The sequence below is a fragment of the Lampetra planeri genome, chromosome 35 (genome assembly GCF_965212315.1).
Source record: "Lampetra planeri chromosome 35, kcLamPlan1.2.h2, whole genome shotgun sequence".
In the NCBI taxonomy this organism is placed as follows: Eukaryota; Metazoa; Chordata; class Hyperoartia; order Petromyzontiformes; family Petromyzontidae; genus Lampetra; species Lampetra planeri.
Genome location: NC_136141.1, coordinates 9,201,438 through 9,322,522, shown reverse-complemented (window position 1 = coordinate 9,322,522; position 121,085 = coordinate 9,201,438). Strand labels below are relative to the sequence as shown.

General features: G+C 46.7%; 2 protein-coding genes across 3 annotated transcripts; one reads left to right on the top strand and one right to left on the bottom strand.

Moving 5' to 3' along the window:
- Positions 1–9,731: 9,731 nt before the first annotated feature.
- Positions 9,732–15,907, bottom strand: LOC144730217 (protein SPO16 homolog). Its single transcript, XM_078610831.1, has 4 exons — positions 15,435–15,907; positions 13,931–14,099; positions 11,778–11,856; positions 9,732–10,490 (listed from the first exon to the last, which is right to left on the bottom strand). Exons 1-4 carry the CDS (start codon positions 15,562–15,564, stop codon positions 10,323–10,325), a joined length of 546 nt encoding a protein of 181 aa, XP_078466957.1. The 5' UTR covers positions 15,565–15,907; the 3' UTR covers positions 9,732–10,322.
- An 8,722-nt stretch (positions 15,908–24,629) lies between these two features.
- LOC144730369 (TOM1-like protein 2) lies at positions 24,630–87,315 on the top strand. 2 transcript variants are annotated; one of them, XM_078611141.1, is made up of 15 exons: positions 24,630–24,728; positions 41,896–41,980; positions 42,863–42,941; positions 43,433–43,582; positions 46,316–46,450; positions 51,071–51,235; positions 51,606–51,722; positions 52,484–52,617; positions 54,071–54,197; positions 61,010–61,124; positions 61,878–62,007; positions 67,307–67,382; positions 77,439–77,498; positions 83,380–83,428; positions 84,993–87,315. In XM_078611141.1, the coding sequence occupies exons 1-15, from the start codon at positions 24,677–24,679 to the stop codon at positions 85,139–85,141; spliced, it is 1,623 nt and encodes a 540-aa protein (XP_078467267.1). In that variant the 5' UTR covers positions 24,630–24,676; the 3' UTR covers positions 85,142–87,315. The 2 variants fall into 2 exon arrangements, with proteins under 2 accessions (XP_078467267.1, XP_078467268.1); XM_078611142.1 differs by lacking the exon at positions 77,439–77,498.
- Positions 87,316–121,085: the final 33,770 nt, after the last annotated feature.

The window sequence follows — 121,085 nt, the reverse complement described above, 5'->3', positions numbered from 1 at the left end:
GGCTGCTGCAACCTGGAATGTACAGGGTGCTTCAAAAAGATGTGAACACTTCCGGGAATTTGCAACAACGCCACAAGAAATGTGCTGCCTTCGGGCTCTGGAGACCACCTGGAGAAGATTCCAGGGAACCCGTTGGCAATGATGAGGAACAAGTGGAAACTCTTTGACTTTTTGAAGCTATAAACATACATTTGTTATCATGTTACAGTGTATAATGCGTTGGTTTTATATCCTTAAACTAAACCGAGTTGGAGTGGACCCATTGCGATCACACGTCGTGCGTGAAGGAAGTTCCTGAAAGAGATGAAATTGTGCTGTTGACTAAGCAAAGATGTGCAACATTTGACCACGTGTACAATACTGAACTTGAACTCATGGCAGCTCATAACGTGTACACTTTTCATACGAAGAAACATACCATCCACACTGCCCAAATAACCCCCCCCAAATTACGTCCAAAGGTTCTCAACATTTATTGTTCATTAAAAACTCCTAGATTATATGGAGGAGAAGTGACTAATTACGTATTGGCATAAATAATGCTAATAATTACGTGGAAAAAGAATACAATACCGGACCACAGCGAGCTCGTGAAATTCTTTGCGGCACATTTTTGTTTAGCCGATCAAAAAAAACCGTTGACAACAAACGCAACCAGCAAATCTGTGAGGGTAGCGCCCCCCAACATTGTTGGCACCAGGGACCGGTTTCGTGGAAGACATTTTTTTCACGGACCGGTGGGGGGGGTTCATCACTGGGTCTTTCCCCCCTTTTCAAAGAAGCTCTCAAGCGATGTTTGTTTTTTACTCATTTTGGCTACTAGGGGTTAGAGCTTGTGGCCTTACTAAAACTGTGACTGAGACAAGTGCGCGGTGCGGGAAAGAAGCGCCGACGGAAGTGGTCAATAAAACAATGGGGGCGGGGGGCCACGCGCGGGCTCACCGCTCTCACCTCCTGCTGCTGTGCGGCCCGGTTCCTCACAGGCCACGGACTGGTACCGGTCCGTGGCCTGGTGGTTGGGGAATCCTGGGTTAGAACATCAAACATTACATTTCAGTATCTGCCCCGTTCTCACAGCTCGCGGCTCTCGCGACGGCGCACGTTTCACACACTTTTAATCTGCAGCAGTCTCGCAGCAGTCTCTCGTTGCCACGTGTAACCCCAAGAGCCAGCAATTAGCAGGTAAATATTCACATTTGTTAAATTTGGACCATGATACTGCTCGGTACGCAACGGCCTACTAATTTCGAATCACGTCAGGGGACATTTTTCTAACGTCCATTGTCAGAAGCGGGCCGCGCGTGCGTGCGTACACTTCGTGCACTCGCGGTACTGACCGGGGCGGCTGCTGGGGCCGAACCGCGGACCCTGCGACGAGCGGCGAATGGCCGCTCCAGCTTGGGCCACGTCACCGCACGCCGCCCACACAAATACACGGCGCTCGTGCTGTCGTCCACCCGCCAGGGCCTCCAGACGTCGCACGAGTCAAATGCGTCGTTGTTGTTGTTGTTGTTGTTGTCGATCTTGAAGGTTTGCCACTTGCAGTTGTTTGACCTCTTGGTGCCATGCCAATGCTCCTCTCAAGAAGGTGCCCTTTGTCCACCATCTGAAAACACACCCCAGCTACCCACAACCCCCCCCGCCACCCTTCTAGATTCCGCCTACAATGCCTACATGCAAGTTGCTTGTCCTACTCTGCTAAGAAATTCCTAAAAAATCCTCTGCATGCACCCAGAATCAACAGCTGCACGATTCTGTTCTTGTTACTTTGTAAAAGTTCAGGATTCGAAGCAGTAGATTATTGTATTTGTATTTATATAACATCCAAATGCAACTTGCATTTCAAGACCCTGCTTCCTAAAACACCCATCTTTTTGCACGAACTTGTATATCTTTATTCCTCTGGCCAAGTGGTTTATGCAGTCCATCCAAAAAACTTCGCTTCTTGAGCAAGATATTAACAATAAATACAATTTATAACGCGCGCATATTTCACAAATCGGATGCATTGTCTGATCGAGAACTCGCAGGCGCGGAGCCAAAGTTCACAGTCCCTCATATGGCAGCACGAACAGGTGAGCACATGAACTGCTTACGCCTGGACAGGTAAAAACCTGAACCGGTGAGAGCCTGAACGAGTGAGAGGCTGAACAGGATACGCTGTACAGGTGAACGCCCGAACTCGTGAGAACATGAATAGGTGCCTGAACGGGTTATAGCCTGAACGGGTGAGAGTGTGACGAAGTGGGTGGTCATTGGATGCTGCGTGTGTGCGGATGATCGGCGCGGCCTCGGACAAACGCCGGTTCTGGGTACAACGAGCGATTGATACGACTTGCTCCGTAGCGTGCGACAGTTTTGCTGTGGTCAGTGGGAGTGAGAAGGGTGGGGGAGAGGTATGGAGAGAGAACGAGACATAGAGTATGGAGAGAGGGGGTCGAGAGAGGGGGGGGGTAGAGAGAGAGGGGGGGGGGGTAGAGAGAGAGGGAAGGGGTAAGAAGGAGGAGAGCAGAGCAAAGCATTGAAAAAAGAAAAAAAGAAAAAAACGAAGCAAAGTGCCGACTACACCGAGCATCTTCTTGTTTCCTCTGATCGTAAAAAAAAGAGAGAGAACTCGGTGGCACAGGACAGCGATCGTGTGCTGTGTTTGCGGAGGCAGTTCAACGTGTTTGGTGAAGCTGTGCATGCCATGTGGCTGGGCCTGATGCCACAAGACAAACATCGAGACAGGTCGCTGTGGAGCTGCTGTGAACTCGATTGTTGTGGTGGTTCTTTCTGATGTCCGATGAAGGATGGCATTGCAAATCATCAAGGCGAGTGCCAACAACACAGGTGAGAGCCTGAACGGGTGAGAGTGCCTGAACACGTGACAGAGCCTGGACACGTGACAGAGCCTGAACACGTGACAGAGCCTGAACAGCTGAGAGAACCTGAACAGGTGACAGAGCCTGAACAGGTGAGAGAGGCTGAACACGTGAGAGAGTCTGAACATCTGTCAGAGATGCGCAGGTCAAGGCGCTGGCCACGAGAGGTGGCTGAGGTCCCGGCAGGGCTGGGGACGTGTTCGCTGTGGCTGCATTAAAAACAAACTGTGGCCTCGTGTGTCACGAGGCGCTGGAGTTGGCGATCGCCATGGGGTTTCATTGTGCTGAGGACGAGCTTCGTCGAGTGAGAGTCCAAGGTGATGCCGAGGATTTTCTGATTATTTGAGAGGTTGATGGTGGCGCCAGCTATGAGTAGAAGTTTGAAGCAGCGACGCCGTGGGCCAGCCGCTGTCTTGTTCACGAGGAGGTGAATTGGCCAAAGCCAACGCTGCATGGTCGAGGTGCAGTTGATCAGGCGGAGTGGGCACTGAGTGGAGGTGATAATTGAGTGTCGATGGCGTCGGTGTGAAAGTTTGTGTGTCGTTACTGTCGATGAGGCGACCTATTGGGGTCAGCGCCAGGTTTCTTCATTAGAGGAGTTCCTTGACCCAAATTCAGTGATGGTGGGAAAATACAATAGTGAAAATGCGCAGGCAACGTGAGCAACTCGTATTGCCAAATTCAACGACACAATTCTTGAAGGCGGCAGGAAACACAGGGGAGAGGTTATTTTTAATTATGGAACTGAGGATGAGATTGGGGACCTCTTGGGCTCTAACAGGTGGGAGCGAGAGTGTAGAATGAGGAATGAATGAAGGAGTGGCGGGAGATTGAGCACCGCAGGCCACAATTTCACTTCCTCGTGGTGGAGGCAATGTTAGTGTAATAAAGGACTCTTCAGACGGTGTAGGTCTCCGTTGTCCTTTATTCGGGTTCTTGTCTCTCTCGCCCCTGCGGCGTCCTCGCTCAGACCCGCACCTCCTCCACCGTGCACTCTGCAGCCACACCGCTGCTCCGCTCTGCAGCCACACTGCTGCTCCGTGTGCCCCGCACACTCTGCTAGCTCTTCACACCCGGCTAGCTTCCCACATTCCGCTAGCTCTACTCCACTAACTCTAGCCCACTAGCTCTGCTGTGCCCCACGTACACCGCTGGCCAACAGTGCCGTGGCCTCCCACCACGTGGCAAATGACGCCACCCTCTCGCCACTGCCCAGCGTGGCCTCCCCCTGTTCCACTCCTTCCCAACTCCCAGATCGCTTCCGGTTCTCCCCCTAAATCCTCTCTCTCACGTGACCCTGACTCCTCCTTCTCCTCACGTGACCCAGACTCCGCCCCCTCTTTCCTTGCTCGCATTACATTAGTAAACGTATCGCATTTACTAACATTTGTCTGAGCTTCTTATCCTTCCTTGGCATGATGTCCGATGTTTCAGACATCATGCCTGGAGTAAAAAGATTGGCTTTGATAATGGGACCGTTTATAAAGTGCGGCTAGAACTTGTTTTATTAAGTGAAATTATATTTTTGGTTTTTTTTGTTAAAGTCACGGAGATAGAATAAAAATAAAAAAATAAAAATAAAGTGAATAAAAATAAAAAATAAAACTTTTAAAACTTAATAACCATTGCTACAGTCTACATTATAGACTGCCAGTACACTCACCAAACTTAATAACCAGGCTACAGTCTACATTATAGACTGTCAGTACACTCACCAAACTTAATAACCAGGCTACAGTCCACATTATAGATTGTCAGTACACTCACCCAGCTTAATAACCAGGCTACAGTCTACATTATAGACTGCCAGTACACTCACCCAGCTTAATAACCAGGCTACAGTCTATATTATGGACTGCCAGTACACCCACTCAGCTTAATAACCAGGTTACAGTCTACATTATAGACTGCCAGTACACTCACCAAACTTAATAACCAGGCTACAGTCTACATTATAGACTGCCAGTACACTCACCAAACTTAATAACCAGGCTACAGTCCACATTATAGATTGTCAGTACACTCACCAAACTTAATAACCAGGCTACAGTCCACATTATAGACTGCCAGTACACTCACTCCGATTAAGAACCAGGCTGCAGTCTACTTATTCTTATTTTTCTATCTACGTGACTTTACCGACAGAACCAAAGGATACGAATTCCTGCAGTCACGAAAGTTTTCAGTCAAAATATAAGTGAAATGTTTACGGTGTCCAGAAGCTGTTTGGAACATCGGGTAGTGTGGCATGACCTTGTGAGCCCATTGCTCTACGGCAGGGATGGGGAACGTCCGGCCCGCGGGCCATGTGAGGCCCGTGGAATCATTTGGTGTGGCTCTGCCAAGGCAACCGCAGGCGGGACTCGAAATTCAATAAATCTAGGAGCAAACCTGGAAAAGCAGTTGCGAGTAGCAACATCATCAATAACAGCTAACATCACACGCCTCGCCAAAGAGAAGCAGTTCCAGCCATCACATTAGGGGTGAGTTAAACACATTCCTGCGGAGGGAGCTGGTAGGAACGTTGGGTTGCTCGGTCAATGGCCAGGGTCAACGGCGGCGTGGTGTATTCCGCAAATATGCCCGACTGTGAGGGTGGGCACAAGCCGGCGTGAGTAGGTTAAACGTTGAGTTTTATAAAGGGCACCACGGGGTGACCAGCCCCTTCCCACCCAGCCCCACCCCTCCCACCCCCAACCCAGCCCCACCCTCCCCACCCAGCCCCTCCCACCCTCCCCTTCCCACCCAGCTCCACCCTCCCCTCCTCACCCAGCCCCTCCCTCCCCACCCAGCCCCTCCCTGCACGACGGACACAATAATCCCCTGTGGGCTGGTGTAACCAGGAGGTTCCTACCAGTATTAAATGTTTGACCAAATATAACAGGCTATTTTTTAAGTTGATAATTTTGTATGGCCCGCGAATCATGTTATAAAATATCCAAATGGCCCTTGGCAGCAAAAAGGTTCCCCACCCCTGCTCTACGCGGTGTGAACTTCCAGCCACAGACTTCACCGTCAGAACACGACCGAGTGTGTCGTCTCGGTTGTGCTGCACAGCTGTCTCCGACGTGTCTTGGGATTGCACCGTGGTTGTTCAGGCTGGTGTCCGACGTTTCGCCCCACGTGCTGGGACCTTTTTCAGAAACGAAACTCTTTTTTTTCCTAGAGGCGTGATGTCTGAAACATCGGACATCATCAGAATCCTGGTGGAATCCGATGAGAGCTATAACAAACACACACGGTAAAACCCCGAAAACACATTGGAGCGTCATCGTTAAATAATGAAATAACCGTAAACCATTTATTGTAATCGACGTCATATACAACATCTGACGTGGAATGCGATTTGAAATGGGAAATACTTATTATTGTTTTTTTATTGTTTGTGTTGCCATTTTTGGACTTTCCATAAAGAAACCAGAAAAGCCACAACATGAACCCGCTTGATGCCCACCACAGTGATTTTGCTCGTGTAACAGTTTGCAAGTATTTACTATTGAGGAACAAGCACGCCGAGCGAATCTTAATCTCACGCGCCACCAGAAGGGCAGCAAGAATGTTGAAACCATCTGATGATTCCATAAACCACGTGGCAGGCACGGACATGAAAAACGTGGACAATCTGCTAACTCCAACCTCCGCCTACATTGTTTCAGGGAATTACCCTTATTCTTGGTTCTTTCGGCAAAGTCACATTAGATAGAAAATAAAAATTAAATTTAATTAAAATAAATTAAAAACAAAAGCGACATTTTTAAATAAAAAACCACGATGTTTCGATCGAAACGTCGTGGTTTTTTGCTTTTATTTTTATTTTATTTTATTTTTTCCGAAAGAACCAAGAATATGAATTCCTGCAGTCACGAAAGTTTTAAGTCGGAATGACCCTTATTCACCGCAGAGATATAGTCTATTTTAGCGCAGTGTTAATAGCGGGTGTTGACTTATATATATATAATTAATATTCTTGTGCATCACCGCCAATGCAGTAGAAGCAATAGTTTTGTTTAAATCCTGCAAAGTGCTGCCAACTATGTTAATTGTGGCACACACGCACACACAAAGATCCCCCATGTAGCCTTAACAGACTCTTGGGGCAAGTGCTGTTAGCGAGCACCTATGAAGACCGGCACGGCACACGAGGGGTTGGGTGGCCAACACCACGCCTGGCCGCCTTAGTCTCTCCAATGGCGATGTTTTCATACCGCACCAGGTACTCATTTGAGGCTGAGTTGACCTAGAGGAGGCCCAGGACCGGTTCAGATAATCGTCGCTGGTGTTGACCGTGAGCAGGTTCGTAGCGGAGTGTGCTATGCTACCGCTCCACGCACACACACACACAGACACATGCGTGCACGCACGAGAACATCTTTTGCGTTTCATAATTTTTTCTGCACCCGACGAAAAATAAACGTTTGAAGTTGCAATAACAAAAAAACAAAACCACTTTTTGTCTTGAGTGATGACGATCGCATGTGTTGTGATCGAAACGTCCACTGTTTTCTGTTATTTTCTTTCAACCTATCTACGTGACTTTAACGAAAGACCCAAAGAACTTGGACAAATATGTTTTAGTTTGCTTTCTTTTCTCTTTTTTTTTCAAACTTGCAACGCAAACAATGCAAGAGAATCTGCCGGGCCGCGAGCAGATATCTCTGCCATCGCGAGAGAATCTCAGCTGCCTTGGGTTCCGCAATGTGCCAGTTTGGCCTGTCCCATTTCCCGGTAGCCTGAAAACGCACTTGTCACACATGAAAAACTGCCCCACTATAAATGCGCGTGGTGCGCATGTGGCCCGGTTGATATAACGGCAGGGCAGCGAAGTTCCTCCAAACCTAGTTTTTTTTTCTCTCCAGCTTCCTTAAAGTTGTTTGGTTTGCGCGCCATTCCCATCGCCACGTGCACCGGCAGGCGGTAAGAGTCTGCATATTCCCGTAAGCAGGACTGTATATAAATACACAACACACTCTACAACACAAAACATGGAGCAATTTTTTTTACACGGTTCAAAAACAAATAGGCACGAGTTTCAAAAGCACACGGATGGTTGATTTCCCCAAAAATCTGTTTTACAGTCTGAACATTTTATTTGGGGTCTTTCGGTAAAGTTACATAGATAGGTTCAAAGAAAATAACAAAAAACTACGAAGTTTCGATCGCAACACATCGAAACGTCGTAGTTTTTTGTTATTTTCTTTAATTTGAACCTATCTACGTGACGTTACCGAAAGACCCAAAGAATATGAATGCCTGCGGTCACGAAAGCTTTAAGTCAAGATTTAGTCTGAACATTGTGTTTTCTATGTGTTGTACCATCCAACATTCAAACGTTTCATTCAATTGAAGTATGTGTAAACATATATATAAAGATTTTGAGGATTGTACTTTTGGTCAAACTGCGTGCAGCTTTCAGATTGTTTTGTTGTTGTTTGTTGTTGTCAGTCTGTAATCCTCCACACCTGGGCAAGGCCCTCACTCTACTCCCCTTTAAGCACCTCCGCTTAGCACGGTTGGCTATGTACGGTGCTAAAGAAGTTCAACATACATCGTTGCTTCTGTCGATTAGTGGCCTCCGAAGCATTTGATTTCATCTCACTGCTGCCATCCCTCCCACCGTCTTCCTCCGTTTCATCTTGCCCTCTCTCGATTTCACGCGGTGTATGTTTTACGCGGCACACAATAGATGCGTTTGAGTGAACTACATCGTTGTTGTAGTTGGGAAAAATTCGTCAGGATTATTGATGGAAGTTTTTGTCAAAGCTCATTCATGGCGGTGCCACGCGCATAGCACCTACGGCAAGACTGACTGAACCAAAACTAGGACAATTCTCAAGGCCACACGGGGCCACAATAAGACCGAAATGCACTACATTATATGGTGCAATAATTAACTTGAAAGTTTAACTGAATGTAAACTCTGAACATTTTTGTCATATCGGTGATTGATTTACAACTCGAATGAGCATTGCAGTAGTGGTGCTCATCTCCTGTTTACCGCCATGAGCCAGTCGCGGAAATTCCACGTTCCAGTGGCGGGGCGGGGAGGGACAGTCTCTCCGTTGGAAATCCCTGTTGACTCCCCCCCCCCCAACAAAGTGGTACTAATTTTAATCGACCCTGGAGAAGATCTTATTTCGTATGGCAAGGTGAGATTTGCAACGTGAGTGTATAATCGATGGTATTAAGCCGTATCGTAGCCTCTGTGGAAGCTTGGATAGATGATGGATTGAGTAAAACCCATGGGTGGAGTTTGCGGGGAGACAAGGGGAGGGGGGGCAACGCCCCTCCCAAACTGGACACCTTTATTAATTTATTTTCAGTAATTTACAATTATGAGCATTAATTAATCAATTACATGCACCCTCGATTCCTAATGTGAGGGACAAAGCGAACTCCTGCCTCCGCCCCTACCGCCAAATATAGAAGTCAAACTCTGCCTGTGGTGAAAGCTCCAGTCTCGATTGGAACTGGTAATCTCATTGCGAGCTGCGAGCTCTACTGCGGAGCTGTGTGAAATACACAATGACGACGCACACCGAAACGGGAGGGGTTTGAAAAAAAACAAAAAATTACATGAAATCTGTGCCAAGGACCTTTGGCAAAAAAGAAATGCTTTAAGTTACTGAAAAAGACAGAACACATGGCTCACAAGACATACAGTTTTACCAAGGAAAAAGGGTCGGGCAGTGAAGGTAGCTGGTTAAAGAGCTAAAATGCTTAGATGCATCGTTTAAACACAATGTCTAAGATCGGTGTTCACGTGGACAAAGCATAACGTACGCCTCTACAGGATACCACAAGTCCAAGTTTATTTTGTTTAACAGGAAGAGACCAAGGACGAGTCTCATTTGCAAGAATGACCTGGGTACCCAAACTATCAAAAGCAAAACAAATAACGCGATGTTCAGCGATGAAGCGAATATAAATCAGAGCAAAAAAACAAACGGTGTCACGTGGGAAATCGAAAATATTTCACAACATAACTCAACTTTCAATAATAAATTCGTTTAGCTAAGAAAATGACAAAAGGAAAAAAAACATTGCACAGCAATTAAGTAAAGCAATCAGAAACAACAAAAAAACTGCATCAAACGAGGAATCGAAAATATTGCAAACATAAATTACCATTAAGCAAGCAAAACTGCAGTGTCACAGTAGTGAGGCATTCATCAAGCAGTTACAAAAAAACAATTTTCTTGTAAAAAAAAAACATTGAATCCATGCACATTCATGCGAAAGCTAAAGATGTAACGTATGAAACATGGTCACTCAATAAAATACACTTCCAGTTGCGAAACAAGAAACAATGGTCCTTGAGTGAAATAACAACGAATGCGGAATTGATGTCGAACGTTTAAGGCATTTGGCTTCCCCATATTGCAACGCAGGTCTGTCGATGTGACAGCCACAACGTGAGACAAAACCAACAATGGGGGTTTCACGCATCAATCTGTTCCCCTAGCCGTCCCTGTTCATCAACGAGCTTGTGGTGGGACCAGGGGGTGAACTCTCAGCTGGGATGTTTATGTGCTGCAGAAGATGCCAAACGGGGCTCTTGTTCACGACCATGGCGGAAACCATGGCCATCTTCTGCTTCATGATATCAGCCACGGGTTTGCTCATCATCTGCAGAGGCAACGGCGCATGGTCAATGCACGTTGGCACACTGCAATGCGCGGCGATAGCCGTGGTCGGCTACGATCAACACGGTTGGCTTACGTAGGGTGCGAAAGTCAATGTGCCTACGATACAGGTCTTGATGCTGCTCAGGTGACCAATCTTATCTTTTAGCCGAACACTGATATTGCAACCTGTATTTTGGTTTTATTTAATCATCATGTATAATGTATGCCATGTTTAATGGCACACAAGTAAGTCAGGAAGCACCATACAGGTGACCTGAATGTGCAATATTTAAACCGTTAATAGAACAATAAAGACATTTTATTTACATTTTTAACTCCTGGTGATGAAACAAACTTTTTTTTTTAATCCAGTTTCTGTGCACGGGTCCAAAGGTCCGAAATGTCAAACAACCAGCAACATTAGCACTCCTAAGTTTGTAATAGAGTTGACAAGTTTCTTGAATTGAATCATGTGAATATGTCACTGTGATGTGACATTGGGCCTAAAGCGACATGAAGGCCTTCACACAATATCCTTCAGTAGTCTGTCCTACATACACATTTAAACTATAATATCTGTAACAAAGCAGATGAAACAGTGGTTCCCATCATACTATGTTCGACAACGTTTTTCTGGCTGGATTCCTGGCTGGCTGGCACGTGTGCGGCGATGACATCACCTGCATCCCACATCATCACGCCTCCAACCCCCCCACCCACCCTTAACCCCGGCCGTGTATAGCACACAAATGTGTGTGATAGGCTATCATGCTATTAAATCATACTATTATACAATGTTGAAAAACTTTTGCTGGCTGCCTGGAGGATGGACGGTGCAGTCCAAAGGACGTGTGGTCTGCGAGTTGCATTCATAAATATGAATATCAAATATAACCTCTCATTTCTGCAATCCTAGTTGAGTTCTCCAAGAAAGATAAACATTGTCACCCTGAGCCATCCGGCTCTACCGGACATCTGTGAAAACAGAGCTTTATAGTTCATCGGATTCTTCCTGTATAAATACAGTCTGATTCTGACATATTACAGTGCCTACTTTTTTTTTCTCGCCACCACAATGAACGTGCGGTCAAACTTCTGCAGAGTACACCTGCGGGCTGATTGGGGAGAACAGCAATACTTGAATTCCCTTCGCATCGCATTTGACGGCCTTCGTGGAAAGGGAAAAGTGTTGCTCATGATTGGGAGTCCACTATTCGGGGGCATCTTAACGGTTCAAATTAAAAGCTATACGTGGATTTATTTTTTTCGGTGAGATGTGCGTGCGTACCTTCGTGATGGTGGACATGACTGACATCACTTCCTTAATGTTGTGTACTGGCATGATTTTCAGATTCGTCGTTAAGAATCTGTAAAATACGTGTATAAATCGAGCGGTGAAGCGTTTATGAGTTACACACTGTCAATTGCGTATGCTTGCAAGGCATTGCACTGCATCTACGTGCATGCTGTTTGTTCAGTTAAAGTTTTTCTGCTCAGAATTTTATAGTGCCGTACATTTTTGTTCTTGTACCGACATCTTCCGCATTCACGAATACGCAGAGGGCATAATACTTTCCTTGCAAGTCGCTTTTGTTAAAGTCAAGCTCTCTGAATCACCACACGGGCATTACCTTAAACACAGTAACCCATCTCCTAACTCAAACGTGACGTCTGTACCTCACGTGGCATCTTCATATAGTTCAGAAAAAATGTGCACTGTTAAACAACATTGACACTGATCTCCTTCTCACAATACCCAATACATCACTTATATTTATATTACGACCTTAAGAGACAAACTCCTTAAGTAAATCCACAATTTCTGAAATGTATCGCTGTTTGTTAATCCGATATTGTAAAACACGAATTAGGTTTTCCGCAATGTTTAAAAACTTCAGTTCTTCAAAGTTATCTGTATTTGTGGGAACGGGTGCTTCCTGGACAGAATGATCTTGAGGAGTGTACACTCGTAGGCGCATGAGCAATTTTATACATTTTGCCGAACACGCCTTCTGATATTTAGTTTTTACCATAATAGACTATCAAACCGCATATTCATTCATTATTGAATTCTATAACGTGCACACATTGAACTTAAAAGGACATTCAGAGGCACATGCAATCATGCATATTGTCTTGTTGAAGACTAAATGCTGCACAGTGAATTCACCATTTTAGTTTTTCTAATCAAATTATCATCAGCCATGATCCATCCACTGCTGGATTAAGCCGTCATCATATCTCACGGTCCTGTGATTATGCTTAATCCATATAGCCCTTGCACACGAGCTGATATCATTGCTTCATCTCCACACTGGACGTACTCCGAGGTGTGTTCTATCTCTCGGCTGCCTCTCTGTTGTTATCAGGAAGCCACTGGAGCTATGCAATTTTAAATCTAAATTGAAAACTAATTTCTTAAGAACTACTTTTTGTGTTTAGTTTGTTGTCCTTTCCCCAGCATCTCCGATTAGCACGGTTGGCTATGTACGGTGCGAAAGAAGTTCAACATACAGTATAAATAAATATTCTGATTCTGACATTGTAAGGTTCGACAACCGACCATCGTCCCTTCTCGCAAACGTGTCCTGCCAAAGCCCACTGACTTATATTGACACTCAGTGTAATGCCTTTAATTGCATCTTGTTGCATGATTCAAGTGTTCCTCTTCCCGTGCTCAGTATATTTCTCAGGATGCGCGTATGTCTCTCTCTCTATGCTTCATTGGAATTTTACAATGTTTTTCCTCAGTTTTTCTTTGTTCACATTTTTAGGCTTTCCAAAGATAAACGGTGTGTTTTAGTTTATATTCCATTTCATATGTTTTTCAATGACTGTACACAATATGTATATCAATTGCAAATGTATGTTTTTTATATTCATGAGCAATTTTAACAATTACATTGCTTGCTTTAGTCATACATTTCAACTAATGCGGTGGAAACAAACTCAGCATATTTTGTTGCAAGTAAAACATATAGTGTGCGTGTGCGTAAATGAAACGTAAAACAAAAACCCGTCGGCTAAGCTATAGTGGAATCGTTACATAGCTATTGGCAATTATGTGAGCTCTAGCAATTCGTATGTGGTAAAAAAAAAACAACCAGCAATACGAAGACAGCACGCGGCAGCGAGAGTGCGAGCGGACGGCACGCGATGTGGGCAGAGAGAGATGATGGTGGGCTCGCTTCCCGTACGACTGAAATTCCCCCACAATCAATACTCACACCTGCGTGCGTTATGCAACACACTCGCAACACAAAGTGTCACACACTATCCACACGACGCGCGTTCGGTAAAGCTTCGTTTGAAAAACACTGCGAAAGTGTCCACGTAGCATTCCACTAATTCGAAAAAACCAAAGGCTGGGCGTGTTCGATCTCTCGGGCGGGTGGCATCACGCTCACGTGACCAAGTGAAAAACGTGTCTTCCCCCCATACCTCAACTGCAGGTGGTGCATACTCTGCATTTCCTTCTGTCCGTGGAAGCTGGCGATGAGTAAGAGAAAGCTGTTGCGATGCACCGATGAGAACTTTTCAATCTCGAGCAGGACGGGGCTCTTCATTCCCTCAGACATTTCCTCCACTGTGACAAGCTTAAAGGCCACACCTGCACTCAGCCGCAAAAATAACAGAACTGGAAACTTTGCTCGGTGGGAAAGTTGCGTATTCCAGAGCGGGGCAGCCTTCGACGCTGCGAGGGACTTCACGTGTTGAAAACGTGCGCAGTTGTAACTTCAGCATTATAAAATAATATCCGTTACGTTTACCAATAATATAATTGGGATATTGCTTTATTTTAAAAAAAATTGTGAATTGTAATGTTTTTTTATCACAAAATGTGAAATTGTATTATTTTTACGCTGAATTTCATCGTTTTTTGCAACAACAAAAAAAACGTTCATGCCGATTCACATTATTTCTATTTTGCTTTTAAAGTGCGCGTGACAAATTGAAAGCATTGCAGTAATATCAGATTATAATATAGTCTGCGGCAACAAAATGCTTAATAATAATAACGTCTTACAGCCCAATGATTTGATCAATAGAGTAGTGCGTATTTGCCAAAGCAATACAGAGTAAAAAAGTTAATTTATAATATTACATCTGTGAGGCATTGGAATCAACGCCTCACAGAGCACTATTGTTAACATGTGGTGCAGTATTCATCAACACGTGTTAATTTTATTATATTTAGGTTTCGTTCATATTTCATCATCAACACCAAGACTCTGCTATCTATGAGTCATCTTTCACTACTGGAATCCTCAACAATGGCAGATTATATGCTGTATTGAGGCCACAATTTATTTGGTGCGCTGGTATTCTTGACGAGCCTATCGCACCACAACCCCTAGGCGAGTGAGCTGTGGGTTACGAACTTTTCTGTTTTCAAGGCGGGCTTAATGCAACAAAAACGCAATGGCAAAATTTAAAATGCACTTATTCGCGAACGGGCTGAGACCATAACACCTGTCACAGTACACAGGATAACCTGGTTAACCATTGGTGTCAGCCGTGCTGCTTTTGTACTCCAACAGAGAGGTGACGTGACTCGATACACGTGTCGCAAGATCAATAGGAATCTCTGCACCATTACAGCCATACTCGCTGCAGTGAGACAAATGGCCCTTTGTGTGTTAGTCGACTTGTCATTCACTACTCGTTAGGATTTCCTGCTCATATGAGCAATGAGGCAGTGCTCATCTCCAGTTTACAGCCTGGCCCAGTACCGAAAATCCCACATTCCTATGACGGGGGATGGGAGCGGTCTTCAAAGGGCAACCACTTGAAATCACCACGAAGTCCTGAGTCAAACAAGATTTGAAGTCGCAACCTTCTGACTTTGAGCCGCTGAGTCAACCTTGCCGGCCACCTTGTCGCAAGACAATGCCGTTGGCACACGGGTGAGTGAGTGAGTGAGAGAAGGTGCGATCAACTCTACCTGAACGTGGAAAAATAACGATGCCTGGTCCAACGGAATCAGAGTAGCGCACCTTCATCTTGCACTCCGCTAACTTCTGGATGAGTTCGTGCTCCTTGAAACACGAGGGACGCAACAAGCCAGCTTTCATTCGGAGCAGTAAAGTTCATGAATGTGACACCACATCAAGATGCTGTACAAAAGTGAGGGGCACATGTTGGGAGGAAAGGCAAGAGTATCAGGAAGGTTGGAGTATAATGGAGAAATAACCACAGGTAGACATTGAAGAGGGGGTACAGGCTGGCGGATGACCAGGGGAGTCATTCTCGAACAGTGGTCGGCAACTTTTGAAAGAAGAAGAGCCATTTTTTGGGGTTGTTGGCCAAAATAGTTCGAGAGCCTCATCACACGAAGAGCGACTTCTACATAGCAAGTATACAGCAGATGACAAACACATTCTGACTTCGATAAACAAAATAGGTGATGGAATAAACTGCATATATTTAGGTTTTTCCCGTTTAGTTATTCTTCAACAATATAGTTTGACTATTGTACATTTTGTCGTCACCAAGACATTCCACAGTGACACATTCCTTGCCATATTTAATCAATTATCTTTACGGTCAATTTTATTTTTTTATTTTTTTCAAACAAAAAATAAACGGCTGCCCGCAAGTGGGCAGCCAAGGATCCACCGCATGCTGCTCCAGAGCCGCAGGTTGGCGATTCCCTGTGCTAGAATTAGAAGCAGCAGAGGACAAGGAGCGATCTCCTCCGTGTTACGGGCCGTCCATAAATGACGTCACGCGGTTTTGGACGATTTTTCACCCCCCCCCCCCTTCGTCACACGGCGTCACAAAAAGTCAACCCCCCCCCCTCAAATATGACGTCACAAAGCTCTGCCCCCCCCCCCCCAAAAAAAACATGCTTCAAATCGCTTTAAACTATTGTCATTGTAGTGCGTAGTTAATGTGCCACTGCACTCTGATGTTGTAGGAGAAAACATTTATTAAAAAGTCTATTTAATTAAGCAGAACGTGTTGCCTATATTTATTTAAAGTTGCGCATTTTGATGTGACGTCACATTTCTCAACCCCCCTCCCACCTCATCGCACATCGTCACAAATGTCTACCCCCCCCCACCTCCTAGGTGCGTGACGTCATTTATGGACGGCCCCTAACGGAGCCAACAATATTTGCATTCGATGCAATACACCAGATTCGTTTACACACACGCATACATGTGAACATGTGATGATTCACTTGCGATGTTTTTGGTTATTGTGATTCGCGTTGGTTGTCAAAGTGCGGGTGCCGTAGCTACAGGACACCACTTTATCTTGACGAATGGGCTCCATGCCAAGTGTGCAACAACATCTGCACATCTATAAGGAACAAAAGGCTAATAATAATGAGGTTGCTTGATGATGTCGATCATGCTTTTGCTTTAGAGTTCACCTTCAGGGAGGAGCTGACAATGACGGGTGCGTCTGCCTCCATACTGATAACCGCGCGTCACCGCAGCTGAAACGTACATGAACGACTCATTTTCACACTTAGATAACTTACATTACATTTTGTTTCCATTTTACCAGGTAAGGCCCACTGAGCCATATAACTCTTTGTCAGAAGCGACCTGATAACAAATGATAGCCCAACGAAGTGGATTATCTTGTGGATATTTAAACAGCCAAATATTCAAACAGCACTAACACCCCATCCCTTCTTCATCCCCATGACTCATTCCCCCCAGTTTCCCATGCCCCATCACCTCTCCTCACCCTTTCTCAACCACCTTTAGGGGCCGTCCATAAATGATGTCACGCGATTTTGGACGATTTTTACTCCCCCCCCCCCGTTCGTCACACGACGTCACAAAAAGTCAGAATTCCCCCCCTCAAATATGACGTCACAACGTTCTGCCCCCCCCCCAAATAAAACATGCTTCAAATCGCTTTAAACTATTTTCATTGTAGTTCGTATTTAATGTGGCGCTGCACTCTGATGTTGTAGGAGAAAATATTTATTAAAAAGTCTATTTAATTAAGTAGAACGTGTTGTCTATATTTATTTAAAGTTGCGCATTTTGATGTGACGTCACATTTCTCAAACCCCCCCCTTGTCACACATCGTCACAAATGTCTGACCCCCCCCCCCCCAAGGTGCGTGACGTCATTTATGGATGGCCCCCAACCCAAAAAAAACCTGGATTATATTGGTCGCGAATGCCGACGCGTGAAACGAACGTGTGGTCTCATTAGCGCCCCCTCGTGGTCGCTGGCGATACCAGGCGTCCAACCGCAAGCACTTGCAATTCATCCAGCCTTGAATGCCCTGCCATCAACACCCTCTCGAGCCACGATCCCCGCAACAACTGCCCTGTGCCCCATCACCTCAAGCCAAGGCCGTAGCCATGGAGTCAACATTGGGAAGGACCAATATTTTCCAGGGGGTCTGGGGGTTACTCCCAGAAATTTTTTTTAAAACTAATTTTCTGCCTAAAATATTAAAAAATTCACTAACACATTTGGATGGACTTTTTTTTACAATAATGTCTAATAGTGTATTGTATTACATTGCTCTGTTTTTTCTTTTTTTACCTTTTCTTGCTTCATTGTATGTAATGTTTGAGATTAGGGATTAATAAAGTACAACCATAACCACATTATGGGCATATTTGAATATTGGGGGGTATGTGTCCCCCCCAATATATATTATGATTACGGCCTTGCCTCAAGCCATCGCTTCCTCCCCTCACAACCCATCGCACGCATCCCTCTTCCAGACAACTCACAACATCACTGCTCCACCACCCATCACATCTCCCCCCTCTTACACACCCTCTATACTCTTTGACCCCTTTTAACAACTTCCCTTCCCCCCATCACTTCACACAATAATACTCCTTCACCAGCCATTTGTGAAATTGATAGGACCCTTTGATAGTTGTGAGTCTCGAGAATCGTGTATAGGCTACAGTATTTCAATGTATTTAGTGCTAACATCTGCACCTTGTCTCTCGGACGGCCAACAAGTCTCACAGATCTCGCACTTTTTTAACATCAATATGTCATTGTATTGACATTGGCATTGTTTTATTGCCTTGTGTATTCCTGTTCACATCGTTAGATGTGTCATTTTCTGTCATTCAACAATGGGCACTGCGCTTTAGTACCAAAGTGGTGAGAAAAATAATAACTCCCGTGTCACACAACCCCCACCACTCACCCAGCAACTCAACCTCCTGTGTGGTGAAGCCACCACTGGGTGGAGTTAAACTCATTGAGAAGGCGATTCCAAATTCCTGCGATGGGGAACAGTCTACCCATAACTCCTATTTCCAGGCATAAAGTCTGCATTAATTCTAGATTTGAAGCTTTCGTGACTGCAAGGATTAATATTCTTAGTTTGTTTCGGTAAAGTCACGTAGGTAAAACATTACAATTAATAAAAGTAAACTAAAATAAAATAAAAATCACGACGTTTCGGAGGCAACACAAGCTTCCGTCTTCAGGTGGAACCGTCACAGCCACGACAGCTGTATCAAGTAAATGAGAGATTGCAAGAGCTACCACTCCGTATATATAATGGTTGGAGAGGGGGAAGGGCCAAGTACGGCATTAAACCACACATACTTGAGAACAAAACATGCAAACAAACATTCTACGATAACATATTAACTGATTGGTGTAGGGCAATACGTTTAAAAGGCAATGTATATATTATCATAGCACGTGTGTTTGCATGTTTTGCCCCAAGTATGTTTGGTCAACGCAGACTTGATGCCTTGAAATAGCTTTATTTTGGCGTTTGAACATCTTAACACCCTTGATTTTAAGCTTTTGTGGCTGCAGGAATCCATACTCTTTGGTTCTTTCGGTAAAGTCACGTGGGTATTTTGTATTTGATACCTACGTGACTTTACCGAAAGAACCAGAGTATGAATCTTAACACCCGTTTTATTGTCACGCGTTTGTGTTCATCAGTCTACCCATAGATGTGTCCCAATCTCTTGTGCGAGTTCTACTCGCGACGAGGATTCGTCATCGCAAACTCGACACGAAGCACGCACTGCTGATGAGACTCATGCAGTCGAAATCGTTCTACAGTTTTAGATTTGAAGCTTTCGTGACTGCAAGGGTTCATACTCTTAGGTTTTTTCGGTAAATTCACGTAGGTAAAAACAAAAATAAATAATAAAAACAATAGAAATAAAAATATATTATTAATATATAATAATTTAATTAGAAATAATAATGTAAATAAAAAAATATTATTTGATTTCTATTATTATTTTTATTATTTATTTTTATTTTTACCTACGTGACTTTACCGAAAAAACCTAAGAGTAATGTTCTACAGTTTTCCTGCTGTAAATACAAACATTGATCCATCTGTGCGCTGTTTAATCAGCGCACTTATTATCCACACACGATTGTCATTCATTCAATTGGACTTGAACACGGATTATCTCTGGGAGTTTTGCACAAGCTTTTGATAATGCCAAGTATTCTATGGAATTATTGCGATATCGTCTTCACGATAAGCTGTTAATTTTCGTGATATGACGATTATCGCGATATCAGCTTCCCCTAACTTTGTTATTGGTAATGTATTGTATTGTTGCATTGGCGCAGTTCAAGTACGAATTAGCTATACATTCACTCAACATGAATCATAATAATCGTAACTTTACAATCTTTGAGAACTCTTATACGCGTCATGGATATTACGTTCGTCAGCGATACGAGTGATGATAATGCGTACACGCACTCAATCATTACATTGTAGAATTTAATCCGCATTACTACCCATTATTTGCCGCGTAAGTAGTGGCACACTAAATACAGTATCGCGTACGATATTTAACACTAAGTAAAAATTAATACCGACTTCTGCGGATTATAAGACGCTCCGGAAAGTAAGACGGCCTCTAAAACTTGTCAATAAATTCTAGATTTGAAGCTTTTGTGACTGCAAGGATTCATACTCTTAGGTTCTTTCGGTAAAGTCACGCAGGTAAAATAAGAATAAAATAATAAAAAATGAGTTATTTTCATCTATTATAAATTTATTATTATTTTACCTACGTATAAAATAGTAATACATGAGTTATTTTCATTTAGTCGTATTTTATATTATTATTATTATTTTACCTACGTATAAAATAATAATAAAGTAAAATAATAAATGAGTTGTGCGCATTTATTATTCTTTTATTATTATTATTATTTACCTACGTAAAAAATAATAACAAAATAAAATAAAAGTAACTCATTTATTATTTAAAAAATTATTATTATTATTATTTTGCCTACGTGACTTTGTCAATAAAGTTACACAAATTCTGCAAAGTTAAAGATCCCCTCCTGTGTCGCCTGTAACAAACTGTTGGGGGCAAGTGTTGTTAGCGAGCAGCACACGAGGGGGTGGGTGGCCAACACCACGCCCGACCGCCTTTGTCTCCCCAAGTGGCGATGTTTACTACACATTTGAGGCTGAGTCGACCTAGGGGAGGCCCAGCAACGGTTCAGATCATTCGCCACTTGTGTTGACCGTGAGCTGGAATAGAACTTGGGCGTCAAATTTACCTGCGAAATACTTCAACGGTAATGAGGAGACGTCACCTAACTACAATGTTGTTACTCTATGAGGGAAATGTGTTACAAGGCGCGAATTAAATGTGTAAATATATCAATTGTTTATCACTTTAAGTGATCGTCATACTTTAATTGAAGGCATTCAATGAGGCATTTCTGTCAAGAAACGATATATTTCAGGAATACATACAATTATTGACTGACGATAATCGCGATATGACGATGTTTAGTCAAAACGGACGATAATCGCGGTTCTTACACAGCGCGATGCAGGACACGGGCGTGCGTGATGACGACACGGGCATGCGTGATGACGACACGGGCATGCGTGGTGACAACACGAGCGTGCGTGATGACGACACGCGCAAACAGCCCAGGAACGTGGCTCCGCCTACGTAACGCCTCCTGGCGGTGATGACATCATGCTACGAGCTTGCGCGATGACATCATGCTATGAGCTTGCGCGATGACATCATGCTACGTGTTTGCGCGATGACATCATACGTAAACAAACCCTAACATTCAACTTTCAATGTAATATACCAGGTCAAATAATTATTTGGTGATGCTGCTTGTGTTGGCAGTGGTGCACAAGCACAAATGGTAACAACTGAAATGCCATATATTTGTCAAATAACACTGTGGCCTTAATACTGCTTCCTTATAAAGATAGGCAACTTATTTGAGATTCATATTCTTGGTTATTTCGGTAAAGTCACGTAGAAGGGAAATCATAACATAATAAAAATATAAAACAATAAAAATATGTTATATATTAGAAAATATATTATATATTTTTATTGTTTTATTATTTCCCGTCTACGAGATTTTACCGAAAGAACCAATAATATGAATCCCTGCAGTCACGAAAGCTTTAAATCATAATTTAGTTGAGATTGTCATTTGTGACCAGGTAACTTCTGTAAAAGAGCTATTTTAGCTCAATGCGCATTACCTGGTAAAATAAAAAATAGTTTAGTGGTTTAATACTTTTCTGCTATAAATTTCCCTCCATGATGTTGACAAGCCACTTTGTTGAGCTGTGGCCAGGTCGCTTGTGAAAAATAAGCTAAATTGTATTTGTACTGTATGTGTTTTGGTTATTGTTTAACTTTCTTGTACTTTGCGTTAACTATCGTATTTTTGTTCTGTTTGTCGTTGTAACGTTCTTACTCGCCCCTACTGGACATCTGTGAAACAAAAGCGCTTTATAGCTCATCGGATTCCTCCTGCAGTCTAAATAAATATTCAGATCTGATTCCTTAAAAGGAGCCGTGACAATGTTCGTTACACGTGATGAAAAGCAATGTTCGTTGAGGTATCTTTGTGGCCAGGTTACTTCTGAAAAAGAGAAAAGCAATGTTCGTTGAGGTATCTTTGTGGCCAGGTTACTTCTGAAAAAGAGATTATATCTGAGTGGACCTGCAGTGGGTAAAGTAGTGAATTAGTTAGTTAAAGTGCGCGATGACGTCACGAGTGGGGGAGGGCAGGCCGTGGTGACGTCATCACAGTAGCAGTAGGAGCTGCTGAAGAGTGGGTGGTGGAGGGGGTGGGGGCTGAAGAAGAGTGGGTGGTGGAGGGGTGGGGGCTGCTGAAGAGTGGGTGGTGGAGGGGGTGGGGGCTGAAGAAGAGTGGGTGGTGGAGGGGTGGGGGCTGAAGAAGAGTGGGTGGTGGAGGGGGTGGGGGCTGAAGAAGAGTGGGTGGTGGAGGGGTGGGGGCTGCTGAAGAGTGGGTGGTGGAGGGGGTGGGGGCTAAAGAAGAGTGGGTGGTGGAGGGGTGGGGGCTGCTGAAGAGTGGGTGGTGGAGGGGGTGGGGGCTGCTGAAGAGTGGGTGGTGGAGGGGGTGGGGGCTGAAGAAGAGTGGGTGGTGGAGGGGGTGGGGGCTGAAGAAGAGTGGGTGGTGGAGGGGTGGGGGCTGAAGATGAGTGGGTGGTGGAGGGGTGGGGGCTGAAGAAGAGTGGGTGGTGGAGGGGGTGGGGGCTGAAGAAGAGTGGGTGGTGGAGGGGGTGGGGGCTGAAGAAGAGTGGGTGGTGGAGGGGGTGGGGGCTGAAGAAGAGTGGGTGGTGGAGGGGTGGGGGCTGAAGAAGAGTGGGTGGTGGAGGGGTGGGGCTGAAGAAGAGTGGGTGGTGGAGGGGGTGGGGGCTGAAGAAGAGTGGGTGGTGGAGGGGTGGGGGCTGCTGAAGAGTGGGTGGTGGAGGGGCTGGGGGCTAAAGAAGAGTGGGTGGTGGAGGGGTGGGGGCTGCTGAAGAGTGGGTGGTGGAGGGGGTGGGGGCTGAAGAAGAGTGGGTGGTGGAGGGGGTGGGGGCTGAAGAAGAGTGGGTGGTGGAGGGGTGGGGGCTGAAGATGAGTGGGTGGTGGAGGGGTGGGGGCTGAAGAAGCGTGGGTGGTGGAGGGGTGGGGGCTGAAGAAGAGTGGGTGGTGGAGGGGTGGGGGCTGCTGAAGAGTGGGTGGTGGAGGGGTGGGGGCTGCTGAAGAGTGGGTGGTGGAGGGGTGGAGGCTGAAGAAAAGTGGGTGGTGGAGGGGTGGGGGCTGCTGAAGAGTGGGTGGTGGAGGGGGTGAGGGCTGAAGATGAGTGGGTGGTGGAGGTGTGGGGGCTGAAGACGAGTAGGTGGTGGAGGGGGTGGGGGCTGAAGAAGAGTGGGTGGTGGAGGGGTGGGGGCTGCTGAAGAGTGGGTGGTGGAGGGGTGGGGGCTGAAGAAGAGTGGGTGGTGGAGGGGTGGGGGCTGCTGAAGAGTGGGTGGTGGAGGGGTGGGGGCTGCTGAAGAGTGGGTGGTGGAGGGGTGGGGGCTGCTGAAGAGTGGGTGGTGGAGGGGGTGGGGGCTGAAGATGAGTGAGTGGTGGAGGGGTGGGGGCTGAAGACGAGTGGGTGGTGGAGGGGGTGGAGGTTGAAGAAGAGTGGGTGGTGGAGGGGTGGGGGCTGCTGAAGAGTGGGTGGTGGAGGGGTGGGGGCTGCTGAAGAGTGGGTGGTGGAGGGGTGGGGGCTGCTGAAGAGTGGGTGGTGGAGGGGGTGGGGGCTGAAGATGAGTGGGTGGTGGAGGGGTGGGGGTTGAAGACGAGTGGGTGGTGGAGGGGGTGGGGGCTGAAGAAGAGTGGGTGGAGGGGTGGGGGCTGCTGAAGAGTGGGTGGTGGAGGGGTGGGGGCTGGTGAAGAGTGGGTGGTGGAGGGGTGGGGGCTGAAGAAGAGTGGGTGGTGGAGGGGGTGGGGGCTGAAGATGAGTGGGTGGTGGAGGGGTGGGGGTTGAAGACGAGTGGGTGGTGGAGGGGGTGGGGGCTGAAGATGAGTGGGTGGTGGAGGGGTGGGGGCTGAAGATGAGTGGGTGGTGGAGGGGTGGGGGTTGAAGACGAGTGGGTGGTGGAGGGGTGGGGGTTGAAGACGAGTGGGTGGTGGAGGGGGTGGGGGCTGAAGAAGAGTGGGTGGTGGAGGGGTGGGGGCTGCTGAAGAGTGGGTGGTGGAGGGGTGGGGGCTGGTGAAGAGTGGGTGGTGGAGGGGTGGGGGCTGAAGAAGAGTGGGTGGTGGAGGGGGTGGGGGCTGCTGTGGAGGGGGTGGGGGCTGCTGTGGAGGGGGTGGGGGCTGCTGTGGAGGGAGTGGGGGCTGCTGAAGAGGGGGTGGTGGTAGAGGGGGTGGGGGCTACTCGCGCGCGCGTGACCGGGTCACGTGTTCCGCCATGGCGTTCCTGCTGCTCAACGCGTTCAGCTCTCCCGTCGGGCAACGCATTGGTGAGAGCGACAGCCGATCCCTCGCTTCACTTCACTCACAACAACAACAACAGCAGCAGCAGCACAACAACAACAATACGGCGACGTGGCAGGAAAGCGTTTAGCGACGTTGGAGCCAGTCGTGGCACTGTGGCTCGCGGCTGTGGTTTTGCAGATAGGAAGCAGCAGCGAGAGCCATGCGTGTTGAAGGTGTTGCCACCGCCTATGGCTGCTGCTGATGCTACTGCTTCTGCTACTGCGGTGTGAGTGAGAACATTCGAGTGGCACTGCGTCTAATAGGCGTTGTCCTTTTGGTGTATCTTTGTCCGTGCCCGTCGCTTGTTGCTGCTGCTGTTGTCTGTCCGAGGGGATACGCGGCTTCGTGTGCACGTGTCGGGGTTGGATTGTTATTGTGAGCGGTGGTTTTGTGGAGGCCTGATCATCCAGCAGTGGATTTACCATGGCTGGTAGTGATGACGAATCGCGTTAGGGGTGGGGGGGAGGAGCGGTGGCGCAGTGGTTAACGCGGTGCTGCCCCCTACGATGATTTCCGGGCCACGGTCAACATCAGTGGCGAGTGATCGGAGTTCCTCCTCCCTCCGCCTCACTTGCGTGGTGGTGGTGGTGGTGAAGTATGGTCAAACCACCCCCTTGATCGGCATGGCGTGGGCAGCGGCGGATTGACTGTGGGGTTATTACCCCGAATGTTGTCTTCCACGTCAATCGCATGCACAACGCCGTGACGCCTGCTGGGATTGCTGTGTGTAGTCTGGGTCAAGCCGTTAAACAAAAACATAATCATCATCGTCAACATCATCACCATAATTCATCATCACCATCATCGTCGTCGCCATCATCGTCATCATCACCATCATCACCACCATCATCATCGTCACCATCATCGTCATCGCCATCAACATCGTCATCACCATCGTCACCGTCATCGCCATCATCACCATAATCATGACCACCATCATCATCGTCACCATCATCATCACCACAATCATCATCATCACCCCCCTGGCGGCTCTGTCGCGTGCACCTAGCCTGGTACACACAGCCTGGTACACACAGCATGGTGCACCTAGCCTGGTACACACAGCCTGGTACACCTAGCCCCCTGTAAGTAAGTGACTGTGGTGTCTGTGTGTGCTGTGGCTGTGTGTGTGCTTTGTGTGTGTGCTGTGTCTCTGTGTGTGGTGTGTGTCCCTGTGTGCTGTGTGTCTCTGTGTGTGTGTCTGTGTGTGCTTCGCAACGACGGCTGCGGCGTGGTGTGTGCTTGTCCGAAGCGCACAGGCTGGGTGGGGCCGGGGGACTTCCTGCAGGTTGACTCGGCCCAAAATGTGTAGGGTTGCTCATCTTGCTTCAGTGTCGTGGAGACACGGCCATGAAACGTCGTACTCGGATTGCAAATGTTGTGGATTTGCTCTCCAACACACCGGTGTAGTGCTGTACATCGTAACGAATTGGCCACGTTCTGTTTACGTGACAACCCTTACTAGTTGGCTGTGTTGGGTGGTAACGACGCATTTATATATTTACGCGATCTACCCAAGCAACCTGTATTAATGGTGAATGTAGTCTCCCCACGTGTATGGTTACACACAACACTGCATTGCACTACAGCGCATCGGTAAAGATGTCATTATCAGTGGCGATCCACCCAGTGGGTTAATGATGGCCTCTCTACCCAGGCTGTCAAGTCGCGTCGCCATCCTACGATGGAACGCATGCAAACCGAGGTGTCGTCTGTTATAATCCGTGAATAAATAATTCGAATTACTGCATCCCGTCATTTGCGTGAGTGAAATGTTGGAAACATCTTATGCGGTTACCAAAAAAAAAAACCCACTTTATTGATCTTCAGCAACGCATGACAATTTAGCTTCAATAATTGTCTTTATTATCGGTGATTGTTGATTCATTCTCGGCCAAGATGTTGACGAACACCTGGGACTCTCAGATCTCAATGCGATGTGTGTCACCAAAGCAGATCCGTGGAGGTTTGGAGATGTGACTCGTGATCAAATCAGAGTGCGGTGTAAGCGGTTAGCGCGCCGCGCTACTAACCCGGAGACCCGAGTTCGATTCCCGCTCACAGTCCTGGGCCCTCCCCTAGGTCTACTCGGCCTCAAATGAGTACCTGGTGCAGTGTGTAGTAAAAACATCGCGACTGGGAGAGACAAAGGCGGCCGGACGTGTTGCTGGCCACGCACCACCTCGTGTGCCGTGCCGGAATTCTTAGGTGCTACGTCGCTAACAGCACTTGCCCCTACAGTCTGTCAAGGCTATCATCATCCTTGGGATGTTTGTCTTTGTACAGTGCCGCATTGTGTTATTTCCCGAGCTCTAACAATGTTGTAATACATTTTCAATAATGAACAGGACCCCAGTTATGGACAACCACACCCCTTGTTTGCTGTGGCAGTTTAATCTATATATATAAAATCGCAAATCTGTCTGTCTGTGTGTGTGTCTGTGTGTCGCCGGACCATACGCAGTTTCATTGGACGGCGGTTGCCCCTGGCAACGGGTAGCGACGCATTCGCTGCGGGGTGGACGCCATTTTTAATTCCCGTTAAAAATATGCGCACGCATTAACACGCGACTATGAGGTAAATTCATCAAAGTTTCACGTCCTCTTCACTCCCCTCCCACCCCAATGTGTGCAATTACTATTATAGGGTCGGTAGATAATAAAATTATAGCGATTACACAGTATTATTGTAGCGCGGGGGGGGGTAACGGCCCCTGTACCCAGCCTCAGCCGGGTGGGCAATCTAGGCGAGGCCGGAGGCTCTGCACGGTACTAGGCCTCGACACCCCACCCGTGTCAAGCGACGACTTTGTGGTATAAACTCGATATACCCGGCGTTGCCCGGGGTGAAAATACATTTAAAATCTTCTGAAAACTTTAAAACATTACATACCAATGAAAATACAACTGTGTAATTACTTTTAAACCCGACGCGCCAAGAATCGATTCTCTGAATCGCGCAAAGGAATCGAAGGTTGTAGATTCCTTTAGATTCGGACGATTCCCGTTTACTATAAGTTGGTTAAAGTCGATATAAACTGCTACGAACGGGAAATATTCGGCGTTGACCGGGGCAAAAATGTAATTAAAAACTCCTGAAAACATTAAAACATAACATACCAATGAAAATGAAACTATCATTCAAAATGTAAACCCCCAACATGCCAGGAATCGATTCTTTGAATCGCACAAAGGACTAATCGAAGGTTGTAAATTACTTTAGGATCGCGCTTCCTGTTTAATATAAGTTCGTTATAGAGTTGATATAAACTGCTACGAATGGGAAATATCCGGCGTTGACTGGGGCAAAAATATAATGGTGAGGGCGGTTGTGAGTGGCGATTGTGAGTGGTGAGGGTGAGTGGTGAGGGTGAGTGGTGAGGGTGAGTGGTGAGGGTGAGTGGTGAGGGTGAGTGGTGAGGGTGAGTGGTGAGGGTGAGTGGTGAGGGTGAGTGGTGAGGGTGAGAGTGGTGAGGGTGAGAGTGGTGAGGGAGAGTGGTGAGGGTGAGTGGTGATTGGTGAGGGTGTGATTAGTGAGGATGAGTGGTGAGGGTGAATGGTGAGGGTGAATGGTGAGGGTGAGTGGTGAGGGTGAGTGTTGAGGGTGAGTGGTGATTGGTGAGGGTGTGATTGGTGAGGGAGAGTGGTGAGGGTGAATGGTGAGTGGTGAGGGTGAGTGGTGAGTGGTGATTGGTGAGGGTGTGATTGGTGAGGGTGTGATTGGTGAGGGTGTGATTGGTGAGGGAGAGTGGTGAGGGTGTGTATATATGTAAGGTTATTAAGAAATATATTTTTCACCCGGGCAACGCCGGGTACTTATGCTAGTGACCTTCTAAAAAAGAGGCTGGCAGTGGGAATTTAAAGACCTCATACTCTTAAGCCTCAACGTTTAAGGTACAGTGCATGGTACGGCGTAGCAAACGGGAAGTGCTTTTAACCATCACCCAAATAGGTGCCCTCAAACGGCGCTTGGCGTACCACCAGGCAGGCCCATTACATTGGTGGATTTTTATCTTCGCGTTCCTGTTTGAAAACCCGTTGTGTTATCTGGGTTGTATAAATGGAACGGTTTTTCTTTGTTCTCCTGTGTGGTCAGTTTACTTGAGGGGATAATCATTGGTGCCTCACCCCCTTCCACTCGTGTCCCGTCATCGTTGCATTGTTATGTGGTGGCCACGTCATCCATGCCACAACAATTCCTGACGCTAATTATTAATTTTATTGGTTTCTCTGTTTCCCCCTCCAGTTTTATATTCCATTTGTGCTATTAATAATTATAGCCCCCGCAAGGTGATGTTACATAACTAATGCGGAGGTGTTGATATCTGTGAAAAAAAGCTTAATAAGTCATCCGATTTCTCCAGGATATATAAAGATAAGAAAAGATTCAGTCATTTCAATAGGCCGCTTTATCCACACTAGGGACACATTTTAAATGCCCTGCAAAGAGAAGAACCACTGTGGAGATGGAGCAATTCGTGAATCCACATGTACGAGATGGATTGTGCTATAGCAGGACATTGGGAGGAGTGGTGGTGACATGGGAGGCCTTCAGGCCTTCAGCCAGCATTGGATAAGCATGGTTGATATGATGATGCGTCAAGGCTGGTGAAACAATGAAGCTGGATGGATTCGGTGCACTTTCTACTGCCTCTTAATGTCTGCCCTATGGGGCCTATGAAGTGTTCGCAAGCAGCACAACCAACAGATCCTCATTTCAGGCTGAATAAGGGATGTTTTAAACAGGTGTGCGCTGTGTGTGCCCTGCATTATTCTAGATGCCTGGCTTGTTATGCCGATAAGTCATACCATATTGTATCTGCTATATTTCACACCAAAGAACATTTTACATTATGAAACGCAAATTCTATCTCACACGTTTTACAAATCGGACGCTTTGTTCAATCGAGAACTTGGTGTGAAGAAACAATATTTTATGTTCTTATTCATATTTTATGGTTTTTAATTCATAAATGTGCCGAATGGGCACACCTTATTTGCTGTACGTGGATGCGAGCTGTGATTATATTGAACCACATGCTGAATAAGCACAGGCTTGAGCTTATTGGACAACACTACAGCTAAACTTACATTTGCTGTTTTGAGCATTTTATACAAAGCAATGTATGAAGAGCTGTCAAAGATTATATTACAGTGTTTGAAAAAATATCAGGGATTGCTTTTTGACTCAATGGGTTGATGTCCAAGCTTGGTATCCTAGCCTTTGTAGAGAATCCTGGCTCTTCCATAGTTCCTTTAGAAGCAGTGAATTTGATGGTAATTGATCATTAGTTTAATACATACCTAAGCGTATGCTAAATTGTAGAATTTTCAGCAGAATAAGCACATTGGTAATGACTCAGAAATTGTGTTGGCAGGCTACATGAATCTAGTCATCGACTTTGTGCAAATTGGCCCGGTTGGGGGGAGTGCCGACCATTCGGCTGCTCTGCTGCTGCCTGTTTGTGCTTAGGAGATCACTGGCAACCTTGAGGCTTCAAACCGGCGAGAGAGCGGCTTTGAAGAAAGTGCTCATTCACTTTGCATGCAGACTTTTCAGCTGGCCAGAAGACACGTGGTCACCGGGTGAGGCATTGGGATGAGGGATGTTCTTAAGGCTGATTGTTGCCCCTTTGCAGTCAACAGGAATTTTAGAATTACTGTTTTCCAGTGACTGTGTGCAGCGCCATGATGAAACACAAAAACATGTTCCTGCTTCGTTGAGTTTGATAATTGTTGAATTTCCATTCAAGGTGCGTGCATTTTCTCTGACGTTAACACAGGTGCTGAAGGGTATCTTGTGATGTGCTCATCTGTAATTAGGTGTCTGGCTTACTCGGTTCATCCGGCATCACCTGACACATCAGACAATCCAGGGTCACTGATCAGGTATCAGTCATAACGCATTCTCATGCTATGTGGGCATCCTCTGCTCATCACCCCTCTCCCTGCCCGCCCCCCCCTGCCCCCAACGTTGCTCTTTTTGGCCGCTATTTGCAATTCTCACTTGGTGAGAGCCAAGTAGCCCACGTGCCCTCGCCGCTGTCCTGAAACACAAGCCTGCAGAGGTAACAGGAGGCAGTGAGAAAGAAGCAGGGCTAGGCAACCCCCCACAGTGACTGGAGAAGACATTATTTAAGGCAAGTTTGTGTGTGTGTTTTTGTTATCTTAGAATCTATCGACATTTTATCGATTGTATGCATTGTCCCACTGTCAATGACTTATTGATGTATCAGTCCATGGGCATGTAGGGTGGCTGTGACCCCGTTTACTGTGGCCAAGAATGTAAAATCCCTTCCTGCCCAAACATAATACACTACATGCATGCCCAAACGTGAACGACATGATGAATCCATCTAAGAATTTACTTAAGTGGCATTAACCAGGGACTTAAAATAGATGTGAGTGACAAACGGCCTGTGTTTTTCACGTAGCAGTCTACAGTAGCTTATCAACCCTCCCAAATATTAACCATCGTTTTTATTATATACAAATTATGGAAATTAAGTTGAAAGTACTTCAACTTTAGTCGACAAAAACCTGCATCCAGGCAACTCTGGAGGGACTAACGTTTCTGAATCATTGGTCAAAATCTTGATAGCAACTAAAGTGAACAGGATGTTTTATTTTGTAGAATGAAAAGGCTAAATTTACATTTCCCATTTAGTATCCCCAATCGCAACCTGGAATATTCACACCTATTACTTGCAGTTTACAGTCTCACATGAATTTTTCATTTAGAAAATTCCGGTGTAAAGAGCAACACTTAGACATTTATATAAAAGTACGTAATGGTCAGATTTTTAAAATGTAATTTCAGCCACAACTCTAATTTATAATGGCTTACTTGTGAATGTCACGGAATCTTTTACATCGGAATAAAATTGTGCTTTGGTGATTGAATGCAGAAATAACCAGGTATTCACACAAAAAGACAAAGCCTCTTACCGCTCCACCACTTGGCAAATGGAGGCAGACAGACTCCGTTAATCCAGCCCCACGGGGTCATTACCAATTGACTATTAAACACAGCAAACCTCAAACACCGCTACAAAGTCTTCAAATCATTCAGAATAATTGTGGAGCTCGACTCATTTAAAATTTACGAGAAATTATCCCACATCACACAAACTCAAACAAATACTTTCTCTGGCTACCAGTCAAATCCAGCCCTACACTTCCAAAATCATCACCATCCTATTAACGTACAAAGCAATACACGACCACCAAGCTCCACCTTGTATCATCAGAAACCTCATACAGATCCAAGCAAAACAACAGATTACTTCGCTTCTCAACCCACACACTCCTCCAACCACCACCAACAACCAAACAAAAGCCATGGGGAACATATCTTTCTCATTTGCAGCAGTGTCCACTGCAGAGGTCGCAAACGGGTTTTGATTCCTTACCCGTACCCGGCCGCACCAGGGTCGCAAATGGGTACCCGTACCCTACCCGATACCCGGCTACCCGTACCCGGCCGGGTATCGGGTAGGGTACGGGTACCCGATTGCGACCTCTGGGATGAAGCCATGTTGCAGGCATGGGTGGGTTGATTCTAGGAACTTGAATTGTGAGAAGAGACAAGACGTTGGGAAATGAGTGACAAACAGTGACTCACCAGTGACTCACGGCCTACCCATTCCCGGCCGCACCAGGGTCGCAAACGGGTACCCGTACCCGGCTGGGTACGGGTAGACGGGTATCGGGTAGGGTACGGGTATCGGGTAGGGTACAGGTATCGGGTAGGGTGTACGGGTATCGGGTACCGGGTACCCGATTACGACCTCCACTGTCTGGGACAACCTCCCCGAAGCGAATGCGCACAGTCGACTCCGTCATCACCACAGTCATCTCTCTACGCTTGCGTACAACAAATAACTCGCAGCCACAACTTCCTTTCATTTTACGTCACCCTGTCTCACTGTATGAAATAGTTTATTTTTAATGTTTATGGGGGTGTTGATGTGATGGTGCGCTTTAGGTGGCACGTTCGTGCCAGAAAGGCCACCAACGTGTTAAGCAAAAAATACATTGACTTGGCTTGAATACATTCTCATTTCTCATCTTATGTCATGTAAATTCATTTCCTATCGCATTACATCTGTTAGGAACATCAGTAATAGAGGTTGTTATTGACTTTTTACATACAGTGGTCCCTCGGGTTACGATGGCATCGATGGACGATATTTCAATTAACGATCTGCCTCCCATAGGGTCCCCATTGTTTCTATTAGCGATACGTTTTGGAGAAATTATGTTTTAGGATATCACGTGGGCTGCAAATTTCGACCAATCGGAGCGCTTCCGAAGTGGACTCGGCAGACCTCAGCCAATCGGTGACCTGCCCTTTTATGAGCATTTTGAGAGCAACTGGCCATCCATCTTCATAGCCTAAGGTAATCATTTGTATTTTATGCTCTATTTAGGCACCTTTTTTTTGCTCTTAATTATTTATCCATATTTTTCTATTAATGTCATTACTTTAATATGTTCTTATAACGTTTATTTACTAAACTTACGTGTCTTTAAGGTCAAAAAGGTCAACTTCCGATCGTCTTGGAAGAAATTAAGCCTTTATCATGTATTTGTGACATTCGATCAACGATAATTTCAATTAACGATGTTTTTTGCGGAACAATTAAATATTGTTAACCGAGGGACCACAGCATCAGTAGCTGCCTGAGACTTGTCAATGTTGTCGTCAGTCTGACCCTCGATTGGAAACCCCTGCTCTCTCACGCACACACGTGGTTAGCATGCTGCGCTACGCGTGTGTGTGCGTGAGGGAGCGGTAGTGTAGGGGTTAGCGCGCTGCCCTACCAACTTGGCCACCCGGGTTCGATTCCCGCTCACGGCCAACACTAGTGATGATTATCTAAACCGGTCCTGGGCCTCTCCTAGGTCGACTCGGCCTCAAATGAGTACCTGGTGCGATGTGTAAACATCGCCACTAGAGTGCCGTGCCGGCCTTCATAGGTGCTCGCTAACAGCACTTGCCCCAGCAGTCTGTTAAGGCTATACAGGGGATCTTTGTCTTTGTTGGTGCCGGACTCGTCGGCTTGTGAGTTCGCGGGCGAGCCACACGACTTGCGAGAATTGCCGTCAAACATCGGGCAGCTGTGGAAAACGGAATTTGTTTTTAATTTGTTGATGAATACCGAATATCTTAACAAAGAATATGCTCTCGCTTCGGAGGAACAAACGGCACTAAACCAAAAGCAGGTGGAAAAAATGTGCAGTGTTACTCGAGAATTGTTCAAATGAATCAAATAATGGTCCTTGCCCATGCCTGTGGCAAGCCTCCGGTTAAGTATTATACTTTTGTCAAATAAATTACCTTCGATTTAAAGCCTCGTGTTTTAATTAGGTGCGGTGCCACGCTCCAACCATCGGGAGACGACTCTGCGAGTTCACCTTACATCACGAGTACAGCTGTTCATTCGTTTAGACGACCACCGTTTGCTTTGTTCATAAGCTGCGAGCATGTTACGTATAGGCCGCACGCGCGCCTATATTATCGATGAATGTTCTGTTCTTGGTTGTTTGTAATGCTACAAAATGTTTCGTATGAAGCGAGCTACGTAGTGGGCAGCAGAGGGGGTAGTGCAGAAAAAATGCATTCCTGTGGAGGGGAGCTGGTAGGAACGTTGGGTTGCTCGGTCAATGGCCAGGGTCAACGGCGGCGTGGTGTATTCCGTAAATATGCCCGACTGTGAGGGCGGGTACAAGCTGGCGTGAGTAGGTTAAACGTTGAATTTTATAAGGGCACCACAGTGTGACCAGCCCCTCCCCACCCAGCCCCACCCCTCCCACCCCCCACCCAGCCCCACCCAGCCCCTCCCCACCCAGCCCCTCCCCACCCAGCCCATCCCTGCACGACAGACGGACGGACACAATAATCCCCTGTGGGCTGGTGTAACCAGGAGGTTCCTACCAGTAAAATTGCTGTTGTACTGTGCTTCTGTGCGCCCCCCCCACATCCACACGGTTGAGCTCTCTTTGGTCCTCGAGCGTTTTCTATATTCAGCTCCCGTAGTACGCACTGGGTCATCTTGCCATTCCACAGCCCGCGTACGACTCTGCAGTACATTGTAAAATACTTCTGGGTTCTTGGCAGTATTTTCTGCAGTACATTGTAAAATACTTCTGGGTTCTTGGCAGTATTTTCTCCATTCAATTATAAGGGGCTGTCCATAAATGACGTCACGCACCTGGGGGGGGGTCAGATATTTGTGACGAGGGGGGGGGGGAGTTTGAGAAATGTGACGTCACATCAAAATGCGCAACTTTATATAAATAGCGACAACACGTTCTACTTAATTCGATTTTTTAATAAATGTTTTCTCCTACAACATCAGAGTGCACATTAAATACTCACTACAATGACAATAGTTTAAAGCGATTTCAAGCATGTTTTATTATTTGGGGGGGGGGGGGCAGAGCTTTGTGACGTCATATTTGAAGGGGGGGGGGGGGTCTGACTTTTTGTGACGCCGTGTGACGAAGGGGGGGGGGTCAAAAATTGTCCAAAATCGCGTGACGTCATTTATGGACGGCCCCTAACGCGCACCGTAAGCGAGTTTAAAAATAGACCCTCGGCCGTCGATTCGTAATCGCTATTTGGGTTAGGCCACGTAATGATCTCACCACATTTGAACAAACTGTTTGGTGATGCTGCTGCTGCTGGTGTTGGCAGCGGGTTGCACAAGGACAATTAACGCACACACAAAAAACCCGGAAAGCGTGTCGACCAACTCTGCTTTTCAATGAAAATAGAATCATCGGCGGACGTTTTGGGCAGCGGAACTTAATGGACTATGAAGAAAGGATGTAGCCCGAAATTTCGACGATTTATTTTCTTTGAATGACACAGTTGTTAACGAAGGACGTTTTTTTTTGTAACCAAACTTGTGTCTTCAAGACCCTCGATAACCCGCCAATTATTTTCTTTCGCCTCAGCAGTTGGCCATATTTGTTAAAACCTTAACGGAAGCATACATCCAACCTTGTATACGCATACTGGATGATTTGTCATGTTTTTGCGTACAATATTTACGGGCTGAGTTGCTAAGGGGCTTTGTGATGCCTGCCCTTTAAAGCGGAGCTTTCACTGCTGTGGTTCTTGTTTTGATTGTTGTTCGGAACAGAGCCAGGGTTATTCTGCCCAGGCCAAATTGACTTTTCAACCAGATCATAGCCTGAACGAGTTTCTTTTTGTAAACCAGCGTCAAAACGTGTGTATGTATGTTGAACATTCTTTCGCACCGTATGTACCCAACCGTGCTGATCGGAGGTGCGGGGAAAGGAACAGAATTTTCAATATAGATTTAAAAGTGAATAGATCCAGTGGCTTCCTAATATCAGAAGGAAGAGCGTTCCGGATGGCTGCAGAAGCACATCTGAAAGCGCGCGATGCGGTGACCGTCTTTGTTCGATGGCCAGTAAAAAGCCGCTGCTGGGAGGGTGACCTGAGATCGCATCAGGGTTTATGCTTCTTGATGAGATCGGCAAGGTATTGTGGTTCACTTGTGGCAAGCACTTGGTGTGTAATGAGTGCAACCTTATACTTCGTTTGGACGGACATGGTCTGATCTTGCAGTACCCATCACGACACGTGCCAGACGAATGTTGTACATTTTGCAGGTTGGTAATGTTTTTGGCAGATGTCCCATAGAGTTGTGAGTTGCAATAATAGAGCATTGTCGATACTATGCTGCATGCCACCGTCTTGGCTATGTCACGACTCGATCGTGGTTGAATGTGTCTTAGAGCCCTGATATCAAAATTGCAGGACCCGACTATATTTTGCACGTGGTGATCAAACGACATATTTTGGTCGAGTATGGTGCCGAGGCTCTATTGGGTTAAGCAGCATTTCTTTTTGTGCAAATCAAGCGTAGATGCGTACATACAGAGCCACAGACGTACACAACACGTACAAATAAACCACATAAATAACACATACACACCCAAGATATATATCCAAAGACAAAGATCCCCCGTATAGCCTTAACAGACTGTTGGGGCAAATGCTGTTAGCGAGCACCTATGAATGCTAGAACGGCACACGAGGGGGTGGGTGGCCAGCACCACGCCCAGCCACCTTTGTCTCCTTAGTGGAAATGTTTTTACGCACCATACCAGGTACTCATTTGAGGCCGAGTCTACCTCGGGGTTGCCAAGGACCGGTTCAGATAATCGTCACTGATGTTGGCCATGAGCAGGAATCGAACTTGGGTTGCCAGGTTTGTAGCGCAGCGTGCTAACCGCTACCCTACCACTCCCACTTGTATATATACACAGATGCACAGACAAGAACCCATTAACAGGAACGTGATGGCGCACACCTGTAATACAGCACAGTGGAGACGAGGATTGGTAGATCTCCATTCCCATGGGCGTTGAGGTGTCATACCCCGGCTCGCCAGGAGGAAGCAGTACAGAAAAAAAATGTGCACGATATTCCACCCGTTCCGTCAGTAAAGGGATATTGTTTGATGCATGTACACATGTAACACCTTAATATGTATAGGACTGCAGAGCGAGGGAAATTGTTGGCACTGGCTCATCACGTGGCAAACTTCTTGCGTGCCTGTGGTTACTTACTCGCCCTGAGTCATTCTGTCTGGGGGAGTGAGCGAGCACTATACTGGTTACACATGGAATTTATAATTACATGTGGAAAGCGGTCACTGGCAGGACAACTGGATGTTATGGTTAATTAACTAGGCTGACTGACAAATGTGACGATAATGATGTCATTTTGTTGCTGTTGATACTGGTAATAATTATAGCATGATGATAATAGTACTGAAAGTAATGATTTAGACATTGCTTCGTCAATATAAATTAGGTCTCACAATACATGCATCAAATGGGTGTGCGTTTTATCAACTGATGTATTTTTGCTCGATGCAGATGATTCAAATCGCGGCGTATAATTCGCAGTAAATAATCCAATTCTCGTGCACACTTTAATTTCTCCATCTGGAACCTCAGGATGGATTTTAATCGATGAGTCATTGGATTGACATGCCTCATGTCGATAGTGCAGGCACGAGGGAGTGTTGTCTGTTTCTTGAAGCCCTGGAGGCTTCACATCGCCAGCTTTCTATTATGATGCTGTTGTGACATCTCCAGGAAGTACGACACTTCCTCTGTGGTCACTCAAAGCCATGGCCGTGTATATCCTTAATCCCAATGTTTTTCTCATTTCCGTTATTGACATCTACCAACAAGACAAGCTCTTAATTTCAGTGCTACAGGCTGTCATGTGTTCACCTAGTTGCATACAGATAATTAGTCAAATTATTCATAATACGACTGTAATACATATTGGTATTGGTGCAATTTTTTAGAGTACAAGGTTATTACAAGCGATTTATGTTTCAAAGACATAGTTTGAGTTTATCAGTATTTTCTTAGTAGGGGCCAATGTAGCTCTGTCGAATTATACTTTCGTTAATTGTAAGTAATTAATTAAAAAAATGTGGGAGGGAAACCAGAGGACCTGGAGACAAATCCACACAATGATAGGGAGAGAGACACGCAAACTCCAAATATACAGCAGGCATTTGGGGTCGGGGTCGAACCCACGACCTCCTGCATACCAGGCGAGGGAGTTCACATCTCGCCACCGTGGCGCTCAAAATGAGGAAATGAATTGGAGAACACAACACAAATATGGTTGAAGATGCCATAACCAGCAGTGGGAACGTGAAAGCACTAAGCCGGAAGTTGATTTCAAATTGCAAATGGTCAAGTCCCCCAAGGGCACAGTGGAACCATGAAGTACGATTGGGACAGAATCTGCGTGAATCTTTACAGAAATAAAAACATATATACTCTTTGGTTTTTTCGGTGAAGTCACATATGTAAAAAATAAAATAAATGAAAACAACTAAATTAAATCACGACGTTTCGGAGGCAACACAAGCTTCCGTCTTCAGGTGGAACCGTCACAGCCTACGTGACTTTACCGAAAAAACCAAAGAGTATGAATTCTTGCAGTCACGAAAGCTTCAAATCTAAAAACATATATTGGTTAATTATTTTCGGGTGAGGTGTAGCCAGGATGCTCCCAAAAGTAACCCCTAAAGAGGCAAGCACTGCTCAGAGCAGATGGAAAAACTTTACACATCGTCGATGTAGGGACCCATTTGTTGTTTAAAAAGCAACGGACATTTGTGGACCTAAAAAAAAAGGCTAATTATGTGTTTACTAATCTCATATATTTTGAACCGTCTTTTTACTTGTTTGTGCATCTCAAATGTTAACGATGTAATGTTAAGTTTACGCATGAAGCGCTGTGTGATTTTGTTATGAAAGGCGCTATATGAAATCAAGTTTGATTGATTTATGATTGACGTGAAATATCTCAATCGTAGAATTCCACAGTCACATTCTTAACCGGGCGGTGGTGGCGCACACGCCCTTAATCCATCACCACACAAAGTGAAACTCCCTTCCCTTGAGCATTGAGGAGCCATACCCTTGCCTGCAACGTAAAGGCGATACAGCCAAGTGTGGACTAATCTCCATCTGTTCTATCTATATGGGGATAGTGTTGCCCCCTTCGCACACGGTTGGATTTCTCCGGGTGCTCTCATTAGTTGGCTGAACACCTAAATATGTAGAGGACTGTAGAACCTCGACAATTGCCGGCTCACCGCATCGCTTTTCTCTGGTTCCTCGCGCCCCTGAGTCGTTCTCTTCGTGAGTGAGTGAATACTGTGCATGTTACACGTTTAAATTATTGTCATCTGTTAACGAAGATTGTAGAGTACTAAATGAAATATATAACCGTGCAATTAGGAGTGGATCAGGATCATAAAGAGGGTGATGTTAATGAAATCCAACTACATACCAATGTGTCCTACAGAATATTTTTTCAATAATTTAATATTACCTGCCATTATATATGAATCATATAAACATGAACATATGATACAGAATCTGGAACAAAAGCTGAAAAGTATGAACAGAAGCATTAAGAGATGCATTGTGGGATTTGTACAGAGAAACAGGAATAGCAACATGTGCATCAAGGAGTAAATGCAAATTAAACATTATTAACTCGGCATTGGCGACTACTATACTGATGAGTCCAAATTTACAAGAATATGTTCCACAGTTGTCCGTCACTGCATCAGTGTTGCTGTCAGTGGGTCACAGCTCAAATTTATTTTGATGTAGAACTTGAGACAAGAGGACCACAATGCACTTCTTCAGGGAATGCTGATGGCTTTTTGCACACGCGCAAGTGGCCGTCTGCTGTTTACGCATTTTTGCATCTTGTTTGACTTTTTGGGGAAAAAATGAATGGGCAGCAAACGTCGCTTGACGCGACGATAGCAGACGGCCGAGACAGATGAGGGCATGGCAGCCGAAGGAGGGAACACACCAGACACGAAACGATGAGACAAATTGTGCCGTCGCAGGACCGCGACTGTTCAGAAATGCACGTGGGCTTGGGCAGAACACGTCACCAGAAGAAGAGTTGACAGTTGTATGGACGAGACCGGTGGACGGAACATTTTCTACCACAATTGACAAGATGATTTTAAAAAATGCATTCGTAGCACATGCATACCGATGCACTCAACACATCATTCACACGGGAAATTGAACCCACCTGTACATATCCAGCTACAGCGATAGTCAAATTACCCTCGCTAAAGACCGGCACTGAAAAGGATGTTAATGCATAATTTATATCCAACCATGTCAATGCTTAACCCGAAATGGCCTGGCACTGACTGCAAAGGATGATAACGTAGTACACAGAACATTGCTCATGCTCACGCACAGAATTGCGCTTGTTTGAATAAAACCGTTGAAATATATTTGTTCCCGTCGTCGTGTTATTTTGGTAGCATGCTTGTTGCGGTCGTCGGCTCAACGCGATAAACGGTGCAAAGTGATGGCGATGACGGTGCAAGTTACGCATTGCCCGTGCTGTGCTCGTTGATACGGATTGCTATTAATAGGGCTTTTGTAAAAACAGGCGAGACGTGAGAGAGACGTTGCCTCTGCTGTGCTCGTTGATACGGTTTTTTTTCGTTGTCCCAGGGTCCACACCTGTGCGGCCACAATCGCACAACAAACGCGATTGGGCAGATTGCTTGGAAAGTCCCCTGCCTTCGACTGCAAGCATCCGATTGTGCATCTGGTGGCATAGACGTCCACACAAGTGGTCCGGTTGCATGCAACTAGTTGCATGGAGCTAAGTTCCTTGCAACTAAGTTGCAACTAATTTGCATGGAACTTAATTGCTCGGGTGTGGGCCGGCCGTATAGAGGCAGCTGGTTAGCTCTGCCAGGTTATTACCACTTCAGAACCTTGACCGAACACTTCACATCGCCACTTAGGATTCTGTCTGGTTATCAACAGTGAGAAAAGGCTCTTGACATGCTACATTTCACGTCCAGTCAAATTACCAATGGTAATAACATGTACGTGTGTAGCCATGTGTCAGTCTACAGCTGGATGAGGGCCTCCCCATACTGTGCAGGACATGGGAGATATTTGACCATACTTCAGCATGCTGATCGATGCAAGTTGGTGAAGGTGGGGAACATAGATATGGGAGCAAAGAAGAACATTGCAATTGATTGTTGCGCACAACGTAGCACAGTAGCCTATAACACCTGTCATGCATGATGGTTGCCTATCAAAGCACCGTCCCTGCTCGATGCCTACTTAGCTTTTGAGCTGTTATGAGATTGGGAGGGGGCCATTCTGGGTGATTTGGTTATAGGCTGACTGCGTGTAACGTCCATCATTTCACAAGTTTAAAAGTGGCCCGGTTTTGATGTAGTTACGGTTGCATTGCATCCCTTTCATCTCCGCAGCGGTTTTTGGACCGCAATTGAACAAGGACCTTTCAGATTCACTTCTGCGGCCATCTAGAACACTCTTCCTTCCGATATTAGGAAGCCACTGCAGCGATGCACTTTTACATCGAGATTGAAAACTAATTTCTTTACAACGGCTTTTTGTGTTTCGTTTGTTGTCCTTCCCCTGCAGCTTCGATGAACATGGTCGGCGAGGTGAGGCGCGAAAGATTTCTACATGCGTGCGGTGGTTTTTGTTGTCAAATATGAAGCTGTGTGCTCTGTTGCTTTGTTTCGTGTCGCCCTGCAGAAAAGGCCACAGATGGCTCCTTGCCGTCCGAAGACTGGAACCTCAACATCGAGATCTGCGACATCATCAACGAGACGGATGAGGGGTGAGTCCTGTCAAGGGAGCAGATTGCAATCAGATTTTAACTCGACCACCAACACATTCCTGCGGAGGGAGCTGGTAGGAACGTTGGGTTGCTCGGTCAATGGCCAGGGTCAACGGCAGCGTGGTGTATTCCGCAAATATGCCCGACTGTGAGGGTGGGCACAAGCCGGCGTGAGTAGGTTAAACGTTGAGTTTTATAAGGGCACCACGGGGTGACCAGCCCCTCCCCACCCAGCCCCACCCCTCCCACCCCCCACCCAGCCCCACCCTCCCCACCCAGCCCCTCCCCACCCTCCCCACCCAGCCCCTCCCCACCCTCCCCTCTCCACCCAGCCCCACCCCTCCCATTTTTGGATGCACGACGGACGGACACAATTATCCCCTGTGGGCTGGTGGAACCAGGTGGTTCCTGCCAGTATTATCCTGTCCTGTACCTAATCACTATACAGTTTTAACATCTGCTATATAACAGTTGAGTGTAGCCTTGCTTGTTTTTGTTTTGTTGTGTTTTTCAGACTCTTATGAACATCACAACAATGGCACAAATGGGTTAATCAGTAGCAGCTGCATCCAAGCGTGCCTTGTATAATCATTGTTCTCATATAAGTAACACTTTCTTGATTATTACATTGGTAGTGTGGAATTCATAGAGAAACTTTTTCATATAAGCATGCTACGAATGTAAGCACAGCTGGCCTGGTTCCCAAGGGAGTGGTGCTTGTATATCCAGCTTCCGCTGTACTTTGTTAAAAAAAATACAAAATCTTGAGACAGAATTTGAGGCGATTGGGTGAACTGGATCATTGTCCAGGCACAACAAACATTAAAGTAGCCAAGACCCTGCTTCATTGTGAAATATCTCTTTTGACGTTTCTGTCCTCAGGCCTAAAGATGCCGTAAAGGCCTTGAAGAAGCGCATCGGTGGAAACAAGAATTTTAAGGAGGTCATGTTGGCGCTGACGGTACGCGCCCTGCTCCTACTGCTCTGCACGCGCACACCGCATGCCGTGCGCTGCCCCGAGCGTCATGTCCCACCTTGTAAGCGTCGACGGATGTTTCATTCACCTGCCAGGGGGAGGCGCTGTGGCGCCATCTGTCGCGGCCTTGGATGCAGTGCAGAAGAGTCTTTTAAACTTCGTCACCTATGCAGGAGCGTTCATCGTCGGGAATGCTCAATCCGCTTCCCGAGCCATAGCTGCCACTCGCAGCCCTGCGTAGTGCCAATCCGTCTAGCTCCTGCACACACGAGTTTATTTAATCGCTCCATCTCTGCCGTCGTCCTGCCGTATACTGTTAAATCCTTTGCTCCCTAGTCCGTGCTGAAATCTAACGAACAAGCGCCTTGAGACATTAGTGGAAGGCGTCTTACTAATAAGAGTAAATGATTATTATTAACGCTGTAGTGCAGATGCATCTGACGTGACAAGGCCATTATGGTCACCTGTCCATCCAGGTGCTGGAGACGTGTGTGAAAAACTGCGGCCACCGCTTTCACGTGCTCATCGCCAGCCAGGACTTTGTGGATGGGGTCCTGGTGCGCATCATCCAGCCCAAGAACAACCCCCCCACCATCGTGCAGGAGAAGGTGCTCAGCCTGGTGCAGGTCAGCGTGTTCACCCACACCTCCGATTAGCGCGGTTGGCTACGTACGGTGCGAAAGAAGTTAAAACGCACGTACATACGCACGTACATTCTCACACCCGGGTCGCGTTGCACGTTACGGTATTCCCCCGTTATTCACGAACCTGCGAGATTTTTGGCGATGCGCAAATCGCATCTGGAACTCACACGACTGCGGGAAGAGAGCGAAATAAAGTGATGAGAGTTAAAGGGATTAGAGAGAAGGTGATTTTTTTTTTCGATTTAAAGCTTTTGTGACTGCAGGGATTCATATTCTTGGTTCTTTCAGTAAAGTCACGTAGAAGGGAAAAAATAAAATAATTAAAAATAAAACATAATAAAATGAAATTCTCACGGCATTTCGGCCAGCTCTATTTCTTCACCTGAGGACGGCTGCTTGCGTTGTGGCCGAAACGTCGTGAGAATTTAATTTTATTATGTTTTATTTTTATTATTTTATTATTTCCCTTCTACGTGACTACCCAAAGAACCAAGAATAGAGAAGTGTAAATGTTTATTTACATTATGTTTATTATAACTACTTATTTGTTTTGATAATTTTCATGTATTTAATAGCTTATTTACGTATTTATTTAAGGTAATTAAAACGATTTGGTAGGCCAATATTATTATCTGTGAAATTTGCAATGTACGATCATCTCCAGAACGTATCCCTCACGAATAACGAGGGAACACCTAATACATGGCTCATTAAGAATAGTGGGAGATGATGCCAATGTTGCTGCTCCTGCGGTACATTGGTTAACACAGAGCACCTGGACTTAGCGACAACTCGTATGACTGCAATAGCATACGTTGGGATGCTGCCATTGTGTAATGGCACGTACATTGTACAGGGTGCTTCTAAGTCTTTTACAGTAATTTTTTATTACTTTAGTATAAATACATGGTAATTTTGATTCGTATGTTGTTTTTTTCTGACTTTATGTGAACGAAAAAACACAAATTCGCCCATTTTCTCATTGAAAATGGGTACATTTCAAAATATCACTGTCCTGGTCACAAAAGCAAAGTTTGTGGGGAATAATAGCCATTTTATGTACTTTTGAGGCATAAGCAATTAGGAAATAACACTTACTACCCAGGAACAAAAAAAAATTGTTACACAGTGTAATTAGAAAATGTTGTCAATTGCAATGGCGATAACATGATGACATTTAAATGGAAATCATGATCACGGTCTCACCTGCTCGTGCAATTTCAGCATAACCATGCCGCCCTCAGCGCATCATAATGGGCGTTGCAAAATCAAATAATGCTATTTCTAGGTATTATGTTAAGAATAGCAATAGTAGTAATTATATTTAAACACGTTCCTTCGGAGTGGGCAGGTAGGAACTTGGTTGGACAGCGCATTCGTGCGATCCGTGTCACGCGGCACAAGCTGCGTGGGGCGGCGCGTCACGTGGTGCTGAGCCCGCCCGAAGCGCTCTATGAAATACAAATCGAGGGCGTGGCTATGCACGACAGACGGACATATAATCCCTGGTGGGCAGTGTGGAACTATTGTTCCTACCTGTATATTGTACTTGTTGGTCTTGCACGAAGGACGAGGGAACCACAGCGGCTGTTGCGGCGCCATGAAGAGCAGCGATATAAGCGCGTCTTTCATTGGTCATGGGCTGCCCAGCAACAGCAGCTCTGATTGGACTAGACGTTTGCCATCGTAGCTGAGCGCGACAATTCGTGATTTCACAAAGGGGGGGTAGATTTTTTAAAATGAAATCTTGAATAGTCACACGAGGCGCGCGAGTGTGTAGAATATTTAGGCTCGTTAGGCTTTCCGAAGATATTAATCGTCAAACATTTGAAAGAAAATAAACAGACAACATGGCAAGTCCAATAAAACTGTGTTATACAAAGAAAACAAAACCCATACACTGTCGAGCATGATTCGGAGTAAGCATACAGAAAAAAAAATTTGTGTGTGCATAGGGAGATGTTTTTTTATCTATTTATGTCACTCATGATCATCGCCGATAGCACAAACATTACGTAATATTTGTTACAATCTATTATGATCACCGCAACTGGGGCCTGTTATCTGGCATTGGCAGATGAGACCAGAGCCTGCCTTGTCTGTGCCTCATCTGATTGACATTGCCTCAAATCTCTCCGCATCGACACTGGGGAGTGTCGCACGGTCGGCTCCATCTCTTCATTAATTGCTCTCGAACAATACTTACCAATAATACACTAGGTCAAATAAGAACTGTTTATCTTGTCCATCACCGGGACTGCCCTCTGACTCGTTGACGATGGGACCCATCCTTCGCCCCCGGGAACTCGGTGCTGCCATGGTTGTATATTTGACACAGTAGTAGGGGGCACAGCTGGTGAATCTGCCATGCATCTCAGTCAGTCAACCCATGGCACCTGGATCTGTCCCATGACCCCCTTCCGGAAAGTGGGCGTTTGACACTTCACGTGGCCTTAGAGGGCACATAGCCACTTCGTGTGGAAATGGCGGTTGTTGTATATTTGAGTCGTTGTTTTGTTGTTAATTTTGTTTTTATTGGTGACTGAGAAGTTGCACTCTCTCCTCTCTCTCCCCCCACCTTGTTTCTCTGCTATAACCACCTCCACCGCCCCATTCTACCAGCCGTCGATATTTTATTTTTAGGAACGCATCCAGAGATGCGATTACATTTGGATGCTATGTGAATTTAAATCGTCGTCATTATTCGTTTTTCAGACATGGGCGGATGCGTTCCGGAGTGCTCCGGACCTAACGGGAGTGGTACACGTGTACGAGGACCTCAAGAGGAAGGGCGTGGAGTTTCCCATGACCGACCTTGATGCGCTCTCCCCTATCCACACTCCACAGCGGGTCCGTGACCACCACAAAGCTCTTTGAATGGTTTACACACATTGTTACAGTTGTTATTTCCCTTCTAATTTTACCCCAAATGGGCCTTGTCTCTTATCATGCAAGTGTCTATCTTGCAAAGTAATCATACGACGCTGTTCTTGCTTGACTCGAATGATTTGGCCGAATACTTGATTTGGCTGAAAATTGCAAGTACGCAGGATTACAAGGTAGTGCGAGAGATAAAAAAAATGTTGACTTTTGCCACCTTTTATTGTTGCAGAGTTAACATTGTGATACAATTTGCCGAAATGCATTTCTAAGTGCCAAACTCCCCTTCGGCAGATCCAGACACTCTTCTCAGCTCTGGCATTGGAGGAGATGGCATTTTGCGTTGCCTTGCTGCTGTAGGCACACTGTGTGCATTATTTGACGATGCGGGTCGGCAATGCAATTTGTTTTTCAGCCGTTGGAGAGTCATCATGACAGTGGGCATGGCTTGGTCGGTATCGGTCAGCCCTTGGTGCCAAGAGTTAAGGGGGGGGGGGGGGGCGGGTCCCCTTTGCGCCGTGGGGCCCCCCCAATGCAGTTGCACCGCCTGCCTGCTCGATAGCAATGCCGCTGGTTTCACGAGCATTGGTCATAGCGGATGCGAGGCTGTGGGGGAATCGATTAAAGTGCGCATGTGTTTCAACGGCCGATAACTCGCGCGTGAGCGTGCGGCTGCCACGCGTGTTCTGCATGTCGGGCTGCTGACCAGCCGGCCTTCGGTATCGTCCAGACATGAACGGCGGCAGGGAACAGCTTATCGGTCAGCGGGCAGTCCCTTTTTTGACTTCCAGGGAGAACTTTATAAATAACCTATTTATCTTGGGAAAAAAAATATTTACTAATAGCTAGACTTTCTTGGAAGCACGTGGTCATGATGTTCCACCTTACAGTTTGCATTGCTGAAAGGTTAGTGTTATATATATTTTTTTATATATGCGTAAGCAGGTTATGGAAATGGATTAGGTAATGTACTTGGGCCGATGAACACGTCTGATTAATCGGCATCATTGCAATAGGTTAATTTTAAGGGAAATGTTGTACTTATGCTTCAAGTTACTCTTGTAAATTATTGGATGGCATTCATATGCAATATATGTTTGATTCATCTACTGCAGAAAATCTAACGTATAAGCTTAAACTAAAGAAGCATTTTTTAAGCCGTATCATTGTGATCAAAGTGTCTCGCAAGGATGACCTAACAATAAAAGATAGGAAAACTACACAGCACAACAATTCAGTCCTGTATATGAAACAAAAATTCCGCAAACATGAAGAAAAAGCTATTGCTAAAGGAAATGTAAAATAAAAATACATTTGTATAGATTTTATCAGACACCACCTTTTTTTTTACTCATTGCGCCGGTGTACATTGTAAGCTCCCTTTGACGCACGATAGCGAAACGCCGCAGTCTGAGAGTAAACAATGCACTGACCTTTGACTCGGGCGAGGGCGCAAGCTGGTGGAGTGGATGCCGTGAAATGTTCTCGCAACCGCTATCAGGGCAGACAGGGTCAGAGTTTGTAAACTTGACCATGAGCTCAGACACGTGAGCGAGTCTGAGTGAAGGTGAATACTCTGCAATCGAACGGTCTGCAACTATCGAATGTATACATTTTTACATGCAATGTTTCATTGCTAAGTCTTTCAAAAGCACTCCAACCCTTATTCGTATTATTACGCATGTTTACCAAAAAAGCCTCACCGAGTCTTCAGGCAAATTTGCAGCAGGGTCCTGCCAAGTTTTTGTGGAGGGGGGGCAATGTTGCTGTGTGTGATCCCAATTTGCAGTGTCCATTTCCACCACTGGGATATATATACCAGTTGCAATGTATGGCTTGTCTTTAACTCTGGGAGGAAACTAGAGAACTGGAAGGTAAGCCGTGCAGGGAGAGGGGACATACAAACTGCGCACAGAAAATAAGATATTTAAAAATACTTTTTAAAAAAACACGCTTTAATGAAATGTACCGTACTCGTATTGGCAGAACTCCACGACTCCAGGAAGTGGCCCCGCAGCTTGCCATAGCGTAAGGGACCGTGGTGATTTACAGACAACGTGAGTTGAGCATGGACAATTAGGCCCGTAAAAAATATTGTTTAAAAATATATATTTTGAATTTTTAATGATAGAATATAGTATTGTCATCAGTATGACATACGTATACCAAGTTTGCAGTCGATAAGACATTGGGAAGACGGTTGAAATTGAGTTACAAGATTTTTTAAGGATATGACAACAGACGGAGTGAGTTAAATAAAAGCGTGTAATAAAAAAGCACCCGATTGGAGAATCGAAGCCAGGCCCTTGCTACTTTGAGGCTCAAGTGTGACCACTGTGCCACCCTGATGCTCACTCTTAACCCCTTCTTTATTGCTTCACTCTGATTGTGGACTGTCTTCATCCTACTACTACTATTTTTATTTTACCAGGCAAGGCCCACTGAGCTATGAAGCTCTTTTTACGCAGCGAACTGGTCACAAATGATAGCTCAACGAAGTGGCTTATCATGTGGACATTTATAGCAGCCAAATACTCTAAACGCGTGTTTCTAAACGTGGAGGGAAAAACTGGAGGACCTGGAGAAAAATCCACACGATCACGGGGAGAGACGCATGCCAACTCCAAATATACAACAGGCGTCAATGTCGGGATCGAACACACGACATCATGTATACCAGGCGAGGTAGTTAACATCTCACCACCGTGGCGCCATTAGCAATTCCACCAGGTTACTTTGCTTGTGCTAAAGCATGGTTCACCACCGATTATGCAATTTCATTCTCTTCCTGGGGAAGCCTTTCTGAATTATCAAGACTCATTTTCAGGACGGTTTTCACCGGGATATGTTATCTCTCAGTTTTGTGCATGCATAGGATAGACTAGAGTTAATTTACCAAGATAATGAGTTGCACTTTATCGTGGTAAATTAGCTTTTGCACCACATTGTAGGTAGGTCACAGCTGGATTGGTGAGAACCCACACCTACAGTGGAGAACACTCAAACTATGGATTGACATCGAACATGTCCGTTCTATCTCCTGCAGGCATCTTGTGGCCCTTAATATTAACGTATTGAATCCTATGAACGTATTTAATTATAGGGCCACTTTTTTTTGTTTTGGCACTTAGTTTTAGGCAATGCCGTGAGCACACACATCTTAAGGGACTTGTGTTCTTTCTGCGGCTAATTATATGTAGGTCAAAGCCATGCCGATGTCTGAATCCTATTGAAGCTAATCCAGGTTGGATTAAATTGCATCCGCATGAACCCCCGTGTCCTCACTGTCCCATTCTGCTCCCTCCACCCCTCGCTCTCTCCATACTCGCCCTCTCTCTCTCCCCGTGACCTCGTGTTCCACCCTGCGGGAGCAAATCTTCACTCGCAGGAATCTAGGCGGCGAGGGGAGGGGAGCTGTGGTTGGGACGTGATGTTTGGCAACAACTCGTATGACTGTAATAGCGTACTTTGGGTTTCTGTCGTGGTGTAATTCATTGTACTTGTATGTTTGAACTTCTTTTAGAACCGTACGTAGCCAGCCGCGCTAACCGGAGGTACTGGACTATGCTCTCACATTTGTTCCCTACATTCAACCCACACTGACCACACATGGTGTGGGGAAAGGACAACAAACTAAACACAAAAAGCACTTCTAAAGAAATGGTCTAGATAATTTAAAAGTGCATTGAAAGCGCGCGATGCAGTGACCGATCCAGAGGTCGCCTGTTCAGTCTCCTGGCACGGCAGTAGAAACACTGGGCGAGATTCTGAAATCGCCCTACCTCTGTCCACCCAGCAGCATAAACGGGTACACCACAATTAGTCGATCAGCAGGTTGCATGCAGTGAGCTAAGGTGTTGAGTATTACCACCACTTCCAAGATGTCTGCCCATGGTAGGAGAGTGGGCCAAATGCCCTCTCGAACTCCTTCTAGTGCAGGCCCTTCCGCCAACAGTCGCGTGAGCGAGTCATTTCAGGGCCGTACCTTTACCTTGCCAATATTATTGATGCTATTTTGAATTTAGCTTTTTGTGTGTGTGTGTAACCGCGTAGTCCACAATCTTAACCGAGGCGAGTGGTGAGTGATGATCTCATGATGTCGCGGCGCACTGGGTGAATTAAAACGCGATTGTTATGCTAATGCAGTATTTATGGAAAATTCTGTCTAAGCATCAAAGGTGGTAAAAATTTGAGGAAAAAAATAAGAATGGTGACCCTGAATCGTTATTCTCAATATAATGGCCGAGGCAGAATATTGTGACACGCGTATTAACCCTTTTCCATTCCGGAACCGGAAGAAGAAATTAAATAATGTTATCGGTACTGAGGCTCCAACAAGGCCATGCGGGAGGGTGTCTGCCACAGTTTGGCACCAGCTATCATAGAGTGCGGTCTTGTCTCTACAGTTCTCTGCGGTGAGTGCAATAACGGCACTATGGCTCTTAACTAAAATGAACGCTGAACTGATTGTGCGTTCTGAGATTCAGTGGTAAAGGGGACCTGCCCAGCAACTTGCAGTCATCTCGGAACGGGGAAAGGGTTAACCGTGCCGCCTGTCATCCTCGTGCCGTCTGTGTGACGACGCTGCAGAGCACGCCGGAGGTGGACCCTGCAGTGAGGAACACCTCCCAGGGGGGTCGGCCGGCCCCGGGCACCGCGGCAATGTCGGCTTCTGCACCCCCGCACCCACTGCCCCCCGCCCACGCCCACGCGGCGTCCGTGGCGGCCGGACCCATCTCTCCCACTCCGGAACAGGTCGGCACATGGAGGCAACAGCATCACACGGCTTGTCTGCATCTTCCTTCTCCCACCTCGTTCTCCATGCTCAGTTTGTCTCTTTTTGTCAAGACGTGCAATGATTCTTTCCCGGCACGATTCGATTAATTGTTGTCCCTACCCAGAACCTCCGATTAAGCGTAGTTGGCTACGTATTCTGCGAAAGAAGTTCAAATTACATTAGCTTTAAAATAAAACATTTTGCTCCGAGTACAGTAACCTGCACCATCACCCTGGAAGATGCAACAACTTTTCCCAGCTTGGGACTGCACTTGACCGTTGTAAACAGTTCCTGGTTTGTGTGCAGACGTGGTTCTCCCAGACACACTGCTGCCCTGTTGTGTTCCAGGTTGCAAAGCTGCGGAGCGAGCTGGACATTGTCGAGTGTAACGTGAAGGTGATGTCCCAGATGCTGACGGAGCTGGTGCCAGGGCAGGTGGAGGATTCGGACCTGCAGCTGCTGCAGGTGCCGATCGCTAGGAGCATTGCGTTCCCCGCTGTTACAAATTAATGTGTGCAGTTGAAGGCATGAGGGTGCCGCGTTGGTGAACTGTTAACTACCTCGCCTGGTATACAGGCGGTCGTGGGTTTGATCCCGACTGTAATATTCCACTGTGATAATAGTGGAATATTACAGGGCGATATATATAAATAAAATAGAATAATAAAATGCACAGTCACTCAGCTGGTGAATGTTAATGTGGTGAAATAATTTAATTTGGAGCATGTTAATTTATTCCTCTCAAAAAAGGTAAGTAAATAATGACATCGTTGCAAATCCTTAGATAAACAGATTTTATTTTAAGGGAAGATATTGCAAGGTCAGAAATATTCCTTTGCACAAGTTTTACATTTAATGACATCGCAGGAGAGTTTTGGTCTACTTCGTAAAAGTCACAACATTTGACTGTTGACAGATAAACCAAATATGCAAAGGCATGAGCCAGCACTTAGAGTGTTAAAATGCTAAGCAGTGAACTGGTCTTTGCAAATCACACTGCCTTACAAAACCCCTTCTACATAGCACATTTAAAGAATGCCGATTGTCTGAAACATTGGCATATATATATATATTTCCCTTTTTAAGTCCGTATTCTTGATGAATGCGAGTTGTTGTTATTTGTGTTTGTGCACCACTGCCAGCCACATCGCAGTGTCGCCAAATGCTCGTGAAAAATTTCAGCGAACGCCTTCGCCCGTTTCCTCGCTGCGCCATTTGCTCGTCAGGCCCTGCATCAGACGTGCCGCACCATGCAGCAAAGGGTCATCGAGCTGGTCCCGCGCGTCTCCAGCGACGAGGTGACGGCCGAGCTCCTGCGGGTCAACGACGATCTCCTCAACATCTTCCTCCGATACGACCGGTAGAGCGTACACCGGGGCAACACCCCGAGCTCGTACCACCGTCCTTGTCCCGCCATAGTTGCGTTCGCACTCGACGGCTCGTTTGAACAAATGCCCGGTTGTGGCCGCTGCTCTACGTGGCGGGCAGCCGAAGGTAGTGAGGAAAAATCCGCCGTTGTACTGCATGTATGTTGAACTTAAATTTCGATTTAAAGCTTTCGTGACTGCAGGGATTCATCTTCTTGGTTCTTTTGGTAAAGTCACCGTTCGTAGCCAACCATGCTAATCGGAGGTTCTGCACTATTATTGCTCTCACGTTTACGCTGCCTACATTTGACCCGCACCGACCACAAATGGTGAAGCGCTTTGACAAAGCGTGCTACAGCGAGTCCTCGTTTAACGCGGTAGGTGCGTTACTGAAAAGTGCCGCGTTAAGCGAAAACAGTTTCCCCATAAATAATGTAACGATAAAGTTTGGCGAGATTCGATCGATGTACTATGCACACCTCGCATGGAGATGGCGGAACAAATACCTGAGGGTACGCCGCTGCGTTACTGTGTCATTCTGCGTACTGTATCACACCGCTCAGCCGCGCAGCTCGGGAAAGAGTAGTTCGTCGTCGACCGCTCAGAAACTGCATCATAACAGTGCGCGTTCAGCGTTATGACGGTGCGCATTTAGCGTTATAACGTGTACATCCCACGTTGTGTATTCCCTAATGGAAGAACCGTGTTATCGTGAAAGCGTGTTGTTTAATCATGAGTTCAGTGAGGACTTACCATGCATGCACATTCTATTCTTTCGCATGGCAGCAATGTGCTTCAGGAGCTAAATGACAACGCCGGAGTCTGCTAGCCACGAGGGAGTTTCAGGAGAAAGCTTCGTGTAGTTTGGGTAGCAGACCTCGATAGTAGCATGCACATTTACCCATTTTGAATCAAATTTCCTACCTAGACCCGTCATAATATGAGCACTTGGTGTAGTCCATTGCCATAAGCGAGCCCTTTGTTTGATGCGATGAAAACCGTGTGCGATGTTAACCTCGTCAAGCACTTGTGCTACGGTGGCCCCAATAGGCGAGGAGCGGTAGCATAGCGGTTAGCGCGCTGCGCTGTGAGCCGTGCAATACGAGTTCGATTCCCGCTCACGGCCAACAACAGTGACGATCTGAACCAGTCCTGGGCCTTCCCCTAGGTCGAGTCGGCCTCAACACATGAGTACCAGGTGTGTAAACACATCGCCTCTCGAGACACAAAGGTGGCCGGGTGTGGTGCTGACCACCCACCCCGTCGTGTGCTGTGACGGCCTTCGTAGGTGCTGCTCGCTAGTGGCACTCGCCCCAACAGTCTGAGTTGGAGGGCGCGTAGGGGGGGGGGGATTTTTCATCTCTGTCAGTTGATAACTCACAAACGGCAGGCACTTTGCCGTGACATTCTATCACGGCAGCGACGAGGCATTTCTCTTTGCCGCAGGTTCGAGAGATACCGGGCGAGCCGGGCGGCGCAGCAGGACCCCATGGAGGGCGCGCTCGCCGCCGAGCCCGGCGCACTCGCCCCCGCCGCTACCTCCAGGCAACCGGCGGCTCCGAGCTCCCAGGCCGTGAGTGTTGTTGGTCCTCCGCGGGTTTTTGCCGACCGACCGATCGTGATGGTGTGATGGTGGTATTCGCTGTGCAAGGCGGACAGACGCGCTCAAATACTTCTCAGCTGAGTCGAGCATCGCCCCCACCCCCCCCTCCCCCCCGTCTGTGTGTGTGTGTATAGAAACCAGGTCAGGTTTTTGTGCATGGTGCAATATCAGCTATGCACCCACGACGTTCCAAACTATAATTCGCGGTCGACCTGTACCATTTCTGTGCGTATATCGGAAGTTGCTGCTCTTATGAATTTGTCTCTCCGCCGGCGCTCATCAGCAGAGAGCGTGTTTTGCCGTCACCGAATCGAGTCGCTCACTTCCCGACATTCCTTTCGAACAAATGGCTGCCCCGCAGAGTGAACGAACGCAACGGGTTCTGAATCTCGACAGCCTCAACACCACCTTTTCGTATCAGAATCAGAATATACTGGAGGAATCTGGTGAGCTATGAAGCTCTTTTTCACAGATGTCCATCCAGTCGGGACAGGTCAGAACGTTACTACAAACAATACAAAACACGATACTAGTGCAAAGTATAGGAAAGGTAAACAAATCAATCTCGATTTGAAGTTTTCGTGACTGCAGGGACCCATACTCTTTGGTTCTTTCGGTAAAATCACGTAGGTATAAAATAAAATAAATTAAATCACGACGTTTCGATTGCAACACAAGCAATCATCATCAGGTGGGAAACCCACAGCAAGAAATTTTTACTTTTTTTATTTTATACCTACGTGACTTTACCGAAAGAACCAAAGAGTATGTAAACAAATCACTTTAAAAAAATACAAATAAAATATTTTTTATTTTATCAAGTAAAGACCACTGAACTATATAGCTTCTTTTTCAGAAACGACCTGGCTTCAAATGATAGCTCAACGACGTGGCTTATCACGTGGACATTTGTAGCAGCAAAATAATCTCGTGTGAACGCACGTTTCTAAATGTGGAGGGAAACAACCGGAGAAAAAAAGAAATCCACGGGACTGCGGAGGGAGAGAGAATAGCTGTCAGCCTGCAGGGTGCACCTCCTCGTAACTACGGGTGGCGCTACGTGGCGCGGCAGTGATGACAGGCGACGAACGCGATGCACAGAGGCAGCCGTTCTGTTTACACACTTTTGTTGCCGCACTGGACTTTGATATAACGTCTCTTGGCATTCGTCTGATTTGATATATGCGTGACAGCTTCGTCTCGCCGTAAGTCATAAAAAGCTCAAAGTGTAGCTGTTTGCATAATGCCATCTGCAAGAACGATTATCCACTTCGTCTAACATGTATCCCAAACCTCTAGACACTAAAGACCCACTCTTAATTGTTTAATATAATATACACGGAACCTGCAGACTTATAACCCAAAATGTATTAATAACCTCATGGATCCCATTATAAAAGCTCATGAAATTACACTTCAATAGTAACCATAATGTTATAATAATATAATAATAGGGTTTTTCCCCTTTTTTCTGGCAACAAAACTCAAACCTTTTTACATGGAATCATGTCTGCATTAACCACAATACTTGTGGTCAAAATGCAAACAAAAAACACTTTTTTCTTCTTGGTTCTTTCGGTAAAGTCACGTAGAAGGGAAGTAATAAAATAATAAAAATAAAACATAATAAAACAATTCTCACGACGTTTCGGCCACAACGCAAGCAGCCGTCCTCAGGCGAAGAATGAGAACATTATCAAGCTAGGAGCTTATATAGGTGTTGCGAGGAGGAGCGCCTTAACAAAAGAATGTGCATATGAAGAGGAATTTAGCATACCAATGGACAATGCGTAGGAGGTGGGCGGAGGGGTTTCAAAGTCCCATTATGCCCATGCATTATGCAGGATCAACAGCACCACGGGGGGGGCGCAAGGAACAGCGTTAATAAAGGAAAGGAATGTTAGTGATATGTAGCTGCATTTACCAAACAACCACGTAGAAAACCAAAGTAAAAACTATATAAAAAACTAAAATATAAACTGAAACTTACTATACTCTACAATAAGCTGAGTTACTAACAACAAATAATAAATTACAATTCTACGTCGTAAGAAGTATATAATATACTTCCATCTAAACTTTATTCTCTTAGCATATACAGTACTATATACTGCCATAGATAAACCCAACATTAAATTATATACTGTATTGCTGTAAACCACCCTATACTTTATACATTTTAATATAACACTATGTTTTATTCAACTCACCCTAATGTGTATCGAAATGGTTTATTACGTCCTTCCAATGATTGCTAAGCCTGAATCCATCTTCTCGGTTAAAATTGTCTCTGTGTTTGTATATGTGAATCGCCTCATGAACGAATCTCTCATGATAGCCAGATGGCTTGCAGAGAACCTCCGTCTTGGAGAAGTCAATGTCATGTGAGCACACTGAGTTGTAACAGTGGTCTGCCACGGCTGAGGTGTTTGTCCTACCGTGTTTTAGATCAGCTTTATGTTCACGAATGCGGTCTGAGACGTGTCGTTTGGTTTCCCCAATGTAACTGCTTCCACAGAGGCAACTTAGTTTGTAGACGCCAGGGTACTGTATGTCTGGAATCACATCTTTTACAGATGGTACCAGATCACGGACTTTATGTACTGTGTTGAATCGGACCTGGATCTTGTGTTTAATCAGGATTTTGGAGATCTTTTTTGTGACCCCAGCAATGTAGGGTAAGGTGATGGTCTTGAAAGGCTCCTCAACAGGATCTTTCTTGATGGTTGGAGTGATGGCTTTGCGGATTGTGTAGTCGGAGTAACCATTAGCCTTAAGAGCTTGGCGTACGTGTTTGAGTTCACTGGAAATGTGTTCATGGTCGGAGATGCATTGGGCTCTATGATATAGAGTCTTGATGAGGGAATTCTTCTGGGATGGATGGTGGTGGGAATCCAGTTTTAGATAAGCATCCGTGTGGGTGGCTTTCCTGTAGACAGAGTGGCTCATTGAACCATCAGGTCTCCTTTTGATTAGGACATCCAAAAAGGGTAGCTTGCCATCATTTTCGACGTCCATGGTGAATGATAATATATGCATTGTCCTTGAAACTGATTGGTCCACACCAGGGACGGCTGGACGAAGCTGTCACGCATTTATAAAAAAGAAAGGCTGGTGTCGACCAATCAGTTTCAAGGACAATGCATATATTATCATCGTGTGTTTTTTGTTTGCATTTTGACCGCACGTATTGTGGTTAATGCACACATGATTCCTTGTAAAAAGGTTTCAGTTTTGTTGCCAGAAAAAAGGGGGAAAACCCCTATTACTATATTTTGGTACTGGCAAAGGAGGTCTAATGATGAACCATAATGTTCTGAATGTATATAATATTTAATGTTTACATGATGAAACTGATTTGTGTGTGTTTCTTAATTGTTATCTATTACCCACTACCACAAACCGTGGTAGTATATATTTTTTTATGCCGAGTTAGATCCACGTTTCTGCAGATACGTTCAGCAAATGAAATAATTGTATTTCCATAATAGAGGTTCTTTTTGGTTAAATCGCATAAATTTAAATGTGTCGTTCACCTGCTGCCACCCAACTGCCAATTGGGAAGGTTTGTGACGTCAACATAACGTTTCCATGCGTTACTAGTACAGCACACCGGTGTGTTTTCGACTATGAGACATTAACATCACTAGCCCCGCCCACTCTGTTTATGACCCTAGGACTACACCCTATAAATAAGTAATATTTAAAAAAAAAACTTTCTTTTAAACACGCTTTTATGAAATGTACTAGTAATGGCAGAACTCCACGACTCCAGAAAGTGGCCCCGAAGCTTGACACGACGTAAGGGACCGTGGCCAATTACAGCCAACGTCAGTTGAGCGTGGACAATTAGAACCAAGCCGAAGCATAACATGAAAAAAATAATGTTTAAAAATATATATTTTTGATGATAGAATATAGTGTTGTCATCAGTATGACATAAGTATACCAAGTTTGCAGTCGATACCACATTGGGAAGTGGGTTAAAATTAAGTTACAAGATTTGAGGATACAACAACGATAACAACAACAACAACTTTGATTGAAAGCTTTCGTGACTGCAGGGATTCATATTCTTGGTTCTAAAGTCTCATAGAAGGGAAATAATAAAATAATAAAAATATAAAACAATAAAAATTCTCACGTCGTTTCGACTGCAACACAAGCAATCATCATCAGGTATGAAATCCACAGCAAGAAAATTTGAAAAAAAAACCGCCACTTTTTCAAATTTTTTATTTGTACCTATCTACGTGACTTTACCGAAAGACCAAAATAATATTATAATTATGGCTTGCTAATTGGTAAAATGTAGAGTACAGTAAAACCCTGGCGAGCCGAATATTACATTTAGCGAGACCAGGTTGGCATATTTAAATTTAATATCAAATGTTAATATAATGCAAAAAAGTAAATGTAAGGTAATTTACATGTGATAATGCGTAATTAAAATGCACTAGAACATGCTATCTTGTGTAAAATGTAAAATATGTGGTTCAACTGTCATGCATGTACTTAGGGAGATACGTATGTATGTTGAACCTCTTTCATACCAATGTTGATTTGAAGCTTTCGCCACTGCAGGAATCCATACTCTTTGGTTCTTTCGGTAAAGTCACGTAGGTAGAAAATAAAGAAATCACGACGTTTCGGGCGCAACACAAGTGTCCAGCAGGTGGGAAAGCATGGTCTGCTGTTGAGGCAGACTGTTTTAAAAGGTTTGAAGTGGGTGTAGCTTAAGGGTTATAAAGAAGTGGCCGGGGCTAGTGATGTCAATGTGAGAAATTAGCGTGTAACTGTAAGATAGGAGAGCGGCCTCCTCCGTGCTAATCGGAGGTGCGGGGGAAGGACAACAATCTAAACAAAAATAGCAGTTCTAAAGAAATGGGTTTTCAATCTATATTTAAGTGTATGGCTCCAGCGGCTTCCTAATATCGGACGTTGTTCGATGGCTAGACAAGCCACTGCGAGGATGGCCGGAGTTTGCGTGACGGTTTATGCTGCGTGACGAGATCGGCAATGATGACTTAGCAGAAGGGGGGGGGCGGGGGAGGGGGGCGTCTGACCCCAAGGGACATGAGGAACGAGTGCCAGATGAACATCCTGCTGCCGGGCTTGCTGCTACGTTTCTTGTTGGGGATAGCGAGCAGGGGGAGTGCGAAGGGATGGGGGGGGTCGTGACCTCTGACTGACGGACATTAATACCATACAGCACAGTACACACCAGCACATAATGTACCTCAGTGCTTGTTATTTGTTAGTCTGTAACAGACTGTTTCGGCAAGTGCTGTTAGCGATCACCTATGATGGCCAGCACCGCGCCCGGGCGCTTTTATCTCCCCAGTGGCAATGTTTAACACACCGCACCAAGTGCTCATTTGAGGCTGAGTCGACCTAGGGGAGGCCCAGGACCGGTTCAGATAATCGTCACTGGTGTTGGTCGTGAGTGGGAATTGAACTCGAGTCGCCGGGTTCGTAGAGCAGCACGCTAACCACTATACTACCGCTCCCCACACACACATGAATACATTCACGGCAATACATGTATACATTAATACATTGTTATTGTTTCTTGAAAATCGATTTCAATTATGAGTTTAGCAGCTAGCTGGATTTTTCAGCTCACCGGACCCAGGGCTTATCATCACCTATTGATCCGGCTAGCCGGGATTTCGACGTACGCACGAGTGAAGTCGGTGTACGTTAGCGCACAGATTTGCATCTGCATGGCCTGCGGTGGGTAGATAGGGGGCACTGTAGGATCGTACGCTTGGCCGTGTCATTTGGAACGTCGCGATAAAAATCCACTGGTCCCCTCTGTTGAAGTGGGCCTCCACCGAGCCAGCTTGTGATTATCAGGGCAGGTTAAACTCGTGGGGCCGGACATCAAATCGATCGGTGTGAGATAACAGGAGTTGGGGGTTGACTTGGCTTTTTATCTTTCTGGGGTGAATAAATAAAATGAGTACCACATGTGTAGGGATATTGTCGGGCATTGTCCTATGGATGGGCTCTTCCCAGCCATAGGAATGTGGAGTTTCCACCATTGGCTCAGAACTGTAAACAGGAGATTAACTTTTGCCTCGATGCTCATTTGAGCAGTAAATCACTTGGACATTTTTATACTCTGCATTCATAATAAACATTGACAAGATTGAGCTGCTCAGCTTGTTGGCTCACTGATGCCCAGCTTGGCGATGGGGTTTTCGTAGCCTTTCGGTGGCTGTACAACGTGGAAATTGATGGCTGACTCTGGAGTTTTGAGTGTTATCTCATTATCGTGAGAATTCTCTCCCGTTCCTCTGATCTCCGTGAAATGAAAAAAACACGCAGAAAAAATGACGAAACATCCCAAGTGGGGGATTGTCATGAAAATTAATGATTAAACTCGGCGAGGCTGATAATACGTTTTTCCCCTTTTTTCTGCCAACAAAACAGGTGTTAAGATGTTAAAACACCAAACTGAAACCTTTTACAAGGAATCATGTCTGCATTAACCACAATGCTTGTGGTCAAAATGCAAACAAACCACATACTCGGGGACGCTGTGGAAAAAGTATAAGTAGTACACATTTTTTTTGTTATTATTTTAAAATAATATTTTGTTTTATATTAAGGGTAGTGAAGCCTGCTGTGTTTATCATCGAGCACGATAGAATACCATGTATATATTTGTTTGAAGGACTAACCATACCGATTATTGTCCTGCATATATTCTACATTGCTCTGCGTGTCCAGTCGAGCCGGGCTCACAGTGTGCTTTGCGTGTCCGTCACCATCAGGCGTCAAGTAACACGTTTCCAGACGGGGGCCTAAAAAACCCGGGACCCGGCGCGTTGGCCACCAACCCGGCAGATGTGGCGAGCAACTCCTTAGCCAGCCAGCTGGCCAGCATCGGTACGTTCACCGCAGCAAAGCCTCACTCACAGCAGGGGGACGCTTCTAAGCACCTGTCTTATCACCTGGGCTGCACGCCAGCTGCCTCTGTGGTGACCATGGCAGTGAAGGCGAGCATGTTGAGTGTGAAATGTGTTTTTGTCTGTATATTTCAGGAAAAGAAGTTGCTACTGCATTCTGATCATGTCCTTGGGGGGAGTGCGGGGCCCACTCGCTTTGTCATACTTTGTGAATGGAATTTGGGCTGTATGAAGTCTGATAGACCAGGATTCGTGCCACTTGTATCAACTGAATTGGGGAATTATTTTCTTTGGCACTAGGAAATGTATGTTTGTTCGGTCACTTACATTGCACAATTTAATCATGCGTTTGCATAGTCCTCGGGAAAGTAAGGCATGGGAGTAAAAAATGGACCCCGTGTGGATTTTTAAAAGGTATAATGAAATATTTGTCGGTCCCCTTTGTGTACAGCCACTTATGTATTGTCGATCTTAATCGCTTCCGTGGCCTTTAATTTGGCTCAGTGTTGCGTTGTGCATGCAATCAAATCATAAATTATGGATTTTTAGACGCACTTATCAATTGACGTGTGCATACGTGAGCATTGTAATTTTTTCAATAAAGATCCGTGCATAATCATTGCTTTGCTCATATGAGCATGAACGCCAATCGACTTGGAGCAGCCGTTGCCCCGTCAGAACCACGGGCTAATTTTGGAACGTTTGCAAGTTTGTGGTTGCCCTGTCGTCGCAGGTGTGGCCGGAGACAGCGTAACGGGAACCCTGAGTGCGCTGGGCGTGTCGAGCGCTGTCCCCGTCAAGGCCGACACGTTCGACATGTTCGCTCAGAGCCGCGGCAGCTCCCTGGCTGACCAGAGGAAACAGTAAGTCTACGGGACGTCGGGCAAAAACATGAGCAAGCTGCAGCGTGTACACAATTCTTCGGCACGTGTCGTGACGGGCACTGCAAGATCTGACTGTGTCTGTCCGGTGTTCACCAAGCTGCATTGGCTTCCGGTTGCCGAACAAATACATTAGAAGGTCGTACTCATTACACATAAAGTGCTTGCCGCAAATTAACCACAATAACTTACTGATCGGTTCAAGGAGCATAACCAAGAATGCAAACTCCAGTCATCCTCGCAGCGGCTTTTGGCGAACTATTGAACAAAGATGGTCACTACAACGCGTGCTTTCATATGCACTTCTGCGGCCATCTGGAATGCTCTTCCTTCAGATATTAGGAAGCCACTGGAGCTATGCACTCTTAAATCTAAACTGAAAATTTATTTCTCTAGAACTGCTTTGTGTTTAGTTTGTTTTCCTTCCCCTGAACCTTTGATTATCGCGGTTGGCAACGTACGGTGCAAAAGAAGTTCAACATACATACGAACAACATACAGCACAGCTGCGAAAATCTTTGTCAACAAGTTTGTTTTATTGTAGAAGTAACAACATTTGGTTTTTCTTGGTGAAATTTATTGATGCCGAGTCTATGCACATTTTCCTTACTCGTGACGAACCTTAATAATTGGCTGTGTCGGGTGGTGGCTGGTTTAACGACACATTTATTTTTACGCGATCTAACAAAAAAATTACTCCATTGAGTTAAAGTTGTTGGGATGGGAAAATCTGCTCTTCTTCAGTAAATTCCCACCAAGGTTTCTGCTTTCGTCATATAATTGTATACCTTAAAAAAATGCATGTCATGTGAAGACAACACTTTGGCTGGAATGTGTTTACTGCAATAGAATGCATTCACGGGCATTGTATATAAATATAATCTAGTAGCAATTTCTAAAAGAGCAAAGCTTCTGCATGAGGAAAAGAAAAACCGCTGATCCCAAAGGAATTGTGGATCAGCATGGAAAGCTGCACAAACAGTTGCCCGTGCCCCTTGCGCGCACAATCATCCCTGCGCAATGCCACGACCAACCGCCCATGCTCTGCAATTTACATGACAGCCAGCGGAAAATAAGTCCACCCCCCTCCTAATAAAGTCACGTTGACTTCCACAAAGCTCACGTGCCTGCCTCTGTGTCGCAGATGCCATTTACAAAAGGACTGCCGGAGTCATTCATCTGCGCTGGTAAACCCAGGGCACCCGGGGCAACTTGACCCGCCAGGGCAGTTCAAGTGCCCTTGCTACCAGATTGGCCCTTCATGCCGATTGGTGGTCAGAGTCCTAAAAAAATTAATAATATTAATGGATAGATTAAGGGGTTGGGGGCCCAGTAACGGCTCGGTTATCGCTCAATTGCGATGTTAGGCACAGCCGAGAATTAAACTTATTTCTAGATTTGAAGCTTTCGTGACTGCAAGGATTCATATTCTTAGGTTTTTTCGGTAAAGTCACGTAGGTAAAAAATTAATAAAAGTAAAATAAAAATAAAAATCACGACGTTTTGGAAGCAACACAAGCCTCCGTCTTCAGTTGGAACAGTCACAGCACGTGACTTTACCGAAAAAACCTAAGAAAATTAAACTTATGTCAGGTTTGTAGTACCGTGCACTAACCTCTGCACCGCCCCTTAACGAACCTTAATTTATTTTAAGTCATGTTTGTTTTTTGTATTTGGTATCAGGTGAGAGAGCTCAATGTCACGTAAGTCCATTGACAAAAGTTGAGATCTCGGATAATATGCAAGTGGGATAGAGTATGGTGCAATGCTGACGCGCTCACAATAAAACTAATAAACAGAATAAATAGTGTCGGCATGCAAGGGCAATGGAATGCATCAACATTATTTTGCCACCGATTATTTCTAAGGTATTGTGTCCTACGGAGATGCCGAGAGTGAGATCCTGGTTGCAAACGGAGCGGCTGCCCGTGATTCAATGTCACCTGATGCAATTAGTCATTTAAGAAATGCAAAATGCACGCGAATAGCATCTCTAATGGCGCATTGCTGTCCCGTCACTCCGCGTTCATTCAATGAAACACCGGGCTCTCAGCTCGCTACGGTTAAGGGACACCCCAATCAAGCTAGGAGGGAAAAACCAGAGCACCTGGAGAAAAATCCACACGACCACGGGGAGAGCATGCATGGAATAACCGTGTTGGCACTTTACCGACAGAAACCACGAAGGCAATCGTGTGTTGCCTTTTTTGTGTTTATTGTCACCGTTTATTGTCACCGTAACCGAGAGAGGTAATTGGGGTATGGAGACACAAAACAGTTCTATGGATGTTAATTGCCACTTTATTTATTTCGATTTGAATGGCCAGCATGCTGAAACAGCTGCAAGTGCGCTTTTGCATGCTTTTGTTTACCTGCCGGCAGTTCTGGCACAAGCCCGCTCTTACGAAGAGGCTGGGATGACCTACGCTGGGGTCATCGTAACATCCCGAGGCTTGGACAAATGCTTGCTTGAACGTGTCCATTTATTTTCTTTCTATTTGGGTTGAAAGTGCCCGTTATATGTAATTTCGTTTTAATAAAAAGTGAATGCACTTTTTATCAAGGGTATTGTACCCTTATGGTTGTTATTGTTTGACTTGCATCCCATTGGGATTTTTTTGCACACAGCGTTGAAATATGGTGTTTTTTTCTGGAAGACTTTGCTGTTTTTTCCAGGATTTTTCTGTTGCGTGGAGTCACTTTAAAATGTTTCTTGTTCATGTTTTTCTTTTGTTGCGGTTGCACCCGAGTCAAGAGACGCATGGCTCACAAGGTTATACCTAAAAAATTTAACTTAAATGAAACTGAAACTGTATTTATGCCAGGACACCGTAACTTTGCTGATGTTTGACTATAAGTGTGATTGAGAGGGCAATGCATAAAAAAAGTAATTGTTAGCCTAATGGCTAACCAGTCAACATGCTTACCAGCAAATCATTCCATTCACTTCCCACAGCTGCCAAGGACATGTTACGGAAATTACCAAAGTGTGGCATCTGCTGTAATGTGGACATCTAAGGCCCTGTGTTAACTATTATCATTTGCCTAGTATGCCTATGCCTGCCAGTCTCACATCAACAAATCACAGACTCAAAAGTTATCTGCACTCAATTTAAAATCAATTTAACCGAGTAGCACTTTGTGTGAAGTCAAATTTGTTCTGTGTCGATAGATTCTCGTCATATGAATTTGGAATTACCACCACTGGTTCAAGTCTCTACCCAACAGAGATGAGCACTGCTCAGTGCTGGTTTGAACTTGGAGGCAATGTCACCTCATTTTGAGACCCATATCACCGTGTTAATGCAGCTCCGGTATTGAACTGCATGAGCACCGTCACCGTCTATTGTTTCATTTATCTCGCATCTCTTTCGTTCTTGTTATGTTTTTGTAGCTCAACAGTCGCGAGCGGTATCATAACGAGACGTCACAAGCATGCAAACGCACCTATGTGCGTGTATCACGCGTTCCTTGAGAGGAGTGATGGTCACAGTGCCCCCAAGGCACTGCGATATAGTAACATGCCAACCCGAGCTTGATTGCCGGCCACGGCTAAGGTCATCGGCGAGCAATATCCAAACCAGTCCCCTGGCACCTGTCTCGCCAACCTTGCACTGACCATCCTGGTGAAGTACTTGTGACCAAAAGGTGTGGGGGATTGTTTGGATTGGCAATTGGAAGCAATGTAAATAAATATAACTTGCATTTATATGCTTACGTACACTGATATATGTGTGGATAATAGGATGTTTAAACATGGAAATTAGGAAGAAAGTTTCTCACATCTGTAAATTATCTGTGATGCCCCCCCCCCCCAACATCATCTCAGATATGAGGAATTCTCTGTGTACGTATTGTCGCAAGTAATGTTTCGAGATTTTATCTGAAAACCCCAAGATATAATGGTTGGTTGCGTGTGGCAGTTGGAAAAAAGCGCACAAACAAAACGGCATCAAATATCCACCGATCTTGAGAGGAATTTACCTCTGATGCAATCTACAAAGGCTGCACGTGTGTGTGCGGACACGGGCTTGTTTTTGAACATTACGAGATCTCCGGAGAATTCTGGATTTGATTTCAATGGGTTTTGCTTGGCGTTGTTGGGTAGATGTTAACATTTCACACTGCACATTCCCAAGAATTGCACCTTAAATGCATTTAGTAGTCTGCTTTTTTAAGTATCGCACGGCCACACTGTCAAATTGCACCCGCCTTAGCATGTTATTATTGTAAAGCACGTCTAAGTAAATAATTGGCATTACGTGTTTATATATCATGGATTATTTTTTTAATTACAAAAACTCAACACATTAGTCAATAACGCTACTGTAAAACGAAAATAAAAAATGCGTACAACAAAAGCTCTGTTATGCCGGTTAATTGACTGCTCAATTAACCGGCATCTGTCATAGACGGCAGAAACAAATCTTCCTTCGCGTTTCCGGAAAAATTCCTCGAACTATCTGGCATCTTGCTGCCGTGCGTTGATCTGAGATCTGTTGTTTACGGGAGCTTCGGGACACTGCCGAGTGGTGGCACTAGCGACAGTCTGGACAGACGGTACTCTACTACTGCATACTGCACTCTAAACGGCCCCACTGCTTCTGTACAATCAACTTAGAATGCTCCACAGATGACCGGTGTGAGGACTTCTGTAAAAATTATCTCTTGTAGCATAGTTCAAAAGTAGGCTTAGTTTCTGTCTTGAAAACTTTCATGCACTTGGAAAATTTGGTCGCCCATATGTGTAACTCGAATAACCGGCGTGTCCGATTGCCATCTGTACTTACCATTTTTCACAAATGACCCTTTACCATATCTATTTAATACTTTAATTGCACAATGCATGGTTATTGTATTGCTATGCCGCCATCGAATTATACAAAAAAAATCAAGGAATTATGTATGTTGAACTTCTTTCGCACCGTACGTAGCCAACCGTGCTAATCGGAAGTGCGGAGGAGGAATACACTAAACACACAAAGCAGTTCTAAGGAAATTAGTTTTCAATCTAGATTATTTAAAAGTGCATAGCTTCAATGGCTTCCTAATATCAGAAGAAAGAGTGTTTCAGACAGCCGCAAAAGCGCATTTGAAAGCGCGCGATGTGGTGACCGTCTTTGTTCGATGTCTATCCAAAATCTGCTACGAGGATGACCGGAGTTCGCATGATGGTTTATAACGAATTGTAAATGTACCTCAGCCTGGATCTCGACCTTGTCCAAGGAGGTGAAAATGTCATTTGACGCTGTGTTTCAATAAAACCGGTGTTGTGTTGCAGCATCGTGTACGAGGATCCGCAGGCGGTCACGGGTCTGGCAGGAGCTCTGGACGCCCGGCAACACAACACAGGCGCAGTGAGTACCTCTCCATAACGATCTTAGGAATCTCGGCTGCTTTTACACTCCATTAATTAGCCAGTTGACAATCAACAATGCGTTGATGAACTGTTTCATATTGATTCTTAGCCACGCTATACATGCAGCTATACCCAGGGGGTGCGAATAGGTTCACGTGGACTATGTGAGTGTGTGGGGGTTCATGTCATCCGTGCAGCCTCATCAGGCGCCATCATGCTGCGATGTTACAAAGTGATTTGATTCACGAATCGAATCGCAGCCCTGAATCGCTGTAAATGGTGCACTGATGCCCACTTTATTGAGGGCGTTAATGGCACCTAAAATAATAATTGATTAATTGAATCGCGGATATAGAATCCCTGTAATGGGGTGTGCAGTGAATCGTGACACCCTTAAACTCCCTCGCCTGGTATGGGGGAGTGCGTGGGTCCGATCTCCGACCCTGACGCCTACTGCTGTATATTTGGAGTTTGCATGTTTTCCCCGTGGTCGTGTGGATTTTTCTCCAGGTCCTTTAATTTTTCCCTCCACATGTTGAAAAATGCATTTAGAGTATTTGGATTCTATAAATGTCCACGTGATAAGCCACTTTATTCGTGGCCAAGTCACTTCTGAAAAAGAGCTATATAGCTCAGTGTGCTATACCTGGTAAAATAAAAATAATTTAATAATAATGCAATTTATAACGCGTGCAAATTTGCGAACGTAACGGCCGCAACTCAGAGGCGCGGAGCCAAGCTCAGAGTCGCTCGAAAGCGTGGTTATAGAGGTGAGTTTTTAAGTGTCTCTTGAAGGAGAGGCGATTGAGGTGATGCTGCGAATGTGCAGAGGGGTGATGGCGTTCCAGACTGTTGGGGCTGCCACCGAGAAGCGACGCATAGACGTGACCATCCTGGATCTTGGTATCAAGAGGAGGTCGTGAGTCGCGCTGCACAGGCATCTGCCGTGTGCTGAGCTGCAAGTTGTCAATAGCTTAATACCGACATATAAAGGTCGAAAATAAAACCACGGTAATTTTGCCAGAAGGCATACCGTGTATGGGAGCACCGGCATGCGGGAAAGCAGTATTAGCAAGTAGGTCAAGTGGTTTGAGGATAGCGTAACAGAGATTGCCGGTCAGCAGAGCAGCAGCAGACTAAGAATAGCACGGACTCGGACAAAAGCACAGAGAGTGGAGGAAATGATTTAGACATTGATTGCAGCTTTGATTCCGTTTCTGGATTTTGCTAAAGATAAAAAAGAAGAAGAGCACAGGCCAGTCACAAGTTCTCCTTCTGGGCTGTGTTTGGGCTCATTCCTTTGACCTGATGTGCAGCCAAAGGTTGTTTGTTGTTTTTAACTCCATAAATACAATTGGGAGACCGTTGCTGACAACAAATAGTATTTAAACATTACCGTGGAGCCTCCGATTGTCTCACAAATTTCCGTGGAATGAATGTTTTGCTCGATTTCACATATTTGGTAATATACGGTAGGCGTGTAATTTATTGTCAAGGGAAGTCAGAGGCATGATGAAGCCTTGATCTAGCAGGGGATTGACAAATCTGCTGTAAAAAACAAAATGTTGAATTATCTTATATTCTTGGTTCTTTCGGTAAAGTCACGTAGAAGGGAAATAATAAAATAATATTAATATAAAACAATAAAAATTCTCACGACGTTTCGACTGCAACACAAATTTTCTTGCTGTGGATTTCACACCTGATGATGATTGCTTGTGTTGCAGTCGAAACGCCGTGCGAATTTTTATTGTTTTATATTTATATTATTTTATTATTTCCCTTCTACGTGACTTTACCGAAAGAACCAAGAATATGAATCACTGCAGTCGCGAAAGCTTTAAATCAAAAGTTGAATTATCTATGATGTCCAAATCTCCGTAATTATATCGGCATTAAAAGTTTCGAACAAATTGACGTTCACAGTAGCCAGGCACCGTGTCGATTTCTACTACTTTCGGGTCTCAGATTTACAAGCGGGTCCACCAATATTATTGTACGTGGGAGGTGTTTACTCGTAACATTTCCACGAGTGTGCTCATATGTCAAGCCATTTAACTTTGGCAGCCCCGGTTAAAAAAAATGTACTTTTAAAATATTAAAGTGTACAGTTGCACATCATTCGCCTGGCGTGCTGTATCGAATGTGTTGCTACTCGATTGCCCATTGATTACTTGGCACACCAATGGGGGGGGTGGGTGGGAGGGGAGAGGGGCGAGCCAGTGACTTGATCAATGGAGCTCATCTGCTGTAACAGTCGACCATGCCTTGTATCACTGCCAGAGTCAACATGTCGTGGAGCACTGTAGACACTGCTGCGTTATTCCGGTGTTGCGTTCATTGACTCGCGTCCAAAACTTTTCCCACCCGCACGCCCGATATATTTTCTTTGTCGTTTGCCAGGCATTGCAATTCACATGTTTACGCCGCCTCTGCACGTTGTATTTTTTTTCAGGCTGGTGAAAAATTAAGAGATTGTTGACGGTGGTTCGCAAGCGCAAGTGATTATAGGCAGACGAAAAAAGAACCCGTGACACATTCTTCATCAGCGCCACTTTGTAACAACAAAATATACCGCCGTAAACAAGGGCCATTGTCACAAATGTTAGCCTGTTTTATGATATTGTTGTGCTTGTGTTTAGGTTGCGTAGGCTTTCACGGTTATGTAGGGGACAGCACTCGTGTGATGCCAAACAACACAGATATCATCACACGGTACAACCAGAAAACATATCCGAGAGCTGCCTTGCAAGGAAATGTAGGAAAAACAATGAAATGTTTCATGTGTTATTGGAATGCATGTTGAAATTATACTGTGCTTTGTAATTTCATCTCAAATCCCCCCCACCTTACATTGACCACATAGAAATATATCCTCCTGTGTTGGTCGTGACATTGCAAAGTGATTCGCGGTCATACCGGTGAAAAGGTGGAAAAGTGTTGCCAAACTCCTGCCAGAGCTTCTGCTTCCAGGCAGAGCTGTATAAGCACTGTGATGTGACATCAGTTCAGTTCAGTTTATTTATTTGGTATAGCCCTGTGAGCCATTCGGATATTGAATCGGGTGCAACCGCAACAAACAAAAACATGAACAAGAAACATCTTAAAGTGACTACACGCAAACAGAAAAATCCAGGAAAAAACAGCAAAGTCTTCCAGAAAAAGCACCGCATATCAATGCTGTGTGCCAAAATCCCAGTGGGATGCAAGTCAAACAACCACAAGACAATTTAGATTAAAGTTATCAGTCTAACTCTGTACTATAACAAACAATATTCTCAGGTTTTTTCGGTAAAGTCACGTAGGTAAAAAAGCATTAAAATTAATGAAAGTAAAATAAAACAAAACAAAAATAAAATTCACGACGTTTCGGAGGCAACACAAGTCTCCGTCATCAGGTGGGACCGTCACAGCCGAATTAGCTGCATCAAGTGAAGCAATGATTCAAGATGTAATCCCTTATAAGCAAGTTGAAGGGAGGTGGAGAGGGGGGGGGGGAGAGCTTATCAGGCTGTGGTAGCCAATGAATGGAAACGTATCGGGAGGGAGGAGGAGCGGTGATCAAAGACTGCACGCAGTGCTCAACACAATGAATGGAGACGTGTCGGGACGGAGGGCGAGCGGCGATCAAAGACTGCACGCAGTGCTCAACACAATGAATGGAGATGCGCCGGGACGGAGGGCGAGCGGTGATCAAAGACATCACGTAGTGCTCAACACAATGAATGGAAACGTGGCGAGCGGTGATCAAAGAACAATGAAGAGATTACTGTAAAACACTGTGGATGTTAACACTCGGTGAAGTAAATTAAAATAGTGCCTGTCAGATAAGATGGTCCAAAAAGTGTAATTAAGTCTTTTTTGCGTGCTTAATAACATCTTTCCAGTGATTACTGAGTTTGTACCCATCATCACGGTTGAAATTATGTCTGTGTTTGTATATTTGTATGGCTTCGTGTACAAACCTTTGATGGTAGCCCGGAGGTTTGCAGAGAACCTTGGTCTCGGAAAAGACAATTTCATGAGAGCCCGCCGAGTTGTAGCAATGATCGGCAACGGCCGAAGAATCAGTTCTGCCGTGTTTCAGATCTGACTTGTGCTCGCGGACACGATCAGCAACATGACGTTTTGTTTCTCCAATGTAGCAATCACCACAAATGCAACTCAATTTGTAGACTCCAGGATACTGTAAGTCAGGAACGACATCCTTCACAGATGGAATCAGATCACGGATTTTATGCACTGTACTGAATCGGACTTGGATCTTATGTTTGTTTAGAATTTTGGAGATCTTTTTGGTCACGCCTGCTATGTATGGTAACGTGATAGTTTTGGTCGGAGTTTCATGTGGTTGTTTCTGTGTGGTGGGAGAGACAGCTTGGCGGATAGTGCGGTCAGAGTATCCGTTCATCCTGAGGGCCCGATGTACATGTCTTAATTCATCAGTCAGGTGGTGTTGGTCAGAAATGCCATGGGCTCTGTGGTATAGCGTTTTGATGAGAGAATTCTTTTGAGATGGGTGGTGGTGGGAATCCGGTTTCAAGTAGGAATTTGTGTGGGTGGCTTTCCTGTAGACAGAATGTCCCAAGGATCCGTCAAGCCTCCTCTTAAACAGAATATCCAAGAATGGTAGTTTACCGTCTTTGTCCACTTCCATGGTGAATCTGATAGATGGGTGTCTAGAATTGATCACCGCTCGCCACGTTTCCATTCATTGTGTTGAGCACTGCGTGCAGTCTTTGATCGCCGCTCGCCCTCCGTCCCGACACGTCTCCATTCATTGTGTTGAGCACTGCGTGCAGTCTTTGATCACCGCTCCTCCTCCCTCCCGATACGTTTCCATTCATTGGCTACCACAGCCTGATAAGCTCTCCCCCCCCCCCTCTCCACCTCCCTTCAACTTGCTTATAAGGGATTACATCTTGAATCATTGCTTCACTTGATGCAGCTAATTCGGCTGTGACGGTCCCACCTGATGACGGAGACTTGTGTTGCCTCCGAAACGTCGTGAATTTTATTTTTGTTTTGTTTTATTTTACTTTCATTAATTTTAATGCTTTTTTACCTACTTGACTTTACCGAAAAAACCTGAGAATATGAATCATTGCAGTCACGAAAGCTTCAAATCTAGAATTATAACAAACAAATATGGCTAAACCAAAACGTTTTCTAAATCACCAAAATAAAGCAATAAAAACAACGTAACAGTGATCATAGGAACTGTGATTCAAATTTTACAATTAACGATATACATAACATGTACGACCAAACTTTGCAGCCATAGCTGGCAGCATGAGTCACTCCATAACAGTAGGAGTATCAACATTTTTCAATGCACCTTTAAAGACCAGTTGGAGACCACCACCGTTTAGCGCGGTTGGCTCCATACGGTGCAAAAGAAGTTCAGCGTACAGTACATACAAGACGGTGCGCTGACGGAAGAGACAGAAGACAGAGTTTGGCGAGCAAAACGCAGTGTGTGAATATTTTTGTTACAGTACCCACTGAGGGAGGAATGATGCATCGATGGCTATCAATCCTTAATCTCGTGATAACGGGCGTTGAATCGCAGTCGTAATAAAGCTTTTCGCACGGTACGAGTTGGTGTTTAATGAGTTCATGTCGCCCCTGCAGCCACTGGAGGTGCTGTACCGTGAAATGCAGTTGAAATTCTGAAAGGGGGAATATGGGAAGTGGTGGTGGGGAGTGGTAACTCACACAAAACTAAAGAGATATCAGCTGGTGTTAAGACTGAAATGTCTAAAGATTAAAACCAGACAAGATAACAGGGTGCAGGATGACTTACAAATAGGTTCAGATCTTAACTTAGAGTTGTCGTCGAGATAAAGAGTGAAGCTTGGGAGATAAATGAGCAGGTGTACAGTTTGACGGTCTCAGCAAAGATTGATAAAGTGTGATGGCATTTTCAGATAAGCTTTGAAAGCACATCTGCTGGCTTCTAATGCCTTGCAGAGAAAGGTAAATCGGAGCAGGAATCTCACTCCTGGAAGGACTTAAAAGATCTGTGGCTGAGACAGGCACAGTGGTTTCTATGCTAGGCAGGGCAAATGGGTGAGGAGTGAAACTAATGGATGCTGTAATTTAAAGTCCGGGTATTTGCACGATGCTCAGGACCGCTGCTGAGGAATAGAAGGACGAGATGCAAGCTATGTTGGACGAGTGACGGCAACAATAAATATATTGTCTTAGGGTTAAAGCAGATGGACAAAGTGAGAGACATTAACAAAAAAATTTGACGCGTCAATTATTCCCTGTAAAAATCTCATTAATGTAGCGTCTAATGCGGCAACTTCCCGCGAAAGCTTCACAGCAGTGGGACAGATTATTGTGTAAAAGCAGCAAATGAAAGCGAAAGTCGAGCAGACAAAAGGTTGATGTCATGTAAACAATTATTAACGATTATTAATCGCGTGCAGAGGAGAAAGGTGGATCTTGGGCAAGGTCTTGTGTAGGGGGGGAGCTCAGCGGTGCAAACAATTAGTGGGAGTGACTTCTGAGCCTTAGGGGCAACAGAGCAGAAGAAGTGACCTCCCGTTGGGCTGAGATTGACTGGTGGTGTCATTCAAACACTTTTTGGTTACTGGAGGATGACTGAGGACGTTCGAGTGAACTCGAGGGTAGAGGAGGGGTGTGTGAAGGGGAAAGTCCATGACAGAATTGAAATACGAAGAAAGTGTTGTAGTCAGGTCTTGAATGGACAGGGCACCATTTTGGTATTTGAAGATGCGGTCACGCTCTTGAGTGCAAGTGAAAAGTTGTCTGCAGCATTATTGGTCATCAAGACCCATGCCTGTCAATGCTAATTAATGATTTACCCACAATTCACCGTTGCCAACGTTAATACGTGTTTTTAAATAACAGTGTGCCTGACAACCGGACGTATTGGCAGTACACCGGCGCGCGAAACACACCGGTCCTCGTAAAACAGTCTTCAAAAGTTCAACTGACATTCGTCTTCCGACTGCTTCGACATCACGAGAACTGATTTTGACGCATCACTACCCTGCAAGATGTTCTGAGCGGGGTTGTGAATTGCGGGGAAGTAAATAGTTTACACCACTGGAACCTCATTTGCCAGAAGAAAAAATATGAAAATAGTTTTTTTACCCTTTTATCTGGCAACAAAACTGACACCTTTTTTTTACAAGGAGTCATGTTTGCATAGACCACAATACCTGCAGTCATAATGCAAACAAAAAAACATAACTCTGATAATGTATGCACTGTCCTTAAAGTAGATTGGTCCTCACCCGAGACAGCTTTCCTTGTGAGAATAGGCTCTAAGGAAAATTGTCTCAGGTGTGGACCAATCAACAAAAAACATAACTCTGATAATGTATGCAATGTCCTTAAAGTAGGGTGCATACATACAACATTTAGGAATCTTAAAAACTTAAATAAGTGATATAAAATCTAACTATACTAACGTTACAAAGTATATCTAATACTAACGGGCTAAAGTATATAAAATTAATAATAAGTAGACCATATAAAATGTGAAATGTAAAATATGAATTAGCCGTAATATACAAACTTAAAATACAAAAATACAAATATGATAACACGTTGTAATTATGACAAGGTGTAATTATGTAGATAAAATGTTATAGTAAGTGTAAAAGTCATTTTAAGTCCTTGGCCTTGTTTAAGAGGCCAACAGCGGATGGGAAGAAACTGTTTTTATGGCGTGAGGTTTTGGTCCTGATGGACCGCAGCCTTCTGCTGGAGGGGAGTAACTGGAGCAGAGAGTATCCAGGGTGAGAGGAATCGTCCACAATCTTCCTCGCTCGCCTCAGGATCCTCAAGTTGTGCAGGTCCTCAAGGGTTGGTAGATTACAGCCAATCACCTTCTCAGCAGTGCGGATGATACGCTGCAGTCTGCTCTTGTCCTTGGCAGTGGCTGCAGCATACCAGATAGTGATGGAGGAGGTGAGGATGGACTCAATGATTGCTGTATAGAAGCGCACCATCATTGTCTTTGGTAGATTAAATTTCTTCAGCTGCCGTAGGAAGTACATCCTCTGTTGAGTTCTCTTGATAAGGGAGCTGATGTTCAGTTCCCACTTGAGGTCCTGAGAAAGAATAGTGCCCAGGAAGCGGAAGGACTCCACATTGTTTACTGGGGAGTCGCACAGGTTGATGGGGTGAGTGGGGCTGGATTCTTCCTGAAGTCCACAACCATCTCCACGGTCTTCAGAGCATTAAGCTCCAGGTTGTTCGGGCTACACCAGGTCACAAGGTTGTCAGCTTCTCTCCTATAGTCAGACTCATCCCCATCAGAGATGAGCCCAATGATGGTGGTGTCGTCCGCAAACTTCAAGAGTTTGACCGACGGGTGACTGGAGGTGCAGCTGTTGGTGTACAGGGTGAAGAGCAGAGGGGAAAGGACGCAGCCCTGAGGAGATCCGGTGCTGATGGACCTGGGGGCAGAAACTTGTGATCCCAGCTTAACGCACTGCTTCCTGTCAGAGAGGAAGTAAATAGTTATTGTGAAAATGTTTCTTATATTCTTATACCGCGCACAACCGGTGTACCGCCAATACGTCCACTGCCAGCTTCAAGTATTACCTTACATAACGTGCAAATGTCGTGTGCTCTTGGCGCATTGTTAGTCGACGTCTACGCGTTGCTGCTTTTCGGTGAACGCTTACAAAATCGGTTCGTTAGGTTCGGTTCTCCAAGAGAAAAAGAATTGCTGCTTACGCGAGGAGTCGTTAGTATGAGCGCTACCGCTGGTACATTTCCTGTGCCCTGTCATTGATCCAGTGTTCAGAGGCTGCAGCGGTCGTGTTGCATCATTGCCCTGTGTGCTTGTGTTTGTATTGTGCGGTTGCTATAGCTTGTCGATGCACGCCGCTCGCGCATGCCGTGTGTGCTGCGTGGGCGCCGGGACGGAACACCAGAATCGTTATCGACTCTGATCAATAGATGACATGGGCCCTTTTTTTGTTGTTGTTTTACAAGATAAACGCAACGTTGAAATTCGTGATGTCCTTTGCAAAAAAAGACATCTGGAATTTGTTGATAGGTCAGGAGAATCATTAATAACGTCGTGATTTCACATTGCTGGGTTTTTTCCACCATCCATCATCAACCCACGATGGCTTCACTCTTTCGCTTTATTGTTACGGCAGACGGGATGCTTTGCTAATTCTCCGTGTGAAAATGACGGGGTGGCCACGTTATATTTCAGCTGTCGACATCATGCAAACTTGTTGGTGGCTGCAAGCACGTCGCCCAGAGGGTGCTCGCTTGCTAGGGGTGTAGTGATTCGTCGATCCATGGATAACTATTGATTCCTGTGCTCACGATGATACAAGCATCACATCGCATGTGTAATACTTTATGATTTTTCCACTGGTATCTATATTGTATGTAGTGGGATCAAATGACCCATACGAGTCTTGAATCGATTTGCACACCCCCCTATAAATTGTGACAGTTAATTGATTTGCGAGGGTCGGGGAAGTTTGTTGACACCCCAGTCATAGCCTTGTGAGACCTTCAGCAAATAAATCTGTGTTAAATGCCAAAATTACATAATGTTGCATATATGCCTTTCCCAAATGTATCTTTAATACCTAATGTTATCGCTTTGGATGTGATTTCACAATTAGCATTTAAAAATTTTTTTATTTTAATTTGATTTTCATAACATCGAAATATAAAAAAATATGCTCCCCCTGTCATGGTCAGGGAGACTAGCATCAACATCGCGGGTCGTTGGATTAAAAACAAAAATCATCGTCTGGAGTTCAAAGCCACGACCGTGAAAAAATTTCCTCGACTTGTACTTAAAGATTAAAAACCGTCTGGTTTTGTGTTTCATCTGATAGTCGCAGAGCAGCACAGAAAACAACGGCCTATTCACGCTGGCCGCTCGTAGACGGCATACGGAACTATTTATTTCAACACCCCGTGGGTTTGTTTTGGTTTCTGTTCATTGCATGGTGGTTTAATTTGCATTTTCTATTTGTTGTGCGGTGTTTTATGTTGTTGGTCACTGTTATTCTTTCTGTTGTGTTTCATACAGATCCCGGTCACGCATGTGTCCTCAAAAGACGAGGTAGATGCATGGCTCTTGGCCGATTCGGTGAGAGGACCTTGGTTCCCCCCCACCCCCCTTCTGATTATTTTCTTGATACGTTGTTTTTTTCCCATCCACCGTGCCAAACGCTCTTTAAACCTGCCACATTTCACACGCGGCCTGCGCGCTCGTGCCCGCGCGCCACAGCCCCGAGTCTGCACGGTTCAAACGCTGCAGGTGAATACACGCGCATCCGCTCTTGGTGAAGTCGGCTTCTCTGGTGCATTGAGTTTTTTTAAGGGCTTTGCTTACCGTAGTAGGCGCCCTGAGACATTAGTGGAAGGCGCCTAACAAATAAATGTAAATGATTATTATTAGTAGTAGACATCTCGATTGTAAAGACGGAATATTTTACGTGTCCCTGGGGACTCTTGAGGTCAGACCGTTCAGCTGGCACCGCTGAGGTCGTGAGCGGCCGTCTCTTCTTAAGCGTCGCAAGTGGATGATCTCAGCCCGATCAACGATGATTGCACAAACAAACGATCACGTAGAATTTGGTTTCTGCACTTAAGTGGGGGCGACATACGGTGCAAAAGAACCTCAACATACATGCAAGTTGGCTAAATGGTAGCTCTGAGAGTTAAACATTGTTTAGACTGCCAAGTGAAGAACGTTACTGTTGTCTGCAGAGGAGGTGGCAAAAGCTACCGGGGGGTCACGAGAAGGGTTCTTAGAGGCAACTCTGCAGTATATCCGCTTCTTCTACTAGCTGTTCTCTAACACGAAGGCTGCCAATGCTGTGAGAATTCCACATGGACTCGCCGTAATGCTACGAGCACAGTCGGGAGTAAAACTGGGGGAAAAACTGGCACATTTATTTGTTGAGTAAAATATTAAATACAAAGATGCATACTTTGATGGACGGACATGTCTCGCGGTCACCGGTTTTGCCGCCTGTGACAATTCCAAATGTCCGGTGACTGAAAGTTGCACACGGTCACTGAACAGAATTTGCAGTTGTGTTGGTTGCACTGAGCTACGACGTCGCCTTACACTGCAGCTGTGGAAAGAGGCCCGCGTGGTGTTGTGGAACTGCGAGGGCAATGATATAAATAAGCACACTTCCGTCAGCCTCGCCACATAACAACACTAATGATTTTCAGCCCATCGGCTTTCTAGATCAACCCCTCCTCAAACTCGCCCGCCTGTTCTCCTAACTGTCACCAAAACTCCCACCGCCACTTTTAATTACCCCGCTCTTTCTCTCAACCACTGTCATCTTACGTACAATTTTATAATGGGTTTAAGCGGCTTGTAATAAGGCCCTATATAAACCTATATAAGATAAGCTGTAACATCTGGTTACCCGAGCAATATTTGTTTATCAAGCCCGACCGCTGATGAGATCCAGAAGTTGGAAATCGGTTCATATGTTGGAACTGATCCTTCGTGTCAAGGAGTCCAAAGGCCGTTGGGACTGAAACATGTTCGCGTGGCGAAACGGAGGGAAATCTTTATTTCACTGCATCGGTGAAGCCGGTGGTTTGGGGTAGTGATTGGAGAAGAGAGAGGCCCTGTCCTTTGTCAAAGACGTCAGCGATCCTGGCCTTCCTTCTATCTACCCCTGTCCATGATATTTGCTCAGGAACTCTGCGTTGGATACTCCTCCCAGTTCCGTCCAATCGTTAAAATCGCTCACGTGACTTAATTAGCCGTGCCTATAATTTCCCAGTCAAAACATCGCATTCGGTCTGTTGTTTTCTCATTAGCATTTCCAAAGGAATATAACTTGCCTTTAACTATTCTTATTTTAATTGTGTACCTTCTATATGTAATACACTTGTGTTTCTCATCTTGTCTATCTATTAAAAGTTTTAACAACCTTCTTAAAAACACACATTTATTTGAAACTGTAGGCTCTTTGTGATTGGCCCGCTTCACATCCACATCGGAGCACAGACCACCGAGTAAAGTTTCTGCAAGTAAAAGTTGACACGAGTAAAAATAAAAGCTTTTGCTTCTGGGGATTCATTTGAATTTGGAAAATATGTGCTTGCTTCCCTCTTCGTTGAGCCACTAAGCCACTTGATGTGCTTATTCCTTGTTTCATTGGCTGTGCACCGCAATGTCGACTGTCTCTTGCCATCACCGCTACCATATTTGACATGCATACACTCGCCACGGTGGCAAGATGTTGACTACCTCACCCGGTGTACAGGAGGCCGTCGTGGGTTCGATCCCAACCCTTACCCCTGTATATATTTGGAGTTTGAATATCTCCCCGTGGTCGCGTGGATTTTAACCAGTTTTTCCCTCTACATTTTGACACGCGCGTTGAGAGTATTTGGCTGCTAAAAATGTCCACACGATAAGCCACTTCGTTGAGCTATCATTTGTGGCCAGGTCGCTTCTAAAAAAGAGCTACACAGCTCCGTGGGCCTTTCTTGGTTAAAATAAAAAATGTTTTTTATAGTTTTAGTTTGATATTTATTATTTTTTGTTTGTCTCTTTTAAATTTCCTTGAATGCAACTAATCGGCTAATCCGTACAATCCCTTCTCTTACTTTGAGTCAATTGCTGGTTATCAACAATTCTCTCAACGTGAACTCTAACCTTTTGTAACCGCTACCCCAAAAAATTTCAATGTATCTCATTGTGCCTCATGCTTTTAATTTATTCATTATCTCCTGGAACGTCGCGGTTACCCCCCCCCCACATGTAGTTTCCTCGGGAACATAAAATATTCCTTAAAATACGACTTAAATAAATTATGAGTAATCCAGAAAAAGTGTTGTATTTAAAAGAAGGGTCTCTCAATGCTTAAAGTTGTAATCCCCGTCTACAAGAAGGACCTTGCTCCTCGCATTACTCGTTCAATGGCACACACACCCTCATTTTCACGAGAAATGTGCTTTCCCCGCAAGCGATGGTCATCAGTGTCAACCCACGGAGGTCACTTGAGAGAGCCAGGTTTGGTGTCTGTGGGGTGTCGATTGCCCAAATGATATCTGGAATCATGACTAACAGCCCACTGAGACGCAGAACTTGTGAACAGCACGATTGTGTGTACGTGGTGAACACATTCAGCTTCCTTCACCTCTTTGCTCGAATTGCTTAATGCTGTGATTAGGTCTGCATGATACTGCCACGTGATAGCGTATCGCCCTTGTTCCAAATCATCATTCATTATGTGACCGCCCACCATTTGCATATTAAAAAAAAAACGTGAGCCATCATTTGGTGAACAATTTAAAGTCTCAACTGAAGTGGGCTCTGTCCAGCTCAAAAAAAAAGTTGTTGATGGGAGTGATCCGTGGGGATTACACTGGACGCTCTCGTGCTGTGCTTGCTCGAGTAGTCCACGGAAAAAGATTGGAGCCACGTTTTTAACCACTCGCACATCCAGTTAGATTGCACGCCCCCCCCCCCCCCCTCTGGCCTTCGCACATGAGGGGTTCACAAGTGACGACATCACATCTATCTCCCTATTTAAGAACGAAACAGGAGGATTTCTCTACAAATCTGGCTGTCACCTGATGATGCTGGTTGTAATTACCGGCAAAACGTCGTACTCTGATTGTTGTGGATTTACTCTCCATAACAACCGTTGTGCTATACTGGTAACGAATTGCAATGTTCTGTTTACGTGACAAACCTTCATAATTGGCTGTGTCGGGTGGTGGCGGGTTTAACAACACATTTATATTTAAGCGATCTAACCAACAAAAAAACCTCTTATGGATAATATTGGTAAGCGAAAGCCTCGCGTGGTATTAAACTGTCCTAGATTTTGTTGGTCCCAATCGAGGAGTCTGTTGGCCGACTCTGGTCGATGATCAGCATCTTGAATCGCCCCATCCCGCAGACGCCGTTTGTTCAACTCCCAAATCGCCGGTCAATACGGCTTGTGTGCAATCATATTTACAGCAACAAAAAAACCAAGCAGTCTCAGAAAACTGATCAGACGATGGTATTCCGTGTATGTACGTTGAACTTCTTTCGCACCGTACATGGCCAACCGGACGTGCGGGGAAGAAGGACAACACAAAAAGCAGTAAAAAATTAATGAGTTTTCAGTCTCGGTTTAAAACCCCATAGCTCCTCCCCAGTGGCTTCATAATAAGATAATAAACTGCATTGAAATAGGTTTGCCGTGCAACATCGTCCACGTTTAAATTCTGCACACACACCGCTTCTTATCAATTGAGTGTTTGTTTCCTGTGTCTGTCATGGGTTTCTTGTGGGGTCATGTCCTTTAACGATAATTTACGGCTGCTCAGAGCTCGGGTTTCTCTGTTTTTCAGTTAACGCACAAAACAAGATGATTTCAAACACCTGTAAATAATGATGGAGTTAGACCAGGGGTCGGCAACCAAAATAACAAGAAGAGCCATTTCTTTCCAATTCGGTACAAAATTCAGTATTTCAAGAGCCGCAATGCATCTGAGTACATACTGTACATACGTACATATCGTCAAGAAGCAGCCCGTAAAGAGCCGCATGCGGCTCCGGAGCCGTAGGTTGCCGACCCCTGAGTTAGACCATCGCCGGTGACGTTTTGCCATCTGTGAAAGTAACGCATGCAGCATGTAACTGAACTTTCTCACTTGATGTTGTAGCAGTACCACTTTTATATGGACTGGATTTATTGATCAGCCCTCCTATTATATCAGTTGCCTTAATACCAACCTCGTAAGATCCAACTTCTCTCATTCCACATTGTGAGAGGAGATCAAATGTTACCATAGCAGGTTTCAAAGTCTAATAACAGTTCAACGTTTAACTGTCAACACCATATACATGCTTTACAAGTTTTAATGCGCACATTGTGTTCTTGTTTCAATGAGAGCTTCCCAAACTTTCCCCTGTCAGTGGATCCGCAGCTTTCACTGCTTTTTGTACTTAATTCGTGTCCATGCCACGGACAGTTCTGTGGGCACGTGACCCATCGCATTGTACATCTTGCAGTGATGTTCCCGACTGATAGAAACACCCATGTGTGCCCAATTTGTAACTAACTGTGCACCATAAAGATTACTCGTTTTTTTTGTCACGGCAGAGTTTATTTGGGTTATTGTTTGCTGATACTGCAACAACAGCTCTGATTGTAGTTTGATGTCGTCTGTAAAATCACGCCGAAGGTAGTTCCGCTTACCGGCCCATCGAATGTTCCAGAAAATGCATGCGACGAGTAGAACACCTTCACTTAATTCAAAACACATGCTGTTGGGGAAACTCAACAAGTAACCACGTGTCGGAATTATTTATATTTTCTCACCGTTCACATTTAACGGGAATAGTGTTTCTTTTCGTCACGTGAGCAGAGCGTCTAAACTAATTTTTGAAGCCCTTTAGCATTAGTTGTGGGTGCTGCATTCACATTCATGCAGTTTCTACAGATTTTACACCACTTTTTCATCTGAATGAATGAACACACTGATTAACTTCTGGAAACTATACAGAATCGCACATTCTCCAACATGTGTCCTTCCGCTAATAGACATGGAACGGATCGCAGTTCTCTGGCTATTGCAAATAATAATACTTGAAATGTGAGATGCTGTAACTGTGTTGATATAATGAATAGATTGTTCTATGTAACCCTGTATGAATCTACACATGCTGTGTGAGTGCCTGGTGAATGGGGCACGGGTGGTGCAGCAGTTAGAGCGCTGCACTACAAATCCGGTGACGCGAGTTAAATTCCCACTCAACGCCAATGCCAGTGACAATTATCTGAACCGGTCCTGAGGCTCCCCGAGGTCGACTGACCCTCATGAGTACCTGGTGCAGTGTTTTAAACATCACCAGTGGGCAGACGAAGGTGGTTCTGGCCACCCACCCCCTTGTGTGCCGTGCCGGGCCCTTAATTGGTGCTCGCTAACAGCTGTACAGGTGATATTTGTCTTGTTAGTTTGTATTGAAATTCGTTAATTGTATTTTTCAGGGGAAAGGAGATGAGACGGCAGAAGTGGCCACTTCTGGGACGACTGAAGGTAGAGTTCACATCATCGCTTATCTCGTGTGGCATCTCACAGCGTTGGCTTGTATGTATGTTGAACTTCTTTTGCACCATACGTAGCCAACCGTACCTAATAGGAGGTGCGGAGGAAGGACAACAATCTAAACACTAAACGCAGTTCTAAAGAATTTTTTTTTCAATTTACATTATTTGAAAGTGCATCGCTCCAGTGGCTTCCTAATATCGGAAGGAAGAGCGTTCCAGATGGCCGCAGAAGCTCTTCTGGAAGCGTGCGATGCAGTGGCCGTCTTTGTTCGATGGCTAGCCAAAAAGGCGCTGCGAATATTTTGTACCGGATACAATTCAGAACCTCGTCTCTCTAATTATTTTGCTGCCTTTTTTTGTGAGAGCCCATTTTTTGAGAGTTACATTTTATTCGGTCAAATAGTTTCTTCTCGCAACTTGAGTGCCCATTGGGTTTCATCCATCATACTCTTAGTTTTTTCGGTAAAGTTCGGTACCGACAGAACTAAGAGTATGAATCCTTGCAGTCACGAAAGCTTCAAATCTAGAATTTCATCCATCACTTGCCTTTGTTTCGTTTTAACCGAGAAGAGGCCCCCTTGAGATTGTTTATTATTCGGCGTTCTGCGTTTCATAAAATTACCTCGTGTGACACATGCTCACAGTGCTGCCTTCCCGCCGCGGTGGCGAGATGTTAATTCCCTCGCCAGGTATGCAGGAGGTCGTGGGTTCCATCCCGACCCTGACGCCTGCTGTATATTTGGAGTTTACGCGTTCTCTTCGTAGTTGCGTGGACTTTTCTCCGGGTCCTCCACATTTAGAATCAACGTGCGTTTAGAGTATTTGGTTGCTTAAATATCCACACGATAATCCACTTAGTTGCGTTATCATTTGTGGTCAAGTCGCTTCTGTAAAAGAGCTATGCAGCTCTGTGGGCCTTAAGCTGGTAAATTACAAATAGTTAATAGTTCGGTTAGTTTCCCTGGATGGCACACCCACGTTCCACATGGAGGGGCATGCATGTGAGAGGTCACTTAATAAAACCAAGCCTCTCTGCTCGTCACTGCCTGTCACAGCTGGAACATTTGGGAGCAATCGAGTTAAATGCCCAATGATATTTGCATGTGTTTTCACCTTCAACCCCTCCCCAACGCATCCCACAGATCTGTTATTTGCACGTGTTAGTTGATTTTGGATTCTGCTGTTGTTCCCCCATTACACGCGGTGTCAGTCAGATGTCCAATGTAGACAAGATGTGTCAAACGCGCGCGCTGGAATTTATTGTTAACGGTTTTAAATTTCAATCGTGCTTTTTGTCCAGGAGTCACGCGTCCCTTTCTTATTCCCCATATCCTGCTCGGTAGCGCCGCATTGTTATCCACAATTGCTCCGTCGCACCGGGGCCAGACTTTCCCACAGGATATAAAACTTACCCACGGCACTTTTAATAAAATGTAAGTCTCGGGCGAGGTTACTTTGGATGTATGTTTCTAATATGGATTTGTAACCACCCCACGGAGGAATCTGCGTTTTTGAGTAATTCTCCCCTCCGTCTCCTTGTTTCCCTCCGTCAGCGTTCGACTCGTTTCTGGCTTCGAGAGCGACCGTTGCAGAGAAGCTGCCTGACCTCCCGATGCCCCCGCCGAGCGAGGGCCCAGCTCGCTCGTCCGTCCAAGGCAAGAAGAAGATGGACAAGACGGAAGATTCTCTCTTTGCCCTTTAAAATCACGTCTGCGGCGGGGGTCGGGGGGGGTCAACCGGGTGGTTTTGTGGAGCGAGAGGAGAGCTAAATGCCAACGGGCGTGTTCGGGAGCACTGAACCAACACCACTGGGTTGATGACGTACAAAGCTTCAAACAGAGATTAATAACCACGTTCTCACGTGTGTCATATTTGCCTGGTCACCTGAAAGATTACAGACAAAACATTTTTGTCGCATTAGTCTTTTGGATTTGCACTCAATTCGGTCGAGCTCAACTCTTGAAGGGGGCTTCAGTCTAAATCGCGGAGCACACAGTGAATTACTCGCTCGTCTGCAAACAGCCGCAGTCGCTACATTCTGGTAACGTAGGTCCGTCGAACGATTTCGAGTGGCGGCCTGTCTCTTCTTATTTGTTCCTCCCAACACAAAGAGGACTGGCCTTGGCCTGTAACGCCATCCAGAAATGCAAATCACGTTTTGTATCTAGGTGGCGGTCGTATACGCTGCTCATTAAGAACTGAAAAACAAGCGAAACGTTTGAGGTGAAACAAAAAAAAAAGAGATGTGGCCGGGTAAATAAAACCCATCGGAGATGAGTGGAGTGGTTGCTAATACCATCGCTTATTGAGAGGTTTGGTGGTGGGTGGTGGGAGGGTATGGATGTTTATGAAAGGGAAAAGGATGAAGTGGGTGGTCGGGAGCATAATTGTGGGAGGAAAGGCAGTGGCAGTAAAGTAATTATTTTACGAATGTGAACATAAGAAATTGTGTTTTATCAGCTGCCAAATTCGCATCATACGCAGATTGTGATGTAATCATTTGTCCGCCGATGAGCTGTATCTGCTTGCCGTGGGTAACCCTTTCACCTGCAGGCCCCGGAGCCTGCGGGCATATCGAGTATTCTCGTGACAAAGAGTGGTGTTCTCCCTCCCCCTTGTGCTTTTCACTGCAGATTTATTTTTTTTGGACGCGGCTTGGCGACGTCGTGGGTTTAGGCTCGGAGCGCCCCGCAGCCTAAAGCGTAAATTATCCTCCTTGAGGCACCGTCTCCAGCGAGATGTGTGCGGCAAGCGCCGTGGCCGTTCTGTAGGTGAATGGGTTATTTCTGTACAGTGACGCGCAAAGCAAGTATGCATAGAATAAGCTGTGTTCGTTACGACGATTATTTGAGTGATTGTTTCCAAACCACAACATCAATTACGTGAATCTGTTTGCTGGAAAAAACGTCTGGTCATGTTTATTTTATTTTGTAATGATCCTACGTGCACACCAGAGTGTTGGTTACAATTAACGCCGCTTATAAAAGGGCCATTTTGCAAGTTGGTGGGCATTGCGGAATTCACATTGGCACATTTTTGGAAGTGAATCTTCAAAGATGCCCGAGTCACTTTGGGTGTTTGAGGGGCACCATGATCAGGACGCTGAGGTCATGAGTTTGACCCCGAGTTGGGAATGCAAATTAAACCGGGTTTTTGCGTGTGGCAGGGTTTGATGGTGGTCACTCTATTTCGACACAATAATCTTGTGCCAGCTCTGATGGCGTAATGTACTTTGGCAGATGGACAGGAAATTACTGTGCTCCGTTCACAATATCGAAGTAGCATTTTTTCGAGCGTACGTGTGTTGAGAGATGGGTCGGAGATGACCCGGATTAGTTTCACGCTTTCTCTTCTACATTCCCCAATGACGTGAGCTTCTGCTTTCTTTGACTGCGTAACTGATGATTATTCCACTCTTGTGCAGAAATCACTCATGAGGTAATGATTTGAAATTCGGCATGGCCAGTCACAGATTAGTCATCCAAACAAAACCGTGTCTCCAACGTCTTTTCAGGGTGTTCCCGCGTGTTGTTCGGCACAATGTCTGACGTTTCGCTCCACGTCCTGGGAGCTGCCTGTATGTGTGCTGAACTTCTTTCGAGCCGTACGTAGCCAGCCGTGCGAATCGGAAGGGGCTTCATCAACATCGTGCTGGGAGACTCGCGGGTTCCACCTGAAAACGCGCCGGAGAGCTGACGCAGCAACACAACCGCAAAGACCCTGCCCAGTTGCTCCGAAATGATTCGAAAACGGTCGTATGCCAACATTTGAATGTAGCCATTTTGTAAATTTTGGAAAACCTGTAAGGCTCCAGTGTGCATGTAGCCTGTGAAAAGCATATAAAAAGTTGTAATAAAATATCGCAAGTTAAATGCATTTCATTTCAAAGTTCTTTTTTTACTTGAAATTGACTTGCAAGAAGACGAGGGAAACCACAGGGAAGTAATCATTAAAGGTGCAGCCCTGCAATGTCTGGCCTGCGTCACTCCTGGAGCTAGAGCCTCCACGAGTGAAATCTCGAGAGCCCCCCCCCCCCTCTAGGGGAGGGTATTTGGCCTACTCTTCCACACTGGTCTCGGAAGTGGTGGGAAGGACCAACCCCACCACACGTGACCTACTCGTCGACTGGTGTTCACATTTGGACTGCTCATTTGGACAGGAGGTTGGACATTGAAGAGACACTTGCCCATTTCCACTAAAGATATAACTCGACAGTTAACTGATAAGGACGTCTCGACAGCATTGAACTGCGTGCAAACGGCATGAGTGGTGACGTTGCCGATTGGTGAAGCTAGCCTACTCTCAACTAAACTTGCTATTTCACTAAGGCCCACTGAGCTAAAAAGTTATTTTTCAGAAATTACCTGGCCACAAATGATAGCTCAGTAAAGTGGCTTATTGAGTGGAAATTCATAGCAACCAAATACTCCAAAACGCGTTTCTAAACGTGGAGGGAAAACCGGAGGACCCGGAGAAAAGTCAACGCGACCACGGGGACAAGGACACGCACACTCAATATAGAGCAGGCGTCAGGATCGCATTGAGCCCACAACCACAGGTAGACCAGGCGAGGTGGTTAACATCTCGCCACTGCGGCGTGCTCCTTTGTGCTCCTACGTTGCATTTGTGTATGGTTGTAACACAGTCAAAATGGGACTGCATCTTGGTCTGCTCCACTACATTTGCTTTGAACGTTGAAGCAAGTTTGTACATTTAATATTAACATGTCCGTGTCCATATGCTTAAACGTGTGTTGGGCGGTGAACCTATTCATTGGCGACGCAGGTGATCGAAATTCTCCCAAAACGTCTGGCGTGGTAAAGTGTGTGTTCTCTCACTTGTCCCAAGACGTCTGGCCATTGTGGAAGAGAAGGCCAAAATAAGCTGTCGAGTGGCACTCCAGATCTCTCTTGTTGGGAAACCCTTCTGCCAGCAGTGCCGTGAGCGAGCAATTGCAGGGCCGCGCCTTGAACTTTGATAGCAACTCTGGTCCAATAGAACAACCATTGACTTTCCACAGCTGTTGTGAGTTGTTTTGAAGTCGGCGAGTATGGATGGGATTGAAGACTGGGCATATTTGGGGTGATTTGGCCATAGATGACTTCGTAATTCTACACGGTATTGTAAGAAAGTGTACACATTCAAACAGCAGTCGCTGGTATTTGCAAGCAGGCTACTAAGAGGAGCGGGGACATTCGGAAATTCGAGACAGATTTGATGAGGCTTGGCTGCCACTCATCGCTGGGCTAAAACCATTGCACTGGCACTGCAGACACAGGCAAACACATTCGGCACATGTGATTTTGATGTTCTTTCTGCCGATGTCTTAACTGACAACAGGCGTCCAAGCCCATCGAGTAGCATTACCTACCACGCTGCCATACAAACACTTGCACTTGTGAAGCTTGCGGTTGAGACACTGGACGTGTGTGTGTCACGTGCGAGTTCAGTTTAGTTCACGTGCCCACGTGATTCGTGTGACCACGAGAATACGATGGCACTCCGTGTACCAAAAAAAATGTTCGGCCCTGTGCTGTGCTGTGATTTACAAAAAAAAGTGTAGCGCTCGGAAAAATATTGCAGCGATGGGCATACTAAAAGTGCTAGACCAACCTTAACTCAGTAGTATTTATATGTCCTTATTTCATGCATGGCGCACTGAGATCCCGAGATGAATCGCGCCTTATAAATGTAAATTATTATCCGAACACTTTAACCGTAAATAAAACTAACCCTGGCGCTATACCTACATCTGACCATAATTCCACCTAACACTTAACTGCAGCTGCCAACTAAAACCCCAATGCTGCACGAGAAACATATGCCAATTGTGATCCCTCTCATGCCAAACATTACAGCATAAATCCGCATCCATTTTTTCAAACAAGTTGCAGTCTTATTTTCCCCGGATTATTCCAAATGTCCTCTGAACGTCACGTCGCACAGATCAGTGTTTTCCCCCCATCTGTCGGCGGACGGCCGGTGAAATATTCACCGAAATTTGGAAATATTCTTTCAAGTGGCCTTTTTATCATATTTTTTAATGACGGGGGGGCGGGGGGGGGCACCTTACCACACGAACTGCTCCAAGGTTTTCGCGCAACGGGCACGCCAATAATTTATTTTACTTAACGTTCTCAAGAGCTGGAGTTTAGCCAAGTTAAAGTACGAAACTAAATTTAATACGATAGTTTTTGTGTGTGTGTGCATTTATTGATGACCAGCCCGAGACCCGTCAGCTCGCTACATTTCATTAACCGGTTTAAACCGCGAGCCGTTGCCCAGATCTGAACCCAGGATCTCAGGAAGTGCCGGTGCTGACCCTTAATCCACCCGACCACCTGATTTTAATATTGCGTTTAAAATGGAATGTTGTACCCAGTTCTCATGAAGCGGGTTGTTTACACAGCCTCGCTGCACTCCTATATTGTTACCGTGAAAGTCTTGTGCCATGCACGGTATTTGGTACAAAAATCTCAGCCGAGGGAATTCAATTGCCAGATGCACTAACTTCGTTAACAGTGACATGATGATGAGTGCCAGTGAAGGTGAAGCCAGTCCGTCCACCACGTGAGGTCTCAGGGGGTCATGAAACTGTCAAGTCATCGTGGCACAGCAGGCTGGTGCAGATGTCGGAAAGAGAGCCCAAGGAATGGGCCCTCTTAGCAGCCTGTGTTCCGTGGCTTTACGAGGCATCGGCCTGTTAATTGGTGTGCACTTAATTGACTGGCTGAGAATGTGGGACCATTTTCACCAGCTTCGGGACATGTGGTCAACGAGCAGGCCCAAACCAGTTCTGAAGAAAAACAACGTTGCCAACAGTATGTGCCACGCCAAGACCATCGCTTCCTTCACCCAGATCTTGCCTTTGCTGCAGAGTTGACACCCAACCTCAGACCTCTACTCCTGCAATGCGCCACATTTGGCTTCAGGTCTTCCCCGTTCGTCGCCTGCCTCTGGGTCTCCTCTCCAGTTACTTTATTGCTGAAGTGCTCTCCGCTCCTGCACCCTGACCTTCACAATTCAGTTCACAGTGGAGCGGTGTCGTGGTGGTGAGAGCATTGCGCTTTAAACCCAGTGACCTGAGTTTTGATTTTCAGCCAACAAGATGAGTGGTGAACAATAATTGAACCGGTTCTGGATTCAACTGCCCCCCCCTCCCACCTTCCTCAAACCACACTGACCAGCGTGGCGATGTGCGGTCAAACAACCCTCACGATCGACACGGCTATATTGGCATATCATGTCAATACTTTGCATTGTTTGGATTATTGCCAACCCTGCCATCGCGATGTTAAATTTCCATCGACAAGAACGTGCGTTGAGCACTAACGCCATTCAAACGATTGCCTTTGAAGGGACGCAAGTACAACTGAAACGGCGGGAGGGTGGTCTCGTTAGCCTAGTGCAGGGGTCGACAACTAAACGTAACAAGAAGAGCCATTTTCTTTTCTAATTCGGTAAAAACAACTCAATATTTCAAGAGGCGCAATGCCACGTGGTGGTGACTACGAGACGGCGGGTCCTTAAAAAAGTGGCCGTCACGAAGTGGCCCTTGAAGAGCCGCCACGTGCGGCCCCGTTTCCGACCTCCCCAGGGTCCCACGTGTTATCCTGAAATGGCCTTGTTTTGACATATTTTAATACAAGCATCAACAAGCCTTTCTCATATTAAAGATTAACAATGTGCAAATGTGAGAACCGCCCACGGTAGCACAAAAAAACATATTGTGAGCTCGGGCAATTACCAGTTGGCATATGCCGATGTGTTTTTGTTCTGTCCACTAAAATCAGCCGACATATACCACACCGCCCCCCGTTACTCAACTTGCATAACAAAAACAAACGCGATGCCAATACAAGGGAACAGTCTCTCACCTATCACTATAATTGGCCACACTGATAACTGTGTACCACTGCTCTCAATTAAACTTGGATGGTTAGGAAGCTTTTTTAAAGGGATACATGTCCTACAATTTTCATATCAGGGCTATACGACACATTCGACCACTATTGCGTCGTGGCATAGCCAACATGGTGGCATGTAGCGTGGTATCGCCAAGGCTCGATTATTGCAACTCACTACTCTACGGGACGTCTGGCAAAAACAACATTAGCAAGCTGCAGCGTGTACATATTTTTTTTGGCACATTTCATGACGGGTACTGCAAGATCTGACTGTCTGTACGGTGCTTGCCAAGCTGCATTGGCTTCCGGTTGCCGAACGAACACATTATAAGGTCGCGCTCATCACACGTAAAGTGCTTGCCACACATTAACCACAACACCTTGCTGGTCTTGTTAAGGAGCAGAAACCATCACGTGAACTCCGGTCATCCTCGCAGTGGCTTTTGGCTAACCATCAAATAACAAATAAAGACGGTGGTCACCGCATCACGCGCTTTCAGATGCGCTTCTGCAGCCGTCTGGAACGCTCTTCCTTCAGATAATAGGAAGCCACTGGAGCTGTGCACTTTTAAATCTAGATTGAAAACTAGTTTTTTTAGAACTGCTTTTTATGTTTAGTTTGTTGTCCTTCACCCGCACCTCCAATTAGCATGGTTGGCTACGTATGGTGCGAAATAAGTTCAACGCACATACATATATTAGCAACAAGGTCATTGGGAGTAAGAGTTGGGTGGAAAAAGGGGGCTATTTGTCCTGAGCCTCACGCAAAGGAAGGCCCCACAATGGGCCTGTTTTTTATTGCTCATAAATCAGGGTGCCCCATGTTACATTCTGCCTCAAGCCTCCACAGAAGTCCTTCTCGACATTCTCACATTGGCAATTCCCAGCAGGACTGCAAATGTGTGCAGAGAAGGCCCTTGGAGGCATGCACTAGTGCCACTCCTGCCACGTTGACTCTCCTCATCCGCCACCCACAATCTATCACTGCTTACCAGCAAAAGCAAATTACAGTAAGGGTAGCAGGATAGTCATGGGAACACCATGCCTCTCCAAGAACACTAGTGGGAGAAAAAACAATCCAAGAGAGGAGAGGGAGAAATATGACACTCGGAACACAACAACAAAAACAACGCAGTGCAGCTCCTAAATGTAATTCTAACACTGAACAGTGACATGGACACAGCAGACACGTGCCCTGACCAAATCCTCGCACAAGGAAACTTCGACAAACGCCACTAACGATCGTGAGACGCCTGTTGCGGAGAGGAATGGGTCGACGTCCTATAGATGCCGGCAACGATTATGAAAAAAAAACGGACTTTTTTTTACGGAGATACAAAACCTTAATTTTTGGTCATCATCGCTGGCACCCACGGGAGTCTTCTTTACATTATAAGATTATAATATATACCAAAGTTGGTAACACGGATGTAGGACACTGCTGTGGGCAGGGCTGCCCTCCTTAAATAAGTGTCCTGAGAAGCCAGGATATCCAGTCAGAATCAGAATATGTATTTATGCTGGAGGAATACGATGAGCTATGAAGCTCTTTTTCACAGATGGCTTGCACCATGTATGGAACGACCTCCAGGTCACCCCTTTGTGTATGACCTTCAGCCAGTGGCGGCTCCTGCAAAATCTCTCAGGGGGGGCAAATGTCTGGATGATTTATAAGGATAAGGTCCACCCATGCAACGGATAAATTAACAGCTTAAGCATGTGAAGGCAAATTCACTTCTTTAATATTAATGAAAAATAAAGTGACTCTTACAATACATCTTGTTTGTTTCTATACTCACTATTATTACAATCCACTCAAGTTTCTTTTATTAAAGATTCCACAAGGTGGCGACAAATAAAATTGTTGACTGAAACGTGCTTACGTATGATGACGTAAGCACGTTAGTGTGAGCCCTCCCGGAAGCCATAGAGAATGCATTGCAGCGCCCCCCGTTCGAAAAAAAACATCTTTGAATGTAAGTCTATGGGAACACTGGGCGATTCTCAGCCGGAGTGAAATCGCCCAAAAAGAGACGGTACTCCACAGAACGTGACATGACGCTGATTGGACTATATCCAGAGGCACAGTGACGGCTAGCGTGACTCTGTGGTTGAATGACATTGGTGGTGCGTCGCCCAATCGCCCTAATGAAGAAACCGCCCCTGCCTCCAGCTGAACATTGAAGGCCCTGGCCCAGGAAGTTGCCACCGCTCTGGTAGAATGAGCTGGAAGGATCGAGAGGAAGCTTGCTTGAACACCTCTCACGGTCCCTGAACCGGACTGAAATTCGCACACTTTAGAGGCCGCGTACAGCATGCTGAGCCGCTGAGACTCGCATCTATTGGTGGTCCTTCATAAACACGAGCGCTTGAGATCTCTAAGCCACAACAAGCGGATGTCGTGCCCCCCCCCCCCCCCCCCCCGTTTGTCTAAGGAATATGACGCCCGGACGTAGCATTGGAAGGCGCAGTTCCTGCTGGAAGTGAAATGTAGATGCCACCTACAGCAGGGAATGAGATAACCGTCTGAATACCACTTAGTCTGGTTGAAAATTGATGAAGGGAGGAAGAGCCAGCAAAGCTTTGAGCTCCCTTTCCATGTGGTGGATATGGCCACCAAGCATATGTAGCCGGTGTGAGCTCGCCTGCGATGAATCACACATAATTGTCCACTCTGCTAGTTGCTACGCAGAACCAGGTGCGTTTTTTATTACGATTATTTAAGATATGGCAATTGTGACCATACCTCTCCCTGCCATGCTGGCATTGCACCCGCCGGGCTCACTCTCCGTGATCGGATGAGGAGCTTGGTAGTCCGGGAGAGCCTCAGAGTCGAGCTGCTGCTCCTCCGGATCGAGAGGAGCCAGTTGAGGTGGTTTGGGCACCTGGTAAGGATGCCCCCCGGTAGACTCCCCCTGGCTCTCTACCGGGCAGCAGCAACATCCCACTGGGGGAAGACCCCGGGGCCGGCCCAGGACACGCTGGTGGGACTATGTTGCTCAGCTGGCCTGGGAACGCCTGGGAATTCCATAGGAAGAGCTAGAATCTGTGTATAGTAGTGTAGTGTATAGTGTAGTGTATAGTCGTGTATAGTGTAGTGTATAGTGTAGTGTATAGTGTGGTGTATAATAGTGTAGTGATAGTGGAGTGTATAATAGTGTAGAGTGTAGTGTAGTAGTGTATAGTTTGGTGTATAGTAGTGTAGTGTATAGTGTGGGTTCTTTCGGTAAAGTCACGTAGGTATAAAATAAAATAAATTAAATCACGACGTTTCGGGCGCAACACAAGCGTCCGTCATCAGGTGGGACAACCACAGCAAGAAACAATTGCTGAAGTTGGGAAATTGTTTCTTGATGTGGTTGTCCTACCTGATGATGATTGCTTGTGTTGCGCCCGAAACGTCGTGATTTCATTTATTTTATTTTATACTTACGTGACTTACCCAAAAGAACCAAAGAGTATGGATCCCTGCAATCACGAAAACTTCAAATCTAGCTCCCTCTCCTCTCCGAGCCACCCGGCGAGAGAGGTGCACGCTGAGTGGCACCGAGCCAATCGGTGCCCACTGCCTCTGCCCGCCAGTCTTGAATGCTTCCCGTGGAACGTGGCGTTTGACTCTCGACTGATTTTTTGCTTTATTGCCATACAATTCTTGACCCACAATGTGCGGATAAAAGGCCTGCGCGTGACAGTACTGGTAATGTGGCTAAATAGTCAAGGAAAGGCATCGGTGTGGATATATTAAAATGTGCGTGGTTAATCTTACGCTAGCTCCAACCGAATGCACTGTGGAGTACATAACTTATTCTCTTTTTTTATGTCGTCATTGAAACTTAGAATTTGTATTCTTAATGATTTAATACATTTAGCATATGCACAGAATCATTATTAAGGCAATTACCGATTCCCCAATGAAGCCCTTATATATCGATCATTGGTAAGAAACAGTGCTGTCGGTAACGCATCTCCATTCGAACCATGTTATAGTGACCCCCCCATAGCGCTGTTTCCTATAGTGCTATCGGTAATGCATCTCCATTGAAACCATGTTATAGTGACCTCCTATAGCGCTGTTTCCTATAGCGCTATCGGTAACGTATCTGCATTGGAACCATGTTATAGTGACCCCCCTATAGCGCTGTCGGTAACGCATCTGCATTGGAACCATGTTATAGTGACCTCCTATAGCACTGTTTCCTACAACGCTGTCGGTAACGTATCTGCATTGGAACCATGTTATAGTGACCGCCCTATAGCGCTGTTGGTAACGCATCTGCATTGGAACTATGTTATAGTGACCTCCTATAGCGCTGTATCCTATAGCGTTATAGCTGTCATTTGTGGCTAGGTCGCTTCTGGAAAAAGAGCTACACAGCTCAGTTGGCCTTACCTGGTAAAATAAATATATAAATTGTCTCGTTTTTTGTTTATACTGCTCAGATTCAAGTGTTCGATTTCAGCGATGCAGGTCCAGTGCTCTGGTAATGTCAATTTTGCCCAGGGTTACCCGACCACCGGGTAAATGAGCACCGAGTGTTGCGTGGCAACAGGAACCAACACCGAGGGAGACAGCGGCAGCCTAGTTAACCTCTCTCTCTCTCTCTCTGCTCTGAAGAATATGTCAAATATGTCATTCCTCAAAACACCAGGCTCCTACATATTTGTTTGCAGTAAGACAGCGCAATTGACAGATGCGGTGAACTATTGTAGCATTTGCTGCCAATATCCATACAAAAGAAAGTTCCAGTCAACATGTTCTCGGGCTCTGCAAAGACCCTTGGAGACTGGATGAAGCAACACTGAGAACACGTTGCGTATTGCCACCCAGACGCCCCAGACTGACGGTCAAATGGACATTCCAGGCTCCCGCCGCGTGTCCGTCCGCGCTCGTCCGTGTGTTTGCATAAACGTGTTCTTGTGTGTGTGTGTGCGCTTACGTCAATGCAATGTGCAACAAGTTGCGTGTGTACGAGTGTATGCAAGGAGTGTGGAGCGGTAGTGTAGCGGTTAGTGCGGTGCACTATGAACCCGGCACCCGCGCTCGATTCCCGCTCACGGCCAACACCAGTGACGATTATCTGAACCGAACCTGGGCCTCCACCCCTAGATCGACTCGGCCTCAAATGAATAGCTGGTGCGGTGTGTAAACATTACCTCTAGGGAGACAAATGCGGCCGGCCGTGGTAATGACCACCCACCCCCTCGTGTGCTATGCCAGTCTTCAGAGGTGCTCACTGACAGCACTTGCCCAAACAGTCTGCTAAGGCTACACGGGGGATCTTCGTATTTGTGGTGTGTGGGTGCATCGTGGTTAGTGCACTGCACTAAGACCATAGCGACCTGGCATTGATTCCTCGTGATACAAACCAGTCGTGGTAAATGGTATCCAATGGATCTGTGGCTAAATCGTAGATCGTGGCAGCTAATGAGGGACTAACCCGGTTAGCGCACGAAGCGGCGACCACCAGGGCTTTCCAGGTGTTGCAAGCGCGGCGCTGTGAGGGGACGGCAGTGCTGAGTGTCCCCCCCCCCCCCTCGTAAGCACGGGGTCTCTTCAGGTTCTCCAGTTCAGAATCAGAATATGTATTTATACTGGAGGAATCCGATTCCTCCAGCAGTGTAGCAGTTAGTGCACTGCGCCATGAACCTGGCGACACGAGTTCGATTCCCGGCCGACACCAGTGACGATTATCTGAACCGGTTCTTAGCCTCCCCTAGGTCGACTCAGCCTCAAATGAGTACCTGGTGCGGTGCATAAAACTCGCCACTGGGGAGACAAAGGCGGCCGGGCGTGGTGCTGGCCACCCACCCCCTCGTGTACCGTCCGTGCCGGCCTTTATAGATGCTCCCTAACAGCACTTGCCCCAGCAGTCTGTTCAGGTTATACGGGGGTTCTTTGTCTTTGTGTCCAAGCACACACGTGTATGTGTCCAACTCCAATTCGATTACTGCTCACGGCCAACACCTCCGATTAGCGTGGTTGGCCTACGTACGGTGCGCGAAAGAACTTCAACATACATAAAATTATCAATGGTGTTGGGGAGACAAAGGCGGCCGAGCGTGACGCTGGCCACCTCACCATCTTGTGTGCCGTGCCGGCCTTCATTAGGTGCTACTCGCTGACAGCTATAAAGCTGATAATTGTTTTTTTACCCTTTTATCTGGCAACAAAACTGACTGCATTGACCACAATACCTGCGGTCGGAATGCAAACAAATAACACAATTCTGATAATGTGCGCCTTTTGGCGTCATCTGGTCCAAAACCGTGTGAGACTAGGCTATAAGAAAAGCTGTCTCGGGTGTGGAATAATCCATTTCAAGGACAGTGCATACATAATCAGAGTTGTGTTTTTTGTTTGCATACCGACCGCAGGTATTGTGTCCAATGCAAACATGAATCCTTGTAAAAAAAGGTGTCAGTTTTTTTGCCAGATAAAAGGGTAAAAAAACAATTATCATATTTTGCTACTGGCAAAGGAGGTTCCAATGGTGTAAATGCTTACCCCGAGCTCTCATACTCTGATGGTGCATTGTCTTTGAGTTTTGTACCTTTAGGCGTCATCTGGTCCAACACCATGTGAGACGAGGTTCTAAGTAAAGCTGTCTCGGGTGTGGAGCAATCAATTTCAAGGACAGTGCATACATTATCTGAGTTGTGTTTTTTGTTTGCATTCCGACCGCAGGTATTGTGGTCAATGCAAACATGACTCCTTGTAAAAAAGGTGTCAGTTTTGTTGCCAGATAAAAGGGTAAAAAAACAATTATCATATTTTGCTACTGGCAAAGGAGGTTCCAATGGTGTGAGCTATAAAGTTATTTTTCACAGAAGCCCAGTAGTGTCCTGGCACATGAAGCCCCAACACTCATTTGGGGACTTGGCCACACAGTTTCAATCCATGGAACTCCTGACCAAATAAAAACCGAGTCTGCAGGACTGCGTGAAGCTCTCTCTGCCTTTGTGCTTTCCTGGATGAATAATTGGCAGTGCATGATCGCTATTCTATAAATCAACATTGACCAGTGCAATGAAAACGAGAAGAAGTGAAGTTGTGATGAGGCTGGGTAAATAATTGACGTTATAATCATTATTCCCGTCGGTAAACGTGGCCTGAAATGAGTATGTGTAAGTATGTTGAACCTCTTTCGCACCGTACGTAGGCAACCCTGCTCATCGGAGGTGCGTGGGGTGGGACAACAAACAAAACACAAAAAGCAATTCTAAAGACATGAATTTTCAAGTAAGACGATTTTAAAGTGCACAGCTCCTAATATAGGAAGGGAAGAGCCTTTCCAGACGGCCGCAAAAGCGCATCTGAAAGCGCCGCGCGATGCGGTGAGCGCCGTCTCTGTTCGACGGCGAGCAGCCAACAGCCGCCGCTGCTGCTGCGAAGATGGGTGGTGGTGGGTAGTGAGTGGTAGTGGTGGGTAGTGGTGGGTGGTGGTGGTGGGAAGTGGTGGGTAGTGGTGGGTTGTGGTGGGTGGTGGTGGGTAGTGGTGGGTAGTGGTGGGTGGTGGTGGTTGGTGGTGGTGGTTAGTGGTGGGTGGTGATGGGTGGTGGTGGGTGGTGGATGCGGGTATTGCCATGGGCGCGCGCGAGAGACGGAAGCGACTCCACGTGGGGTGCTGCTCTCGCCGTGATTGCCTTCACAGCATCTTGGTGACGAGTCCTCCGGTATTCGGGAACAGGTTGGCAGAGAGCTCGGGACAAGCCAGGGCCGCGCGCAATCAGCGTGTGGATCAGTAAACGCTGCACTCTAAAACCTCAGTTACAGGGTGAGGGAACAGCCAACATCGATTTAATTTTAGATCCCCCTTGCTACACACGCATGTGTGTGCCCAAGCGCACACGCGTGTGTTCAACCCCAGTTCGATTCCCGCTCACGGCCAAAACCGCCGATTAGCACGGTTGGCCTACGTACGGTGCGAAAAAGTGCAACATACAGACAAAGGCGACCGAGCGTGACGCAGGCCACCCCACCCCCTTGTGTGCCGTGCTGGCCTTCATAGGTGCTACTCGCTAACAGCACTTGCCCCCAACGATCTGTTCAGGCTATAGGGAGGGGGGGGGTTCTTTGTCTTTTTTGCATGTTTTGTTCATGCCAGCCAGACATATCACTCAGCCACTGCAAACAGACGCTGATTGTCCGTGGGCAGAAGGTTATGTCGCAGATTTACATCCAAAAGCGATATGATCTGAAGCCAGCCTCCAAGCCAGTTCACGAACTCGGGTGCCCTTTGAGTCTGCAAGGCACAACCCATTAAACACGGGTCGAACAATCACATGCACGGCACGACTGACATTTATTTTTAGGCTAGCACAGGACATTTCAAGCCTCCACGAAACTGCCGATGGAATTATCAGCCAACTTTCAAAAGATACGTTTTACATTTGCCATTTTATGCTTTCTTACCATTTTTTATGTATTCATTTGTGTTCATTTATGTTTCTCTGATGCGTTAGCGTCTGTTACGGAAACGGTGTGTGGTTGTTGTTGATGAAACCCGCAACTTAACAGCTGCTTAGCTCACGGGGTACTTCAAGAAAAAACGAAAAACTGCAAGGGGAGACAATCCTAAAGGACAGCCACAGCGGAGACGGAGCCGTGAGATGAACTCCCCGTGCAGAGGTAATTGCGGACCTTGTGAGACGCCGATGTAACGAGGCCCTTCATCCAGCAGTGGGTAGAACATGGCTGGCGACAGCAGTTGTTTAAAGTGTGCACAGACATACGCATTGGGGTTTATATATTTATAGATTTTAATATAGTAATGGACTACTGTACTACATAATACAGTAGCTATTATTGGTTCCATTGGCCACGCTAAGTCCAAAGTTTAACTTGCGAAAACAAACTGCTCATGAAAAAAACATTCCTGTGATAGGCCGGGGCATAATGCATCGATGCATCTTTTTTGCATCGATTATTGTTGATTCTTGAGCTAAACGGTACGCGCATCAAATCTCACGCATGCGAACCGATGTGTGTTGCATGTAAATGGTTTACGTGACCCCTGCAGACGCTAAATGCCGCTACAAATCTCCGATTAGCACCTCCGATTAGCACAGGTTTCTATGTTCCAGTGCGAAAGAAGTTCAACAGACATGCATAAACAATTACAATTGCAATGTATAGGGACCCTGAATCGACACAATTCTTCAAATCGCCTTTTATAAATTAAGCTACGAACTGAACTATCATCAAATGAGATGAATATTTGGCTCACGTTAGCCAGATTCTTGGCAGACGCAAGATGGTCAAGAGGACATCAGGAGGAAGAAATGATTTATGTTCACAAGAACGGGGACAGAAAGGGAACAATTTATTTTAACGTGCACGCCCAGTGGTGCGAGGGACATGCACTGTGATTTACTTGCCAAATGGAAATTAATATTACGGGCTCAATGTACAGCGACCCACAATCAGGCTGAGTCCGGACAAATGCCACTGAGCTCTCAGGCGCAAGTTCAAGATTTGAGCCGAGGGTTTAAGCTTCATCTACGGAGACCCTTTTTTGCCAGTATCAAATTTTGATGAAAAATAGGCAATAAAACAGGCGATGATTCAAAAGCCACGTAGAAGACTTGTTTGCAAGTCTGCATTAACCACACATCCTTGTGACAAAACGTGAAAATAAACACGCTCCCAAAAAAAAACGCCTTCATGGATAAGATTGGTCGCGTGAGTTCGCTGTCCTCTAGTTTTAATTGTGGGGAGCACCGCACAACGTCTGGGTCGCCCATAAACCACGCACAGCAGTCAGGCTGCATGAGGAACCCCTGTTTTTACGTACACTTATTCTCCCGATTACACTTGTCAACACACTTTTTCTGGCATAAGGTATTCCAACGGTTTTATGTTAATTTTGGGGTGCTGATTCCAAATCTGGCATCAGTTTTTGTCTATCACATCAGGTTTTTGAGATATCAAATATTGCATTTTCAATAAAAACTGCAGAAGAAAAATATTAAATAAATGTGAATATCTACATAAAATGATATTATAAACACACTATCCTAAAAATACAGCACCATATTTTTTAATTAAAGCAGTCACTGACTCGCAACAACTTGCAATCATAAGTGACAGAGTTAATTTTGGGTAAAATAAATAAAAATGAGATTTGATAAAGCAAATCTGAGATCAGATTCGGAATCAACACCCTGAAATTAGTCTAAAACAGCTGCAAAAGTCCAGGCCAGAAAAAAAAATGTGTTGACCAGTTTTATCCGCGATTATCCGCAAATTCCTTGCAAAGTAAATTCACAGATGACCACCTACACGCAAAATACAGGGATCCGCTATCACACTTTATAATGCTACACTTGCTCTCCTCGCAGCGGCTTTTGGCTGGCCACCGAACCACGACGGTCACTGCCTCGTGAGCTTTCAGAGGCGCTTCTGCGGCTCTCTGGAATGCTCTTTCCTTTCCGATATGAGGAAGCCACTGGAGCTACGCACTTTTAAATCACCTCGGTTGAAAACGAATTTCTTTAGAACTGCTTCTTGTGTTTAGTTTGTTGTCCTTCCCCCGCACCTCGGATCAGCACGCTTGGCTACGTACGGTGTGAAAAAAGTTCAACATACATAGACTCAAACAGAGACCCATACACTCATCACACAGAGACCCACAGATTCACACAGAGACCCATAAGTTTGCTGTCCCTCCCCCCGCACCTCCGATTAGCACAATTGGCTACGTACGGTGTGAAAGAAATTCAACATACATAGACTCACACAGAGACCCATAAACTCATCACACAGAGACCCACAGACTCACACAGAGACCCATAAGATTGATGTCCCTCCCCCCGTACCTCCGATTAGCACGGTTGGTTACGTACGGTGTGAAAGAAATTCAACAGACATACACGCGATATTTTCCGCAATGACCCTGCTACCCCTCCTACCCGCACCCCACGTCGTGAACGGATAAAGATTCCTCCTGTTAACTCAATTTCGTTGCCCACCTCCAAATGAACTCGAAACTACGGGGAGGGGAAAACCTGCTGCCCGCGCACTTGTGTTTGTTTGTGGTTGTTTAACGAGCTCCACTCTTTATTAGCGAGCGAGCGGATGACAGCGCTCCTGTGTGTATCCCCACAGCCACCCGTTGTCAATTGCACTTCTGCGCGGCGCCTGTGCCGAGTTACGAGCTGCGACAAATTTTGAGTTCAAATTGTCAGCCAAATTCTATATGCAACTTTGTAATTGTGATGAAACTTATTTCGTAGCTCTCCCCCCCTCCCCCAATTATTTTGTTGGCTTAGAAAGTAAGTAAAAGCTTCGCGTGCGGGGTTTTTTTTTGTTAGCACGACGGCAGAGTCACGCTTGCGGTGGTGCGGTTCGTCCGCTTTTTGTAGATTTTTACAAATTAATCGACAATGTGGCCGGCTGGGGATGGTGCGCAAGGACAATGTAATAAAGGGGAAATTAAAGTAGCACTCGCACATTCGTCAATAGGACCGTGGCCTCAAGTGCAATACAGGGTGCTTCAAAAAGATGTTAACACTTCGTCCGTACGGCGAGGAGAGGAAAACTCTTTCGCAACAGCTCTGCGGGTCGCACAAAAACTCTCGCACGGCACGCTCCAGCGTCAACAGAGCTTGAAATGTTAAGGGGCCGTCCATAAATGACGTCACGCACCTAGGGGGGGGGGGGGGTCAGACATTTGTGACGATGTGTGACGAGGGGGGGGGGGTTGAGAAATGTGACGTCACATCGAAATGCGCAACTTTAAATAAATATAGACAACACGTTCTACTTAATTAAATGGACTTTTTAATAAATGTTTTCTCCTACAACATCAGAGTTCAGCGCCACGTTAAATACGCACTACAATGACAATAGTTTAAAGCGATTTGAAGCATGTTTCATTTGGGGGGGGGGGGGCAGAGCTTTGTGACGTCATATTTGAGGGGGGGTCTGACTTTTTGTGACGCCGTGTGACGAAAAGGGGGGGGGGGGAAAAATCGTCCAAAATCTCGTGACGTCATTTGTGGACGGCCCCTAACTGCAAGCGCTCCCTGGTAACCCCTGGAAACGACATCGTTCACAATCAGTGAGTTTAGAAGGTCCTTTATATCGTTTTAGGTCACCATACGGATTCAAGTTTCATCGTCGTTATTTTATATTGCCAGATTCATACTTCATTATTCACCAATGACTCTCATGTATAACACAATTTCACACATTTATAAATCACCTCACATATCCTCCCTTCGGGGACAATGCCACGTATCCCCCGGGGTTCCACACACCCCCGGCTGAGAACCACGGCTGTAGATAAACAGTCGAATTGGTGAAGGGTTTCTCGTCCGTGTTTCACGTGAATGAGGCAGACTCGGTGCACATTTTAAATTACCCTTGAGATGTAAACATGTAATTTTCTGGTTGTATCACCAACGATGTCTCACTGAGATACACTATTCAGCAGGAGTATTTACACGGAAATAGCAACGTATGAGTATTTCACGGTATGGATATTTTACAATTAGCAGGTAACTTTTAAATGTAAAATTTGGCAAGCGACACGTAATGGTCTACCCTTGTAAATAACATGTCAAGATATCTCAACTCGATCCGTCTGTATGGGATACAGTGCTTCCCCCTTGCACGCATTGGTTTCCTCTCACATGGGAGGACCCATGAATTGGCTGATAACACCTTGACATAGAGGACTGCAGAGCTTGGGCAATCGTTGGCTCCGTCCCGCTGCGGCGGCTGCCGGCCCACCCGTCTGTGCTTCCTGGGCCCTTTCAAGTCGTTCTCTCCGTGCGAAAGTCGCCAATTACTGTGCGCCGCGTTACAAATTGAAATAATAATTATTATTTTTTAACATCCACACTACTCTCGTGAGATAACCACCAATTTACATGAGCAAGCATATCAATAACATCAGTGCATATAACTACCTCGCCTGGTATACAGGAGGTCGTGGGTTCGATCCCGACCCTGACGCCTGATGTATATTTGGAGTTTGCGTGTTCTCCCCGTGGTCGCGTGGATTTTTCTTCGTGTCCTGCGGTTGTTATATCCACATATAGCATCAACATGCGCTTAGAGTATTTGGCTGCTATAAATGTCCACACGGTGGTAATCCACTTCGTTGAGCGATAATTTGTGAACAGGTCGCTTCTTAAAAAGAGCTCTGTAGCTCAGTTGGCCTTACCTGATTTAAAAAAATGTGTTTATTGTTTAATCTAGATTTGAGGTGTTCGTGATTGCAGAGATCCATACTCTTTGGTTCTTTCGGTAAAGTCACGTAGGTAGAAAATACATTAAATTAAATCACGACGTTTCGGGCGCAACACATATACCTACGTGACTTTACCGAAAGAACCAAAGAGTGTTTATTGTTTAGTTTCAGGTTGTAAACTAGAAGCTTCTTATCCCACCTTACAGGGCAACCAAATGCCAACAAATAGCAAAGTCAGACAAAACAAATGAACAAAGTGAAATAACAGCGAGGGATGGGTAGATGGAGCAGCGGTTTTGCCACGGCACTCACGAGCAGAGACGGCCCCGACTCTCGCACCAGATGGTCAACATGCGAGAGGGTGTTACTCAGAGAGCTCCGCACAGACGGACTCAAGAATCGACGACCGCACTGCCATCTATCTACCGGCCACCCCGCAACGACGACGCAAGGATGGATACCACATTCATTACGACCGTGTCACGCACGAGGCGTTCAGAGGGAGATCCCGAGACAGATGCTATACCCTGCTGCCGATGATTTTCATTTTGAAAGAGACGTTCGTCACAGTTGTGTAAAAAATGACAGCTACCTGGACTACATGTTTTACAGTTGCCGCGCGGTTGGCTATGTACGGCGCGAAAGAAGTTCAACATACGTACGTAGGAAAATTGTAAATCTACAATTTTAAATTAAATATATGCAGGGTCCACTAATACTAATTTTTATTTAGAATTTAACTTGAAATTATAGATCTACAATTTCAAATTAAATTTGTGGACTCTATATACAGGGCTTGGCGACAGTAATGTTGTCGTAAAAAAAAGAAAGCGATTTTTTTTGGTAATTTCCTGAAATAACGATAAAGTCTGCGCATCACCGCTAATATGCACACCATGGGAGGGATCGATGTGAAACGTGAAGTAAATGCAGGCTGTGAAACCGGCGCATGCTGCAATAATTTTTGTACGAGCTGCGTGATATCAGACATTCTCAGTTACAAGACGGGTAGTGGCCACGAATTAAAATATTACACAATAACTGCAACACACGGGTGTACATTAAAGTGGAGCAACCCAAAATGTGGCGTCTCTCGAGTTTTTGTCGCACAGTGAAGAGGATGGAGTGTTTTTTGGAGAAGTTAAGGCATGTGTAGCGAATGTCATCCCCGCACAGGCGACTTTTGGCTGGCCATCGAACCAAGACGGTCACCACATCGCGCGCTTTCAGATGCGCTTCTGCGGCCGTCTGGAACGCTCTTACTTACTTGTTTAGTTTGTCCATCCCCTGCACCTCCGATTAGCTCGGTTGGCTACGTACGATGTGAAATAAGTTCAACATACATACATATACTCACACAAAGACCCATAAACTCACACAGAGACCCATAGATTCATCACACAGAGACCCATAGACTCATCACACAGAGACCCATAGACTCATCACACAGATACCCATAGACTCATCACACAGAGACCCATAGACTCATCACACAGAGACCCATAGAATCATCACACAAAGACCCATAGACTCATCACACAGAGACCCATAGACTCATCACACAGAGACCCATAGACTCATCACACAGAGACCCATAGACTCATCACACAGAGACCCATATAATCATCACACAAAGACCCATAGACTCATCACACAGAGACCCATAGACTCCTCACACAGAGACTCATAGACTCATCACACGAAGACCCATAGACTCATCACACAGAGACCCATAGACTCATCACACAGAGACCCATAGACTCATCACACAGAGACCCATAGACTCCTCACACAGAGACCCATAGACTCATCACACGAAGACCCATAGACTCATCACACAGAGACCCATAGACTCATCACACAGAGACCCATAGAATCATCACACAAAGACCCATAGACTCATCACACAGAGACCCATAGACTCCTCACACAGAGACCCATAGACTCATCACACGAAGACCCATAGACTCATCACACAGAGACCCATAGACTCATCACACAGAGACCCATAGACTCATCACACAGAGACCCATAGACTCCTCACACAGAGACCCATAGACTCATCACACGAAGACCCATAGACTCATCACACAGAGACCCATAGACTCATCACACAGAGACCCATAGACTCATCACACAGAGACCCATAGACTCATCACACAGAGACCCATAGACTCATCACACAGAGACCCATAGACTCCTCACACAGAGACCCATAGACTCATCACACGAAGACCCATAGACTCATCACACAGAGACCCATAGACTCATCACACAGAGACCCATAGAATCATCACACAAAGACCCATAGACTCATCACACAGAGACCCATAGACTCCTCACACAGAGACCCATAGACTCATCACACGAAGACCCATAGACTCATCACACAGAAACCCATAGACTCATCACACAGATACCCATAGACTCATCACACAGAGACCCATAGACTCCTCACACAGAGACCCATAGACTCATCACACGAAGACCCATAGACTCATCACACAGAGACCCATAGACTCACACAGAAACCCATAGTTTGTTGTCCTATGGTGCGAAAGAAGTTCAACACGCATACATAGAAATGACAAGCAAATATCTCCGAATCCATGCGATTGCTAAACCAATCAGATGTCTCGTAGAAAATCCAATGATGCGTGCCATATGCTCAGCTGGGCAATGTTTTATTGGCTGGAATTGTGGCATTGGCAAGTTCATTAGCGATCCTGTATAGTTGGCAAGCAGCTAAATTAAGTGCATTTTAATGATTTCTTTAAAAAATAAACAACCGTTGACAGATTGGCCAATGCTACTGCCGATGGATTTCACGAGGAATGAGAGAGGGAGTTTGTAATGTAAGAGGAGGTAATGGAGGAGCGGTTGCGCAGTGGTTAGTGCACAATGCTATCAACCCAGCGACATGAGTGGTGGGGGAGTATGTTCAAATAGCCCGTGTGACTGACATGGTATGGTGCAGATGCCTTTAGCGAGCATGGGATTGTGTTGTTTTTATTTAAGCCGTAGGTTGGAACCTGGTTGATGGGTGACGGTGGCATTGTCGACAAAAAAACTTGTTAATGGCTATTGTTGACAAGGCCCAAGCTGATCTCAACCGAGAAGGTATAGGTTGAGAAAGTCGTGGGGTGGAAGCTCAGCCCACAGTGGACGTGGTGATGTAACTGAGCATGGGATGAGTCCTGACAGGATCTCACTGTGAACCATTCCAGAACACGGAACAATTGGCGGAATGTGTTGGGGTCAACGACTGATCGTTTCCTCCAGTATTCTCTGTGAACGTAGCCATTAGGGGTGCCCTCCCGATTTTCATAATGAGGACAAAAATCGAGCCTCGATACAAAAGTTCGAACAATCCAATGCATTTTTCCCCAATTCGGATTGATACGAAAAATATAACCTGACGTCGCAGAAAGCGACGACACTTTCATGACGTAACTTTCACACCACTTTTCCCAACAAAATTGATGTACAGTAACCTGTCACCCATCGGGTGATGTCACTATTGTTGACACGACGATGACACTTCAAAATAATGACGTGTCAACGATGATAAAATCATCCGTGCACCAAAAAAACCTGAAAAAAATCTAAAATTATCCTTAAAAAAAATATCCGAACATCTCAGATGCGATTTAAAAAAAAATCCGAAACCAATCTCCTCCAGCAGCCACTAAACTATGGTGTAACGAAAACTTCCGCACACCGCATGAATTGGACGCGACGGCGTGAATGCGATGGTGCAACGCGTACCCTGGTTGCAGTATTTGTTAACTAGCTGCTCTGCCCCCCCGCTTTCCCTCTCTCGCTGTATCTCCTCCCCTCTCCCTCTCTTTGGGGTTACCGCTGGGCAAAGTCCTGTCCGTGCGTCGATAACTGCCAAGCGAAGGATTGTGCCGTGCGTTTCATGATCGGCTCTCGTGGTGGCCATGGGAACATAGCAATGGAGAGCCCTTTTCATCAAGCCGACGGATCGTTGCCATCATCAATTCATTTTAATTACCCGTGAGTAATCCAAATTTAAAAAAATCACCACCCTCATCATTGCAGCCTCATCATCGTTTTCATTACCAATATCTTCATGATTGTTAGCATCAAAATTATTAAATTATGATTATTGCACGCCAAAATTTGCCCACTACTGGCAGACTAATAATGGCCATTTGCAGGCCACAGCTGAGTCATCTTGTGCCGCACAGGGACAGCTACCACTTGGGGTGCCCCTTTCAGAGGTACGAGATGAGATGTTACATTATGTACGGTGTTTTTTGAGATGCTGAGCCGTTTAAGCAAGCGCCACTGTACATGTGTAATAATAGGGTGACACCTGGCGGCCTGTAGGGGTAATTACAGTTATGGCTGCATTACATAATGCCTTATTATAAGGATTGCATATCCGGGGTAAAGATGAAGGGCGGAGTCAGTCGAGAAGCTCTGGGAACCAGCCGGAAGGTTCTGGAAAGGGGGCGTGGCCAGAGGTGGAGCTTGGTCGCGCCGGACAGATATAAGGGGGACCGAACCAGAGGTTCCGGGCTCTTCTGCGGGTCTTGGGTCCCGGCTGCGTTGCTGCTCGTCGTCATCTCTTCGTCTTCGACCACGTGGCTGTTCTTCTGCCAGACCATCTCCGTCGCCGCCGTTACACTCGTCGAAAAGCTAGCGTAGTGTATGACGGAGATGAGCTGCGTGTTAGGATCACCTATGTGTAGCTGCGTTACGAAGTGTATCGCCCCGCGTGCTCTTAATAAATAAGAAGCCTTCTACTTGACGTCTCGGAAGTCGCTCACTACATTTGGAGTCAGAAGTGGTAAAAAAAATTATTTTGTCATCGGAGGAAAGAAGAAAGAATAAAGAGAAAATAAAAATATGTCGAAGTACCAAAAAAAGCAGAACCCACCTGTGGCATCTTCTGACGATGATGAGAATGAGACACTAGACCTACTGACAACCCTGGGTACCGCAGTTTCTATTACCGAAGCCGAGGCGGGGGAATTGGCGGCACTGGAGACGGCGGGACCGGCAACATCTTCTCCGCGGCAGCAGCCCGAAATTGGATGGCGTGTGGTGCCGGATCAGCTGGAGCTCCTGAGGGCGACGATCTCACAAATGGTGGAGCTCCTGACGGCGACCACGTTGGTGGGGCTACCTGCACGGCCCTCACCGGGAAGAGAAGACCGACCGCCAGAGAGCGGAGCACGGGCGGGAACATCCGCGAGCGGAGCGGCCGCCATTACGCGTGACTCAGAGACCACGCGGGCAGAGGCCGCCATTACGCACAGCATGGGAGACGCGTGGTCAGGGGCCGCCATTTTAGGACACGGGCGTGATTCGCCGGATGCGACGCCTGTTGCTGTCGACGCTGCAAGAGGGTCTAAACAGACCCGCTGACGGCCTCCCGTCAGGGAATGTCGCGGCAGGGGGTGACTGGAGCGCCTTCACCTGGCGCTTCAAGGCAGCTTATCGGTCGGTTAACTGGATCGAGGAGGAGGCGCTGAGTGCTCTGCCGACGGTGTTGGACGATGAAGCCCTCACTGTTTTCCGGGCCATACCACTGCCGGGAAAAAGACGACACTCAAAGATGCATGCCCCGAGATGGCCAAAGTATACGAGCCACCTTCCGACACCTGTAAGAAGTTTTTGCAGCACAGGCGAGGGGAGGCCGAGATGCCCCTCGCCTACCGCAGCGCATTGTTGGCACTGGGAGAGGTGGCGTACCCTGCTATAAAACCGAAGGCCCTTGACTCTCTGGTGATGGAAAGAATGTTGGGACTGGCACGTGAAATGGGGGTCGTCTTGCCGGTCATTGATGAAAATGAGCAGACGTCCTAATGGGCCGCCCGATGTCTGCAGGCCCATGAAAACTTGTGCCGTTGGTCCAAGATGGCGGCATGGACAGGTGACCACGGCCGGGAAGGCGAACCGGTTGGGTGGTCGCCACAGAACATTACGATTAAGGTGACCGTGGACCTGCCGATGGAGGGTGACGTCGCAGCTGCGGTCCCAACATGGAGTCGCAGACAGGGAGAGTTGCCGCGGCAGTCGCGGGACTGGAGGCCGTGCGAGGAGGAGGATCGTCTACTATGGAGGGCCACACTTACCTGCTTCCGCTACGGCCAGCCGGGGCACTTCGCGGGGGGTGTCTGAGCCTGCGTCAAGCCCCGATGATGTCTCCGGTGCCCCCGGCTCCATTGACGGCTGCATCCCAACCCCAACAGGCGAATCGCGACACAGCAGACACTCGGCCTGTGTTTACAACCTCATGCATCTAGGCTCACGGAAGTCATCTCCACCCGGCATCGCACTCATGTTGCCGCCGGGAAGCAGGGCATGATTACACAGGTATGGCCTAGCTCGTGGACACAGTTGAAGAAGTTAGCGCATCGGGTTATCGCAGCTGCTGCGGGGGGCCTCGGTGGTGTCGGGTTCTATTCAAGGAATTGAGATACGGGTGCTTCCACCACCATCATTTTGGATGCGATTTTTGACCTGTTACCAATCAAGGACCGGCTTATTAGGCCGATAGTGAACGCGTGCGTCACGGCGAATAGTGGTAGTGTTGGGATTATAGGGAAAATAGAGGCCCGCGTTGAGATTAGCGAGATTGCAGTTGTTGGGCCGGTACTGATCTCGAGGACGCTGGTGGTGCCCTGTCTTCTGGGCCCCTGTATCTTTTATACAACAGTATAGGCCTCATCTTTATGGCAGGGAATTTGTAGTTCGCTCAGATCATGCGGCCCTTCAGTCCAGCCCTTTGGGCAGCTGTCATGGTGGCTGGAGATTCTCCAGGAGTACTCGTTCCGAGTGATGCACCGTAAAGGAATGCGGCATTTGAATGCTGACGCGTTGTCCCGGTTGCCTCTGGGAAATGGTTGTGCGTGCGCGTTGGGCGCGGGTCGTTGTGCACTTCCGGTGGCGAGGCCCTCGCCTGTCATGGCAGCGCTTGAGGGAGTGGAGCCGAGGAGGTTGCGCCGGGGGATAGTGTTTTGCACCTTGTGCATACCGAATGGGGAGGATTGCCATTGGAAGATGTGTCCCTTATGACCTTGCAGCATCAAGCGGAAGCTGGAAGGGGTCTGCTCCCTCTGACGGCCTACGACCAGTCCTAAGGGATGGTCTTTTGATGATGGACGAGGATGGTTTACACCATCACCGTGTCATAGTGCCCACTGCCCTCCACGGCAAGCTGACTTGGGGGGTGCACGAGAACAAGTTGTTACACCTTGGGGTGCGGAAAACATTCCTAATGTTGCAACGCGATTATTATTGGCCGGGGATGTCGAGCGACGTGCACCACTTCATTCAGGGTTGCACGGAATAGGAGCGTAGGAAACTGCCGTTGAGAAAGTCACAGCCTCCATCGCAGTCTATCTCGGTTTCGCGCATCAACGAGTTGGTCGTACTCGACATCCTCGGAACATTTCCTGCCATGCAGAGGGGGAACAGGTTTCTCTTGGTAGGAGTTGAATATTTCTCACGATGGCCTATGGCCTGGCCGCTGCCTGACCAGTCGGCAGCCTCTATTGTGGATGCGTTTCTGCATGGATACGTGTTGGACAAGGGTACCCCCGACCAGCTTCTCACGGATCAGGGCCAAAATTTTTCCTCTAAGCTGCTACGAGAAGTTTGTGATGTGCTAGGCACTAAGACAATTCGAACATCCCCGTACCATCCATAGACGGACGGGATGGTAGAATAGCTGCATAGAACTTTGACATCTATGCTTAGTCAGGCAGTCAATACAACCCAAACTGATTGGAATTTGCATGTTCCGGGAGTGTTGGCTGCGTACAGAACGGCTGCCCATGCTTCCACTGGATTTTTGCCTTCTTTGTTCATGTACGGGAGGGAGATTGAACCTCCCATGGAGATTCAATTGGATTTGTCTGGAAGAGAGGGAAAATCTAAATTGCCTGCGCCCTTGGAAATTACTTTGGAACGTGTTGCGGCAGCTCGAGAAGCGGCGAAATTAAACACCACCAAAGCGCAGGTGGCCAACGAACGAAATTCGGGAAAAAGGGAACATTTGGCTGTGGGAGATCGTGCATGATTGCATTGCCCGCAAGTGCCATTGGAAACGTCCCCCAAACTGTATCGCCCATGGCAGGGTCTTGTGGAAGTGATGGAAGTCAAACGGCTGCAGTGCGTGCGTATACGAGTTGGCCATCGCCGTTGGTCTTTTCATCCGTCGCGGTTTAAGCCCTATATTCCTCCTCAGACTGACACCTCATCTCCAAATTGTGTACGGCAGGTGTCTGTTGTATCCGACGAGCCGGGGAAAATGCAAATGGAGAGAGTGCGCACACAGCTTCCGAACCCATGATCTTGCCGAACGGCGAGATCACGGACACTGTCGGAAGCCGCAACACCCGCCAAGCAGGGTGTGGAACCACCTTCTTTGGGAGTTCGGAAGGAGCCCACATCTTCTGTCAAGGATGCGAAGATTGTCCCCATGGACAGACCGGCATTGAGAAGTTGGTCCAAATGTTTCAAATTTCAATAAACACCGTTGGTTGCGTGTGTATGTGGGAATTTGGGGCGTTGCACTCGCATGTTTACAGAAGGAAAATGTGTTTCTCATCTTTCCCCTCTCTGTTCCTATTGTTGTTCTCTTACCTCTCTGTGTTGCTGGTTGAATCCTTCCCTTTATTGCAGGTCGTTCTACCCTACTCAGAAACGAATTTTGTTATGTTGTTCCTGTTCTGGCAGTGCTTTTTATGCATCACGTGTGTCGTGGTTATTATTATTAGCCGAGACAGCTATTTTCTACCATGGCAGGGATGATGTAATGACAGGGTGACACCTGCCGGCCTGTAGGGGTAATTACGGTTATGGCTGCATTACATAATGCCTTATTATAAGGAGGGTGTATCTGGGGTAAAGGTGAAGGGCGGAGTCAGTCGAGAAGCTCCGGGAACCAGCCCGAAGGTTCTGGAAATGGGGCGTGGCCAGAGGTGGAGCTTGGCCGCGTCGGGCAGATATAAGGGGGACCGAACCAGAGGTTCCGGGCTATTCTACGGGTCCTGGGTTCTGGCTGTGTCGCTGCTCGTCATCATCTCTTTGTCTTCGACCACGTGACTGTTCTTCTGCAAGACCATCTCCGTCGCCGCCACTACACTAGTCGAACAGCTCGCGTAGTGTATGACGGAGATGGGCTGCGTGTTAGTGTAATGCGAGCGTAAACGGGCTTGCGGGATGTGACGTAACAGGTGGGAAGAGTTAAGGTCACATGGGGAGAGAGAGCTTTTAAGGACAGGAACCGGAAGGGCTAGAGGAGGGTGTGAGAATAAAGACAGGAGGAGGCCACGCAGGGCAGGAGAAGGAAAGTGGCGTGATCGCCACAGGGTTGGGACTCGGCACCGTTGGCCAGCGGTGTCCGGGCACGGAGGCGACGGAGAGCCAGCAGCGGGGCTGCACAGTGAGCAGCCGTGGGCTGCAGGTCGGAGGCAGAGAGGCTGAGTAACGAGCCAGCAGCGGGGCTGCATAGTGAGCCAGCAACAAGTCTGCAGGAGCGACGGCAGCAGTGGGGCTACCGAGCGGGAGACGGAGGAGACTCTGAGCGAGACGCCGTGCGGGCAAAGTTGTACGAACCAATAAAGGACAACGGAGACAGACCCAGTGCAAGAGTCCTTTATTACACTGGTGTCAGAAGTGAAACGGCATGTCAAAACAGCTCAGAAGAAAGAATATCCCCGCACCATCGTCTGCTACATCTTCCGACAACGACGACCTTCCTCAGGCAGTGACGCTGCCAACGATGGAGGGAGAAATCGACGCGGGAACGAGTGACGGCCCGGGGGTGCAAGAGGTCGCCGCTTTGGTGGATCCGCCCGCGCTGGGGGACGCTGACCAGCGATGGAGACAGATGGCGGCCCAGCTGGAGACTTTAAAGACCATCTTGGCGCAACTGTGTGACCTCGTCACGCCAGCGAAGGGTTCAGGGAGGTCCGGGGGTGAATAACAGACCAGGGCCTTGCCTGCACAGCCAGCGCCCTCCGTCACGCGGCACGAGGACGCCATCTTGGGCGTGGCGGGAGAAGAACCGCGGGAAGCCGCCATCTTGCGCCCTCCGCGGCGGGAAGCCACCATCTTTGACACGTTGCGGTGCGACGCCATCTTGAACATGCCACGCGACGCGCCGTCTGCGGAGGACAGCAGAGCGAGGACCCGCAGCCGTCACTTGACAATGGTTAAAGAATTCTCAATTGGAGGCGACTGGAGTGCGTTCGCCTGCCGATTTTTGGCGGCGGTACGCTCCGCCAGATGGACTGACGCAGAGGCCCTTGAAGTTCTGCCAACTCTTCTCGACGATGAGTCGGTCAGATTTTTCCGTTCCATCAAGGTCGAGAAGAAGAAGACACTGAGAGGGGTTTTTGATGAGATGGCGGATGCGTACGAGCCACCGGATGACGCTCACTGACGATTCGTTCAGCGCCAGCGGGCACCCGAAGAGTCGCCGGTGGCATACAGGGGTGCTGTCCTGGAATTGGCCATGGCCGCATACCCTGAGAGAGCCTGACCTATTGGAACCCCTTATTTTGGGCAAAATGCTGGAGCTGTCGAGAGATTTGGGGATCCCTATGCCAGTGTGCGGCCATGAGAAGTTGACGTCACGGGCTGCTGCGAAGTGTTTGGATGCCCAGTTTAATCTGCGCCGTTGGAAGCAGGTGACAGCGTGGACGGAGGGGCCCATCGTGGAGGGGGGTGCCGTGGGTTGGGATCCCAAGAAGACGGTCTACGTTCCTGACGGGGGGGGGCCCGCGGGAATTGACGGCCGCCTCTGCGCAGTGGCCTGCCCGCGGAGGGCCGGGGCCGCGATCTGCGCCGCCGACACAGGAGCGTCGGGATGGAGGGAGTGCTGTGCGTCGCAACGACGTCGAGTGTTTTCGCTGCAGTCGCAAAGGCCACTTCGCCAGGGATTGTTGGGCCCGTATCCCGGGGCCGCCCCAGCAGGAGGCCTCGACCACAGACGTGCCGCGGAAGGACCCTCCAGGACAGGCAAGTCGGTGCGCACCAGACACCCGGCAAGGCTTGGCACCTCATTCATCACCTTTGCCGCGCGATCCAGGTGTCGTTAACAACGGGAGGCCGCCGTATGGCCTATGTCGCTCGGTAATGCAGTGGCGTAAATTGGCACGGCGGGTTGTTGCGGCCGCTACTGGTTCGTCCACTGTGCCGGGTTCTATACAAGGGGTCGACGTGCGCATTTTAGTGGACTCCGGTGAGTCCGCGACGATTATATCGGATGTCATTTTCCATCTGTTGGGCATCCCGCTGGACGCAGTGCGCCCGGTTTACGATTCCTGTGTAGCAGCGAACGGGGGAAGTATGGGCATTGTGGGCCAGGTGGACGCCAATATCTCCATCGGGGGGGGTGTCGGCCTCAGGAACTGTGTTGATTTCGAGGTCCCTTGCGGTTCCGTGTTTGTTGGGGACTGATTTTCTGACCAAAATGCCCATTCTAATAAGAGTGAATCAAAATTGCATTGAATTACCGGGGGGTCGAATAATTTCATTTTTGCCGTCGCCCTGGGGGCGACCCGCTCCGGTCTGCCAGGTGCAGGCGCTGTCCGAGGTATCTGTTGACATTCCATCTGGTTCACAGATGCTTATCCCCTTGCGATATCGGAAACCGGTGCCTGGTCGGGAAGGAGCGCCTGGGGTTTTGTTATCACCGTCCGCAACCATTACGGGCGGGTCAGCGCTGGTCGGGGCGCAAACTATTATCCGGCCGGACCAGCAGCCGTTTTTGCAGGTGCTCAATGGGAGTACGGAGAATGTTTGCGTGCCGGCCGGAACGGTTGTGGCCCATGCCACGACAGCGTTCACGGCCCATGACGATCTGGGCCGCCGGGATGTGGTTGGCGGAGTTTCGGGCCCTACGGGCCAAGATGATCACTGGGTCGCCGAATTGTGTGGGGAGAATTCATCCCTGACCGGGGAACAGCGATCCGCGCTTCGCGCGCTATTGTTGAGTTATTCCGATGTGTTTAGCTCCGACGATTTGGACTTGGGACGCACCTCCCTGCTTTCCCATCATATTGACATGGGGGACGCTGCTCCGATTCGGTTGAACTCGCATCGGATGAGCCCAGCGGAGCGAGACCATGTTCGTGGAGCAGTGGATGACATACTGGCTGCGGACATAATATCTCCGTCTAACAGCCCATGGGGCGCGCCTGTAGTCTTGGTCAAAAAGAAAGACTGCAAATTGCGATTTTGCGTCGATTTTCGCAAATTAAACAAAGTGTCCGTGGCAGATGCATACCCCCTGCCGCGTATGGATGATTCCCTCGATGCCTTGTCGGGGGCGAAGTTCTTTTCGACGCTGGATCTCTCTTCGGGATTCTGGCAGCTTCCCCTCGATGAGTCCTCGAAGGAAAAGACTGCTTTCCGTACGCCGCAGGGCCTATTTCAATTTAATTGTCTTCCGATGGGGTTGAATGCTGCCCCCGCCACATTTCAGAGGTTGATGGAGCTGGTATTAACAGGGTTGCAGTGGGAGACATGTCTGATATATTTAGACGACATCATCGTCTTTAGCCGCACATTTGACGAACATCTACAGAGACTGGAGGCGGTGTTCGCCAGGATGCGCTCCGCCAATCTGAAATTTAAACCTAAGAAATGTCACCTATTGCAACGATCCGTGCGCTATTTGGGACACATAGTCAGTGCCGACGGGTTGCCACGGATCCGGAGAAGACGGCGTGCGTCCGCAACTGGCCAACCCCGGCCACGGTGGGGGATGTGCGTCGCTTCTTGGGGTTTGCCTCATATTACCGTAGGTTCGTTCCCAATATTGCAACGATCGCTAGGCCTCTGCACCTCCTTACGGGTAAAGGACGGAAATTCAGTTGGGGACCGCCAGAGGAGGCGGCGTTTAAGGGCCTGTGCGATCATTTGGCGACGGCGCCAACATTGGACTATCCCGATTTCGATCACCCTTTCATTCTGGACACGGACGCGAGTGACACGGGCATTTGGGCCATTCTGTCGCAGTCCAAAGGCGGTGTGGAACGCGTGGTGGCGTACGGTAGCCGCGTCTTGTCCCCCGCAGAAACCCGCTACTGTGTCACTCGCCGCGAACTTTTGGCCATTGTCTATTTTCTCCGCCAATTTCGGCCGTATCTCTATGGCCGTTCGTTTATAGTGCGCACGGATCATGCGGCTTTACAATATGCTCTGAAGGTAGACCTGGAGAGCGCGTCCGCAAACGCGGACGCGCTCTCCAGGTTACCGCAAGGATCCCCTTGCGCTTGCGCGTCAGGTACGCATAGGTGTACGCCGACTCAGCAGCCCCCTTGGCCTATTGCGTTAGCGGTCGAGGTGCCTGAGGCTCCAGTGTGCCCGGGACCGGCCGATGGGGTTCTGAACCTTCCACGAGCAGTGTGGATTCGTGAACAAATGCTTGACGACTCGTTGGGGACTCTGCGGAGTCGGGCTGCAAAGGGAGGGGGGGGACTGGTTTCCGGAGGGACGCCAGGGGCCGCTCTCCGCGACGGACTGATGTGGAGGGAGGGATTACATGATCACTGGCGTCTTGTTGTACCGTCGTCATTACGGTACGAATTGATTAGGGCTCTGCATTGCGACACGCTATTACACCTGGGGGTGCAGAAAACCTTGTTGACGTTGCAACGAGACTATTTCTGGCACGGCATGACGACGGATGTCGTCGGGCACGTTCGCGCGTGTCCCGAGTGTGCCCGGCGGAAGCCGCCTAAACACCCATATGTGCCGCCAGTACAGTCTATACAGGTGTCTCGAGTTAACGAGTTGGTGGCGTTGGATATTTTGGGACCCTTCCCGCCATCCGCTAAGGGTAATAAATACTTGCTAGTTGGGGTGGAGTATCCCTCCCGCTGGCCGATGGCCTGGCCCCTGCCCGACCAGTCGGCGGCGTCCATTACGGACGCCTTTCTATTTGGATATGTCATGGACAAAGGGGCGCCGGAGAGGCCGCTCATGGATCAGGGCCGAAATTTTTCTTCTAAATTGTTGGGGGAGGTGTGCGCTGCTCTGGGGACCAAAAAGATCCGGACATCCCCCTACCACCCGCAGACGGATGGCATGGTGGAATGACTAAATCGGACGCTGTCAGCCATGCTGTGTCACTCGGTTAATGAGAAGCAAGCTGACTGGGATTTGCACATCCCTGGGGTACTCTTGGCATACCGGATGACGCCTCACGCGTCCACAGGATATTCTCCCTTTTTTCTCATGTACGGTCGCGAAAACGTGCCGCCAATGGATGTGCAGTTGGGGACGGGAATGAGAGGGCCTACTAAGCCTCTCCCCGATTACATTCAGGACGCCGTTCGCCGCGTCGCTGAGGCGCGGGAGGGGGCCCGATTGGCTACTGCCAAAACGCAGGCCCGAAACGAACGTTGCGCTCGACGCTCGAAGGGGAAGTGCCCCTGGAAAGTGGGGGACATGGCTTGGCTGCATTGCCCGCAGGTGCGAGCAGGAACCTCCGCTAAATTGCATAAACCATGGCAGGGGCCTGTTAGGCTCATTGAGGTTCCTAACCCGCAGTCCGCGCGCGTTCGGTTCAGATCTCGGCGCTGGTACATCCATACGTCTCGGTTGAAACCATACGTGGCCCCTCGGACGGATGCGTCATCTCCTGATGTTGCCTTGCCGGTGTCTGTTGCTGCCGACGCACCCTTGCCTGTGCCTGTTGACCCTGCAAGAGCGCCTGTCGTGCCTTCTACAGACGAACCGGCCGTGACACTGCAGGAGGCAGCGGACTCTGCTCTGGGTGGGCCTACCACGGCTGCGGGGACACCTGACCCCCGCCGTCCCTCCAACCCCACCACAGACACGGTTGCGGGACGCCCCGGACTCGGGTCCTTCGGGGGAACGGGACCTTGGCGTTGACGGGCCTCCAATAGCGACAGGGGGTTTTGACCCTGTCGCTCCTAAAACCCCGTCGCGTTCTCGGTCTGCAGGGGGGCCGCCGCTCGTCCGGGACGGGCCGGCGACCCGCACGCGTTCGAAATCTCTTTCTTTTCGTTGATTGTTGTTCTTGTTCTTGTTGTTATTGTTATTATCGTTGTATTCTCCGTTGTCCGGTCACGGCTGATGGTTGGTGGTCGCTCGCATTACTTGTTCTGTTTCAGCCGAGGATGGCTGGAATTTTCTCTACAGGGGAGGGTGGTGTAATGCGAGCGTAAACGGGCTCGCGGGATGTGACGTAACAGGTGAGAGGAGTTAAGGTCACGTGGGGAGAGAGAGAGCTTTTAAGGACAAGAACCGGAAGGGCTAGAGGAGGGTGTGAGAATAAAGACAGGAGGAGGCCACGCAGGGCAGGAGAAGGAAAGTGACGTGATCGCCACAGGGTTGGGACTCGGCACCGTTAGCCAGTGGTGTCCGGGCACGGAGGCGACGGAGAGCCAGCAGCGGGGCTGCACAGTGAGCAGCCGTGGGCTGCAGGTCGGAGGCAGAGAGGCTGAGTAACGAGCCAGCAGCGGGGCTGCATAGTGAGCCAGCAACAAGTCTGGTAGGAGCGATGGCAGCAGTGAAGCTGCCGAGCGGGAGACGGAGGAGACTCTGAGCGAGACGCCGTGCGGGCAAAGTTGTACGACAGACCCAGTGCAAGAGTCCTTTATTACATTAGGATCGCCTATGTGTAGCTGCGTTACGAGTTGTTCTTAATAAATAAGAAGCCTTCTACTCGACGTGTCTCAGAAGTCCCTCACTACACATGCAAAGTTCATCAGATTATTATGATTAGAATTTCATTGTCATGAATGCCTAAACCTAGTGGAACCTGAGAGCTTAGGAAAATAAATAATGGTGATAAAGTCAAGTGCATTACATTGTGGTCGGTGGCACGCTCAACAAAGGTTGTGGTATACTTTTTTTGTGGGAAATTAACGAACGCACACCATTTATTGTAAAATGTATGTCTAAAGACCTGAGTGACATTGATCATTGTTTTTTTACCCTTCTATCTGGCAACAAAACTGACACCTTTTTTACAAGGAGTCATGTTTTCATTGACCACAATACCTGCTGTCGGAATGCAAAAAAAAACACAACTCTGATAATGTATGCACTGTCCTTGAAATTGATTGGTCCACACCCGAGACAGCTTTTCTTAGAGCCTAGTCTCACATGGTGTTGGACCAGATGACGCCAAAAGGCGCACAACTCAAAGACAATGCACCATCAGAGTATGAGAGCTCGGGGTAAGAATTTACACCATTGGAACCTCATTTGCCAGTAGAAAAATATGATCATTGTTTTTTTACCCTTTTATCTGGCAACAAAACTGACACCTTTTTTACAAGGAGTCATGTTTTCATTGACCACAACACCTGCAGTCGGAATGCAAAAAAAAACACAACTCTGATAATGTATGCACTGTCCTTGAAATTGATTGGTCCACACCCGAGACAGCTTTTTTTAGAGCCTAGTCTCACATGGTGTTGGACCAGATGACGCCAAAAGGCGCACAACTCAAAGACAATGCACCATCAGAGTATGAGAGCTCGGGGTAAGAATTTACACCATTGGAACCTCC

Excerpts from the sequence above, each read along its gene's own strand:
- LOC144730217 (XM_078610831.1), bottom strand. The coding sequence starts at position 15,564 with ATGAAAGCTGGCTTGTTGCGTCCCTCGTGTTTCAAGGAGCACGAACTC. Across the intron at positions 14,100-15,434 it reads CGTTATTTTTCCACGTTCAG|GTGTGGCCTTTAAGCTTGTC; the intron begins GTAGAGTTGATC and ends GGCTGAGTGCAG. Across the intron at positions 10,491-11,777 it reads TCATGTCCACCATCACGAAG|ATGATGAGCAAACCCGTGGC; the intron begins GTACGCACGCAC and ends TTGCCTCTGCAG.
- LOC144730369 (XM_078611141.1), top strand. The coding sequence starts at position 24,677 with ATGGCGTTCCTGCTGCTCAACGCGTTCAGCTCTCCCGTCGGGCAACGC. Across the intron at positions 24,729-41,895 it reads TCCCGTCGGGCAACGCATTG|AAAAGGCCACAGATGGCTCC; the intron begins GTGAGAGCGACA and ends GTCGCCCTGCAG. Across the intron at positions 51,236-51,605 it reads TCTCTCCCACTCCGGAACAG|GTTGCAAAGCTGCGGAGCGA; the intron begins GTCGGCACATGG and ends GTTGTGTTCCAG.